A 144179-nucleotide genomic window follows, 5' to 3' on the forward strand; every position below is an offset into this window, starting at 1 on the left:
ACACATTGTCATTTCCACATTATCCTAAATGTGCACATGGGTCAACCATGATTCAGTGTGGGAGGGAACTATACAAGGATCTGAATATCAGGAAGTAAAGATCATTGAAGGCCATCTTGGAAACTAGATACAATACCACTGCATGTACACAAGTGTACACTCAAGAAATAAGGAAAAGCAGGTAGAAGCTAAAAACCTTTGTGCTAAGCAGCACTGAATCAATAGTTATCCTCAAGGGATTTGCCAGTCTCCATCTTCTTGTATCTGAGGCAAAATCTTCTAAGCACAGCAGTTTTTAATAACTAAGGCTTAGACCCCGGGAGAAGAATTTGGAATGAAAACCTAACAGTATAACTGGATCCCTGTAAGAGTTACACCCTTAGCAAAAGGGGGACTGGAAAAATCTACCCACCAAGAAAGGAAAATGACAAGAGCCATCTGAATTGGTCTGAGTTCTGGTGGAAAAAAAACTGTTTACTAAGAATTTGTAACCACCATTTGACCCTCACATGGCTTCAGGTTTGGATCTATACTTCTTGGAACCAAGGATCCCAAACTAAGAAAATTCACAGAAAGTGGTCCTGAGTTGGTAGCCTTGAGGTGTCTGGCGGAATTATAAACCCTCTCTGGAGAAAGACGTCTTCAAACCATGATTCCCATGTAATATATGCTTAATGAATATGAGCATACATTACAAAATTTTAAAGCACACAAGGGAAAAAAGCATTACAAGTGAGATTCAAAAGAAACAATAAGCTACAGAATTGAACACACAGAAGTTTGGATTAAAGGATTATGAAAATAAAAGTCTAATATATTAAAAATATATTTTAAATACATTGAAATACATTAAAAACATATTTTAAAAATAGTAAAATAAATAAAACAAACTAAACACATAAAAACAATCAGATTTGAAAATAAATAAGAACAATAGCAACCATAAACTACAAATAAATAATATAATAATCAAAATTAGAATCTCATTGGGATCTCCTACTTGTAGCATGTCAGAATGAGTAGATAAATAAATCCTCTCCCTAGGGACTTCCCTGGTGGTCCAGTGGTAAAGAATCTGCCTTTCAATGCAGAGGATGCGGGTTCGATCCCTGGTCAGGGAACTAAGATCCCACATGCCCTGGGACAACTAAGCCTGTGCGCCACAACTACTGATCTTGCGTGCCTCGACTAGAGCCCAAGTGCTGCAAACTACAGAGCCCACGTGCCGTGGAGCCTGCACGCCACAACTAGAGAGAAACCCTCACGCCACAACGAAAGATCCTGCATGCCTCAGCAAAGATCCCATGTGCCACAACTAAGACCCGACACAGCCAAAACATAAATAAATAAATCAATCTTAAAAAAAAAAAATCCTCTCCCTAAAAGCAACCATAAAGCTGGACAAAATACCATATGTTCATTTCAATAGTTACAGAAAAAATATTTGGCAAAATCAATACCATTTATGATAAAAATATCTCAACAAATTAGAAATAGAAGGAAACTTCCTCAACTTGATAAAGGGCATCTATGAAAAACCTATAGCTAACATTGTACTTAATGATGAAAGACTGAATGTTCCTTCCCTGTGATCAGGAACAAGGCAAGGATATCCACTCTTATTACTTCTATTCAACATTGCATTGGAGGTTCTAGCAAGAAAATGAAAGGCATCCAGTTTGAAAAGAAAGAAGTAAAATTTTATTTATTCAGGTGACATGGCTCTGTTTTCAGAAAACCCAAGGATTCCATTAGAACTAATAAGCATGTTCAGCAATGTTGGATACAACATCAATACATAAAAATTGATTTTATTTTTATATACTACCAACAATTTGCAAATAAAATTAAGAACACAATTTCATTCATAATTTCATTAAAAAAGAATTAAATACTTAGGAATAAACTTAATGAAAGAAGAGCAAGATAGGTAGAAGAAAATATATAAAACTTGGCTGAGAAAATTTACAAAAGATCTAAATAAATGGAAAGACATTTCATGTTTATGGATTGAAAGACTTAATATTAAGATGGCAATTGTCTCCCAATTCTCCCTAGCAGAAGATTTGCAAAAATTGATGAACCAATCCTAAAATATATATGGAAATGCAAAAGACCAGAATAGCTAGAACAATTTTGAAAAAGAAAAGAAAGTTGGAGAATTTAGAATTCTTGTTTTCAAAAGATAGTATCAGCCTGCAGTAATCAAGATAATATAGTATCCTTTACACTTATGGTGAATTGATTTTCAACAAAGGTGCCAAGGCAATTCCTTGGGGAGAAAGGCTAGGCCTTTCAATAAACAATACTGGGACAATTGAATATCTGCATGCAAGAAGAGGAATTTTAGGACTTCCCTGGTGATCCAGTGGTAAAGAATCTGCCTTCCAGTGCAGGGGACACAGTTTCCATCCCTGGTTGGGGAAATAAGATCCCACATGCCTCAGGGCAACTAAGCCCACGCACCACAACTACTAAGCCTGAGCGCCTCAACTAGAGAGCCTGTGTGCCACAAACTACAGAGCCCACTCTCTCTGGAGCCCGTGCGCCGCAACAATATAAAAAAAAAGATCCCACATGCCTCACAGATGATCCTGCGTGCTGCAACTAAGACCCAACATAGCCAAAAAACTAAAAATAAATAATTTTAAAAAAGAATTTAGATCCTAACTGTAAAAGCTAAAATGCTTAACTTTTGTTTTATGTGTGTTATTCGTTTAGTTTTCTATGTATGTGGCACATATCTATCTTTAAACTCTCAGAAGTCTAAATTTTCTCTCAAAACCTCCAACACAACAGGTACCCCATCAGTTTCAGAGTTTTGGAAGTTCTCCTGGAGTCTTCTGTTCCACACCCATGTGGACTGATTCCTTTCTATGACAGAGTCATCATCTCTGGATCTCTCCCCATCCAACTCTTAGAGGGCTCTCCCTTTGTCTCTCCCATATCTGAGACCCTGATTCATGGCTCTTGCTTTATTTCCTCCAGAATATTTCTGAGAAAAGATGCATAGGAGATAAGTTTTCGAGATTTTGCAAATCTGAAAATTCTTTATTGGTCACCTTATCCTTAATTGGTCATTTGGCTGGGTGTAAATTTTTTGGTTGGAAATAATTTTCCTTAAGAAATTTGATGGCTTTGCTCTAATGACTTCATGCCAGTGAGCTACTGGGAAATTTGACTCAATCCAATTCTCACTTTTTTTACACAGTTTTTTTCCCTTCTCAGGCAATTTTCAGATTGTTTTCATCCCATGTTTTAGTGATTTCATGATGATGTTCTTTGGTATAATTTTATTTTCATCCTGGACCCAGTGGACCCATTTCTACAGTTCTGGGAGATTTTATTGGATTATGTGATAACTCTCCCCTCCTCTACAGTCAAGTTACTCTGCTTTCTTTTTCTGAAACTTCTGTTATTTGGATAGAAGCTTCTTTGCTAATTTGGTTTATTAAAAATAGCTATTTTGCATCTTATTTTCATCTCTCTTTTTTTTTTTTGCTTTGCTTTATTGTGTGTGTGTGGGGTTTTTTTTTGTTTGTTTGTTTGTTTGTTTTTTCGATACGCAGGCCTCTCACTGTTGTGGCCTCTCCCGTTGCGGATCACAGGCTCCGGACGCGCAGGCTCAGTGGCCATGGCTCACGGGCCCAGACGCTCCACGGCATGTGGGATCTTCCCCGACAGGGGCACGAACCCATGTCCCCTATATCGGCAGGTGGACTCTCAACCACTGCTCCACCAGGGAACCCCTGGGGTTTTTTTTTTTTTTGACATTATTCTCTATGCCTTCTTTTGAGCTTTTCATTTTCATGTATTTTATTCTTAATCTCTCAGATTCCTTTTATTATCTGATTGTTTCTTTCTTATGGCATCTTGCCAGTTTTCACAGATGCTATATTATTTCTTAGCTCTCTGAGGATATTAAAGACAAATTTTTATTTTATTTTGTTTTCTGAGGATAGTTTCCATTTCCTCAAGTTGCATTCTTTTTTGATGATTTGTTTTCTTTTTTTTTTCCTCCCTCTCTTTCATTTTAGAACAGTAGAGAATTTCCTCAAATACCTTGTGATCTTTTGCAGTTCATTCATACTGAAAGTTGAGGAGTGAATGGGAAGTTCTAGGGTCTAGTGGGACATGTATACTGTGGGGTGACCTGACTCGGCAGTTTTATTGGGAAGCGCCCAACATCAACATCCACATCCTTAGGCTGAGTAGATTCTCCAGTAAATGATCTTCCATCTGGTGAGTTTAAGTCAGCTCTCAGGGCTCTAAAAGCTAGTGGAGACAAAACTGTAATCTGACAGCCTGTACTTTATGTATTCTCCCTCTTCCCTTCCAGGGCTGTTGCCCTCAGTGCTGCCTGGTCCCCTCACCTCCTTCCCCAATTCGAGTTGCTCTGTTACCCTTTCTGGAGAATAAACCTTCAGTTTCGGGCTGGAACAGATGAGGGTCATTGACGCAGGTGAGTAGAAGAGAGGGGATTATTTTATCCAACTACTTCCTAAATTTTCAGAATCTTGCTATTTTCACTGTACTCCCCAGCCCATCACCTTCACTTGCAGAGGTATGTGGAATTCACTGTTCTTGGTCATTTGGAGATGCTGGGATTTAAGTCACTTTTCTCCTTTCAATAGAGAAATAGACCTTCTCTATTGCCAGGTTAGGATTTAGTTTTCTCAGATTTGCTAAGTTGGATACCACCGATCCATATGCTTTACGGTTTCCAAAAGTATGCTGTTCTTTTCTCCCCTAACATTCTCTTTTTCTATGTGCGTTTAAGGCTTTGAAAAACCATGTTAGTGCATTTCAGGAAAGAGAAGCCAGGCAAATCAAGTGTTCAGTTAACCATCTTTACTTAAATGTGTGTTATATTATTCTTTATGTCTTTTTGTGCCAGAAAGTTTTCATAATTTAAATTAGTTAGAAGGATTTTGTGCTCTGAAATAGGTACATTCAGAACAAAGCTGGTGGTTGATTATAGCTAAGGGGATTGATCCCAAGAATGACAGGCACTATATTGTCAGCATAACCCTATGGAACCAGCTTTCTCTACTCCACAGAGAAATTACATTTCTCCTGACCTCAAAGGAAATTGCTGTCCCTTTCTTGGTAAATGTAAATTAAAAAATACTTCTGGCTTGTTTCTTGCTACATATTGTACTTTTTTTTAGCATAGATTTGAATAGTGATTTAGTAAATTGGGAATTAAGGAACAATTATAAAAACCCCAAAACTCACATTTTAAATTTCCAGAATTAATGACTGGTTCAAAACGATTTCCTAGGCCCACAGATTTGTATTTTAACTTTCCTACAAATGAATAGCTATCTCAGAACACTTTCAGGCACTAGATCTTTCCATCAGGTCAGAGGGCAACATGATGCAGCTCATAGAAAGCGAGTGCTTGTGGGGTGATGTCAAAAGCCTCAGGGGGAGTCTGTAAGTCTGAGAGGGGCTTTATTCATTCCAGTCAAACTCAAGGGTCCCAAGCAGTCACCACTCAAGAGACAAGGGAATGAAAGGTCTAATTTCAGTGTGCTCCTTGATCTTCAAGAGTAACTGTTGGTAACTCCACTTACAGGCTCATCTGCCAGAGGTGGTGAAAATTTGCACTTACGGTCAAAGCTGCTGGTTTGGTTAGTCTGCTGGCCCGACGTTAAACCCAGCCCGTCCTGGGAGGTTGGGTGGAGCCCCTTCGCACCAACTCATTCCCTTTGCCTTTGATGTGATTTGCCCTGGAGCTCTTCACCTCTGTATTTATGGTTAAGAGCAGACCACTTCTCTTGGAACCGTGTTTTTGGAGTCAGCCAAGGGCAACAGGACTCTTTGCATGCTTTTAATTATAGGCTGTTTTTAATGTTTTCTTCTGCACTCCTATATTTCACTTTTAGTCACTTCTGCTATACTTTTCTCTCTTTCCCCTCTGCTGCTCTAACGTCATTTAATTTCAGAAGGAATCCTGCCTTATATTAATGACCAATGGAGTGAAAACAATAACTTCTGGAATTTTTATTTACAAATGTGAATTAAGTGGACAAGAAGGAATCAATTTCAGTTTCTTGAAATAGAATATATTTGTTGGGCAAGGTTGGTGCGATGGAGGAGGTAAACAAAAACTGGGTGGCTTGACTAACTTTCCATAATTTTCTTCTAGAGAAATTATTTCTAAGTGAAGAGCAGTTTTTTCTTTAGGCTTATTTATTTATTTAATTTAACATGTCCTTAAATAAGACCCCCTAGTGCCAGGCTTTAAGGAATTTATAAGTATGAGCTCATTTAATCCTAATAATCTTATGAGATAACTTTAATTTTATCCACATTTTATAAGGGATAAAAAATGAGGCACAGAGAAGTTAACTAACTTCCTTAAGGTTGCACAGCTGGCAAGTGGCAGGGCTGAGATTCAGCTCCAGGTGGTCCTCTGTTCCAAAGTCCATGCTCTTCTTTTTCTAAAATACTGAAACCATACCTTGTTACCTACAGGTGTGTTCTGCTTGCAGAAATTAAACAAGGAAGGAAGAAAGGAAGGGAGAGAGAGGGGGGAGACAAAAGGTGTGGAGAAGGAGGAAGCCCAGAGTGAGAAAGAATCATCAATGACAATGATTAGTCACTTTCATCACTACATCACAAGCTGGGCTTATTTAATTCAGTACCATACATTTAAAGTACATGCCATTTGAAAATGCTTCCAAGGTAATCTTCTATATGCTGCGAAGTCAAGTGTACCTGTACTTGAAAACACTGAAATAGTGCATTCAAATCTGAATCTGCTTTAAATCAAATGTTTCAATTTTCTAAGTAGACACGGATTGTAGGGGAGTAAAGAGATTATTTCATCATACTTTTCAGAGTATTCAGAAGATTCACAATAACTGGCTAGGGAGAATATGGGTATCAAAAGAAAGATTTCAATTTCTACTGTGTTCCTAAAAATTGTATTCTGTTTTCTAATGTAGACTCAATAACTGAGTTTTAACTTTTGCATAAATTGATTAGATAGATAGAAAGATGTATGTTTTCTGGGCAAATACAGCTCTCCCACAACATACAGATATTCTTAAACATGTGGTTATGAACTATATGATGAAATTGGAGATTTTTTTTTTTTTTTTTTTTGCGGTATGCAGGCCTCTCACTGTTGTGGCCTCTTCCGTTGCAGAGCACAGGCTCCGGACGCGCAGGCTCAGCGGCCATGGCTCACGGGCCCGGCCACTCCGCGGCATGTGGGATCTTCCCAGACCGGGGCACGAACCGGCGTCCCCTGCATTGGCAGGCGGACTCTCAACCACTGCGCCACTAGGGAAGCCCCTGGAGATGTATTTTAATCGCGCGTGTGTGTGTGCGTGTGCGTATGCGTGTGTGTGTGCGTGTGTGTTGCAGGGGCAGAAGTCTAGAGGGTGATGTCAGGACACAGAGGAAATAAGACTTCAGAAGTGAGGTGGAAGAGTGGGATCCAAAGAGTAATTGTGTGTCAAGCAATTTGAGGAAATATAAGAGAGGAGGAGATAAAAATATTTACATTACACAGTTAATGATTCAAAATGTCATACCTAAACATTCATTTGGTTGACTGAATTTGCTTCCTAATAAATTAATTTGATAAGTTGGAACAGCTCTGCTTCGGAGCATCACATAATGAAATGCATTGGCATTTCATCCTCTCTCTGCTCTAGTCCTGCTCAGAATGGCACATCTCCATTTGTTTCTTTAGAGCCTGGATGCATTATCTCTTTATGGTGGTTTAAACTTTGTGTCTTGGCTCCACTAAGAGTATCTTGATGCAGTTCTCTCTTATATAAATACTCTTCCCCCCAATTTTTGCTTTGTTTTAGTTACTCTCCATGTTCCGACAATTCTTACCACATGGAGCAAAACATTTCAACACTATTTATTCAGAATGGAGGCCCTCATTTTGTTCTTTCTTTTGATGGAGCTCAAAATAAGAAAGTAACAATATTTCAAAAATGGTTTTATATTAAAGAAAAATGTGTGCTGTATCCACCTCAAAAGAGGAAATCTTGTCAGGTTTTTGGCTAACTTTAATTTGATTCTTCTTCTAATGCTCCCTGAGTTACTTAAATCACTAAAATGCAAGCTCCATGAGGGAATGGATTTTTTTTTTTAAATGGGGCTTTTCCAGCAATATCTCCAGAATCTAGAAGTATAGGCACACAATAGGTTCTCAAAAGTATAATGAATAAATGAATAAAATAACATCCTGGAATGCAATCTAAATAAAAAATTCACAAATTTCAAATAAAAAATATTTAAAGGGATTAATCCCAACAAACTAAGGACATATTCTTTCATAGGGTTGTGTAACCATGATGATTTCTTAGAAAGGTTTTGTTTCACAATACATGTGAAAACTTTATGTGTGCTTGTTTAGAAGTTCTCATGAACACCAGCTGCTCTGATAATTTTTAATCATTGGTAAAAATCCAGAAACTTGTAAATTCTAGTGGCTATTGACAAAAGACAGTAAAAAAACCCAAACTTCTCCATTAGAGAATGCATGCTGTGAACATTTCTTTCTATTAAATATTTGAGTAACATTTCTTAATTTTAAAATGTTCCTTCCGTAAAAATCACAATATTCCTAAACTTTCTGATTTTTCTGGTGTTCCCCAACCTAAAATTTCTCCTATAGATGGAAATCTTTCTTCTAACCAAAACTTCATAGAAGACTCCTCACAAGTCTGATGTCATATATCATATATACCTTAAATTTTGTGTTAATCTTTAACTTTCCTTTTCAGGCTGGGTCTTTAAATAAACTCAACTCCTACAATCATCTCTTTGCACCAGCTCATGTTAGCTGGGCAGAGCTGTCTTGGATCATCTAGTTAAGTTTCTGTTTTCTGTTGGAACACTCCAAGCTTCGGCTCTCCTGCTTTAGAAGCTCTGTTGTGAAATACTGCCAACTAGCCAAGTCGGGGAAATGGCTCTAACTGATGGAGAGTCACCTTAAAATGGGTGATCCAACAGAGGTGGTGATAATGTGGGCTGAAGCCATGAGACTGATATTGGCAGGACTCTGGTATGCCCCTTGTCACCCTTGTCCTTTTTATTTTTACACATTTCTCACTCTTCTGACTCAGTGGGACCCGGTCTGTTGCTTTTTCTAATCTCTCTTTTTGCATTCTTGGCCACCAAAGAAACATACAGCATTCACACCACCTTAGACAAACACTTTTCAGGTAATTCCTTCATATAAAAGGTAATTGAGAATTGACAATAAATATGCTTTAAGAAGTGGCTACTGTATAGTTTAACAGTTTGCCTAACTTTGCCCCCCTCAGATAACATGCATTTTATCACATGGTGTTTGCTGTTGTTCACAGTGAATCAAAGAATTAAAATTAGGGCTTCCCTGGTGGCACAGTGGTTGAGAATCCGCCTGCCGATGCAGGGGACACGGGTTCGTGCCCTGGTCTGGGAAAATCCCACATGCCGCGGAGCAGCTGGGCCCGTGAACCATGGCCACTGAACCTGCGCGTCCGGAGCCTGTGCTCCGCAACAGGAGAGGCCACAGCGGTGAGAGGCCCGCGTACCGCAAAAAAAAAAAAAAGGATTAAAATTAATGTTCTTTACTTGGGAGTACTTATTATTTCCTTGGGGGAATATATTGTTACAGGAATATCTGCAAGACTGAATTAAAACATCATTTTTAAAGAGGAATGGGGACTTCCCTGGTGGTCCAGTGGTTAAGACTTTGCCTTCCAGTGCAGGGGGTGTGGGTTCGATCCCTGGTCGGGGAGTTAAGATCCCACATGCCTCACGGCCAAAAAACCAAAACATAAAACAGAAGCAGTATTGTGACAAATTCAATAAAAACTTTAAAAATGGTCCACATCAAAAAAAAATCTTAGAAAAAAAGAGGAAGGAAGAATGGAGCAGGAGATGGTCTGTTCTGGCTGATATTTGGCCTCTTCTCTGTAGGAGGCGGATCAAATTGATCCCACAGGTCAGGTCAAACCCCTTTCCGGGAATATTTAGGCCTCGTAAATATTCTTCACACAAATAAACCTACCTTAAAAAGGTATATTTTAAAAAATATTTTCAAATCAAAACATTGGTTATGCTAGTCAAAAAAGATTTTTAACAATATTGGAGATATAGGAATGACACCTTGATTTCTCTGGTTTATATCCCAAATCATGATTTTTTAAAAACTCCCTTAGGTTTTTTTTTTCCCTGACTTAACAGTCCTGCAGTATAATTAGCAATAATAAAACATTATTTGTCAGTTCTTCCTTAAAAAGAAAATAAATTTTCTTTTTAAAATTAGGTTTTCAAACTATTTTACACCCACTAACTGGTTAATGTTTGTATCATGGTCTAAATTACCTAAAAGCCTTCACTCCCTAATGTCACTAGGAGTCATAGAATTAACCTACAATTTGAAAAACAAAATGTGATCATGGCAATTTTCTCTATAACTTTTTGCTGCTGTGAATTCTAAACACTGATTATATACTTGAGGAAGAGAGCAGATTACTCATTTTTTTTCTAAGTTATTCCTTACAAGACACCAACTCTCATTTTATATCACATGAAGTTTAAATTTTCAACATGTTTAGTTTTCCTCTCCTAACATCTGAAAAGTGGAGCAAAAAATGGATTGACAATTACCATTCTGCCTAACATGATTAACTGAGTGACTTTAAGTTGTGTCTGAGTGTATGTGTGGAGGGAGAGAGAGGAGAGAGTATAAAAGAGAAATACTATTTTAAAAAGATGACTTACTTTCTTCAATTTCATTCAAAAGTTCACTTCCCCTCTTCACCCTCACCATGACTTTTTAACATTAAATTTTTATATGTTCCATTGCCATTGAACCAATTTTAGTATATAGACACTCCTCAAGGAACTCAGTAACCACATACAGTTTTAGAAACTTGTGTCAAGAAAAGCTCCAAATATTTGTAGCAAATCGATTTCCTGTGGGTTTTTGTTTATTTTATTTATAGTCAATAAAAATACTACCAATAGAGTTGTTTGATAAGAGATGTCAAAAAAATACATACCTGGCAGGGGAGGTACCATGATCTCGAAGATAGTTTTCCCAGGGGGAGGTTTATCCATTGCCCTTTGTATGTGCTGACCCATGTGATTTCCCAAAGTGTGGGAAACTTGACTGCATAATTTGTAGCAGTTGGGGGACTGTGTTTATGGCTTCCCAAGAAAAACAAAGGGTGTAAAGAAGTTTCTAACACGTGTAACAGTTTATGGTTATTAACAAATATTTAATATTATAAGAAATTCCTTCCTTTACAGTTGAGAGAAGATCCTGTTGTCTTTGCTTTTATGGAAGTTGAAAAACGTTTTCTCCCCCAGTTTCCTTCAAATAGGGAGAAAAAAAACACTGACTTCATAAAGTTACACTAAAGATTAAATGTGACAATTCATATAACATGCCTGCATCACTTTAATAAATGTATTGGTATTATTGTGATGATCATTATCATTATTATGATTTTACTTCTAAGGCTATCAATACTTGGCTCTCCCCATATCCTCATTTTAACAGTTATTCTTTATTCTTTTGGTGTCTCAAGCTCACTGTTGGAATTAGTTTTACCAAATATTAACTTCCATAAACACATTGGAAGGTGAAGAGTAGAGATGAAGAGGGCGTGAATACAGGGAAATTCTCCTCAAGTGTAGGGCTCCCTAGAAATTACCCTCTGGTCATGCTCCTGTGTTCTCATTATTATTAATCGTTTTACTCCTAAGGCTAATTTTGTAATGGCCTGGGGTTTTGATAGGCTCTTTTTGGGCAAACTCTGCTGTAAGTGAGGTGATTGACCAGCAATTATCTGGTCAATTAACAGTGACAGTCAACCTAATTATTTGTTTTATTTGTTTAATTACCTAAAGAAAAAAAAGATGCCTTTTGAAGACCAAATTGTGTTTATGTAAGGCTAAGTCGATTAATCTTTAATTTCTAAGTTAATTAATCTTTAATTTCTTTAACTTCTAATTTGGATATTTAAATGTGGAAATTTCCAAAGAACTGAGACTAGAGCTTAGATTTAAAAATGAAAAGAAATAAAATCTTGCAGCATAGGAAATAAACACACACATTTTTCCCTTTTTTCCTTTTTTTTTTTGGTATGCCGGTCTCTCACTGTTGTGGCCTCTCCCGTTGCGGAGCACAGACTCCGGACGCGCAGACTCAGAGGCCGTGGCTCATGGGCCCAGCTGCTCCACGGCATGTGGGATCTTCCCGGACTGGGGCACGAACCCGTGTCCCCTGCATCGGCAGGCGGACTCTCAACCACTGCACCACCAGGGAAGCTCCATTTTTCCTTTTTTATTCAAGAATTGATTAGAGAGCTTCAAAACCTAGTTTAACACTCATTCCCAGACTATGTCTTATATTTGCCAGTTTCCACATGGAAAAATAATTGCTAATTATTCCAGTTTTGCATTTAAGGGAAACTCTTTTCATTATTTATTATGCTTAGTAATGATTGTAATGACTTTCATTATTTTTTATGTTTTAGGCTGCTTTGGGTCTTATTTGCAGCACGCGGGTCTTCGTTGAGGCATGCAGGATCTTTCGTTGCGGTGGCACCCAGGCTTCTCTTTAGCTGTGGCTCGCGGGCTACAGGGCGCGTGAGCTCAGTAGTTGTGGTGTGCGGGCTTGGGATCTTAGTTCCCCTACCAGGGATGGAACCCGAGTCCCCTGCATTGGAAGGTGGATTCTTTACCACTGGACTACCAGGGAAGTCCCCCATTATGTTTTTTAATAATTACATTTTTATATTTCTAGTCTTTAATTATAGTATAGATTTCTTTAAATTTTTCCAAAACCTCATATGGAATTTTGGAATCAAGTAGTACTGAATCATCTCATTCATATTCAGTTTTTGAACTTGATGCTGGTTGCTTATTTTGACTAAGTACATAGACTTTTCTTGAAGTTGATGGTTATAGAAGCATAAGCCCATAGAAGCACAAGCATTTAAAATACCAAATCTACTGTATAACCAGAAGGGTAATATCTAGGGAGAATATTACTGTACTCACAATGACTTCTTTCTCCCAACATGTTTACAGGAGTTAAAATTTGGTAAACCAATACCAGTGGTGAACATGAGACATCCAAAAGAATAACTGTTAAGAGAAGGATGTGGGAAGAGGCAAACATTGTTAATTTTGTCAGGCAACCACCCTTCCTGCTTGTTTCTATTAAAAAATTGTAACTGAATAACAAGTCACTTCTCTCTAGGACTTGCTAGCTTCAGCTGCAAGATGAGAGTATGGACTGCAGGGTCCTTGAGGTTCCTTTTAAGGCAAGTCCTAGGATATTCCTAGGACTAACTCAGCACACTTTATCACCCCTCATTTCTCCTCCCATAATCACTGACAGCTTCAGTTGCTTCATTGCCATAGAAACTAAATTTAGAGGACATGGTTATTTTTCTTCATCTAAAGATCACTCTGATAAAGAGCACAATTCCGGGGTCTATTGCTCTCATCAACGCCCAAACAACTTTTAAAAAAGGCTTTACAATACTATAGGCTGAGTGCTGGTATAAATCAATTTCTTCCCTACCACAGTATTGATACACATTGTAGTTAATTGTAAACGGAAATTCTAACAGATGGTCAGTAGTGATAAAAAAACCCCACAGTATTATTACTTTTTTCCTCTAAGAAAATTTTATTACTTTTTCTAATTGAAACAGTTTGATTTCAGAGCACGGTTTATAGATAATACCAAAGTGCCGGGTTTGCACAGAGAAAGTGGTTTGTTTGTTGTTATCTTCATACGGAGGGATTTTCAATGCCAACTGGCACTTATTTTCAAAGTAGCCTCAAGAACTCAGTTAAGCCCATTTCAGTTTTTTAGTAATAAAAATAAATGCACTTCTTCATCCGTGCCACCATCATCATTGGTATCATCCATTATTAAAATAAGGAGTATAATAGTGGGCTAATAGCGGATCACGGCATCTTGCTCATGTGAAAAATATCAGCCCAGCTGAAAGTTTCATGATGATGACCTGGTAGCTTTAAAAATTACTTTTTTTTAGTGGATATGAGGTGAGAGCTAAGGAAAGTATGTAGTCAAAAAAAAAAAAAAAAAAGAAAGAAAGAAAGAAACCAAAGTTCTATTTTTGGCTTTTCTGCCACTGACTCACAGTATTAACTTGAACCAGTGGCCAACTTTCGTCTACTAACTAAGCCTATCCACACAAGAGGCTTAGTTAACAGATGAAATGAGAAATGCTTCAGCTTCCCTATTTGAATGCTGGAGAACTGCTGAGATCACTTATATAAATATTTTTCTTTGAGCTCCCTAGAAGACAGGAACTTTATAAATATTTAGTTTTATTGTTGCACCTTAGGTACAAGTAGATGGGAAATTATTATACTCCCATATTTAAGTAAGAAATAACCTATTTCAGATAATCCTGGTTCATACCAAGGACTTGGCATTGGCTTGCTAGGGTCTCTTGAGCTTTCTTTTTTCCATCCTCCTCCGCCCTTGCAGTTGACAAACGTGGAAATATAAATAAACCTTCCATAGCAGCGAGGGTTCCAAGGTAAGGAAGCCCAGCATGGATGCAGACACGCTGGCTGATGGCAAGCTGTGTATCAGAATGGGTGAGGATTCAAAATACACATCACATTTAGAATTCCTGACTGAAAAGTGTGAAAAAAATGATTGATTTTTTAAGAATGAGTAATTTGGTTGAATGCTCTGAACTCAAGAAGGACCTCACTGGATCTCTAGTTTTGTCTTTTCTTTCTTTTTTAGATACATGTGTAGAGAAGAAACCTAAAAAAATGTGATTGTAACCAGCAGGTTTAGAGTCACTCTGTTTATTTCAAGAGGAGTTTTACAAAAGTAATTCACCTGTTTCTTTGCAAATTCTTATTCAACAGGCTCTTCCTTCAAGGTTTTAATGGCACTAGGTTCTGGAATGATGTTCTTGGAATTCATACAAGTGTTAGTTTTGGATGGTGGAATTTCAGGTGATTTTTTAGTTTCCTTTCTTATTCTTTTTTTTTTTTTTTTTTTTTGCGGTACGCAGGCCTCTCACTGTTGTGGCCTCTCCCGTTGTGGAGCACAGGCTCTGGACGCGCAGGCTCAGCGTCCATGGCTCACGGGACCAGCCGCTCCGCGGCATGTGGGATCTTCCCAGACCGGGGCATGAACCCACGTCCCCTGCATCGGCAGGCGGACTCTCAACCACTGCGCCACCAGGGAAGCCCCTCTTATTCATACTTTTTGCATTTCCTGATCTTTTGCTTTAAATAAGGAGCAAGTATCATTTTTACAAAAACAATAGTTCAAAAAGTAAATTTGAAACCTCTTGCCACTCGGCTCTATACCCTGAGTTTTTAATGGACCTGTGCTTTCTTCCTGCTTTCCTTACAGATTTAAGACAAGCAGTTGTACAGTAATTAATTTCCCAGTTGGGAAACTGCGACTTTATGCAACTGAGCGGGGAGATGCTATTGATCTAGGAAACTCAGGCAGCTTATAAAGCACACTTAGATAAAATTGTCTCTTTTATTTTCATTTACTGGGGTAATTCAAGCCAAGGCAGAATGGGTCTCTTGAGGATGAATTATGCTAATGATGTTCTGTTTGTTGACCTAATCTCAACATGATTATATTAGTTTTAGTAGTTCTTAAGCACTCAGGGTGTTTTGGATGCAATGCCAGTTACAGACAAGCAAAGGGCAATAACTTCACTTTCAACATTCTGACTTTATGAAAGAATAAAGACCATTTAAGACTTTCTCTTTTGTGTATTTATGTATGGTCTCCTTTTATATTTTTGCCTCAATACCAGGGCAGAGCAGAACATTCAATCATATCTGGGGGCCAAGCTTTCCCTCCAGAGCCCATCTTTGTTAAGAGGATGCTTCCGGGAGGATCTGAAAATGCATCTATTTATTCTTCCTACAAGTATTTATTAAGCACTATTGCATGTTCATACATATTCTAGGCAATGTGCTAGAACAAGGAACCAGAATCTGTTCCTGACTTAAAAGGCTCCTGGAGGAAAACAAGCATATGGACAGACACTGAAATGTTAGGGGTGCCATCGTGAGGTCTGCACAGAACATTCCATGGCATGGGTACCACTGTGGAGGGGTCAATGCAATCTGACGGACATGTGGGAAGAAGGATCAGAAAATACTTCGAAGAATGGAGGGAAGAAAAGGCAAGTGTGGCAGAGTGTGAGCAATCTGAAAAGGCACAGTGATGGGAAACAGCAGGGCTCTCTTTTGAGGATTCTAGAGGCAGCTTTTATGTGTCCGGTTGGAAGTGGGTGAGTGACATGGCAGTGATGGAGGGTAAAGCTAGAACAGTAAACAGGGGTCAGATTCCAGATGTGAATTTGGGATTTATATAACAAACCCCAGGAAGCAGATGTAACCATGTAGTCCAGGCTCCTCTATGCTAGGGATAAAAGTGGGGTCACAAAACAGGAAGTTTGCCTTTGATCACTCTGGAGTAATATAACTCCCCTGAAATGCCTGTGCCTCACATGGTACCAAGACCCACTCTTCTTGGCCTCCATGTCCACCATTTTGGTCCTCTCTCTCCACATTCCCTTTCTCTTCCTGGCCAGAGCAACAGTAGTAGCCATGCCCCTGTGCTTGTAAAAATGCAGTTCTAAGGATGCGATTCTTAGTTTGCCGAAGTTGATGCTGCTGCTCTTGATGTCTGCCCAGGGAGTCCTGTAGCGGCTGGTAGTTCATACTCTCAATGCCTCAGTTCTTTAAAGGCTTCACAGGCTCTTTTATTTCTTGCCTTATCCCAAGGTTTCAACATTGCCCTACTCTGATGGTGGTCTGTTGTCATTGACTAAACCTGTAGACTTCAGTCCACTCTCTCCTTGGGATGAGTCTCTTCTCAAGCAACTCCCTGAACTCCCTAGTAAACAGATCCGCTGGAAGGTTGCTTTCCAGAATTAGTCAAATATGCCCGAATCTTTGGGAGAGCACAGTTTTGATGCATGGTGGCAACTCTGGAAAAGTTATGGGAAAAGCAATGGCAAGAGAAAGTAGGAGCAGGAAAAAACAGGCTGAAACATGACTCGCAGAGAGAATTAATATAAGCAGCTTGTGTGGAGCCTCCAAATCCAAAGTAAATAGTACATATTTGTAGTATTCGCCTTACCCATATTTTTTAAATCTGATATCCTCTCTTATTTTTATATTTTGTATTACTTGTATTTTATAAGCCACCTTAGAACTTTTATGAAACATGGCAGAATATAAATAAATGAATAAATAAAGACGGTAATTTGCAGTTGCCACACGGAGTAATTAGCATTCTGAAGACAGGAGTGATGTGGTCAAAGGTAGAGACAAAAACACTTTTTGATAAACATGACTACGGCCAGAACTTGAAATAGCAGGAAACGAGGATATCAACTTAAAATCTAACTCCTAAATGATGTTTCAACCCTGACCTATTTGCTGATGGCAGAGTGGTTTGGCAGAATTTGTCCCCTCAAGACCAAACCAAATCAAACAAAAACCAGTTAGAAGGAGGCAAGCCTTAAGGTGCTGACTCCTGCCGTCAGGAACCAGGTCTCCCAAGACTCGATGAAAGGGTGAGAGAGATGCGCTGGACGAGGTGAACCGTGTTCCCGGTGGGGTAGAGGCATCGCTGTGTACAGTGGTTTCGGAAAATCGACGGCAGCGAACACGGAAATATTAAGCGGTTAACCCTGGACGGGACTTTCTCTTACTTGCCCTCCAGCAAACCCAGGATAGTCCCTTTGATTACTCAGGTCCTCCCCTCCTCGGCTAAGCTAGACTTACCCTCTCTCGGCAATTCCTTATTCTCTCCCCTGGGATCCCCACCCCCTGGTCCCCAAGACGTGCTCACTCTCCCGCTCCTTTTCCCTCTGCCCCCGACCCCCTTGCCTAAGCTTCCACCTCCTCCTCTCTCCTTCCAGGACGTCCGTCGCTCCGCTCCTCACTGAATCCCACCTCGGGGACCAAAGCAGGGGCGCGGGGTGGCAGATGGATGGGCGGCAAGGGCGGGACGCAGCTGGAATCCGCGGGACCCGGGCCGACGGGCTGGCGGGCCGCCCGGGCCTGGGAGGGAGAGCGGGACGGTCCGGCCCCTCCCGGCGGGCGGGACGGGGGGCGGTGCCCAGCCGCCGGCTCTCGACCGCCGCTCGGCGTGCGCCCACCGCGTTCCAGGCGGCGGGAGCCCAGGTGCCGCCAGGAGGGACGCGCCCGAGGATGTGCCGCTGGCCGCTGCTCCTGCTGTGCGGCCTGCTCCCCGGCGCGGCGGCGGGGGGCTCGGGCCGGCCCTTCCCGCACCGCACCCTCCTCGACTCGGAGGGCAAGTACTGGCTGAGCTGGGGCCCGTGGGGCGGCCGGCTAGCCTTCCGCCTCGAGGTGCGCACCGCCGGCTACGTGGGCTTCGGCTTCTCGCCCACCGGGACCATGGCCGCGGCCGACATCGTCGTGGGCGGGGTGCTCCGCGGGCGGCCCTACCTCCAGGTAAGCGCGTCCCCTCCCGGAGCCGCCCCGCCGGGCCCCGGCCGCTCCGACCCCGGGCCACCCGGCTTTCCCTCCGGCCGAGACTGGACGCCGTCGCGCCCCGCCGCCCCGCCGCCCCGCCGCCCCTGCCCGGCACCCGTTTGCCTTCGCCGTGCGCTCCTGTAGCCTCTGGCGCCCAGGTTTCGCCGCTGAGCACGGTGACCCCAGGCAGCTTGCCGTCTCTGAGCACTTAACTGTCCCCAGCGCCCCACTTAATACATCCCCCAGGTACACACCTGCCACGCACCCCGCTTCATCCCTCACAGGAAAGGAGAGGGACCCCAGCTTTGGGGGCCTAACGGGACAGCTCTCAGGGTTGAAGAGACCAGAGAGCTGTATCATTTGCTGTCTTGCTATCGAGGGTCGGGGATCTCAGAACTTCCCACATCTCGGCTATTCTGAAGCCTCCTGGCTCGCGGGCCGGGTCAGCTACCTTACCCGAGAGATGAATGAAAGGTCCCCAAGAATCGCTAGGAGCTTGCTATTCTGAGAGCCGTTTAGGAAGCCGCGAAACCTACAAAGCCTGGAGTCCCCAGGCAAAACCCCCTATTAAGTGGCAAAACTTTTCACTTACTTTAATAGCTAACAGAATCAATTTGACAGCTACTGTTTTGCTTTGAAAGAGCCCGAGTAGAGTCGTTGCCTGTTCACAGATGTTTTTATGAATAGGAATTTTTTTTAAATTATGAGATGACCAGAAAGATGAGGTAGGTAGGTTTTTCTGGACATCTTTGTCTGTTCGATCTTGACCGACATTTGGACACTTCTCCACGACGACATGACGTCGTGGTAAACATAGGGTTGCTTATCAAAGTTCATCCAAAAATGCTGACCATTGCCAAAAGTCTCTTGATCCGGATGAAAACTAGTTGTTCTGGCATTGTGTTAAGGCTTTGATGATGTTAAAATCGATGTGCACGATGGATTTCAAAGAGCATTTCTCAGTAATTTTATTTCTGACTTCTAAGTTTGATTTCCACAACGTTCTGCAATTGATTTTTAACGCTAATTTTGGCATTGGACTTTTAACTCCGGCTAGAAATTTTTAAAAATGACAGCAATAAAAACTTTAAAACCATTCTGTTGTCTATATTTTCATAAATTAGTCCTTTCCTCCCCAAAATAAGGACAACTCCAAGAAAGTAAAGTTATACGGGGATTACACTCTGCTGAAGTCATTGATGTATAAATTTTCTCCTTCTGGAGCATCTCAGACATTAAATTTGTAAACCAAGAATTTGACCCCAAACACAGGCCTCACTAGCTGAATAACTTAGCTCTCTTCCGATATGAAGTAGACAATACCTTATTTAAACACCTGTTGAGCCACATCTTTTTGTTTGTTTGTCTGTTTGGTTTTTTAGGGTGGGGAGAGTCAAATGCCCCTTAACTATCCTTGCATGTTTTCTTGAAGGGGACAAGTCTTACTATAGTGATATCATAAAACAGAGCATGTGTACTTTAAAAGATAACTTGATATTGTTTTCCCCAGAAGAGTGGCAGTTCTAGAAAGCCCATCCAATCTGATATCAAATGAAAGACTAAGAGTAGAATTCTGTTGCAACATGCCATAATGGGCACACCACAAACATAGGGTTTGTTAAACTACAGTATTTTCACACTGCTGGTGGTTCTTCATAAAGATCACATAAGAATTAATTAAGTGCTCTTTAGATGGGTTTTGAAACAGAGAACTTTTCTTAAAGTGATTACTGAACACATATCACTATGAAATAAGCCTTGGAAATGGATCCTTTCCCAATATATTTAATGAGCACGAAGTAGGACTTTCCCCTCTGTTTTTATTCCTAAGGAGATGAAATCTTTATTTTCATGTATAAAGGATCACCATTTTCTTGCTGACTGACATCCTTTACTATTCCATGTTTTTAAGCATCCCATTCATTTTAGGACATATAATATATAATAAAAATTATGCTTATCAGTTAAGGAGAAAGAAAATTTATTAAAAACCTCTTTAATAAAATGAAAGACCCCAGCCACTAAAAATAAAAAGAAATGTATCAGTTCCAGCTGGATCATCCAGGCTGGGTGATTCCATTTTCCAACTCTTGAAATTGTATCTTCCCCCTAGAAACTATTGATTTGAGATTCTTCATGCAGTGGTGTGATAAGGGTATCCTCAGCAACTATACCAAAAGGTAAATAGGGTTGTTAAACATTGTGTATGTGATTCCACTAGTAGACTGAATTTTGTGTAATTTTACTCCCCAAAAGAACAAATTTTGCATGAAACAATACAGCAAAAAGCATTGGCTTCTGGGGCATGATGTAGGATGGCATCAGAGTGTATGATAACAACCTAAGTTGACATCCTAGTCACCTCCCCTTGTGGCTATTTTCCATATATTTTATTTCATCCTTTCTTATTTAATTTAAAAAAACTTGACCTTTACATATTTTTATTCTTTTATTATTATGACTTTTAATAATGATGATTATTAAATTCAGTTTATTATTAAACTGATGATCTTAAACTCTTCTTTTCAATAGAATGTTAACTCCTGGATAACTATATAAGAATAAATCCTAACCAACCAGGCAGAGAACTGTCGTTGAAACAGATGTCATAAACCCAAATTCATGTAGAGGTCAAGCAGCAAGTGTAAAAGAGTGACAAGTCTTCAGTGGAACAGGCAGGATTGTAATGCAGCAGAGTAGAGGGGAGAGAAGAAACCCGAGATTTTGCATGTGAATTACTGTTATGTAGAAATGCAAATCGAGTATTGCCAGATCTTCCATTTGTTTTTGTTTTTTTGAGAGAAGAAAGTTTTTTTTTAATTTATTTATTTAACTTATTTATTCTTGGCTGTGTTGGGTCTTCACTGCTGCGTGTGGACTTTCTCTAGTTGCGGTGAGCGGGGGCTGCTCTTCCTTGAGGTGCGCAGGCTTCTTATTGCGGTGGCTTCTCTTGTTGCGGAACACGGGCTCTAGGCGCGCGGGCTTCAGTAGTTGTAGCATGCAGCCTCAGTAGTTGTGGCGCACGGGCTTAGCTACTCCGTGGCATGTGGGATCTTCCCGGACCACAGCTCGAACCTGTGTCCCCTGCATTGGCAGGCAGATTCTTAACCCCTGCACCACCAGGGAAGTTCCAAGAGAAGAAAGATTTTTAGTTTGTGTGTGTGTGTAAGTAAAACCTTCTGATTAGTAAATAGCAGCCACAATTCAAAGTTGTACAAAGCACCCTGTAGTGCACATATACATACACAATTTCAGTTGAGGTATATCCCATGGACATCTTCATCTGGGACCAAGAGGAAAAAAAGCTAAAGTTAATAAAGAATCAACCCAAATTATGAAAATCCAGAAAAGACAGAGAGGCAGGTCCCATTTCTCTTCAGGCCAGATTTATTCTGTGTCAAGAAACATCCAGTGTCAGAGGAGACCTTGCCCCTTCTTTTGGTTGTCTGTCATTGTGTAACAAAGCACCCCATAACACAGTGGCTTATTTTGCTCACAAAGCTGCAATTTGAGCAGGACTTAGTGGTGACAGGTCTTCTTTGCTCCACGTGGTGTCAGCTCCAAGGTGAGTGCTTGAGTCATCTGGAGGCTCTCTCACTGGTTTGTCTGACTGGCAATTGATGCAGGCTATTGGCTGGACCTCCGCTGGTACTGTGGCGGGAACGTGGCCTCTCCGTGTAGCTGCCTGGCTTCCTCCCAGCAGAGTGGCTGGGTCCCAAGAGTGGACATCTTGAGAAGCCCAGGTGGAAAGTGGATGGCCCTTTATAATTTAGCCATGGAATCATGGACTGTGTCTTCTGCTGTAGTCAGAGTCCCACTGGATTGAAGAGAGAATGTAGACGCCACCTCAACATCATGCTGTGAGGAGGTCACGTGGGAGGGGAAGATATTAGTGTGGCCATCTTCGGAAAATCCATGCAACCGCACCTATCATCACCAACGTGCCCGTTCCCTTCCACCACCCCTTCTGAGTACCTGTCACCATGTAGTCACTCTCTCAAGACACTGCTCGGTTTGGGAGGCAAGTGCTTACTTTTTCACCTCTTTCCTTCCCCCCCCCTTCTCACACACACACACACACACACGTGCGCGCGTGTGCGTTGCTCACAAGAAGTTAGTGAATGGTTAGTCCTCCTAGTCCCCATTCCTTCCACCCCTCCCCCCAGTAAAAGATTTCTAAACCTCCACAAACCCACATTTTTCAGTGGTTGCCGATCACTAATTGAGGGCTGGACCCAATGAGACTGTCTCCGGAGGGCAGCGCGACATTTGCTTGTAGAGTTGTGGAGTGAAAAATCAGATTTTGATTTCCTTGCCTCAAGGCAGTATACTGGCTTGGACATCCTTAAAACCACACCCAGAGATGAGGTATTGTGGAAATTTGCCCTGCCCGTTTTGTAACCCTCTGACCCTGTCTGGAGATATTTCTTCAGATGGTGTATAACCAGGTACCATCAAAATGGGAAAGAAAAGAGAGAAACGCGATTGTGAAGTAAAGCCTGTCCCAGTGTACCCTGTCGGGTAAGTTGTTCTGGATCGGGTTACACTTGGGGACACGTTACCCCTGGGATGCTGCTGAGGTTAGTTTCGAGACAGTGTTTCACAGAACGGCCAGGGGTGGGGGTGGGAAGCGGTCTTTCCTCTTGCTTCGGCTTTGGAAAGCCTCACTATTTTGTCTCAATGAATTAACTCAGTTCTCACTTCCCTGATGCACTCAGATTCGTGTCCTTTCCTTGTACTTTGCCCCTTTTTGACACAGAGCGATCCCACCCCGACCCAAGCCACTTAGCAACTGTGAGTCCCCATTTGGGGGAAGTAATCCGGGTTGATGAATGCCTAGTTTGTGTGAGTTGGAGAAGAGGGCAGCATTGTCAGATGTGCCTGTTGAATTTGCACAAAAATGGATTCACTCTTCCTTTGGGGGTATAAATCGCTGGGGAATGGAGGCTGAAACCTAAGTCATCATTTGTTACAGCCTTGCTGGTTGGCCATCGCTAGGACTGAAACTTTTCTGTGATGAGAAGGAAGTCTTCAGCAGCGGGGTAATTGCTGCAGGGCTGCTCCCTGAGGAAATGCTTGGAAATTATGCTGTGATTTGAAATCACAGAAAACAGTGAGCATTCTTTGTGGTTAATGATGTGCTTCTTTTAAGTGCACCGGGGCCAAGGGCAACAAAGAAATGTTTGGAAAGCAAATTGAAAAGCTGTAAGGGAAAGGCGAAGAGAGTGTGCAACCCTGACACAGCTCAGCCGGGGCTTTGTTAAGAGATATTTATAAATCTTCAGATTATGTCCTCCCCCCCCCATCAATTTCCAGATGACGAAATTTCCAAAGCTTCATGCTTTGTGCATTAGTAATAAGTCCACATGCACCAATGTAAGCTGGAACAGAAAGACACCAGGATAGTCTTCAGCTGTGTGGTTCTCCTTGGAAGAGCAGATGATTTCATAGTGCCAGCCTGAGGAAAGGGCAGAGTAAGGGCCAAGAGAAGAGTGCACCTGAATTGACCATCAAGGTTTAAGACTTCAGGCAACCAACAGCCTATTTCTGGATTCTTGGAAGGAGAGGCAAGAGTCCACGTCAAAGAAAGTGAACGGTGGTTTATCGATTCATCATTTGTAATAGAGCCCTATTAAAATAAAGGTGCTGGCAAAAGGAATGAATTCATTATATATCATGTTTCTGGCAATGTTTGATCCATACGTAAAAACAAAAACAAACAAAAAAACACCTCTGCCTATGGATGCCTCACAATGATGTTTATTGTAACTTTTAAAAAATAATTAGTACAGAACTTTTAAAGAGAGAATATTTCTCCAGGAAACCTCTTCCCAATCTATGTCTTTTTAACCTGTTAAATTTTAAAATAGACTGGGGAAAAAGCTTCACATTAGGACAACATACAGCACACACATAAGCAGAGAATTCTACAAAAATAAAAATAACTTCAAATATATCACTTTTTGTTAACTGTAAAAATGGGATTATATATGAGTGCTGTGCACATAATGTATAGACCAAATTTAATTTACTACTGAGGTCTTTTGTAGTCATCTAATGTAGCCAAAAATTATGAGAAAATCTTTAAACAATGTTTGCTTTTACAAGTTAAATGTTGATGTTTTGGACATTTACTTGCTGCTGGTAAGAGCTCAGAGTTCAGTTGATTCCCCTTAAATTTCCTAAACCACCCCCGCCCCAATTTTACGGTTAAGAAACTAGGCCTTAGGTACCTATTAAACGACTTGTTGGAGGCCATACAGATCAGTAGCCTGGATTCATTTCCTCTCAGTCCTGGTTTGGTGGTCTTTCTTCTCCTACAAGCAACTGGTAGCTTACATAAAAACATGTTAACAGTTTTCTTCCTCAACAGTGAAAAACATGTTAATAAAATGCATTTTTTAAAAGTGATAAAATCATAGTATCTCTCTTACTACTTTTGTTGTACTATGAATGTCATAGATATACATATCTATGATGTGATTTTTCATTCATGGAGTTCTTGGGGTTTTTTTTTTGGCTGTGTAGGGTCTTAGTTGCGGCATGCGGGGTCCTCGTTGAGGTGTGTGGGATCTTTCATTGTGGTAGCGGGCTTCTCTCTAGTTGTGACATGCGGGTTTTCTCTTCTCTAGTTGTGGCGCACAGGCTCCAGGCGCGTGGGCTCTGTAGTTGGTGGCACGTGGGCTCTAGTTGAGGCGCGTAAGCTAAGTAGTTGTGGTGCACGGGCTTAGTTGGCCCGCAGCGTGTGGGATATTAGTTCCCTGACCAGGGATCGAACCCTCGTCCCCTGCACTGGAAGGCGGATTCTCTACCACTGGACTACCAGGGAAGTCCCTCATGGAGTTCTTAATATATGCCATACACTATGATAAGTCCTTAAAGTGTGTTATCTCATGTAATTCTCACAATAGCCCTATAAGGTCAATATCTTATTTCTCCCATTTTGTAGATGTATAAACCTGAGGCTCCAGACCACACAGCATGAGAATCATTTGGGACTCGCATATGACTGTTTTAGTAAAGTACTCACCGATAGGCAGAGAATGTTAGAATGTTCATTCATTCACTTGACCAATATTTATTGAAGGTTTATTGAACAGTTTTAGATGCTGGGGATACAGCATTTAGTGAGAGGAAATCAGTGGTATCGGGGGGCTCACATTTTGATGGGGGATAAACAAACAAGCAACAAAAATATCAGAAAGTGGTAACTGCTGTGCAGAGAATTAAAATAGGGTGATGTGATAAGGAGCACCAGTGTGGCTGTTTTAGATTGGAATGCTTATAATCAAAACACGAAGGAAAACAAATATCCCAAGTTTTAAAAATTGTCTTTCAAGATTAACCATAGTGTTTACAATTCAAAATATCATATACTATGAAGAAGATTATCTGGCATGGGCATCAAAGGACTCAGTAGACCTTGAATATAGGAGACTGCCTACCTGGAGGAAATATAATTAATGTGTCTGAACCACATGAGCTCTCTTTTCTATTTCTGTGGCATTGTTACACAGATGTTTAGCAAGCTCAACTAGAGTCTTTCAGGCTTTGATCTAGAGACTCGGTGATTTTATTTTATTTTATTTTTTTTGCGGTACGCGGGCCTCTCACTGTTGTGGCCTCTCCCGTTGTGGAGCACAGGCTCCGGACGCGCAGGCTCAGCGGCCACGGCTCACAGGCCCAGCCGCTCCGCGGCATGTGGGATGTTCCCGGACTGGGGCACGAACCCGCGTCCCCTGCATCGGCAGGCGGACTCTCAACCACTGCTCCACCAGAGAAGCCCAGACTTGGTGATTTTATAGGAGTTTCTCTCTTAATACTAGGTATGAATATTCTTCTCTTGTACTCTGTGTTCTTTCTCATCTTCAATAATATGAGAGAGCTAAAGGACTTTGAGAACTAGAGCAACAAAACCACGTGCATCTGGGGAAGATTTCCATCTTTCAGGCAATTTTTAGACTAAAACTTGGAAGTCTCAGTTTCTTAGATGCAACTAAATTGCTACCATTTTTCCCCCTGCAAACTTCATGCACGGAAACCCACTCATACAAGGAAGCTCTTGGTAGATGAAACCATGTAGAAGCAAGGCCTCTGGTACTTTGGTCATCCAGATCCCTTTGGGCAGGGCCAAGATGGATCTGTGCTACGGTGGATTGGAATCCAGTGGTGAGCAGGCAGAGCTAATGGAAGACTGAGAACTGGGAAAGATACTTCCTACGTCAGAAATTCCCAAATTTGTACATTAGAATCACTTGGGCATCTTTTAAAACTTTCACTGTCCAGGCAACCCCCATCCCTCCTTAATACCCATTAAATCACAATCTCTGGGGGGGGGGGTGGACACAGGCATTAATATATTTTAAAGTTTCTTAATTGACTCTGTGAAGACAATTCTGAAATGTGCAGACAAGTTCGGAAACTACGGACCTTATGTGGCTAGGCTCTTTGATCAGAATCAGGTGACTCCTGTGTGGTCCACCTATAGATGCTTGGAAGATTCCAGGCGCTGGGCATGGGGACGCATAGCAGGATTCTGGACAAAGCAATTAAGACTGACCACTTGATGTTTGAAGCCAAGGGCAAACATATGCTTAGATAGTTAAGATTATTTTGTAAAGTAGAAAAATAAAGTGGGTTTTTCTAGAATTGAAACACTTCTGAAATGTTCAACAAATTTGGTGATACTTCTAAGTATTTTCTCAAAAGTACACGTTGAAATGAGAGCAGCAATGGAAGAACTGTGGGTAGTGGTGTATTTTAAAACATGCTGAGCCAGAAATCTCCCTCCTCCTCATAGCCCTCTACCATTCCTACACACCTTTTGTCAGTCGGTACTAGCTGCTGTATTTCCAAGCAACAGGAATATCTGCCCACACAGAGTCTAAAATTCATAAGTTATATATGGCCACAGGGCATTAAAGGAATATTAATAAATGAAAGTCTTAGATAATGTCTCAGCCTGTTCAAGAGGTGTGTTCTGCTCTAAAATCTTTTTTTAGAATTACCAGTGACAAAATGGACTCCCTTTGTATTTGGAAAAATTCGGAAGTGTCTTTCTAGTTACGTAAATAGATGTTCCTTTCCCTCCCTCCTTCATTTTCCAAAGTTACTAATAAGACGTGAAATGCCCTAAAGCTATAGTTGCAGTAGGGAGAAGGAGGAAAAGAAGCAGGAGTCGTGGGTGATTAGTGTTTCATTGGGGTGTGGATGCGACATGCACAGGTCGATGCGTATGTCAGTGCTGCCACAGTCTTCCTGAGGGACCAGGAAAGAGTCCATGTGCCTGGCGGGTCCTCAAGAAATACCTGCTGAGCAGCTAAAAGCAGGAAGCTCTGCTCTGAATCCCAGCACTGCTTGCTACTTACTCCTTGTGTGGCCCTTGGCAAACTCCTTAACGTCTCTAAAGTGACAGTTCCCTTTATGAAGAAGGGAATTATATCTAATGCATGGGGTTTTTGTGAGGATTAAATGAAATAGGCATGTAAAGCTCTTAGCAGAGTATGTGGCACATTAAAAGTACTCAATAAAGACAAGGTATTCTTATAATGAGTCGTTTAGTGAAATATCAGAAATGTCAGATGATTACATGGAGAGAAATGTCCCAGATTTTCAACTTGGGGAAAAATATCTACTGAAGGAATAGATGGGGGAGATTCATAGTAATTTTTGAGGAAATTCAAAGACAAACTTTAAGCAACTGATTTGTGAATGCTTGGCCCTAAGCAATTGGTTTGTGACTAGAGGTCAGCATGGTTTCAGTAAACACAGGTTATACTCACAAGACTGCATTTGCTTTTGCATTTGATTTGCTGAACCAACCTGTAGTTGTGGTAATAAATCAATGGTGTGTCTGAATGATTCTAAAGTAATTGGCAGGTCTCTTAGGATGTCACAACATGTTTATAACAGACTGTCTACATTAGTCCACAGAATAAGGACTCAAAAGATAGTGATATATTAAAATAACAGAAGGAAACTAAAAGTTAAAAATTCACTGAGAATACAAATAAGGTTAAACACTTGGTTTAAAGATTAGTTGTGTATGTACAAAATGTGTAAAATTGGACTTAAATGGAATTCATATGAAAAAGGTCTAAATATTTGTTCTTCTTAAGCTCAAAAGATGTGCTTGTTGAACACAAATATGCAATATTAGCCTATAAATTCTATGTTTACATCAAGTGAAGTAATACTGACATTGTAATCTGTACTAGGCTAACCATAACAGAAGATACCTTCTTGAATAACTTCTTTAAAGGATGTGTGGGTGAACTGGATCATTCTAAAGGAGAATTACAAGGATGATTGAAATCTCTGGAAATTGGGGTACTTGAGTAATGGGAGACCACTGGCAATGTTTGCTTAGAAAAAGAACAATTAGAAAAGACATGATCATTGCCTTTGAAATAGTGGACAGTCTTCCTCAAGAAATATGGATTAGATGCTACCTATTAGGTTTCAGAAGGAAGAAGAAAGACCCAATTAGTATACTCTATTTTAGGTTAGTATAAGAAATACATTTCTGACCATCAGAGGTATTAAAATTGAATGAGTTGCCTTGTAAGATTGTAAACTCATGAGCTTTGTCACTTGGAGGTATTGAATACTGTGTGATCCTCTCTTAAAAACATTTTTGAGAGAAATCCTCTTGATGGGAGCTAGGATTAGGTATCCTTCAGGCTGTCTTCCAACTTGAGTGTGATGCTGAAAGGAAATTTACTCCACAATCTTGCTTTTAGGTTATTCTAGAAATTAACAGAAGGGAAGACATTAGCAACTATGAAACTGTCTTTTTTTTTTTTTTTTTTTTTTTTCGGTACGCGAGCCTCTCACTGTTGTGGCCTCTCCTGTTGTGGAGCACAGGCTCTGGATGCACAGGCTCAGCGGCCATGGCTCATGGGCCCATCCACTCCGCGGCATGTGGGATCTTCCCGGACCGGGGCATGAACCCGTGTCCCTTGCATTAGCAGGCGGACTCTCAACCACTGCGCCAACAGGGAAGCCCGATGTTGTTTTTTAACCTGCCTCAAGAAGTCCTGCTGTCTCTGTGGATAGGTGTTCATTGAATCTTTACATTAGTTGTGAGAGTATTTCATTTCTTTACCTACTATATATTTCAGTATATTTGAATTATATTAGTGAATATATGTTAATCCTATATAGTGAATATGTATTAGTTTTGAAACCAAAAAAATGAAAAAAAAGAATGTCTTATGACTTGTATATACTCAAAAGAATTTGGAGGGCTTCAGGAGCCTTTATATTCAAGGCTGAATATAAAGTCGGTAAGTTTCGGAAGCTTGGTTGATGCATTTTTTTGATCTAAGAACAGTCTACATATTCTCTGCCTCCTGACCTTCTCACCTGGATGTCTAGGTAGCATCTTAAATCTGCTTCTTCCCTAGCCTTCCCCATCTCAGTAAACGGCACCTCTGGGTACCTCCAGTCAAAAATCAGGGGTCATCCTTGTTTCTTCTCCTTCCTTCTTCCCACATATAAAACCCACCTCTTCAGATTCTATTGACTCTTCCTCCAAACCAAATCTAAAACCTGCGCACGTCCCTTCAGTTTTACTACTACCACTCAAGCTTGAACCCCTGGGACCACTGTGTGACTCCTGTCTTCTGACCATGGCTCTTCTTTTTTCTTCTCTTCATTCTCCACACGGTAGCCACAGTAATACACACACACACACACAGACACACACACACACACACACACACACGTATATATATTTTTCATGTCAATCAGAATATGTCACTTTCTGCTTCAAGCTCAAATAACTTCTATATAAGTTTAGTATTAAATCTGAACTTCCTATACTGACCCATAAGGCGTTCACAGCATCTGGAGCCTCATGTGATCCCTGTTGACCTCATTTTTCTGTTCCGGGCACTACATTTCAGTCACCCTGGTGTTTTTTTGTTTTTTTTTTTTTTTTTGCGGTACTCGGGCCTCTCACTGTTGTGGCCTCTCCCGTTGCAGAGCACAGTCTCCGGACGCGCAGGCTCAGCGGCCATGGCTCACGGGCCCAGCCGCTGCGCGGCATGTGGGATCTTCCCGGACCGGGGCACAAACCCGCGTCCCCTGTATCTGCAGGCGGACTCTCAACCACTGCGCCACCAGGGAAGCCCAGTCACCCTGGCTTTTATTTGCTTCACTAAACTGGATAAACCTCGCCTCGCCCCCTTCTAGGTCCTTTCCAATAGCTGCTCTCTCTTCCTGGACCTACTTCCTCCTCACTTTCCATGGCTGGCTCCTAACTGTAGTTTATTTCTCAAAGTAAGTCTCAGTGTCTCAGTGGTGACTTTTCTGATCTCTCAACTCAAAGGCTTTCCAATCTGTGTCTAGAATCTCTGTCTTATTTTCCTATAAGCACTTATCAAAATATTTTTGGTTATATTGTTATTTAAATTTAAAAAAATTGTCTGCTTATCCTGCAACTCCACTCTCAGTTTGATTATAATAAGGACTTGGTCTTATACTGTCTATACTGTGCAATCGTATGCTCTCAGCCCTACAACAGGGATAAAGAATAGTAGCCATGCAATAAAATATGTGTTGGAAAAAAGGAGAAGAAGAAGGAAGGGAGGAAGGGATGGAGGAGGGAAGCCAGGAAGGCAGGGGCCTTCTCTTCAAAATTGGTTCCTTTCATAAACTGGTCATGGAAAATTAAGAGAAGTCATCTAAATTTTTTTAAAAATTAGAATGTTGGAATACGGTGAAAGTAAAGGAACGTCTTATGTCAATGGTAAGATTTGGAATTGTTTTTTCCATTGAAGCCTATTGTTAGAGATGGAGTCAAAGTTTTCATTTTACACTTTATCTGATAATTCTATAATTATAGCAAAGTCTTAAATGACCTATATGAAAACTAAAATGAGATGATTGGCTGTGGGAGAAAATTCAGGATGTGTATTTCCAGAAGGTGGCACTTAAAGGACAAACAGATTGCTCAGGTGGGCCCCTCATGGAACGCAAGCCAATAAGGCTCACATTTAGGCGTTCCGGCAGCCATTTAACAGATCCCTTCTTAGAGCTAGAGAGTTTCAGTTTTATCTGAAGTGGTTTCTGGAAGGCATACCCCTTCTGTTTTGACATTCCTCTCAAATTTCCAAGATTAGCGAAGAAATAACTTATTAAAATCAGCTATATTATACTGAAGTCTGAAGATTATGTTTATATAGTTTGTTTATACGGGTTTTTTTTTGTTTAGTTTGTTTTTATGGTTTTTATAGGATCAAAGATTCTCTTGAACACAAAAATATCTATTATTATACTATCAATATTATTAAACTACCATAACACTTATTATAGAAATGGATATTACAAACAGGAATGTTTGAAGTAACAAGGCTTCTGTGATTTAGAAAAAGAAGAAAAACTACAAGCACCTGTTGAAGAAAATGATGACAGATGGTAACATTTTTCTCAAGGTTCCCTCTGCAGCTGTGCTTACATTCACTTCCCCAGGCTGAACTGGGGTTTATTCATATCTTTTATTACACCCATAAGAGTTTTCACTTCATCCTGTTTAACACAACACCGGTCAAAGCTCTTTTCTCTTAACAGAGATTTTATTCAAGAGAGAAAAAAAAGACTGACAATGAGTGAGAACCAATTTCACATCTGTGTAATCATGTTTTTTAACGAGAGGTCGTAGCAATCTTGTGGATTATCAAAGCTAGTGTTTTTGGTTTGTTATCTTAGTTTGAAGGTGGCAGTCAGTACTCTGGCTACCATGCGAAATGCTAAAGCCAACTTCTGCTGATGCTGTCTTTACTATCGCCACAGCATTTTGAAACCTCAGTAATACACTTTATCATTTATTTCAAAGCATAACATGTTCAAAAGGAAAAATATCCTGTGAGAATATGCTTCAGAAGTAATATTTTATTTATTTTGAATTTTATTTACTTATTTATTTATTTATACCGCAGGTTCTTATCCATTTTATACACATCAGTGTATACATGTCAATCCCAATCTCCCAGTTCATCCCACCACCACCACCACCCCAACTTTCCCCCGTGGTGTCCATACGTTTGTTCTCTACATCTGTGTCTCTATTTCTGCTTTGCAAACCGGTTCATCTAGAAGTAATATTTTTATGACACAACTGCAGGTTAATTTTATTACCAGAGTCTAATTATCAACTCAATTTTCAAAGGTAACAGCTAATATTTTATATTTAAAAAGTATAAACAAGGTTAATACATGATTTTATCCTTAAAAAGTATAAACAAGGTTAATCCGCAATAAAAACAAAAAATACCTCAATGACAATTCATATTGAAGCTGATATTTATGCAGATATTTGAGTTAGAATATGATTGAAATCCACATAAAACCATTTATCTAGGGAAATATTACTTCACATTTCACTTTATAGAACATTAAAGAGGAATAAGTACAAAGAAGAATGACTTCTGCATGCCAGCTTTTATATTTACACAATTAAAACATCTACATATTTTTATTCTTAAATGCTTACAAAATCTCTATAGGATCATGATTCTCTGAATCCTCCTCAGCCCTCTTGCCCTCATAAAGTCAACTTTTAATGATACTTAATCGAAACCTACTTTTATTTATCAGCATTTTATGTTACATTTATAATTTATAAATATATTTAATACATATACAATGAGATTTTTATAATGGCTGTTATTTTTATAATCAGACCATGACAGTGAGAGTACACTGTGATCAATATTTCTATTTTTATTTTATAAGTCCTGGAATATCAAACACTACAGCAACGTGGCTGAGGAATGGCCTTCACCATGGATGTACAGCGAAGCTGCATCTGGCCCCATTTGCTAAATGGGATGGGGAGTGGGAGAGAGGGGCACCATTTTGTTCGAATTCTAAAGGTGAAAATCTGATAGTAAAACTGATCTGGAAAATTTCCTTAAATAGCCCATAAGTACCATACTGTATGGTTTTGTGAATATAAATTTCTAGGTGATGTTATCAGTATTCAAATTATTAATTGGTCAATGTTTTGCTGTTAATTTCATTCTCCATTTTTTTCCCCTAGAAGGTGATAGTACAAAATAAGTATTCCATTTAATTATCCCCTTGTATAACATTTATCTCTTTGTCAGACTGTCAGGAAACCCTTAAACTCACTAAATATACTTTTTTTTTGGTTTGGCCAATCTTCAGAATAAATTCTTAAGATTGTTCTCTGAGTGACTCGCTTTCTTTTCCTCCTTCCTTCTTCCTTTTTTTGTCCCTCCCGTCTCCCCTTCCTCCCAGGGAGAATAATTGAATGATAAGAAATTTGAGACCCAGATTTTTTTTTGCCTTTTTCTCTCCTCTTGCCTCATTTAATTTTGCTTTTAAGGTTTGCCAATATGCCATTTCTTACGGTATAATATTGACACCATCAATCCTGTGTTTGATTGTAGTTCATGTATCTTCTTAATACAGGCTGAAGGAAGAAAGTAGGTGCTACTGCGGGATATTTTGCTCCCACCAAGTTAAACTGTTCCTTTACCACAAAGATGTGAATATCGGAGGATAGGTTATGGGTCCTTATCTTTTAGTTTCAAGATTATCCCCTCATTTAGATTTAGCAAAAGGAAAGGCAGGATTCTTCTTTCAAAATTGCACATACTTAATGAGGCTCTGCAATATGCAAGTCTCTCCATTAGGCACTGAGGATAAAATTAACATCAGAAAACGTTCTAAAATAGGGTTTCTCTTTCTCAGATATGTTTTTTAAAAATTTTTCTTTAAAATAGGTAGGGAATACCATCCTAGTGTAAAAGGATTTCAAAGAGCTGTTGCATGTATAAACTCTTTTTCTAAATGTTGATGTCAGTTTCATAAGATTCATGTCCATTTAGGGGCTAAAAGGTCATAACAGCATTCCCAAATTTCAGTGCCAGATGTGTCTGCATCACACGTCATGCAGACCCAAACTCATTCTAGCATCTGGTTAAACACCTTCCACACCAGGTCTTAACCATATGTAAATATAATTGAGAGCAAATGGGAAAATAATCTACTGTTCCCTTTTTTTGTTCCATTTACAATGTAAACAACTTTTCTAAAGGTATACATTTATAACTGGATTAACAGGACTAGCTGTCTATTTCTAGGCAACTACCACTGGTTGAGAAGATAATGCTTTGTCTAGAATATATTATATGCAACACGGGAATGGAAATAGAGGAATAAAAATTCAGAGAGGGAATGATCACTTCCAGTTGGAATGCTCAAAGAAAACTTCGTAGAGGAGATAGAATCATGAGTCTTGGAGAGAAGGAAGCATTTCAGTGGAGTTGTTTCAGTGGGTGGAGGTAGTGGAGTGGTTATCTCAGTGGGGTGAAGAGAGTGGGGAGATAAAGAGGAAGAATGAACAAAAGCAAAGGGCTTGAAAAAGGTAGATTATTTGACGGGAATAATAAATAGATAATAGAGATCATGTGGTGAGATATTTTTTAAAGTCTTTATTGAATTTGTTACAATATATCTTCTGTTTTATGTTTTTGGTTTTTTGGCCATGAGGCATATGAAATCTTAGCTCCCCAACCAGGGATCGAACCTGCATCCCCTGTATTGGAAGGTGAGGTCTTAACCACTGGACTGCCAGGGAAGTCCCATGTGGTGAGATTAATGGTAGACACTCTGGAAAACCAGGTTAGGCTAAATTCTAGAGAAACTTGAATCTAAATTATAGAACTTTGCAGTCTATACTGTTGAATAAAATGTAGACGCATTGAGAGTGATTTTCAAGGAAGACCTTGACAAAAGTATGAGGTGATAGAATCTGAACTGAGATAGAAGAAGCTGAATGGAGCAGAAGTAAAAGCTGGGTTATTTTTTTAAAGGAGGAACTGATAGGAGGAGAGATTATCTGTGGAGGTGTGAGTAGTAAAGGAAGAAGTTAATAAAACTGTGGTTTTGAATTTGGATGGTTGGGAGAATGGCAGTACCAGGAAATAAAAATCCTTATAGATAAAGGGTGAATACAATTTTGGATACATTGCACGTAAGACTTCTAAGTGAAGGTATCCAGTGGACTTTTGGGTATGTAATCCTGAATAAAGGTGATGATTGGAAACTCCTGGAGCAGATGAGATTCCCAAAGGATGAAAGATGAAGACAGTGTAGTATAATGTCAAGGACAGAAGTTCCATGGCCGTAGTTTGGGAATGAGAATAACAGAGACAAACTGTCAGAGGCGGACAACCAACAGTGGCACCTTCTGGAAGTGGGGAGTATGGACATCCTTGCCTTATTCCCAGGACTTACTTGTTCCCAAACTTAGTGGGGAAGAATTCAGCGTTTCATCGTTAAGTGTGATATGAGCTATAGGTTTTTATAGATTCCTTTTATAAGGTTAAGGAAGTACCTTCTGTTGCTAGTTTACTGACAGATTTTGCCATGAATAAAAGTTTTAAATGGATTTTCTACATTATTGAGATGATTGTATGATATTTTTCCTTTTTAGACTTTGGTATAATGAATTGCATTGATTGATTTTCTAACGTTAAATCAACTCTGCATGGTCATAACATCTTTTTTTCTTTTTTTTTTAAACATCATTGGGTTCTATTTGGTACTACGTTTTTTTGTTTGTTTGTTTGTTTTTTCTCTACGCAGGCTGCTCAGTGTTGCGGCCTCTCCCGTTGCGGAGCACAGGCTCCGGACGCGCAGGCTCAGTGGCCATGGCTTACGGGCCCAGCCGCTCTGCGGCATGTGGGATCTTCCCGGACTGGGGCACGAACCTGTGTCCCCTGCATCGGTAGGCAGACTCGCAACCACTGCGCCACCAGGGAAGCCCGCTACTATGTATTTTAAAGAAAATTTGCAGCTAGGCCCATGAGAGATATTGATCTTTTTTGTAGTGTCTTTGATTTTGGTATCAGATTAATGCTGGCATCAAAAAATGAGTTAGGAAGTATTCCCTCCTCTTTTATCTTCTGGAAGAGTTTGTGAAGAATTGATATTACCTCTTCCTTAAATATTTGGTGAAATTCCAAGTGAAAACACTTTGGCTGAAAATTTTCTTTGTAGGAAGATTTTTACCCATAGGTAGACTATAGGGCTATTCAAAGTATCTGTTTCACAAAGTTTTGCTGGTTTGTGTCCTTCAAGTATTTTACCTGCTTCTCATCTAATTTATTCAAGCTTTTTACATCAAGGTGTGCATAAAAGTATTAACCTCTTAATGTTTGTAGGATCTATTGTAATATTTCTTGTTCATTTCAATTACATCTATTTGTTTTCTGCTGGTCCCATTTACTCTTTGTTTTATATTTCTATTTTCTTGCCTTATTTTAGGTTGATTTTTTAATGATTCCATTAAGTAATATTATTTAGACTAGAAAGAAGGCAAGATGTGAGCTCTCATGTATCATAACTGAAATTCTCTCAATGAAGGGAGAAGTATGATCAGAAGCTGAGGGTGGGGAAATGTTGGCATCTTATATAGAGAAGGTTTAGAATATTTGTCTTGGGACGTCTCCCAGGAAAAGCAAGAGATTAACATGTGGATTTCCAAGCATTAGTAAGGGCACAGCTAATTAAACAGGTAACTGATAAGGCTATTTGGATAGCTAAGGTGTACAATGGTCAAATCTGAAGATGTCTCCAAATAGACCCTAAAAATTGGAGAATGCAAAGAAACACTTATGGAATTACAGTGGTGATTAGGCTATTTCACATTTCAATTTTAGTTTTATTCAAACCCATTCATATTTTCCCTCAATGAAGTTGAAGATATCAGCTTGTTCTAAGACAACCACATTTTTCCAGGAGTTCAGAACTTTGACATAATTGGCATCTGTCTTTTCTGAATATTGAACACACAGTGGTTTACATGAGGCAGATGAGCTCAAGGGATTTTCAGTAAGTCCTGAATGAAGTTTCTCCTGCTTTCTTATAGCTAAGTTATCTGAAAAGGTGGAATAGCTGAAAGGAATTGGTTTTGGTGAGTGGAAATAAAACAAATGGAAAATTGGCAAGCCAGCTGGATATTTTGTGGGACTAAGGTTTTGGAAGCATATTTGCAAGACTAGGATAATTATTCTACTCTTTGAACTGATTACATTTTGTACTGTATTCCTTTTGTTTGCAAAAACTGTGACTACTTGAATCACATAATGAAATGTGAGCTTGGTGTAAAGGCACAGTTAGTTTATCTAAATCCCTTGTTGTCCACAGGCATTGTTATCTCATTTACATACTGAAATCTATGTGATCAAAAGTGGGAAAACCATAGTATCATAGGAATATTTCATTTGAATTGCTTTCACAATTACAGCTGGTTCTCAGAAAAAAATTTTGGACAAACCCTGACTTCAGCAGTAGAAAAAGTAACATTTTATGTGAAAAATATTTGATAAGATGATTTTGTAGCCACAAAGATGTAAACTAACCCGTCCTTTTCCAGTGGTGGCCACTATGATGTAGAACAGTAAAGAAGGATACAGGCTTGGATCTGACTGCCTAGGTTTCAGTACTGGCTTTACCACTTACCAGCTATGTGACCCTGGGCAAGATGCTAACTTCTTTGGGCTTCATTTTATCTCATACACTTGATCTGAAGATTAAATGAGTTAATACGTGTAACATGGTTAAACTATAGAATGTACACAGTAAGTTGTAGTTGTTACCATAGTGAAAGAGGTTAGTTAGGCTCTGTGCATTACCGATAATGTGGGGTCTGAACAGTATCTAGATCTGGTACCCTGGATATCAAATTTACACACACTTGATAACTAATTTAAAAAGGTGCTAGGAGGGAATTCTCTGGTGGTCCAGCGGTTAGGACTCTGCGCTTCCACTGCAGGGGGCACGGGTATGATCCCTGGTTGGGGAACTAAGATCCCACATGCCGCACGGCCAAAAAAAAGAAAATAGATGCTAGGAATAGAAATGCCAAATACCATCCATTTGAGTATGACAGTTATAGACAATTTAAAGTTCTTCTCTTGTACACTGTATTTTCTCTGTCAAGCATGCAATCATTTCTTCAAATGTAATTTTAGTGTTAGAAAAACTAATTATAATTATGTTTCAACATGTATATTCTAAATCAAGTCTTTGTGATTATCAAAAATAAAATATCCTATGTACTGAAAAAACAGTATAATTACGGCAAATTTTGTGTCTTCTGTTAGTGATAAAAATTAACAGTGTGATTTTTATAACTCTCAATATAGAAAGCTAATGGTAAAAAGCATGAAGAATATTTTCGGGAAAAACCAAACTCAAACTGCAGAAGGGGGAAAGAGACTGGCATTGAATGAGCTCTAACCATGGTTGGCAGTTTTTCCCTCATATACTATTTCACTTATTTATCTTTCAAAATCCACAAAATAAGTATGTATCATCTCAATTTTATTAATGTTAGAACAGAAGTTCAGAGTTTGACTTCAAAAATTCGTCAAGACATTTCAGAGTAGAGCTGTGGGTCAGATCCTAGTCGTTTGATCTCAAAGCCCATGCCCTCTCCATTGCATCTGTCTGCCTCCCAGAAGTGATCTTACACCATTGAACAAGCTTAGTATGAAAATTATAGCTGAACCACCAAAGCAAAATGTCCCTAGCATTTCAATATCTTATAATTCAACTAGTGTCATTTCTTTCCATATTTTCCCATTGCATTTTATTTTTAAAAACATATGCCATTAAAGGTCTTACTAAAACAACCTATAATCTCAGGATGAGTCTCCTTGCTTTAGAAGTGCAGAAGGGAAGCACCACAAGGTATAATAGTGGAAAAGTGCTGACCCTGGCCCTGGTTCTAGTGTTGCCATGAACTGGTTATTTCATTTGGAGCAAGACATTTCACAGTGTTGAAGTTCTTTTCATTTGCAGAATGAGGAAAAAGTACTCAGTGATTGTGAACATTCATTCCATCTCTTTCAATGCTCTGGGATACTATAAATCCATTACTACCTTTTCCTGAAGGGCCAGATGTTCAAAATATGGACCAGTTTCCTAGGGAACTGTCCCTAGTCCCAACTATGGAGTATCCCATACTCCAGCCCCTTGGAAATTCCCAGGACTTAAAAAATGACTATAAATACAGGGTTTTGTAATAAGCAAACTGAGAATTAAATTTTTAAGGTGATATATGTATACTCTTAATCTAATTTATTTTCACCCTGAATTTAGGACATCCTAATTTTTCTTTTTCATATTTTCCACAGGATTATTTTACAAATGCAAATAGAGAATTGAAGAAAGATGTTCAGCAAGATTACCACCTAGAATATGCCATGGAAAATAGTACACACACAATAATTGAATTTACCAGAGAACTGCATACATGTGACATAAATGACAAGAGTATAACGGTAAGGAGTCTATCAGTGAATTCAGGCATGAATAGAGTGTACATTTACAACTGGGAAACACTTTACAGAATAAAAAGAAACAAATATTTTAAAATAACCATTAACAACAAAGTCACATAGTCTTCTTTGGAATATTTTTGAATTCTCTTTAGAAGCCACAAAAAACTCTAAGACTATAAATTTCAATGAAGGCAATTTTTGTGTGAATCTGAAATTTTGAAGGGCTGTTTAAAGTGTGTGAGATTTTACCTATAAAAGGTTTTAGCTTCTTTATAAAGTTTTAAAATAGGTAATAGATAAAGGTTGGAAAAATTGTATTACACAAGAGAGAATTATGATACTGAGTATTAGGTTGTAATTCATCTGAATTGTAACTGATTCATTTTTGTAAATTTCTAAAGTCAAGATGAATATAGACTGTTGAAAATTGCCTGTTAACATATTATACAAGATTTCTTATTGTCAGACATCATGCAAAAATTAACATCTTTGTTCATATGCAAATTAGGTATTTAGAGGATCTAAAATTGATGTGGTACTTTGAAGGTTTCCATGGATTTCTTGAATCAATTTCATTTTGTATAGACCAACAAAATTATTGTTTTTATTTGGTAAGTCAAAGCTTTAAAAATGGGAATGTAAAAATCTGAAGCAAATTTGATTAACATTCAGCATAAAAGGTAAAATAGGAAAAAAAAACACATGCAAAGATATGGACCATTTTTTATGTAATATACAGTGCAATTATATTTTAATTGGAGTAATAATTATAGTTGTTTGACTTAAGAAAGAATATAGCTTTTAAAATAAATAGCTTTTGTCTTATTATTTATTTTCAAAGTTCTTATTACAAAGATCTGGTAGAGTCATCTTTATCTGTGGGGGGACTGAACTGTTTATACCCCAGCAAACCCTCCCCACTGCCCCACTGCCCTTTGGGCAATCTCTCATTTACTTAATGGAAACCGATTTCACTTGACAGTGCTTTCCCTAGTTGGGATACCCCAGTCCCTAGGAAATTCCCAGGATTCATAAAATGACCATAGATAGATTCTAGGATAATAAACAAACCTAGAATCAGAAGTTCCTGCTGTATTTCCACTTTCTGTAAATTCATACATGTGAGTGGGCTAGTGTCTGGGAAAAATCTATTGTGAAAATAAAAATCCTGACCTGGGAAGTCATTTTAATTTTCATTGTATTTATTTGTTTTCCGTAAAATGTTCCATGGCATAAAAATAGGTTTTAATTTTCCCAAACCCCTGCTGCTTAACAAGAGTATTTGCTTGGTAACTACTAGTATGCTAGTTTGGAGGTTTAGCATGACAATGATTTACCGTTGCTGTAAGCATGAAAGCATAACTACTAAATCAGTTGTCCTTCATTCTATTTTGGAACACATAATCTTGCACGGGGGAGATGATTTCTTCCAAAAAGGAACTCATCTATTTGGATTTTTAATGACTTAATCAGATTTACACAGTTCATGTGAGAGACCATATTGATAACTCGAAATGTCATTATTCTCTGTTTTGAGCTTCTATACCCTGCTTTGAATAGAGTTCTTTAAACTCAATTCAATGGTAAGGAAAGTGCTCTCACGAGACATAATCATGCCCCTGTCTGATCACCAGGAGAGCACGGTGAGGGTGATCTGGGCCTACCACCACGAAGATGTGGGAGAAGCGGGTCCCAAGTACCACGAATCCAGTCGTGGTACCAAGAGTCTGCGGTTATTGAATCCTGAGAAAACCAATGTGTTGTCTACAGCCGTACCATACTTTGACCTGGTAAATCAGGACGTAAGTTTTTTTTCAGGTTTTTATGGTTCTAGGGGTGGGTTTATTGAAAGTGCATAATGGTTTTTAAATTATTGTTTTTAACAGAATGTCAAAAGAATGTGACTTTTGTTCCCCTCTCCTTTTTTTTTAAGACAGGTCCCCATCCCAAACAAAGGTACAACATATTGGTGCCAAATGTTTAAGATTCCTATGCTCCAGGAAAAGCATCATGTAGTAAAGGTATGTGACCCACTCACAGGCTAAACTTAGTTTGTATGAACAGAAGAGAAATTGTTGTTCTTAAAATGAAAATAATATAAAATGTATAGAAATGATTTTCAGTTATTTAAAAGTTACCTAGAGAACAAGGAACTGGCTTATCTGACCCACACACTGTCCTAAAAGTCACTGAATTTAGTGAGAAACTCGGATTGTAGCTAATATTTTGTGTTTTGTCTCCTAATTTTATATGTTTAAAGGTTAAAGTTTTGGGATGCATTTGTACACCTCTGGTTATTTCGTAGGCAACAATTCAACATTTGGAATGGTTGGAATTGCAATTTAAAATAATATATTTATGTATCAATAAATTCTATCCAGGAAGTTCACATTCCCCAATATTGTTTGAGAATATCTGCCTCATTGAAAATACTGAATATAGTCATAAAAATAACTGTTACAGTATATTTTTGAAAACAGGAAAACAAGAAAGTTGTAGTGAATTTCTACAGAGTTGAAAAACACAGAATGGGGTAATAAATAAAGCCTAATTTGCCTGTGGCATCTAATTCTCTCCCACCTCCTCTAGGGATAGGTCTCCCAAAACTTTTGCATCTAGTTAGTGACTGAACAAGTATTTTAAAAAATTTACAGGTCCTTGGCTCTGTGCTAGGAATTGTTTGGTCAGTTCCACGGAGGCTGAATATATGTTTCATGCTCTCAAAGAAACTACAGTGAGATTGTAGGAGACGTGACCAAGACACAAGAAAGAATAAGATAGAATTAAATAGTGCACACAAAATACTGCAGACATTCAGAAGGCCAGACATTGCCGACTTTTTGTCCTCCCCCAGACTACGTAATGAAGTAGTGTGGATGTGAGAAAGGGAGAAACTTCTAGATTCTGAAATCTAGAGGGAAATATGAGGGTTCATATAGCAAGTTGGCTCTTTAACTATGTGGTCTCAGATAAGTCACTCTGGGGTAGCGCTGCAGGCCCCGTTTCCTCATCTGTAAAAGAGGGCTATTCGTCCCACTTTTCCTACCAACCTCAAAGCATTCTGGCAAAGATGGAAATACTGAGCACATTCTATAAAGTGATTTAAATTTGTTAATTTCTAATGTATTTCTCCAGTGGCACAGATCTGCCTTTTGTTTACAGAATGATTCATAACTACTTAGAGAAGCAAGAGGGGTAGGTTGAGGGAATGTTCATTGAATTAATAAGTAGTCCTAAATATTTGTAGGATATTTTTACAATCAGAAGACTTACCAACAGTGTGACTGTGGATGAGTCAATTCACCTCCATGCAATGTTAGTTTCTATTTCTTGCATGTGAAAGGGGAATGCAAATTCTATTCTTACATACTTAATACAGTGCCTGAGTCCTTCCCTTAAACCAATGAAAAGTCTTTCTCAGAAAAGAGAATGGTATATTTATACATACTGTGTGTCATACATTACTATGCATCATTTGCAGTAAATTTAACTGGAACCTGGCTTAAGGGTCAAATGTAAAACTATAGGTTAAGCAAATGTTTCACAAACCAGGTCTTTGATTCATTTTTCAGCAAATGTTAATTGATAGGATGTAAAGTCCTTAACCACTTACATGAATGCATTTTTATTCTTGTTTTTATTAATGCTAATAATTAAGTTGAATGAAATAAAAACAGTTGCCTACACTTAAGGGATGGCAGTATATGTTCTGACTCTCTATGTAGGGTATTTGCTTAGTACCTCATCCAAGAAGTCTTAGCTAGCTTTCCCGTCACAGGCATGTCATAGTAAGACTCAGATATGTGTGCATCTATTATCTAAGGGTGTGCTTGGAATTAAGTACTTTCGGGTTCACATTGCTGTCTTCATAGGTATCAAGAGGGATCTCAGTGACTGGAAAGGCTTTGGAGCAGTTTTTTTGTTTGTTTGTTTGGTGTTGCTTTGGTTTTTTTTTCAGTGGTTGGAGATCTGTAAGATGACAAAAATTCTTTACCCTGAACAAGAGGGGATTTGAGGGAAGGGTGGCAGGTTGGAGAGCAAGGCTTATACAGACTTTCGTTGCTGCAGGGCAGAGGGTTGGTGGCTAAAATTTTAAACTCTGTTATTACTCATGAATACCACTTATAGACTAGATTCCTGAGCTTGTTGGTAATCCCTAAAATATTTTAAGTCATTAAGTATTATGAAACATTTAACTCTCAAATGAACTCAAATAGGATAATATACAAAAAACAACAAACACAAAAACAAGGGAAAGCTCTATGAGGAAAATAAATTGAAAATATTTAGATTGAATAATTTTTTTTTTTTTTTTTTTTTTGCGGTATACGGGCCTCCTACTGTCGTGGCCTCTCCCGCTGCGGAGCACAGGCTCCGGACGTGCAGGCCCAGCGGCCATGGCTCACGGGTCTAGCCGCTGAGTGGCATGTGGGATCCTCCCAGACCGGGGCACGAACCCACGTCTCCTGCATCGGCAGGCAGACTCTCAACCACTGCGCCACCAGGGAAGCCCCTAGGTTGTATAAATTTTGAGATAGTCTTTCAAAAACGGTTTTAATTTGCAGCCTCTGCCAGTTTACAATAAAATTTTAATAAATGTTTGAAGTAGAATTCATAGATTTCTAATTTACCTTAAGAAATTATCTAATTTCCATTCTCTTTGCCTTAGCAGAGATGATTTCTAATAATTTAAGAAAAGTGTATCTTCTTTTCATAGAACCAAAGACTCCTATATTTCAAAAATCCATTGGCTAAGTGTTTCTCCTTATTCCTTATTTTATATCCCACACATTGGCTGCATGAAAAAGCCTCAGTCCTTCTCTGAAACAAACAAAAAGTGCTTTCTCAGAAAAAAGAACATTGCTTTTATATTGTATTATGTTGTGTGTCATTTGCAATGAGTTTTAAGAACATATTGATTACACTAGTACTATGAGAAATCAGTTGTATTCTCTGGACTCTATTTCAAAGCAAATGTTTATAATTGAAGTTTAAACTTTGATAGTGTTGCCTAGTATACATTTAGTAGTTGTAATAACTATAAAACTAAGCAAGTAAATAAAATCTATCGGTGGTTTGATCAATGAATACATTTAATAGAAATGACTAAAATTCAAAATACTAATTACAGGTTACATTTTAATCATATAATGATAAAAATGATTTACTACTAAAGTACAAAATAATAAGGTAAATAATTTCTAAAATTATAACAAAGATAAATAATTTTATCTGTAGGAAAGATGGGATTATGATATAAATTATTGGCCATTCCAATTTACTTGACTCCAGTTTATTGATTTGTATTTTGATGCTTGCAAAAAATGTCTAAAATTATGACTTGAAAATGTTGATGTTGTCACATGACAGATATGGAGATTGTGAAAAAGAAAATTCTTGGTAAATTATATTAAAACCACACTTCTCATATGAGATCATCTCTGTGAGTCCCTCTTGAGACCCACCCTCCAGCCCATCTCCTCATATTTAAGCATGACCCTATTTGAGCTTTGCCAAATATGTGATATTACCCCAAATTTAAAATTTTTAGAGAAAGTGATTCTTTCCACTCTCTGTAGTCAATATAATATCATTATCCCAACTTAGAGTAACGCTTGGATATACTCTGCTAGAAGCTGCGGCTGTCAGTTGTTTTAACACACTTTTTATTTTTCTTGAGGAGCTTTTAGTGTCAAGGGATTTTCCCCATAGATGAACTAAACTTCTAATTCATCTGTTTAAATCTGATGTGTCTTAATCAATTTAATAAATAGTTGTTGATGGCTTATTTTGTTAAAGAGGAGGAAAAAGAAAAACAGCCAGGTTGAATCACCATCCTTAGTCATCTCCCCTTAAAAGAGATGACTCCCTAATAGGGAGGCAGTAGGTGCATTCTAGGCTTTGATGGGCCAGGGTTGAATCCCTTATTTCTATTAGTCACAGAACGGCGGGAAAGTTATTAATCATGTACAACTCAGTTTTACATGGGAATGATACTTTCCTGATGGGATTGTTTAGACTAAAGATTAAATAGCAGATTTAAAAAAAAATTTATTAGCACTTAGTACAGTATCTAACACAGAAGAGTCTTAATAAATTCAACTACTGTTATCAGTCCATTTATTTTCAGTTTTGCTCTCTGAATGACTTTTCATTGAAAATGACTATTTTGTGTGAAGGCCCAGAAAAGGACAAACATCATGCTAGAAGGTTGACTATTGCTGAGTTTTAAGAGAGGATTACTTTTACTAGTTGTGTGATCATGGGCAAAGTATTTACTGTCCTGTACTTCAGTTTCCTCATCTGGAAAAATGGGTATAATAGTTCTCACCTAATAGGGTTGTTATGACCATTAAATGAATAAAAGGCATTTAATATTTGTAATTTAGAACAGGGCCTGGCACATAGTGCTTGTTAAATAAAGTAACTAAATAAAATTATGTTGATCACTAGTGATACACAGTTGCTAATCTGTTAAACATCTTGTTAGGTTTCTGGGTTTCTGAAGGATTCCAAAGCAGCCAACCCTTTCTAGACCATCAGAGTTCCAAATAAAACAGAGATTGCTGCTCATTTCATTTAGGGAGGCGATCTTGAGAACTCTCTGCTCAGGAGAAACGTGAAGTTGAGTGAAAAAAACACTCATCATTCTCCTCTTCAGCAATCTACACAAGAAGTAAAATGCTGTGCTTTATACTTGTTACTGGACAGAACATCTTTCTTGCCATGAAATTAGATGCCGCTGTTCTTTTCCATTGCTGGCATTCATAAATCTGAGTGATTTAATTTGGGGAATGTTTCCTAGGATAAGAAAATCTAAGCACAATTGACACTGAATAACCATGAAATGTCCTTGAAGCCAGAGTACTGTATAGCCATGAAATAGTCACTCAAAAATTGATTTTCCTATGCTAGACACACGGCATGAACCTTTGACTTTATATACTAAATTAAATGAACACTGCTGTCTAGTTTCCCTATTATGTTCATTCCTTCTTCTTTTTGAAATAGAAGGACGCCATCAAATGGAGAAATTTAGCATTAACACATTCTGAAACGTCAAGTGTGATAGTGGGTTTCTATTTCTGAAAATGTGCAAGACTTCAGGATTAAATTTAGTAAAACTTGGAAATTCTCAGCGTCAAATTACATGATTTGACAACTATTAGAATGATCTCTTCTCAGTCAGTGTATCTTCTTCCTTTTTTCCCTGAAATGATATTTCAAACTATATTTTAGTTGATGTGATCTTTTCCCCCTGATGGAAATAGCATTTTGGTTTGTCATCAGGATGCATTTTCACAGACTCCATGCTTTAGTTCTCATTCTTTCATTGTGTGTTTCACTTTACTCTGTGGCAGACTAGTAGGAGTTTGTTATTGACTGTTGACTGAACAGTTGTTTGTATTTTCACCCATTTTCATTCCAACTCTATAGTACTTTTTTGGGTTTCCTGATGTTTCCCTTTTATCTTTTACTAATTCAACCATATTTCCTAAAGGCAAACTTTAGCTCTTCAGATAGATCTATTTAGTACGTTGAAAGAAATTAGCTTTCAAAGTATGCTTCATGTAAAAATACTTTCCATTCCTTTTAAATACTTTGCAACACTATATGTGGTTATTAAATTCTTAATACCAATGCATGACCACTGGCACCTGTGGATTTTATCACTGATTGGCAAAACAGATGATTTTTGACCTTCTAGAAAAAAATCGTGCTGTAAAAATATAAGAATCTTCTTCTTTGGGAATTTTTCATCCAATATTTATAAATACCAAAATACCAAAATAATTTTACCCTTATGTACAAGTATATCTAAGAATATCTGAAATGTTGTACAGCTTTTATCTACCAGAGAAGAGACGAAATTATTTGGGCATTTACTGTGGCTAAAACTATAACTTTGAACAGAAGAGAAGTTGGTAAGAGCACCGCCCCTAACAATAATGAGTTGACTCAAATTAGCGCATTTAAAAAATTGCTGACTTAGATTGTTCAGTGCTGCCAAGTTCTTTCTAGACCCTCTTGGGTTATACTGACTTCACGGAAACATTGGAGATTGTCTAGCAACATGGGTGTTCTTAATAGCCACTTGAGAGTGGAGGTAATTGAATTCACTTTGAAAGCATGTCTTTTCATGGAAGTGATTTATTGCTAACTCTGTCACTAATTAGCTTTCTGACCCCAGAGAAAGTACTTAACCTCACCCTGATCCTCAAATTCCTTGTCTGTAAGATAAAGGGATTGGACCAGATGATTTCAATTGGCTCTTTTTTATTTCTAAATATCTATGACTTACTGAAAACCAAAAGTGAAATCTGTGCTGGGGTTTGGATGCCCTGTGGTGTGACTTCCTGATAACGCTTCATTCTCACTGTCCCTGGGCATGCCAGGGTGACAATGCTTAGGACCCCATTGCCTCCCTTAAAGTTAAAAGTCCTCCTTCTTGAAGTTAAAAGTCTCCTTCTTTAGTCCCTTGGTCATAGGCTCTCTTAGCATACATTCTGAGGCTTCGGTTTCCATCTGTAAATGGGGATAATAATAGTACTCATCTCAAATGGTAACTGTCATTATCAAATGAGATAATATCTGTAGAGTTCTTATATGTTTGGCATATATTAGATAGCTCAATAAGTACTAGCTATATTCCCAATTTACACTGGTTTTCAGGTACCTCTAAATCTTGGACATAATCCAAATAAAATAACTCTAAATAAACAGACAACAACTAAATAACTCTAAATCTTGGGAATAATGTCCTTTTAAAATAAGGATAGAATGAAGAGTGCCAGGGTGAGAAGGCTTATAGGTTGGCACAGCGCACAGGATGGACTCTAGAGACAGGTAGGGGTTGTGTTCTAACTCTGCTTTTCATTAGCTCAATGACCCTGGGCAAACTGAACTCTCAGTGTGCATCTTCCCCTGTGAGTTAGGAAAAACAATTTCCAGTGAAGATGAAATGGTTACAAGTGAAGACACCTGTTGCATAATTGGCTCATAAATGCTTGTTTTCTTCTCTTGATGGGGATTATAGAGATGGATGACTATAAATTCATCTAGTATATTCTCATCCTTAAAGTCAGGACCGCACTGAAACCACGGTAGGCGGTAAGTCTCTATTTTATTTTGACGAAAAGATTCTCTGGGAATTAGATTTCATAGCTTGTTTCCATTATTCTAAGCCAAAGGAAATTTAAGCTAATTTCCTCCTGTTCTGGCTAAGTAAGGATAAAAACCAGCTGGTGACTAACCTCTGGGAAATATTCTTTCACATTCTTAGATCACCCATTAGCCTTCCACTCTATGGCCTTAAATAATTTTCAGCGGACATTAAAAGTTAGTTATTCTTCTTTGTTCTCTTCTCAAAATTGGTAAATAATTAACAGCACTTCTATTGAAAGAGTACTAAGATGTTTAGGTTGGATTCTAAATGTTGGTGGCACTATAGGATTAAGAAGTATGGTAATATTAAGATATGAATGACTTTTACTTACATAAAGGTAAGTATGTAAGCAAAGTACTTACCTATTTTTTTGCTACTTTAAATACATTATCTTGTTGGATTTTTCACAGCCTCCCTTGAGGTAAGTTGAATTACCACCACTTTCCAGATGAACGCAGTGAGGCATGGCAGGCATAAGTAACTTGCTTAACATTGCACAAATTCTGTGAAGCAGAGCCAAGATTGAACACAGATCTTCATAGCAAAACTAGTGGATCTTTCTCTCTACAATACTACTAGCCCAGGACTTATGATTTTTCTAGGTGATATATATCAAGGAAACATAATTTGAATAAGTTCCTCAGTACCCAGGCTACTTTTATGTCCTATAGAATCAGTGCATAGACAGAGGGCTACATGAGCAGGTCCCACTGGAACCTTCCAGAAATATCAGTATAAAGATCCTGGGAACTGACTTAGACCTGGTTGGATGGCATTTGAGTACAAAGAGGCCTACTGTTTTCACTCTTGGGGACTGGAAATGCTCACGAACAAGAGATGACACCTATAAAGTTTCATTTGTGATTTAGGAAGTCATTTAAATACGACTCGATTTAGGCTGATTAGGTGAAAGATTATGCATATGGATACAAAAGGGCACAGAACGTTAGATCTCAGAGATGATGTTAGGGAGACAGGAACTTCAGTGGAAAGAGGTAGCTTGCTAATCTGATTGGTCATGTCTTTTAGCATAAGGATCATTGGAAACAAGCCCATAGCCTTCTCTATAAGCTGAGTTACAGTCCTCTTTGGAGTTAAGTGAAAATAATGGCAATGACCTATTTTATTGCCCTTCACTGGCAATGTGAGAAAAAATACTAACATTTCCATTTGGAAGTTAAATGTATGACAAAGTGCCTAGAGAAAAGTACCCTAAAATCGAGAAGAGCCATGTTGTTGGAGAGAGGTCTTGAAGTGTTGATATCTCCGAGTGGCCTAAGAACCAGACTGAGTGTGGGTTCTAATCCTGCAGTAACATTGGTCAGCTGATCATTCATGTGGCTGAACCTCAGTGCTTCTCAAGAGATTGAATTCATGTTAAAAACACAGTTCAAAGACTGTAAATCTGTATAACCAAGAGGTTGTTCTAAGTGATCTTTAACCCTTAAAATTCTATGACTTTAGTGAAATATTGAAATTGATAAAACTGGAAATGTATAAAATAAATCGACACATTCATACAATTTATAAAATAAACTGTAATAAAAAGTTATACTAAAAATTATAAAAGGAATGAATATAATTTGTGTGTGTGTGTATTCTCATGGATATAACATGCCAATTTTATTTTAATGTCTATTTTCAATGTAAAAAATTCTATACTTTTCAAAACAGGATGACATCCATTATTTCCTTTTTAATGCAACACTGCGTCTTATAGTTTTTATGAATGGAGCTTTTAGTAATTAGTAGAGAAAAGTATATATGTGGTAGAAAGAGTTTAAATAAATCAGTTATTTACTATTCAAGTTTATAAGACTGAACAGTTGTGTTCTTTAAAATATCAAGCCTCTCAGTGCATTTAAAATGAATGTATTTCTACATCAAAAATTCAGATTATACCTAAGAGTTTAATAATATATCTATTTTATGAAGAAGAATATTACACTCACATATCAAAAAAGTTATGGTTGAGTCTTGCTTCATTGAATAGTTATATTTTTCTTGATTCCTAACCTAGGGTACACATTAGAACCATGTGCATGGAATCTTTAGGGATGCAGTCCAGGCCCTTACGTTAGTGGCAGTTGTTGCTGTCATTTGGAAAAATTCCTTAAATGATCTTGATATGAACTCTGTGGTTGAGAATCACTGTTTTATATGTATTAAAATTTCCCAGGAGACCATACTTACATCATATTTTATAGCACCTAGTAAAATGCTCTTCATATTACATTGCATCGGTGCATATTTTCATAGTAATACATTGTTTTATTCAACAAATGTGGTAAAAATTGAACACACATCAAACATCTACTATTGAAATGCACTGTTCGTTGTCTGCACGTGAAGATTTAAACAATTTATGGTTTTGAGATAGTTTATTCCTGAGGCATTGGACATTTTTTGTGGAAGTGGAGAGGCGAAAACACCAGCTGTTTCCTGGAGCCACAGCTGACATTCATTATAAAATTTCAACATGAACTAATTCAGATATATGGGATACTTTCTTCTACGAAGAAAAAAAAACTTATGTTCTAGGGAAATATACACCTCGAAGTTAACTCTATACATTAATGCTTATAATGTAATGGATCCATTTTAGAAACTGTATACGGAAGACCACCTTCCTGACTTTTGAATGCATTCCATTACCAACAAAGAGACATTTTTCATTACTGAAGTCCCACTGAATTGCTCTATGTGGAATCTTAAATATTGACTAATGGCCAGACCATGTAAATAACTGTTACTGAATACATAAATGCTAGAGCCTTTCAGCCTTTTAGCTTGGTGTGAGAAGTCCTGAGAATATAGGAGAGGCACTTTGTTTGTGATATGTTTCAGAAATCAGATGTGTACTTAATACACAATATGCTTAATCAGCTAGAAGTATACCTTCATACTATACTCTAAATCGAAAAGAAGAATCAATGAGTGTCTAGTGAGTGTCCACTTCAGAAAATTCTATGTCTTTTGTCAGATACAAGGCAATATAAGACATAACCTTTCACCCCAATGACTTTCCAATCTAGGTGGGGAGAAGAGATGCACACATGCATAACAGAGAAGCCCCAGAGCCGGCAAGCGAACATGGTGTCAAACTAGAAAGTACAGGCAGCTGAGGCAAAAAGAAGGGAGAGAGCAGTAAAGTTTTGGGCACAGTCCCATGCTGTATGGAAAGAATCATTTGGGGAAAGTACAACCAGATGGATCTTAGGTAAGGATCCAGGTGTGGCCAGGATGACCAGGAGGCAACCTCCCTCTTTATGTGCTTCAGCGCCAACATAAAATGAGATGAAAGACATTTACTGAGAACACTGTACATTCTGTGAGTCATCAATCCTCATAAAAAAAAACCCTGGGAAAGTAGGTAGTAGTATTATCCTCATTTTAGGAAACTGAAGCCCAGAGAAGTTACATAACTTACTCATTGCTGATAATTCTCCTGTTTGTATACTTTTCCCTGAGGAAGAAATGTCTCAAAGAATCCTTGATGCTCCGGCCAACATCTGCCTGTGCTAGAGCTAACCAGCAGCGGCTGGCTGAACTTTAAATTCATAGTCATGTCAGATTAGAATGCAGAATCCCTGCAGTTACTTGTTGTCAGGGTAACTGCATTTTTTGATCAGAGAATGCCTTAGGCATACTACGTCAAAGCCCCTAGTGTCAAATATTGAAAGGGACTGTAGACTGTGGCCTTCACTACCTAAATGGGGTCACTGATTTTATCTTGAATGATACCATTGTGTAGCTTTATCCCCAGTCATGAACTTATAGTTTTACTTAATGTTAGAACTCTGGCAAGTTGCATCATACACTCCAAAGTAGAAACCAATGCTACCTCTTAACTGCACACATATGTATATAACCATTTCGTTCTTTAAAGAAAAGCTGCAGACAGTTCCTCAGAAGAGAGTGATGGCCTTTCAGTTCTTACAGAAGTGAGGTCTTCCCTAGAGCTCCAGTCACTGTAGCGTGACTTCACTATTGAGTTTGTTGGACATCCATTTGCATTGTCAACATCAGTCGAGTTTTCTCAGTAGTTTACAAGTATGTAATGAGTGTGGGCTTCTTTATACAAGAGGTTTGTATCACTTAGCTGCTCATTTTGTTGAATCATGGACCTAGAATACCTCAAGAGATAGTTTATTTAGTTATTGCCTGAGTTTTGAAAAAATATTTCTTTAAAACTACCCTCCAGGGGATATGGAAACATATGTATATGTATAACTGATTAAATTTGTTATAAAGCAAAAAACAAAAAAAAACAAAAAAAAACCCAAAAAACTACCCTCCAAAGATGAATGTTTCTCATAATTATTAAAATATTCAATAGACTTTCCAAATTTATCTTTATTAATGAAATTGGATATTTTCTCCATAATAGCTGATTTTAACTTCATGACTTCAAGGCAAATTAGTCCTTTTGAAAGGAAACTGAACACAGTTTCATCACAGCAGTAAATACCGTGGCCTGTTATTGAATATGCCCCTCTTACCTTTTATGATCTTGGTATCAGTATATACCCATATGCAAAATGGAAGTAATAATTCCTGTCTTCTCAAGATTACTCTGAAAGTGCTTTAAGAATATTGAATTTTTGAAAACAAATATTTGTTGATTGTTCTTTAGGTACCAGGCACTGTGCTTTACTTACTACTTACGTCATTTTGCAGATGAGGAAACTGAGGTTCAGAAAAATTAGATGACTTTCCTAATGTCACAGAGGATTTAATATTATAAAACATATTCCTGGGGCTTCCCTGGTGGTGCAGTGGTTGAGAGTCCACCTGCCGATGCAGGGGACACAGGTTCGTGCCCCGGTCCGGGAAGATCCCACATGCCACGGAGTGGATGGGCCCGTGAGCCATGGCCACTGAGCCTGCGCGTCCGGGGTCTGTGCTCCGCAACGGGAGAAGCCACAACAGTGAGAGGCCCGTGTACCGCAAAAAAAAAAAAATAATAATAATAATAATAATAATAATCTCTAATGAAAGAATTTTTAGAGCTTTTGGAAAAGCTCTAAATTACTTAAATGTAATTATCCAGTAATTTAGAGCAGTTGTGAAACTCACTTTGATCTCATTGACATTTCTGAGACATTAAAAAGAGGGAAACATTGAAATATATTTATATCCAACTGGATTTCATATGGTATATTAGCTCTTTATAATTTGCCGTTCATTCTTTCTACTATGTTTGCTTTTTGTTTCTATATTCACTTTTAAGATAAAGCTTGGTTCCTCTAAGAACTAGCGTGCCAAACGTATCTTATTTGTTATGTAAGGCAAGCTCTCATTGCAAGAAGTTGTAGGATTCACAACTGAATTAGATTTACAAGGTTAGAGAACTAAGTTCTTTTTTAAAATGATAAACAGGAAATGTCAGTACTCTGAGTAATATTTTCCACTCATATAGCAAATAATTCCAACGGATTTTCGGGTTGATCACTTTATTTCAAAGTGTATTTGTTCCAAGTGCTAAAAGATATTTTAAAGTCTACTTTATTTCTTCTTCAGCTTGAATTAATAATCATATGAAATTTGTATATGATATGATGTCCTCCTGGACTGACCTTTAACAATCTTGAAAAGAGATCACAACTGTTAAAATTTTATCCCTCATTAGTTGAAAGATTAAGGAGTTTGTTCTGTGCACTGTTTCTCAAGAGAATGCTTTAGTTTTTTCTTCTTTTTTGGGGTCTATTTTGTATAATGTTTGTGTCTACCTGTGCTGATTGGATATAAAATTTGAAAACTGCATTTAATGAAGTGACTAGATGTTCTTATTTTTAATTTAAATGCTGGGAATTTTTGAAAAATATTTTCTAACGTGTGTACATATTTCATTTTCAATGTAATGAAAACTTGTTACAACAAGAAAAAAGTGAACTGTATAAAAGAAACAATAGCAGTGTCCCCCCTCTTCCAAATTCCACTTCTCTGGGGTAACCAATGTTAACAGACTTATTTGTTAATTTCTATAACTTTATACTCAAGGAAAAAATTACAGAATTATATAGGATTTTATTGAGTTAATATCCCTTCTTTTTTGAAACAAAAGGATCACTATATATATATATATATATAACTTTGAAATTTGCTTTTTCAAATTACCACCCTTATCACTGCAGGTCAAACTATAATAATACATACACTTTAATATTTATATAATTAAGTTCCCTATTACATATAAACAACAATTCTTGCAGCGATCCACAATTGATGTGCATTCAAGGTGATTTAAATTTTTTTTGCTGCTATGAACAGTGCTTCAATAAATATTCTTGTAAGTATATGCTTATGTATTAGTGATTTCATTTCTGTAGGATAGATTCATAAATGAACGAGTTTGTATATTAACTAGTTTATAGATAGATTAAATAGTTATAGATTTTAACTACTTTATAGATTAGTTTATAGATTAATTAAATGAGTTTATAGATTCATAAACTTTAACCTTGAGTAAAGGTTATCTGCATTACAAATTTTAATTTATTAATTAGATTACTTTCTAAAGTTTACACACTAGCAATGTGCCAATATTTCCTCATTCCCTCTCAAGTACTGAATATTTCAGTCTTTTAAGTTCATTGCCTACTAATGGATGAAAACTAGTATTTATGAGTGCTTTAACTTGCTTTTTTCAGTGAGAGACTGATGCTCTTTTTATTTATTTTACCTCTTTGGTGAATTTGCTGTTCAATTCCTTACCGATTCCTTTTAAAAAAATCCTTTTACTGAATTACATATATAAAAGCGTACAAACACTAGTATATGACTCACTGGATTTTCAGAAGGTGAACTGACTCATGGAATCAGAGTCAAGATCAAGAAATTAGAACATGACCACTCCCCTGGAAGTGGCCCTTGAGATCCCTTCCAGGTACTGTTTCTCTCCAGACATAACCACTATTCCGACTTCAGTCATTGTTTATTAACTTTGCCTGTTTTGAACTTCATGCAGAGAGAATCAGATATTCAGACTCTTTTGTGTCTGCCTTCTTTTCCTCAACATGCTGTGTGAGTAGCCATGCTTTTGTGTGTAGAAAATCATGTGTTCATTTTCATCTTTGTGTGATATAGTGTTTGTCTGTATATTCCAGATTTTTTATTTGTTTGTCTCAGTTAGCTATTGCTGTGTCCCAAACCACCCCGAAATTCAAAGGCTTTAAATAAATACACATTTATTATAGTTTACAGATCAGCTGGCAGGTGTTCTTCTGTTTATTGCTTTGCTTACTCATAGGTCTGTAACCAGCTTGGGTTGTGTAGGCGGTTCTTTAATGGTGGCTGGCTGTTGAATGTGGTTGGGAGTCAGCTCTTTGTAGGCTGGTCTAGGAGTCCTCAGCTGGGAAGTGGGCTCTCCATTATAATCGCATGTTCTCCAGAAGTCTAGATTGAGCTTGTTCAAAGATGGTGGCAATGTTCCAAACAAGAAGGTAGAAACTATAAGGCCATTTGATGTCTGCCCTTGGGATTGGCATACCATTACTCTTGCCCCAAGAATACAGTTTCAACCTAGATACAGAACAGTTTTTCAAAGTGTGTAATGGTTCTAGTTGCTCTGTATCCTTGTAAATACCTGATATTACCAGTGCTTTCCATCTTTAGCCATTCTAGAGGGAGTATAGTGGTGTTGCATGGTGCGATTTTTAACAGGTTTGCTGAGATATAATTGATGTCCAATGTCTTGAGACACTGCTCAACATCGTTACTCATTAAGGAAATGCAAATTAAAACCACACTGGGATTAGCTATCACATATAAAGCTACTATGAACACTCTTTTACAAGTCTTCGTATGGACATTTTTTTTTTTTTTTGCGGTATGCGGACCTCTCACTGTTGTGGTCTCTCCCGTTGCGGAGCACAGGCTCCAGACGCGCAGGCTCAGCAGCCATGGCTCACAGGCCTCGCCGCTCCGGGGCATGTGGGATCTTCCAGGACCAGGGCACGAACCCGTGTCCTCTGCATCGGCAGGCAGACTCTCAACCACTGCGCCACCAGGGAAGTCCTGGACATATGTTTTTATTACTCTTGGATACATATCTAGTAGTGGAATAGCTGGACTACATGGTGTGTATGTTTAATTATTTAGGAAGTTGCCAAATAGTTTTTCAAGGTAGTGGTACCATTTTATATTCCCATCAGCAGTGTATTAGAATTCCAGTTACTTCACATCTTGCCAACCCTTTAATTTTAAGCTATTCATATAGATGTGTGATAGAAAACTGATAAACAACAGAAATTTATTTCACACAGTTCTGGAGGCTAGGAAATCCAAGATCAAGGTGCCAGTAATGTGGGTTTCATTCCCAGACCTCTTCTTTTCGCTTGTAGGGAGCTGCCATCTCACTGTGTGCCCATATGGCCTCTTCTTTGTGCAAGCACAGGAAGAAAGAAAGAGAGAAAGCAAACCCTCTGGTGTTTCTTCTTATAAGCCTTTAATTCCAACATGAGGGTCCTACCCCTGTGACTTTATTTAACCCTAATTACCTCCCCAAAGCCCCATCTTCAAATACCATCACATTGGAGGTTAGGACTTCAACATATGAATTTGGGGAGTACATATTAACCCAGATTTGTGGCAGAAGCAGGTTTTTTCATTGGCTGCCTTTGGTAGCATTTAGATTTTTCTAGCCTGCATTTCACTAGAGTTGTATCAAATTGAGGGGTCCAGGTTCTATGTCTAAATGGGGGAGGGGGAAGAGATATGTGTCAAGTTCAGGCTCCCCTCTCCTATCATTCAATTAGCCTATCCTGTCACCGTTATTCCCTGAGACTCTAGGATCATAGTATAGACATACATTCTCATAGGAGCCTCAGTTTCTGTTTTTGTTTATCACTTTGATTTCAAACATATATACATATAAATTTACCTTTAGGAAATTTCCCTTAATTTCTTACCGAGCTGATCAGTACATTTGAAGGTATGTTTAAGTTTTGAGAATCCAGATGGTTTCCAACTGAGGGGTGTTTAAAACAGCTAGCTATCCTACTGAAAGCTCAAGCTGTGATGGATACATTTCAGTTTTGCCAGATTCAGGATTGAGGAGGCTGGAATGCCATGACCACAGGCGCAGAGAACAGATCTTCCTAGTAATGTTTGAGGGTCTTGTGACACGATCCTATGGAGCATGGGTAGGAGGTTGAAAAGTGAGTTTCTCTTGAGGCAAAGCGAACTATTGCATTCTGACTAGAGGAATGGCATGATTTGTTGTTGAAATTTTAGAATGCAGAAGATTAGAGATAGAAGTTTAGCCTCTAATCTAGGACAAGTATACGTGAGAGGAAAAGACAGCCTCCACTGGTAGAGTGGCTTGGGAAATAAGGAGAGAATACACACAAGTGTTGTTGTAGAGGTGGAAGTTGAAACACTTGGCAGCTCACTTGATGTTAGGGGTTAAGACTTTAATAAAACTCCAAAGGAAGAGATGGTTCATGGGGGAGAGAAGATGACGAGTTCTTTCTTGGAACCATTATCATAACTTGATTTATCAGATCATTTTTAGGTTTCTTCTTTCAACTGCCAAGAAAGGAGATTGGCCACATTTCTGAAACTGCACATTTCTCTCGTAATATGAATACCTATGAAGGTTGTGAATAATGAAGTTTAGACTGAGTGTGGCTTTTATCTGATTGAGAAGAATATGGAATAAATCACCCATGCTTTTTATGTTTCTCTCATAAATAGATCCATTTTTTGTGTAATTACTATAACAGCAGACCTAAGAATATTTAAGCTCTGATAAAAAGTATTGATTGCAAAAGTTATTTGAAGTTTTATTTAAAGAAGATGGAGACCATGTTTAGGAAAAAGAAGATCAGACCTGTTAAGACTAATGACCCGTGAGTTATTCCTTGAGACTCTGAATGCCTGAGTTTGTCATTCAGGTCACCATTGAGTGCCTAGTGAGAAGAGAGAAATGTGCTGGATTTAGTGGGGGCAAAGAGGAACAACAAAGTAAAAATGACAATATGCTAATTAATTCTGGGTGGTTGTTATTGTAAATGATGTTATTTTCTATAGGTATAAACTTTTTAAAATCAGAAGCAAGCAAATAACTTAAAAGATTAATGAGATACTTGCTTTGCTTTCCAGAAACCTACATCTAGAGGAGAAGACTTATTTATTCAAATAGCTAGAAGGCAGCAGGAGACTGAAGGGCTTTGAAAAGGTGAATTCAGTGTGATCCTGTTTACTAAGCTAAGCAAAGGCTTCGTGGAGGAGGGGTTATCTATCTAGAGTGGAGGTTCACCCACAGAAGAGCAGTGTTAACTCAGCCATAGCCTGAGTGAGACACTCTTCGTTTTGTTGTTTTCCCCTTTTCATGGAATTGCCCTATAAATGAGGACTTCTTTTTATGGATGCCTCATGTTTAAACATATAGAGAATAAGAAAGAAAGAGAGGAGCCAGAATTATAAAAGCCATTCACTGGTATTTGTTTAATTTTCCTGAAATGTAAAGACCATACATACGTATTTCTTTTACTCTTTAAAATTTTTTTTTATTTAAAAATTAAAAAAAAAATTTTTGACCGCATGGCATGCGGGATCTTAGTTCCCTGACCAGGGATGGAACCCGTGCCCCCTGCAATAGAAGCACGGAGTCTCAACCACTGGACCGCCAGGGAAGTCCCCATATGTATTTCTTTTCTTTTTTTTTTTTTTTTTTGCGGTACGCGGGCCTCTCACTGTTGTGGCCTCTCCCATTGCGGAGCACAGGCTCCGGACGCGCAGGCTCAGCAGCCATGGCTCACGGGCCCAGCCGCTCCGCGGCATGTGGGATCTTCCCGGACCAGGGCACTAACCCACGTCCCCTGCACTGGCAGGCGGACTCTCAACCACTGCGCCACCAGGGAAGCCCCCCATATGTATTTCTTAATTGTAGTAATGGCTAATCACAAATTCTGTGAGATCACCTTTTTTTAAATTATTTTTATCATCCCTTTTCCAACCAGAGGGCCAAGTTCCATAAATAAAATCAAATGACTCTTTGAACCAGTACTGTAGTGTTAAAGTACAAAATTATTTTTGAGCCTTATTCCAATTCTTTTTCTAACCATAGCTCCACTTCAGATCCCCACTGCAGTCTGTGTGGATAAGAAAGGGAGATAAGAACTGTCCCCCAGAGAATGGGACTTAAGCTAGTCAGCCCTGGGTGCAAATTCAAGCCTACTACTCAGCAGCTGTATGAGTTTGTTCCATTGACTTAACTGTGCCTCAATTTCCTTGTCTATAAAATGAGACAATAATACCTGTCTCTGGATGGTGTGAAGATAAAATGAAATTAAATGTGATAGTATGTGTAATGTGCTTGGTACACATAAATACAATTGATAGCTATTACTGATGCTATAGCACCTATATTTTTCCTATGGGATGCATCTTTTTACCTGACCTTAGAAGTTAAGTCCCAGGACAGTTGTTCCATGCTCATCCTTAGACCTTCAGTTCTGGGTACAGTTCCTGACAGTGGTGCTTAATGAATGCTTGTTGGATGAATGACTCAAATCTAAATTCAAGTCAGTGATGGTGAAATATAAACAATGTTCAGTAAAGTATCTCTTATCCCTGAAACAAATGAACTTTGAATGTGTGGCACTGTGGCTTATGTATCTAATTTCTGGGCTGAACTGAACAGATACATAAGCCACAGTTCTGCTGTGCTACTTGTAGACACTTCATAGAAAGGGCCAAAATTCAATGAAGTGAATTATGATTTGGAAACCTGCATTTACTACCAGCTCTAAAGCGACATTATTTTGTATCTTAGAGAAAAATACTTAACATCAGTTTCTCCTACTTTCATTACAAGATAAAAAAATAGACTATGCCTTAAACTTAAATTTAATTTAAATTTAAAGAGCAGTGAATTCTACACCTCTGGATAAAAGCCAACATAGAATTCTGCATGAGGCAGTGTTATTCATTTGTATTGCTTACAATTACATCTAATCTTTAAACTATGCGTGAAGGAATAAAAAATACCATGTAATGATTATTTCCGTACTCCTAGAGGAAACAAAAAAGTTGGCCCATCTATTAAATTTCTCTAGAAAAAACAATCCTTAAATTATGATGAATCAATGCTAAAATAATACACTTTACTTAAATCTGCCAAAATTATTATGATAAATTATATATAAACACAGGTACTAGAAGTTTCAGGATGTGGAAACAAGTCTTGGAGAGTTAGTTTTAAAATATGCAGAATTAAATCAGTTATTTTTACATGTAAGTTGTATTGGGCTGAATGAAAAACTAAATTTTTTCTTCCCCCTAATTTGGGGCTATGGCATTTTATCATGTGGATCATCTGGTAGTAATTGAGTTCCATCCTTTCATGGATGGAATTATTAGGCCTTTAAACCATTAAAAAAAAAAACGCACACACAACAACAACAAAACCAAAAAGCAGACCAGCAACTGTAGCTTCAAAGGAGACCAAGAAGCAAAAACAATCCAGGGAGACAGAAATTGTTTGATGCAGAACCAAGGAAAGGTCTCGGTGTCTTTGCCGGGACCCTCCCAGCAGGAGCTGTGTCTGTTCAGAGGTGAAGCCAACTCAGTGACATCTGCCAGTGGGCTGGAAAGTCTTGACAGCAGGTTTGGGGAAGAAAACTCTTTTATTCTAAGGGCTTAAAAATTTGGACGCTATAATTGGGTTTTCAGAGGAACAGAATGTTGCTCCATCCTGGTCAATTATTACTGTAAATAACTAATTTTAAATTAAAAAATCATGAGAGGAAACAGACTATTGTTGCACTGACTCAAGATTAGGGAAATAAACATTTTTTACATTTTGGGGGACTCTGTATTATATATTCAAGTGTAATAGCATAACACAAATGCGATATATATGTAACATTCAAGGAAGTATCCTAGATAGATTATGGATAGGAAATATGAGAACTAATATTTGATGATGTTTGTATATACCATGCACTGTTGTAGGAGTTTCTAATATTTCATGTGATTCTCACAATCACCTTATCATGTAGGAAAAAAAGACTCAATTAATTACCTTGTCAGGGGCAATTCAGCTAATAAGTGATGAACCCAGAATTCTAAAAATATATTATAAAATTAATATTTCTTCAGTGTAAACAACTCAAACACAGAAGGCCATAAAGTGAAAAGCAAAAAGTTCTAATTTCTACCATTCAAGTTCTGCTTCTCATAAGCCATCATTAATGTTTTCTTGTATTTTTCTGAAATTTCCTATACATATGCAATCATACACCTTTATGTCTTTTCTGTTTACATTTTAAGACCTCTCTCTTTACATATATATTTTTTCTTGTTTTTATTTTTAGACTTCAAAGGAATTAAACTATATATTTTGACACTTGCTTTTTACATTTAACTATCTCTTGGAAAATATTTCACTTCAGTATGTACAGATCTATTTAATTCTTTTATGACTGTGTAGTAGTCCATTGTCTGAATTTAATATAATTTAGTTAATAACATTAAATATTTTCAGTTTTCTGCTATTACATACTTCCTGTCTGTATTAGTTTTCTCAGGCTGCCATAACAGAATATCATAGACTAGGGTGGCTTAAACAGCAGATATTTATTTCCCACAGTTCTAGAGGCTACAAGGTCCAAGATCAAGATGTTAACAAGGTAAGTTACACTCTGAGGCCTCTTCTTTTGGGTTGTAGATGGATCTTTTCTCATTGTGTCCTCCCATGGCAGAGAGAGAAAGAGAGAGAAAGAGGAAGAGAGCACTCTCCTGTCTCTTCTTATAAAGACACTAATCCTATTGGATTAGGGCCCTACACTTATGACCTCATTTAACCTTAATTACCTCCATAAAGGCTCTCTCTCCAAATATAGTCATTTTGGGGATGGGGACTTCAATGGATGAAGTTTTGGGGGATACAGCATTCAGTCCACTCTCCGACATTGCCTTTTAACAAACTTCTAACATGTTGCCAATCTGATAGGTGAAAGAGTACATTGTTTTCATTTCCATTTATTTAGTTATGAATGACTTTTGACATCTTTTTCTCTATTTGTAATGACTATATCTCTTTGCTATATACTCTTCACTCGTGCAACTCTGCCTGTTTCTACTATTGTCTTTTTGTTTGTTTATCAGAGCTTTTTTTTCTTTTTTTCTGCTTTATAACAAATTTAATCAGTTATACATATACATATGTTCCCATATCCCCTCTCTTTTGCGTCTCCCTCCCACCCTCCCTATCCCACCCCTCCAGGCGGTCACAAAGCACCGAGCTGATCTCCCTGTGCTATGCGGCTGCTTCCCACTAGCTATCTACCTTACGTTTGGTGGTGTATATATGTCCATGCCGCTCTTTCGCTTTGTCACAGCTTACCCTTCCCCCTCCCCATATCCTCAAGTCCATTCTCTAGTAGGTCTGTGTCTTTATTCCTGTCTTACCCCTATGTTCTTCATGACACTTTTTTTCTTAAATTCCATATATATGTGTCAGCATACAGTATTTGTCTTTCTCTTTCTGACTTACTTCACTCTGTATGACAGACTCTAGGTCCATCCACCTCATTACAAATAGCTCAATTTCGTTCCTGAGAGCTTTTATTATATCAAGGGAATTGGCCCTTTGCTTGACATAAGTGTTGTGAATATTTTCCTCATTATTTTGGTAATTTAATGTTTACTTATCTTTGCTCAGCTGAGTGTTGCTTCCAGTTCTTTCCTCTATTAACCTATAGTCCACTTCTCCACAGTAGGAGGATGGGTCACTTTAGATAAAGTTGGAGTGTCCATGCATTTTTATTGCACTGTTTTGTCTCCCCTGTCATTCTGTGATGCTGAGCTATGTTCCTATTAGATATCCCCCATTTCTGCAGTTTTTATCCTTCATAAAACATGTTGGTCCACGTGTGTCTCTCTACCCTGCATAGGATTGGCAGAAATCCAGTTATACTCATACCTTTGATATATGTATTGCTGCACTGAATAGCATGCACTGACTAATAGCACTGTTGGATAAGATTTACAATGTGAAAAGTGGTAATCTGTGAAGATGGTTTGGCTGGGATATGGAGTGTGGTCCAGAAAGCAAGCTCCTAAACATTTAAGAAGATAAGTATGTGGCTATTGGTATAATTCAGGTAGGATGTGTAGGAGGTGTAGACTAGATGATTGCTGTGACTGGAAAGTAGCTTGAAGGATATTTTGAAGATGAGAAATATGAAATAGGATGAGCCATATTGCTTTGGCATATTCTAAATATTCAGTGTTCTCATGAAAAAAATTCGACTTTCAAATATGTTATAGAACCAGAGACTCAGCCATTAGCTAATATTTGGGGAACTCTTTTTTTTTTTTTCAGAAGTCTTAATTAACAAAGCTTCTAACTTTATCCAGATTTGGGTGCTCATCTCAGTTTGCATTGTTTGTCTAAAGAGAGGGAAGAAACAAATGAAGGGTGACAGAAGAAAATAATTGTCATTGATAATTACTGTCAGCATCAAACCCATTTTTATTTCAACTGAGCATTGCTTGTGTTTATTTCAAGCAAATCTGTTAGTCCAGAGGTTTGTGATGTTTCAAGAGCTGAAGCTTCATTTTGAGTTTGGCCCTTACCATTGTGTTGTCTTCGTGCTTAGGCTGTTTTCCCTCATGGAAGGGAAATGGCAGCCTCAATTTCTGATGTAACACTTTCTCTTTCATGTCTTGGGGAAGGGAGAGGACAGCTCTTCTGTCAGCCACTGTGGAAAAGTCCCTGTGGTTTGACCAATTTATGTTCATGTCAAGGATGGGATTACATAAATGGGTTTAGGTCACTCAGGGGAAGTACGAATCATTCTTAGCCCAATGGTGTAGTTAAGCAGTTCAGGATTCTGGTAGGAAAATCAGTGCTGGAGGGCAATCAAAAATGATCATTCTCTGGCCTTTGCTTCTCTACCGTTCTAGAATATGAACCATATGACTGTCAGATTCACGTATGATGCATCTTTGTTTCCCCCCTTGGCACCTAACAAAGAGCAAACAGTAGAGTAGATATAAGTGTGTGTGGGGGGGGTTGTTGTTTTTTAGTTGATTAGTTGAGTGCATGAATGAATGGATGGAGGGCATCTCTTTGAGAGAAAAGATTTTCAGAGCAAAATGATAAGGAACGTTTATATTCAAAATTATACATCAACACACATAAGTGTCAATGTAGCTAAGTTTCTTTTGGAGAAAGGAAGGTGGTCGTAATTCAGAAAAAGATCTCTGTCGAGAAAATACAGCTCAGTCTTATACCTACAAATTTGAAACTCAAATCCTAAATAAATTGACAAGGTACACGTAAATTTGTATTTCATATGATGACATATTTTGCAATAAAACATTTGACCATGGTGATATTTTTTTGCTTGAATATTTATAACATAAAGCCTTAAAATTTGATTTTGAAATACTGGCATTTGTGAATAAATTATTTGCATAGTTTTGCTTGTTATCTATGTGGGCACAATGTTAAAAATGTATTTAAAAACCCAGAGCCCAATTTATAATAATACATCACTTTTTGAGCACCTACAAGGTGTCTGTTGCTTTATATGTACCAGCCATTTGATTCTCAAGTAATCTTAAGAGTAACTCTCATTATTACTGATTTTCTGATAAAGAAACTGAGATAGAGACGTTAAGCAACTAGGAAACAGAGATAGAAAGTCACGTAATTATTAATTCCATTTTTTGTGGTGGGAATAATTAAAATCTAGTCTTTAACAAGTTTGATGCAATTATATTTCAGTGTATAAATGTATCAAGTCAGCATGCTGTACACCTTAAATTTACACAATGTTATATGTCAAATATATTTCAAGGAAAATAAATAAATATGAAAATAAGGGAGCAAGATTCAAACCCAAGAAAATGTGGTCCAACAATGCTCTTCCATTATGCTACTTGCTTTAGGTTGGGTTCCCAGATTCAGTCCTTTAAGACAAGGTTTTATGTTCAAGGATTGATTAAGGAAGTTCCAGGAGAAAACAGTAGGGGGCAGAGTAAGGCTAGGGAAGGGGAAGCAGCCAAGCAAGGGTGTGACTGCCTTGTAGTTCCAGGTTTAACTTAATCCCACTGTCTTAGCCCCTTTGGTCTCCTCTAACAGAATACCATAGACTAGGTGGCTTCTAAACAACAGAAATTTATTTCTCACAGTTCTGGAGGCTGGGAAGGCCAAGACCAAGGTCCTGGCAGCTTAGCTATCTGGTGAGAACCTTTTACTCAGAGATAGCTGTTTTTTCACTGTGACCTCACATGGAAGAAGGGGCAAGGGAGCTCTCTGGGGTCTCTTATAAGGTCACTAATCCCATTCATGAGGATCTGTTCTCATGACCTGATCACCTCCCAAAGGTCTCACATGTAATACCATCAGCTTGGGGGTTAGGATTTTAATATATCAATTTGGGGGGCAGGGACACCAATATTCAGTCCATAGCACCCATGAAGAATATAAAGTATGTTTAGAGTTGTCCTATTTAACACAAGATTACCAGACATTCATATTCTCTTACCTTTTACCTTCCCTAGAGGAATGTACATTTTCTGGTATTTCTTGCTGTTTGCAAAGTGAATCCAAAATCACGCCTCTGGTGCCTAGAAATTAGGCACCAGAACCTGGGTGATGGGTACACAGTAAAGGCTACAGGGATCTGAAGTGATCTTGGTGGAGTAGACACTGCCCCATCTACTACCCTGCCAATAAAGAGGCCAGTACATCAGTGTGGTGGTTAGGAACACCGACTCCCAGTCCAGGCCACCAGAGGTCAAACCAGGGCTCTGACACTTGGGCAAGTTTCTTAACTTATATGTGTTTTACTTTCCATTTCTATAAAATGTGTGAAAATTCTATTACCTAAGCTCATTAGGTTGTTTTGAGGATTAATGAATGTAATATTTATGTTTATATGTCTAGTCTGTATATAAACTAGAGCCTGAGAGCCTGATGGAAAGTAAGAACTAGCGTGATGTGACTTGCACAAGGTCATGTCGCACAGGTGGTTAGTAGCACAGCAGGAAGTCAACTTGGTCTCCAAACATCCAGGTCATTCCACTACTCCTTGCTGGCCATATAGGTGTTAATTTAAATTTTCTTAGAGTAGGTAGGTGATCTCTAGCTTATTAAATATCTCAGTTAACCAAAAATTAATATATAAATATAGGGCCAGAAGCTATCTTAGAGTTCATGAATAGTCTATTAAAAATTCAAAAAACAATACATACACTGAGCATGCTGTGTTATGAACTTTCTTAAAGGTAATTTTCTGTTTTTTTTTTTTTTTTAATATGCTTGAAGTGTTTGGCAAAAGTACCTCATTAATTCACATGCAGAAATTAATGACTGTAAATCATAATGTTTTACCTTTCTCAAGGGTATTGGCATGTTCACCAAGTAAAACAGCCTTAGTACTAAGTGCCTATGTGCAATTTCAGAAATCAATAAGCAAGGGAGAGAGACATTTATGTGTGTTAGAGGGGGTGATTTTTTTCCCCATATTGCCTATTAAGGGCATTTTATTGAAGTAACTTTGTTATTAACTTACCCAGATCCAATTAAGAATAATAATTAAAATAAAATAGTAAAACAAAAGCAAAGCAGTTTTATATGGCAAGTTTCCTAAGAGAAAAAAAGCTATTTTCAGATAGCACATACATAAATGCACACACATATTGATAAGTTGATGGTATATAGTTGTGTGATTATTAATCAGGCTCTTGGTTGCAAGTAACAGAAACCCAACTTGAACTAGCTTAGGAAATAGAAAGGAATGTACTGATCCATGAAATAAGAGGAAAGGTTGAATAAATAAGCCACAGAATGGCAGAGATGCAGCTGGTTTCAGGAACAGCTTAAGTTAGGTATTCAAAGACTGTCTTGTCTTTGGCACTTTTCTGTGTGCTGACTTTATTGTATCTCACTACATGCTGGCTTCTTCCACAATCTCCACCTTCTAGAAGGCAGTGGGTTCTTTTTCATAGTTTGAAAATCCCCAAAAAGGACTGATGCATTGAGCACCCATCCCTGAACTGGTCAATTGTGGTTGCACGGGCATGGTCATGCATGAAGATGGTAGTTCCTAGGAGAATTCCAGATTGCAGTACGGAGTGAATTATTTCCCAGAGATCTCCTTTCCCTCAGTTTTTCCCTTTTCTTCATTTCTTTTAGTCATCTCCATCTGGTTTGAACATGATTTCCTGGGCTTTAGCTGCCAAGTCCATTCAAGCTGTGACCTCTTGATGCCATATCAATAAGTCGGGTTTTACTTTGAACCCTGAACTTTTTCAGAGTGGATTACCTGTGGGACAGTGATATCATTCTCTTGCTCAATTTGGTTGCCTCTTAAAAGTCAGATATATTGTCATTCTCAAAGAGTTCTCCCCATCAGGGATGAAGATAAAGAGGGAGAAAGGGAGAGAGGGAAGCAAATAGTCACATGACCTTATAATCATCTATCTATACAACTAGTTCTGGCTAAAATGTTCTCATAGGCTGCCTCACTTTACGAGCCAGGTGCCCTTTGGATAACCTTTGTCAGAGCTGGTTTACCTGCTATTATATGGACAGCAATCTGTGCTTCAGGTGCGTATGTAAAGAGGGATGCCAGGAACAAGAATGGGCAGGAAGAAAAGTGGTGATGGGGATTTACAAAATTGCCAGCTCATTACAGATTCCACCCATCACCTCTTTCCTTTTGTTTTAATTTTTAATTTATTAGACTGCAAGTTGGTTTTGGAGAGCTATGTTCCACTCATGTTCCAACAAGTCACATCTTAAATGGGTAGACTTGGAAGAATAAGTATAGGAAAATTGCTCATAAGAGCTCTAATCACCTCCTGTTTTTCTCACTGAGCTCAGTATACTTAGACCAGTCAAGAAGGGCATTTTATCCCCCTCTTTTTTACCCGCCAAAAATGAAAACAAAAGCAAGATAACACATATATTTAGCTATAGATAATGAATCTTATTTTTTTTTACTTTTTACACTTTTTATTTTGAAATAATATCAGACTTACAAAAAGAGTTGTAAAAATAGTAGAGTTCCCTAAATGCTAGCATCTTACATTTATTTAGTTTGATTATCAAAACCAGGAGATTACCCTTGATACAATATTATTAACTAATCTACAGATCTATTCAAATAAGAGGAAACAATGTATATTTGTGATAATTTCACATCACAAACAAATGCAGAGACAACCATGGTCTAGGTACAGGTGTAAAAATATGAGAATTGTTAGTTTTTTATCTAAAAATATTGAGGTGGGGTGCTGTATTAGATTCCTAGAGCTTCCATAATAAATGACCACAAGCTGGGTAATGTGAAACAGCAGAACTTTATTCTCTCAGAGCTCTGGCAGCCAGAAGTCCAAAATCAAGGTGTTGACCGGGCCATGCTTTCTCAGAAGGCTCTAAGGGAGAAACCTTCCTTTGCCCTTCCAGCTTCTGCTGCTTTCTGGGGTTACTTGGCTTGTGGCAACTTAACTTCAGTCTCTGCCTCTGTCTTCACATGGCCATCTCCGTGTGTGTGTGTGTGTGTGTGTGTCTGAGTCTGAATCTCCTTCTCCTCTCTCTTCTATTAAGACACTAGTCATTGGATTTAGGACCCATCCTAAGCCAGTGGAAACTCATCTTAACTAATTACATCGGCAAAGACCCTATTTCCAAATAAGGTTACATTCTGAGGTTCCAGGTGGACATGAATTTTGGAGGAACATTGCTCAACACAATGTAGGGGAATTAAGCAAAAAATAAGTTTCTTTCTGCAAGTGTTAGTCCTAAGGTAATTGATATTTGAAAGTTGAGAAAACATGGTTACATTCAGGCTACCTTTTTTTTTTAATAAATATATTTATTTTATTTATTTATTTTGGCTGTGTTGGGTCTTCATTGCTGTGTGCGGGCTTTCTCTAGTTGTGGCGAGCAGGGGCTACTCTTTGTTGTGGTGTGAGGGCTTCTCACTGCAGTGGTTTCTCTGGTTGCGGAGCATGGGCCCTAGGCATGTGGGCTTCAGAAGTTGTGGCACGTGGGCTCCAGTAGTTGTGGCACATGGGCTCAGTAGTTGTGGCTCGCGGGCTCTACGGCGCAGGCTCAGTAGTTGTGGCACACAGGCTTTGTTGCTCCTTGGAATCAGGCTACCTTTTAAAGGTAGTGCTCACTGGACTTGTTGATTGACTGCATCTCTGGGAGATGGTGAGGGAAGCGGGATGCAGCATAAGTCACTGGAGTTGAGATGATCAGGAAGTTAGGAGGCATTGCATTTGATGACTCAGCTTCCTTAATGTTGGCTGCATGAAAAAGGTAGTAGTCACTTCATTTCCATTCAATAAGTAGTTATTAAGTAGTCTGGGTGTTGCAGGGACTTTGCTTTGACCTGACTAAAGAGGTCAAGAAAAGATGGGGTCATGAGAAACAGTATAAATATCTGGGGGTTTTCAATGTCTAGGTTATTTTATCGTCAATGTTAATTTTCATCTTTGTCTTGGCTATGCTTAGTAGCTCTTGTTTTTTCTTCTTCTTCTTTTTTACTGCTAAGTCCTCTCAATAGTATCCCAAAGTTCCAGTTTCTTGAACTAACTGAAGGGATTATTTTACCTGCTAAAATCCTTCAGGTTGAAGACTTCCCTCTCTTTTTCATCTGCGTTTTTGTTCTCCGGCTGTTTTTTAGTATGCACCCACGCTAACAGATAACCCGCAGCTGCCAGGCCATCCTTTCCTGGCTTCTGTTGCATATGAAGGTGGGCGTACAGGCCTACCATCTGTTCTAGGTCTGTAAATTCCATCTATGTGCAAGAACACAGTGATCAATCACACAGTTTGATATGTCATGAGGTGGGTGTCATTGCCTGCCACCCACTTCCATAGGCACTTTAAAAAAATATTTCTCTTTATTTATTTCTTCTGCTGGCATATAGCCAACTAAAAGCAAAATTCAATTAAATGTTCATTACAGTCTCAGGAATACCAATTTATTTATATTTGTGTACTTTATCTTGCCATGACCTTCTTTGACAATTTCTATCATTGTAATATTTTTTTGAATAGAGGCAAATTTTTGGCATTACCATTTTGACTGTGATAATAATGTGACACCTATGAAGTAGTAATCAAAATAGGAAATCCTTTGTAAGTGCTGCCCCTTATAGACAAGCACTGATAGACAAGCCTTACAGCCTTATTTGTCTCTGAAATATTTAAATACAAAAGTATAGCACTCCACCATTGTTTCAAACAAGGCAGTGATGCAAAAGGAAAATTCTTTCCTGTGGACTGTTACCAAGAGCACAAAAGAGAGTAGTGTTGAGTGTTTGCATTCAGCCAACAAGCAGTGTGAGTCATGGACCCCTTGTGCGCCTCACTCTCCTTCCTCAGATGTACTCACTGGTCTCTGCCTCAGCCTTACTTGGGAGAAAAGAAGGATATCACAGCAGGGGATAAAACTCAAGTGCTATGACTGCTTCAGATGTTTGTGGAACTGGTTGTGGCAGCAGAAGATAATGTGCAGCCATCATTTGGTGATCGGTAGCCATGCACTGGTGTCACTAGGCTCTTAAGCATGACAGGAAGCTTTGTGGGAAATTCTCTCCTGTGCTGGGCGCCATAAGCCAATGGCCCTGTCCCGCTCTCATCAAGGAGCTCTCATTCCCTGGAACTTGGACCCTGCACTGTTGGGTTATTCCCATCCATGGGGTCTCACTTAATTATCCCCCATGGTCAACTTAAAATTCTCTATCAAGAAATTCTCCTCTTTTCAGGAGTTTGATAACTCGTATTTTTCCTCCCACGTCTGTGGCCTCTTCACTCAGTAGTTAGCCTTACGTATCATTCTCAGGCACTTCTCTTTCTTTGTCTCTTTCATCTCACAGTAGAAAAAAAAATTATTTTTTTCCAAGGGCTTCACTTCTTCCAAGGCTTCCTATATTTTCTTATGATCAGTACCTAGGTTTGCCTGCAGTAAGTTTCCTTCTTGTTTTATGAGTGTATTTTTCTTAGGAAATCCTCCTTTTCTAGGCTGTACTATCCATTTGTAACCTGGGGCTTGGGTTGCAATTTAATTCTCCTTAAAGCCTTCACTGAGTTTCGAGGAGAGACCTTGTTATTTGCTCTCCTTAGGAGAGAGCACAGTTAAAGGTCACAGTCTGTCTCCTCTCCCTAGAGGCTAAGGGTACTTGGACTGGGTCTCAAGGAGGGCAGGAGACTCCCCAGGCATGGTGCTCCTTCCCAGTCTGGCACTGCTCCCCTGAGGGCAGTATTGCATGGGGATTTTCACAGTGGCTCTGAAAGCACCTCCTGGCATTGACATCTGCCTGACAGTTGTCGGCAAGTTGCCTTATGTGAAACCCTTCATCTGCCCGCTCACTGGGAGCAACCTCCAAGGTCATTGGTGCGTCTCCAACATATCTTCCTTCAACAACGAGTTGCAGCAGAAGAATACTGACCTTGGGGTCAGACCAGCCTAGTTTCAAATCCCCATCCACCACTTCCTAGCCATGGTACTTTGAACTTGCTGCCTAAACCTCTGAGTCTTAGTTTTCTCATCTGTACAATGGAGACAATAACATTTACCTTATAGATTTGTTATAAATAGCAAATGAAATATGTGAAATGACTCAATAGTGGCTGGTAGTTAGTAGGTGCTAAATAAAAGACAGATGTTACTATTATTGTTCCTAGAATGCATTGTTAGCTTGACAACTTGGTGTTGGCTTCAGCACTTCCTTTATACATACAAAAGGCACTTGTTCTTAAAGAGATTTTTTAAAGAAGTTTATTGGAAGCTCCTCTAAGACAGGCACCACCCAGCCTCACATACTCTGCCCCCACCCTCTCTTAGCGCTCTCTTGCTGTACCATTATGAAGGCCTCTAGTTTATGTAGCTGCCTTGGCAACAGCCAACCCTCATTTGCCCTAAGGGCTCCTATCCAGGACCTACCTTGTAGAGCTCGGTACAACCTACAGGTTCTGCCTGAACTTAGAAGGCACATAGCAAAAATCTCACATGTGCCTGAATATTTTACTATGGACATATTAGCAGTTTCCTGTCCCCCTTGGAGTACTGAGGTGCCCAAATAAGTACTTGCAAAAAAGCTCAAACTAAATGTGGAAACTACAATCTCGTAGAAATCCTGGGCTGTCCTGTGTACTTGTTATATATTATGGAATCATGCTTGAACAATAACTGTCATTTTCAAGCAAAATAGAAAATAATTTCTGTCTTCAGGGCACACGATCTTCTAGAGATGAGGCAAGTGCAAACACAACCATGTGCAACCATGTCATTTTCTGTGAATGTGATGTTAAAAATGTACGTGTGGGTTAGGTGTGGCAGGACTCTATGCAACACAAAAGAAAAGCTGGATTTAAAAACTTGAAACTCTGGCTGCCCACTCAGAGCTCTACTCACTGCCTACTGCTTCTCTCTTTGGCTGCTTAGATTTTCATATATATATATATATATATATATATATAAACATATATATATATAAACATATATATATAAAGAAAACTAGAAAATCAAAATGGAGAGACTTAGGAGAAAATAGCTGAAAACACTTCATCCTTATGACTGTCTAAAGCAAGGATTTTAAAATGAATTGTTTGCATTTGAGTAGTTAGGGCTAAAAGCACAAATGTGGATGAGCTCTAAGACAGCTAAACTCTTGGAAATTTAGGAACACACCAGGCCTTCTTTGGCAGTGGAGCAGAAGGTTCAAAGAACCCTGTAACTAATGGCAACACCTGTAGCCCAGCTAAGCTAAGTACAGGGCTCATCCACTTCCTCTGGATATAAGGCTCCTTGGGTTGTTAGGATGTGCTTAGCTCATTCTGGGTTCCTGGACAATGTTCTGAAGGGAACTTACAGAAGGGACAATGGAAGGAGCATAGTCACCTAAATCACGCTTTCAGGACCAACTTTACCACTCATTCTATTTTCACCAGTTTCCTTCTTCTAATTTGAGCAGTGTCACGGGAGTGCATTGCTACAATGACTTTTTCTCTCCTAAGTTCTAATGGTAAGATTCTTGTTAGAGTTTGATTTTAATCACTAAAATAAAAATATCCTTTATTGAGCCCTCCTTTGTGCCTAGCACTATGCTCTGTACCATATAGATAGATGATAGATGATAGAAAGATAGATAGATAGGTGATACATGATCTATTACTGCCAGTAGGGATGGGTAAAGATAACATTTTGAGGTGGTAGAGAGGGAGACTGTAGGCGTTTATGCCTATGTGATTTTTTTTTCTATGTGAAAAAGAGAGAGACAGAGAGATGGAGAGAGAGACAGAGAGAGACAGAGAGTGCCAGGGCAAAGTAAAACCTGGAAGAGAGCAAGCAAGTTTTGAAACAGCTGCTATGCAGAATGTTAAGGGAAACAACAGTGAGTTAAAAAAGCAAACAACAGATTAGTAAAGTCCTAGGATTCTTGGAGGAGTAAACGGTTATCGCATCTTTGCTGTTGCCATTGTCTTTGCCACTGTCATCGCTATCAGCACCATCATCATCATCACTGTCATCATCTCCAGAACAAATTGTGCTTCAGCCACATAGCTGTTACCATAGTTGAGAAAACTATTCCTTTGAAAAACTAATAATCATTTATGCTAGTTTCACGCTTATCGTAGGGTGTTGTAGGGTGTTTTTATTCATTGCATCCTCCCTCTCACCTGTGCTTCCTTAGGTTAAGCCCGTGATACAGAGAGGCCACGAGAGTCTGGTCCATCATATCCTGCTCTATCAGTGCAGCAGCAACTTCAGCGACAGCGTCCTGGACCACGGCCACGAGTGCTACCACCCTAACATGCCCGATGCCTTCCTCACGTGCGAGACTGTCATTTTTGCGTGGGCCATTGGTGGAGAGGTGGGCCAATGATTACTGAGATGTAACGAAGTTAATTGATCATTTTTCCCCCTACAAGTCTAACACTTACTTGTAAAACTCTATATACTATTTTTTAAATGTATTTATTTATTTTTGGCTGCGTTGGGTCTTCATTGCTGTGCGTGGGCTTTCTCTGGTTGCTGCGAGCAGGGGGCTACTCTTCATTGTGGTGCACGGGCTTTCTCACTGTGGTAGCTTCTCTTGTCGTGGAGCATGGGCTCTAGGTGCACAGGCTTCATTAGTTGTGGCATATGGGCTCAGTAGTTGTGGCTCACAGGCTCTAGAGCGCAGGCTCAGTAGTTGTGGTGCACGGGCTTAGTTGCTCTGTGGCATGTGGGATCTTCCCGGACCAGGGCTCGAACCCATGTACACTGCATCAGCAGGCAGATTCCTAACCACTGTGCCACCAGGGAGGCCCTATATAGTATTTTTGATATGAGGGTGGTTTATTTTTCTTTCCATAGAAAGTAATTCTTTCCTTAAGCCATTTTATTTGATCAACTATAGATTAATGGAGTTGAAAAACGTTGAAATATCGTTGAGAATGGCTGGCTTTTGGGTGGAACAGAGCTCTGAGGGACTTTCACAGGACAGTATGTTATGGAATTTTGCTTGTTTAGGGTTTTTCCTATCCACCTCATGTTGGATTATCCCTCGGCACTCCGTTAGACCCTCATTATGTGCTCCTGGAAGTCCATTACGACAATCCAACATATAAGGAAGGTGAGTGTATTCTTTATACATTCTACCTATGATTTTAAAAGTTTTGTAACTTTTTATTTTAACAGAGTTAAACAGACTTAAAATAAAATAGCATCCAGTGGTAGAAAGAATTAACCTATACATTTGTCATCCAATTAGGATACTTTTATTAGAATGAAAAAGGGCACTATTAATAGTTACACTGGGACAACAGTCATTAACCAGCGATAAACCAGGCAAATGGGCGCATGTGATCACTAATTTTAAAAAGCAATTTGCATATTACTTACCAGGAAGTAGAATAATAGCCTTTTTCCTTTATGATGTATATTAGTCCCAAATACATGATGCTTACAAAATATTTTCTTTCTAAAAGCATATATAAAAAACTATCATTCATCACACTAGAAAATATTAAGCATTTTGCTGTGTGATAGGCAAACCATAAATATACTCAAAAATATTTATGCAGTGACACTGTGTAATATGATGTTGAAATGAAGAGAGGTAAGTATTTACACCTGAATTTACTATGTAATATTCCAAAGCCAACAAATGGAAGGATTTAATATGAAATTATCAACAGAAGAAACTTAAAGTTATTATTTTACACTGATTCGTGCAATTTTTCAGCAAATAATGATCACCAATGATGTGCTGGATCTGTGTTTAACAACATAATGTCCCCACCCTCATGGACATTATAGTATAGGGGAAAAGAGAAACAATAAAATAATCACAACAATTAATACAAAATTATATATATATTACTTGATCCAAAGGTCAGTTCAGTAGTCACAGGTAGGTAAGTCACCACTGCAGAGAAGAAGCAATTAATTTTATAGTGGAACAGATTTATGAAGTGTTGGGGCTCATACTGTCCATCCTTATGATAACTTATGTCACAGCAAGAGATGTGTCTTATTCATCTTTCCTCCCCACTGTTCCTGTTGTGCTGTTCACATGATAGATTCTTAATAACTGTTTGTTGATCAAACGACTGATGAATTATTAAAAGACTGGTAATAAACTATAAAGAAAGTTGACCATTAATACTTTTCTCCATCACCAGGTGGTTTCTAGACCAAGGGGTTTTCACCTCTATGTAAATGTTACTGAACTTCACCTCAAAACAATATAAAATGAAACTCCTGTTGAGTTATTCTATATTCTAATGAATGACTTTAGAATTTTCGTTCTTCATGTCTTCATGTTAGGTAATTGTGGAATATATCAGCTAGTCAACACAAACGTGTCTCCTATGGTATGCTGTGTAAGTCAAGAATGGTTGCAGACCATATGGCGACTCATCTTATAATTCCTCTTTGTGAAGCTGAATGATGCCGTCCGTTAATCTTTGCTTGTACTCCTTTCCCTTGTGAGATTTTTTTTTTTTTTTTCGGTACGCGGGCCTCTCACTGCTGTGGCCTCTCCCGTTGCGGAGCACAGGCTCCGGACGTGCAGGCCCAGCGGCCATGGCTCACGGGCCCAGCCGCTCCGCGGCATGTGGAATCCTCCCAGACCGGGACACGAACCCGTGTCCCCTGCATTGGCAGGCAGACTCCCAACCACTGCGCCTCCAGGGAAGCCCCACCTTGTGAGATTTTTAAGAAAAGCCGATGAACCCATTTCAACTGAATCTGGAAAACTTTTTCTTTTTTAAGAACTTAAACTCACTTTTAATTATTCTTGTTTAAATGCTCGTTCCAGGCTTGATAGATAATTCTGGATTGAGGTTATTTCACACGACAGATATAAGGAAATACGATGCTGGGGTGATTGAGGCTGGCCTCTGGGTAAGCCTCTTCCACACAATCCCTCCAGGCCTGCCTGATTTCCGGTCTGAGGGTCACTGCACCCTGGAATGCCTGGAAGAGGTATGCTATGTCTGAGTCTATGAGCTGCTGTTTCCAGATTAATTTATGCTCTTAGAAACTATGTTTGGAAAATTCCAAGTTAGTTTATTATTAATCTTTTTCTTGTTGTCATGCTGTAAAACAATTATTTACAATTTTAGCAAGACCTTTATTGCTTTTTTAAATCTTGAAGACTACAGGTGTAGAATTCTAAAGACAGGAATAATTTTCAGGGTGTTTTCCTTCCTTTCCCCTCCTTTGATTGCTTCATAGTGGATACTTCACTTTCTCTTTTACAGTTTCGACCTTTGTTTGTATAGTCCCCTTTTCCTTTCTCAACTTTATCTTTTATCCATATTTGTTTTCCATGATTCATTTTCATTTTTTTCTCATTTTCTCTGATTTATAGTTGCCTTCCCTTCTTTAACCAAAGAGCAAGAATAACTAATATAAAAATACATATTGGATAAGAGAAAACCATATATAAGTATTTCATAATGGCTGCTTCCACTTATAGTTCTTTTTTCTTGAATTAAAGTATTTCAACATGGATAGTATTCTTTATGAATTATAGGATATTGTGGTTGTGGACAGTATGGCAGACTGGTGGAGTGGAAAGATTGTGCTCTTCTGAGTTATTTAAGCCATTTACACCATGAATTAAATTACCATGACATCAACCACTAGCTGTAGGACCATGAGCATTTCATTTAATTTCACTCTCCCAGTTCAGTTTTCTTATCTGGAAAAGTGGGAATAGATTCTCCTTTTAAGAGTTTCAATGTGCAAGCTACCAACATACTGGAATCTTTTTGCCAGGAGCTCTGACTGCTTTCTTACCTACTAAAAGAAGAAAAAAGAAAGATAATATTTAGAAGTGGTCCAGTTGGTCCTCAGCAAGCATTAGTTCCTTTTCTTTTCTCCCAGCCAGTATTGCTTTACAAAGATAACACTGCTAGGTATAAGTCAGGAAAAATCCAAATTCAAAATGTCTGGCAGCTCATGCATTCACTTAAATTGTGTAAGCTTTTGTTGTCTCTACAAGTCTGTTTTAAGGTAAACTGTCTGAGCTTATTTGGGCTAATCAGGCCTCCCCTGTGTCCCCTGTAGGCTTTGGAAGTTGAAAAGCCAAGTGGCATTCACGTGTTTGCTGTTCTGCTCCACGCTCACCTGGCAGGCAGAGGCATCAGGCTGCGTCATTTTCGCAAAGGGGAGGAAATGGGATTACTCGCTTATGATGATGATTTTGACTTCAATTTCCAGGAGTTTCAGTACCTAAAGGAAGAACGAACAATTTTACCAGTATGATTGTTTTGTTCTTTTTCACTGAATGTCATCAAAGTCCTGAGACATAGGTCTGCTGAGAATTAGCCAGGTTTCTATTGGTGAAATAAATCGCTCATCCATATCCTCAAAGCCACCCACCATGGCTGTTGCACAAGCCACATGGAATGTGTTTGATCTGTTTTCCCAAACTGAGACTCATTTTTCTTACTATTCCCAGGGGCAACTCAAGTTGTTGATTTAAAAAGAAAATAAAAACTTGGGTTTTGTGCTGTAAGCATCTTTATTTTTTTAAATTTTTATTTATTTATTTATTTATTTTTAACTTGACTCCCCAGTTAACAATCCTTTGGCTTGCAGTTCAGGTAGTGGTAAGATCAGAAGTTTGCTTTCACCATAAGATAATTTTTGGAAGTTTTATTTCAGTAAACATGAATATAAGGTAATTCTTTCATTTGACAAAGATATTTGGACATAGCTAATTATTCTATTGTGTGTAATCCAGCTTGCAACAGTACTTGGGGTTCTAGTGGAAGGACACAGAAGAGAATTTTATGTTTTATAATAATGAAGAATTTAAAAAATTTTTATGATGCTTCATTTTGTCAAAATTTTTATTTAATGGCCATCAAGCTCAATAGTTATATAAATTCCTACCCTTATTCTCTTCTTAAAAGTCAGATACTTATACTAGTTATGAAGTGAGAGTAATAGCAGTATCTATTCTACATGCAGAAATTCCCTGGTACACCCTGAGAGTTGGAAGATTAAATTTGAGAAACAGTGATCTCAAGATCCTTAAGGACTACCCTCCATTGTATGGTGTTGTCTTGTCTTGGGACTCTCCAACCAGTTTCACTGGGTTATCTCAGAACTCCCTGTGACACAAAACTGGTGTGCCATAAGTAGGGTATAAATATGTTGAGATACTGATCTCTGGGCTCTCTGAATATCTAGGCAGGGAGGACAAATCTGGGGGCCATTACCCAGAGCTCATTCCCTCTGATGAATAGCCTGTCCACTTACTTGACTGGGGAGCCATAAAAAATTATTTTCATTATGTGCAGAACTGTTCAAAAGGTTGGAAAGTATGGGAAAAATAAATTACTAGTAATTTGCCTCATAAACCTGTTTTAAGAAAGTGAATACCTAAAGACCTTTAAAGAAAATAATGTAAATGAGGAGATAATCACAATAACTAGTATCTGTGGCTAACATTTATGAAGTGTTTAATCTGTACTGAGAGCTAAGTGGGTGCTCTGTCATGTAATCTCCTCCCAACAGCTGTGCAAGATAAGTGCCATTTTTATCATTATTTTTTAGGTGAACAAATTGTGCCCAGTTGAGTCATTTCCTTACCTAAGGTCATGCAGCTAGAACATGGTGGAGTCTGGCCTGAACAAAGAGAGCCTTATTTGTTTGTTTGCTTGCTTATGATACTAGCAAACCTAGAATTTAATAGATCAAAGGTCTTCCTATGAATCAAATTACTTAATGCATGCATTCATATAGCAAATTAAACTGTTGGTCTACAAATGTATTAGATAAATAGAACAACATGAAACTCCAATCTGAAAGCTTCTACTTTTATGTTTTAGGGAGATAATCTAATTACTGAGTGTCGCTACAACACAAAAGATAGAGCCCGGATGACTTGGGTAAGAAGAATTTTATTATTATTAAAATTTATTTGTGGAGGAGGAGGAATAAACTTTGATTTTAGAAGAGAAAAAAGTGAAAAGCATTCACATTTGGAAGCAAAATTCCTGAATTTCTTGAACGTGAATCATCATAAAAGTAAAATCAGAGCTGTTTTAGCATTTTATAAGATTAACTAATGATACTTTGGTAATATTTGCAGTATAATTTAGTGACCCTTTCATGAAAAGCTATCCTTAGTCTGTCTTTCAGTTTTTCCTCACCAAATATTATTAATAAAGACCTGTGGTCTCTAATGACCACGCACGTGAATCTGTACTTAGATGAATCAAGACTTCAAAAGGAAGAATAAATTCCATGACCTTAGTGCTTCTGACCCAAAGAGAAATCTGGTCCCAACAGATTTACTGGGGAGTTCTGCCAAACATTCAAGAAATAAATCACTCATGCCTTCCTCGGTCTCTTCCAGGGAGCACAAAAAAAGGGGGAACACCTTCTACCAACTCATTTTATGAAGTTAGCATAAGCTTAATACTGAAACTTGATATGGGCAATATGAGAAAGGTCCACAACATGCATCAGAGGGAAGTAACTTTGACAAAGTATTGACAAACCAAATCCAGCGTTATATAAAAATGTAACATTAGGACTGATTTGGGCTTAACTAAGGAATGTAAAATTGGTTCAAATTAGAAAATACACTAATGCCATTATACATTAAGAGATCGAAGGAAAAAGACTTATGATCACTTCAATAGGGGCAGAAAAAGCATTCATAAAATTTGTCAGTCATGGGGGGAATAAAGGACATTTAGCAAACTAGGAATAGGAGAGAATTGCCTTAACCAGGTAAAGATTAGCTGTGAAAAATCTATAGCAAATATCAAACTAAGTGAAATACTAGAAGTAATTCTTTAAAGTCAGGAAGAAGGCAAGGATGTTTATTATCACTGGTTTTATTCAATATCGTAGTAGAAAAGAAAAAAATGAGATATAAAGATCAGAAAGGAAGAAGCGAAGAAGTAAAACACATTATTTACAGATATTGTAATTTTCCACATCAGAACCTCCCCCAAACTGATAAATCTAAAGTTAATTGTATTTTAGTGTACAATAAATTATCTCAAGAAAATTCAATTTAAGGCTATAAATCCTATAGAAATAAAATAACATTAGATGTGTTTGAGCTCTATGGAGAAAATTATTAGTCATTATGCAAGACATTAAAGATCACCTAAAGAAATTAAGAGATACTGTGTTCATGGATAGAAAAGCTCAGTGAAACAAAGATAGTCTTTCTTTTTAAATTGATTTATAAATTTGATATGATTCCAGTAAAGAAAGATCAGAGAGATTTTATGATTTGGGGTTTTGGTGTCTAACGAAGAAATCTTCACCTAGCCAAAGGTTTTCTCCTATTTTTTAAAAAAAAATTTTCTAAAAATGTTACAGTTTTAGCTTTTACACGAGCAAGTTGATTGTAAAATCTACATAAAAGAGCAAAGGGTTAAGAATTGGCAAGACACTACTAAAAAGAACAAGATGGGAAACAAGCTACTAGATTTGATGACTTATTTTAAAGCTATGGTGATTAATAGTGTGGTTTGGGTCCAGAGTTGGAAGAGTGGAGCAGAATAGGGATCCTGGAAACAGACCTACAAACCCCCTATATGGAAACTTGGTTTAAGATAGAAATGGCATTCAGATAAATGGCAAAGGATGGACTTTTCCATTAAAGAATTACTGACACAGTTGGGTATCCAGATGACAAAAATAAAATTACATCTTTATCTCCCGCAATACACAAAAAATCATTTCCAGGTAGATTAAACATTAAAATGTGAAAAACAAAATATTAAAACCATTTGGAAAAATATATATAAATATAACTTTAGTACTTTGGGGTAAGAACTTATTAAACAGAACATAAAAAGTGCAAACTATAAATTAGAATATTGATGAATTTGATTACCTTAACACTTTTGGTTACCCAAAAAACACTATTAAGTGAAAAGATAAGTTCTAAACTGAAAAAAATTGCAATACATAAAGCATTAGTATCCAGCATATAAAATAAATTCTATAAATCCATAACATAGACAAACATACAATAGAAAAATAGCAGAAGTCTGTCCCTCACTGGACATTGCCATTGGTGTCAAGGAATGACCCACTTAAAGTTATACTCTCTTCAGTGGGGCAGCCAGCAGCCAATGACTGGTTGATGTGAGAATACAAAAGCCCAATTCCCTTCCTACAATTTGGTATAACTCTGAATAGCCATCCCAGCTCAAGGACAGATTAAATATATTTACTGAGGTGTCAGCTGCACCTCATTTGCAGATCAGCTTCTCCTTTTGCCCAATCCTGCATCAAGTGCAAAGCATTCTGTTTTGCAATTTGTAAAATCATTGCATATAAACCACTATGTTAATGTATAACTATGAACAACACTACTATGTTTTTCACCTTCACTTTTGAAAGATAGATGATTTATTTGCTGGATACAGAATTCTTGGTTAATTTCTTTTTCCCTGGAGCACTTGAAAATGTGATTCCAATATCGTTTTGTTACTTCCATCATTTATGATGAAATGTTGGTTGTTCACTGTATTACTGTTCCCCTGTATGCAATGTATTGTTTTTCTTTGCCGCTTTCAAGATTTTCTCTTTGTCTTTGGCTTTTAGCAATATGCCTATGATGTGTCTAGGTATGGTTGTCTTCATAATTATCTTTGGCATTTATTGAGCTTCTTGGGTCTGTAAGTTAATGTTTTTCACTAAATTTGGGAGGATTTCCACCATTTTTTTCAAATATGTTTTTCTATTCTTTTTTTCTCTTCCCTCTCATTCTGGAATTCAAATTACATACATGGAACATTTAACATTATCCTACAGATCTCTGAGGTGTTTTCACTTTCTTTAGTCTTTTTTTCTCTGTTCTTTGGGTTGGGAAATTGCTATGGATTGATCTTCAAGTTCATGGCTTCCTTCCTCTGCCATGTCAAGTTGCTCTTGAGCTCATCCTGTGAATTTTTAATTTAGTTATAGTACCTTTCAACTCTAGAATTTCTATTCAGTTCTTTTTTCTAATGTTTTCCTTTGTCTGATGTTATTCCTTATTTGTTCACTCTTTTTTTTTTTTTTTTTTTTTTTTTGCGGTACGCGGGCCTCTCACTGTTATGGCCTCTCCCGTTGCGGAGCACAGGCTCCGGACGTGCAGGCTCAGCGGCCATGGCTCATGGGCCTAGCTGCTCCGCGGCATGTGGGATCTTCCCGGACCGGGGCACGAACCCATGTCCCCTGCATCGGCAGGCGGACTCTCAACCACTGCGCCACCAGGGAAGCCCTGTTCACTCATTTTTAACATATTTACCATTAATTATTTGAACATCTTTCTTTAGCTCTTTAAATATATTTATGTCTGTTTTTAAGTCTTTGCTAAATCCAACATCCATGTCCTCTCACAATTTATTTCTACTAACTTTTTGTCCTGAATACAGATCATAGTTTCCTGTTTCTTTTCATGTTTAATAACTTTTGGTTGAAAATTGGACATTGTTGTAGCAACTCCAGATGCTGTTCTTCTTTTTTAATTATTACATAATTTACTACTTAGATTCAAACTGTGAACTGTGCCTCCCCTGTGGTATGCAGCGGCTGATGTTTATATACATGACAGCAAGATTATGGAAAACTCAGTGCAATCAGGCAAAGATTCCATCAAACTGACCGATTGGTATCTTGTTACTGAACATCCTCTGAAATGTTCACTGTGGTGAGAAGTTTACATCACATACACTGAACTTTGAGGAGATTATTAAATTATTTAAGAAAGGCAGCTTTTAAAGAGATGGAAATAACTTTATTAATTTTTAAATGTGCCACTATCTTTTGAAAAACCAAATTGGCCTTTAAGTGATTATTTTTCAGCTTTAAGGTCACTTCAATATGGAAAGAAACTGCATAACATTTGCAGCTTGTGTGCTATAAGTATCAGAGTTGGTGGAACATATACTTTTCTAAATAAAGTATCTCCATTTTCAGGGAGGGTTAAGCACCAGGAATGAAATGTGTCTCTCATACCTTCTTTATTACCCACGAATTAATCTTACTCGATGTGCAAGTATCCCAGACATTATGGAACAACTTCAGTTCATTGGTGTTAAGGAGATCTACAGGCCAGTCACGTAAGTAGTAAAAGGATTTCATGGTAGGGGTAAGGATGGGCTTTATTTTCATACTAGATTCATCACCATGTTATGGGATTCCTTAATGTGCTGTTCTATTTGATTATTTTCAATTGGGGAGTCCAAGGGACCTTCTTGCTTGTTATGTCCAGGTTCCTTGAGACTACTCTTAGGTTCAGTAGTTTTCTAGGAAGACCTAAAAGATTCAGCTTATAGTTGTACTCATGACTAATATTTATTACAGTGAAAGAATATAAAGAAAAATGAACAAAAGAAAAAGGCACATGAGGTAAAGTCCACACAGTAAACCAAGTGCAAGCTTCCAAGAGACCTCTCCTGGTGGAGTCAACAGAGTGTGCTTAATTCCACTCACGTCAAATTATGACAACATATATGAAGTGTTGTCAACTGGAGAAGCTCATTAGAGACTCAGTGCTGAGAGTTTCTACTTGGGGCTGGTCACATAGGTGCCCTCTGCTTAGCAAATACCAAAATTCCAGATTCTCAGAAGGAAAGCAAGTGTTCAACATAAACAGCATCATTTGTACAGACAGTCTAGGTACAGTAAATTACTCTTATCATTTGGAGAAAGTTTTATGTCCTATAGGAAATTGTTTGCTATTTAAGTTCCCTGATGCCAGCCAAAGGTCAGCCTTCCAAGCAGGTGTTCCTAAGGATGGCCGTCTCAGACCTTCTGTGTTAACTCTTTCTGCACAATTGCATATAATAGAAATGACTTAGGATAAAATTATAAACAAGAGAAATATTATTCCTGCTCCCTTGAGATTGTGTGCTAGAGTGGGGAGGAGGTAATAAGCAAATAAACAACATAATATAAAATTTCAGATATTAAAAGATGTTATGAAAATAATGAAGACAGTGAAGGAAGTGTATAGTTGTTCTCAGTAGGATGGTGAGAGCTTTTCTCGGGAGGTGTCTTAGTCCATTTGGACTCTTATTACTGCCATAGATAGGGTAGCTTATAAACAACAGAAAATTTACCTGTCACTGTTCTGGAGCCTGAGAAGTCCAAGATCAAGATTCTGGCAGATTCAGCATCTGGTGAGGACCCACTTCCTCACAGACAGCCATCTTCTCACAGTGACCTCATGTGGCAGAGGGTCAAGGGAGCTTTCTCTAGCTGCTTCTATAAGGGCACTAATCCCATTTATGAGGACAGAACCTCCCAAAGGCCCCAACTCCTAATAATGTCACCCTGGACATTAAGATTTCAACATGCGAATTTCAGGGGGTGGCGGAACACAAATATTCAGATCATAGCAGGAGGTGATGTTTGAGCAGAGACCTCAGTGATCAGGAGCCAGCCAAGGAAAGATATGGAAGTATACTCTTTAGGGAGAAAAGCCAGTATAATGGATGGTGGGTATGAGACTAGCATGTTCAAAGAACAGCAAGAAGGTGAGTATGGCTGAAGCAGAGTGAAATTTGGCAGAGTAGGTGAGGAGGTCTAAGAGCAAGTGGGACCATATAGTGTAGAACTTTTTAGGCAACATAAGGACTTTGGGTTTTAAGTGCGAAGAGAAGCTATTATAAGGTATAGGGTATTAAGAATGTTAATTTAGCTACTGTGTTGAGAAAGGACTCTAGGAGGGCAAGATTGGAAAGAATAATATCTACCTGGAGACTTGTGATTCTCCAGTTGAGAGCTGAGGGTGCCTTGGACCAGGATGGTGCCAATAGTGTTTATGAGAAATGGTTCCAATCAGGTTAGCTTTTGAAGGTAGCACTCTCTGGACTTGTTGATTGACTGCATCTCTGGGAGATGGTGAGGGAAAGAGAAGAGTAAAGGGAAAGTAATGATATGTGAATGGTGCAGGGAAACATGTTTGAAGAAGAAATTGAGAATTATTGTTAATTAATTATTATTATTATCAAAATTAAGGTTGATGTAAAATAAAAGGATTTTATCCATTCTTAGTGCCACAAAGAAGAATTAGAGTGGCTGGTAGAAATTTTGAAGTGTAGATTTTATCTTAATGTAAGGACGAATTTTCTAATGATTAGAATTTTTCAAAATGAAAAGGACTTGTGTAATTAGGCAAAAGATACACATAGATTTTTGAGGGGGTGTATTTAAGCAGAGGTTATATAAACTCTTAATGAGGATGTGGTAAAATGCAGATCTGAAGGAGGATATACTTATGGTCTCCTTTTTGTTCCAAAATTTTATGGGGATTATAAATTAGGAACTAAAAACACTCTTCTTTTTAAATTAAACCTGCTATTCATAGATATGTTCTACTGAGTTCTTATCCAGACAACCCAATGACCACTAGACAATAAGTCTGTATCTACTAAAATACAAATAACAAAATGCTGGTGTAAATTAGGTTGTAGGTTATAAAGTATTTTCACATACATGATTTCATTTAATTTATTTTCACACAATTCCAACAGGTAGAGCAGTATTTGCAATCCCAGTTTAGAGAAGGAAATGGAAGCTAAGAGATTAAAAATCTGTTCAACCTCATAGAGTACATACTAAATGGGGGAGCTAGGGTTTGTATTGTGGTTGATGATATATGTGCCTTTCTGTTCACAATCAATAACTACATTGCAAATAAGTAAATAAAAATATCAATAAAAATCAAAACAACACATAAAAATCATTCTAAAAACAATAAGGTGTAGTCTTATCTTTAAAATATTGAGATTATATTGTTTCTTACTAAGACTTAATAGTTTTTTTTCCCTTTAGAATATTTTTAACATATTGACTAGAAACTTTTCCTAATCAAGAGAATGTTGGAGTGAATGTTGGATGAACATTCAAAACTGTGTATTTACAAGATGAATGAAATGTGTTCTGTGGTCCAGTTATTTTCTTTTGTGTTCAACTTGCGTGAAGCCTCTGAAACGCTCAGCTCATGTGTCCCAACGAGCTCTGTCAGTGTCCGCACGTTTGGTCTCCTTCAGGAAATATTGAAGTTGGGGTTTTCATCACTTCGAGAGAAAGGGAGGGTTGCTTCAAAGAACAAGACCAGTTTTGAGATGTCATTGCCCACATAAAACCATTTAACTACATGGTTAAATATAGTTATTCTTCAAAAATATGAGTGAAAAAGAGCCTCTGTTATAAAATACATGTTTGGACTTTAAATCAGACTTTCAAGTCTAGTTCATCATCACAATGACATAATAATCATTAAAGGCCAAACCAACAAGGTTCTGGTGAAAAGATCAGAAAGAGAGAAATGGTTTGAGTGCTTTTTTTCTGTTTTGCTTATAAGAATACCGCCAATTCCTAAACAGGAATATATATAACATATAACCTAGAATCTCTTATTTTTGCTTTTAATGTAAGGACTATTTAGGTGTCCAGTTTTTTTTTTTAAACATTCTGTAGCAATTCTAGGATTAAAGGATGCATTGGTGGAAAGATAGAGACAAGTACATCCTGTCTCAGGATTTGTCTGTTTTGGGGGATGCAGTTTTTCTCTGCCTCCTACAGATCTGGCAAGGCTTAAGGAAAAACAAAAAACTCCCAAAGATCAGATAACAAAGTAGACAATGAGGTCAGATAAATTTGTATTCTCTGCTGCACCATATATCACCACTGTCTGTGTGGTTTCAGTGAGGTTTATGTGATGGAAAGTTCCTGCCTTATTTGTTCTATTTCTTAAAAACAAAATCAAGAGAGGTGTTTGTATTTTTCTTTGCAGGAAAAAAATTACTTTATGTTGATAAGGTGTAAAAGTCACACAGGCTTTATTATAAAGAGCTTAGGTAATGCAGAAAAAGGTTTTAAAAAAGAGGACAGGGCTTCCCTGGTGGCGCAGTGGTTGAGGATCCCCCTGCCAGGGCAGGGGACATGGGTTCGAGCCCTGGTCCAGGAAGATCCCACATGCCGCGGAGCAACTAAGCCCGTGCACCACAACTACTGAGCCAGTGCTCTAGAGCCCGCGAGCCACAACTAGTGAGCCTGCATGCCACAACTACTGAAGCCCGTGCTCCTAGAGCCCGTGCTCCACAACAACAGGAGCCACCGCAGTGAGAAGCCCGCGCACCTCAATGAAGAGTAGCCCTCACTCGCTGCAACTAGAGAAAGCCCACGCACAGCAAAGACCCAACACAGCCAAAAATAAATAAATTAAAAAAAAAAGAGGACGAAAGCAATCACCCCAAATTCTGCTAGAAATAAGCAACACTAACATTAATGGAATGTCATTACAGACATTTTTTCTATGTAGGTATTGATATGAAGATGAATAGAGTAGTGTTAGAAAGATTATAATTTGTGCACTGCTTTAAACAAAAATATTAAAATTTAATTTTGTTTTAATTTATCAGAAGAAAAAGAAACTAAATCAAAATTGAATAATTGTTGAACAAATAAGCATTGCTTTTTTTTTTTTTTTTTTTGCGGTACACAGGCCTCTCACTGTTGTGGCCTCTCCCGTTGCGGAGCACAGGCTCCGGACGTGCAGGCTCAGCGGCCATGGCCCCCGGCCCAGCCGCTCCACGGCACGTGGGATCTTCCCGCACCGGGACACGAACCTGTGTCCTCTGCATCGGCAGGCAGACTCTTAACCCCTGCGCCACCAGTGAAGCCCAGCACTGCTATTGTTTTTAACTACAAGAGATAATATTGTATAAAGGAGCTCTCAAATGTTGAGAAAATAGATCATAAAAGATATTAACACATTTTTTTGAAAACATGTTTCAGTTTTAGATCATAAAGATGAAGACATTCACACTTTCACATTTTCTCCCAAACTCCCTTTTGTACCTCCAAATATTTATTATTTATATTAGAATTTTTGTATTCTCAAGATTTTTAATTTTCACATTTAATTCTAAAGCATAATTTCCACAATATTTAATGCAACTTTTATAGATTCAGTGATAATCCCTAATCTTTATATGATTTCTGCATTTCTGAGTTCTTTAATTTGATTCCTCAGGGTTTTGTCCTCAAGTTGCTTCATCAAGAAGGGCTTCCATGTGCTTTATGCCCTGAGTTCTTTTATGTTTGAAAATTTCTGCATTTATATTTGGGCAGCATTTGGCTGGATATAATATTTTGGGATCATAGGGTTTTTTTCCCCCTTTGGAGATGTCTTTGGATGAATGGGCTCATTCTTCCTCTACCTGGAGAATTCATAAGTTAAATTGAACATATTTCAGTGTTGAGCATATGAATCAAATTCTCCCGAAACACAAAGTGTTCTTTCAGTACATATATTCACTTCTTTTTTCATTTCAAGGACATTTTATCTTATGTCTACAAACTTTTTTCTAATCTATTTGGGATTTTTCTCAAGCATTTTCCCATAATTTTTCAGAAATGCTCTTCTGCTTCCTGTTTTTTCTAACTTATTTAGTACTAATTTTTTTGTCTTAAATATATTACCTTTAGTCTGCTATCCCTCTTTTCATCTCATTGTGTTGTTTTATCATCTTGTATTTGAGCTCTTGTTTAATTGAATTCATGTTCTTATTAAATAAACTTACAGCGTGAAACACTTGTGGGAATTCTCTCCAGTATAATTGATTTATATCTTCTTCTAGAGTTGATTTTTTTCTGTCTCCTTATATGAAATGTGATATAATTTCCTTTCACCCTAAGTTTGCATGGTTGTTTGTCATTTCTTGCTTACGCTGAGCCAACTCTGTTTAGAACTTCTCTTTGCTCTAGTAAAATATAGGTGAATTTTTACTACCTTCTAAGCAAACCTGAGAGTAGCTTTCTTTCTCTCCACACCACAGTTTGAAGTTTGGGTGATGTATTTTTATGTACTTCCTTTTCTATATTTTGAGGGTAAAGGGCTGTATGTGTAGAGTTGGGACTCTATATCACAATGCATGGGTTATTCCTTCCTCAGATTTTATTAAAAATCTATTAGAGGATGTTTACTAAGTGGTTAGGCTGAATGCCTTTCCATAAGGGAATGTCCCAGGCCTTATATCATGCTGTCAAATCTGTTGCAGCTCTCAAGCTTTTGCTTCTATCAGGGAGATTCAGCTTTACTGGGTGCTTCGCAACATTCACTGGCTCAGGGAGTGTCGAGAGGATTAGGAGTTGTGCCTCGTTAAGTCAGATTTCCTGGTTTCCTTCTTTAACAATTTAATTGGTAAAGTATACACTGTGTCTTTTTTGTTGGTTTATTATGTTTTTTTTTTTTCAGTCAAATTGCTTGAGGTAGAACATACCTACAATAAAATGCCCCTATGGTTAAGTATACTGTTCTAAAGTTTTCTCAGATGTGTACCCCTGTTTAACCAGATCACAAATGAGATATAGAGCATTTTCATCACCGCCAAAACTTCTCTCACACCTCTGGAGACAATCGCCCCTCCACACAAAACTCCAGGAAACCATGGCTTTGATCTTTTCTAGATTTTATGAAAATAGGATAAGATGGTATATACTATTTTGTGCCTGACTTCTTTAACTTACAATGTTTCTGAGATTCATCTAAACTGATGAATATATACTGAGATTCATATATATACATAAATATATATGTATGTATGTATCAGCAGTCCTTTCCATTTTATTGCTGAGTAGTATTCCCCAGTGTGTATATACCCAGATTCATTTATCGATTCACCAGTTGAAAGACATTTGGATTCTTTCCAGTTTGTGACTATTATGAAGAAAGTTGCTGTGAACGTGATTGTGTTCATCCTTGTATGGACATATGTTTTCAATTTCTGGGTTAACACCTAGTGGTGGAATCCCTGGATTGTACACTAAGTTTATGTTTACTGCATAAGACTGTCAAAATGTTCTCCAGAATAGCGTACCTTTTTACATTCTCACCAGATTAATAAGATCTCCTACTGCTTAACAATCTTCCCAATGTATTTTGTGTTTTCCATATTTTATTTATTTTTTTTTTTTATTTTTTTTTTTTTTGCTGTACGCGGGCCTCTCACTGCTGTGGCCTCTCCCGTTGCGGAGCACAGGCTCCGGACACACAGGCCCCGCGGCCATGGCTCGCGGGCCCAGCCGCTCCGCGGCACGTGGGATCCTCCGGGATCGGGGCACGAACCCGCGTCCCCTGCATCGGCAGGCGGACTCCCAACCACTGCGCCACCAGGGAGGCCCCCATATTTTAAATTTTATCTATTTTAATGTGTATGCAGTGGTATCTTATTGTAGTTTTATTTTCCATTTCCCCATGACGCATGATATAGAGTGTCTTTTCACATGGTTATTAGTCATTTATATATGTTCCTTCATAATGGTTCAAATTCTTGTCCATTTAATTGGGTTACTTTTTTAAAATTTATTGAGTTGTAAGAGTCCTTCATAATTTTAAAAAGTTCTTTATACTTTGGATATAAATCTTTGTCAGGTATATGTTTGCAAATATTTTTTCCCAGTCTGGCTTGATTTTACTTTTTCAACTGTATTTTTTGAAGTCTGTTTTATCATTTTTGGTTTGTTTTGTGCTTTTGATATCCCACGTAAGAAACTGCTGCCTGCCCAAGGTTGTGAAGATTTTCTCCTGTTTTTTTTCCTAAAAACTTTACAGTTTTAGCTTTAGGTTGATGATCCATTTTGAATAATTTTTTGTGTGTTGTATATGCGGAGGTTCATTGTATTTCATACAGATATCAAGTTGTACAAGAACCATTTGATGAAAAAAACTACCCCTTTCCTATATAATTACTCTGGAAGGCTTGCTGAAAATCATTTCACCATATACTGACAATTTCTGGACTCTGAGTTCTGTTTCATTGTGGTACATGTTTAGCTGTACTATAATACCACACTCGATTATTATTATAGTTTTATAGTAAATCTTGAAATAAGAGTGTGTAATGTGTAAGTCTCCAAACTTGTCATTTTTTTTCTTTTTCCAAAATTATTTTGGATAGTCTAAGTTTATTCCATATTCGTGTATTTTTAAATCAACTAGTCAATTAAATTAAGCTTACAAAGGAAAGTTACTCATCAATATTAAACCCTTCCTTTTTATCAACTATAGTGATATATAAATAATACCCTTCTATTTATATGTATATCTGGGTAGTCATTTGGACACTGCCCAGATGTGCAGAAATGTAACTTTTAATTTCTAGAACATTCCTAGTGTTTCTAATAACTAAGTCCCAGTCCCAGTGAGAGCAGAAGAACTTGCTACTTCAACATTACCTGTTTCTGCTTTACAGCTTAGTCTTTTAAGGAAAAATACTCAGGATAAATATTTACTTTTTCAGGATTTCTACTCATTCTGGCTTTTCCTTCTCTTTTCTCCAATGGTAATCTGGAAGTGTGGTGTAGGACAGGCTGGAAAGGTTAGGAAATTAGTTGGTGTGATGTTACAGAGTAGGAGCCTGAACAAATTTAGTAGGAAGGGAAAGGAGACAATAACAATGAGACAAGATGCCAGGTCAGGGAGGTTGTGACGTGCTTCTCCTCACCCAGCCTGTCATGCTGGCTCCAACATAGGATTCATTGGGTTTGCCCTTTCCTACATCCTTTTCCATATATTTATAGTAAGTAAATAAATGTGTTTATACCTCTTCTGTCATTTTATACTGTGAAATCTCAAACAGGTACTAGTTTACTAATTTGTTTTAGCAGTAAAACTTTTTAAGATTTCATCTACGTATGTAATACACTATTCACTCTTACCAGCAAGGCTGCAGAAAATTTAGGGCACTTAGTCCTCCTTAGTACTTTAGTAGAGATTCCATTGCCACCTTGTGGTGTTTTATGTGATTACAGGCTGATGATCTCCACACACACCCCCACTCCCACCCCCCTAACCCCCAGCATTTCCCTGGTGATTAAGTTGATTTTCCTTTTTTCAAGACAAATACCTTATCTCTTTGAAAAGTAAATTTGATTTTTAATATTTGATTTAAAGTTATTTTATAGTTAATGAAATATAAAGCTTTTAGTGTATTTAAAAGGACATTGTATGTAAATATAATGGGCCCCTTTCAAGTCAAATTTTTACTTTATGCAAGTTTTTACATGTACAAGTTTTATTTTATACTAATTCTGGATTGTATCTCTGCAAGTCTCCACAGTGTATTTAATTTACAATGTTATAGATCTAAGGTCATTGCTAGATATGTTTAATGTAGTGTGATGGTGATTGCTCTCTATGGTACTTTAAGGTCTTTGCGCAAAATAGTACATTTAAAACTCAACAAAGATATATGGACTTTAATTAAAGGAAAAAGCAGGTTAGGAATAAAGTATATAAAGATTCTCATATATGACCTATTGTATTATTCATTGTCTTACTTGTTAGAGTACAGAGGAAATGACTTTGTTTTAAACATTAAAAATTTATCTTCCTAACTGTAAAAGATTAATAGAGGATGTTTAATTTAATTAAAAAGATAATATTCAATGTGCCTGAGTAGGTTATGTGTGTAAGAGAGAGAGGCAGTAGTGACATAATTAAATGAAGAAATTGTGAAAATCAAATATTAAAAATGTAGATTCCTCAGCTGGAGGTTAATTCATTGTTAGTTACTGAAAATCACTGGAACTTCCTCTTGGGGTGTCAAGGGAGCCAAATACCTACTGGTTACCCATGATAATCTCCTGGAAGGTCCGTGGAGTAGTTTATGTAAATTTCTGAGCTATGCCAACACACTTTTCCTTTTTTTTTTTTTCACTTTTCCTTTTTTCAAGAATCAATAATATCAAACTTATATTTAATGAAAGACATCACCTGAAGAGTACCTCTTGAAGCTGGTCATGTCATTCTTCTGTGATTTCGTTCTTCTTTCTTGGACACTTAACATATATTTTTTTAGAGCAGCAAGTAGAAGCAGAGTGTATCCTCTGTAGAGTATTTTTTTTCTCAGTGGAGTATTAAAAACACTGGTTCAATTTCAAATTTTTCAAAACTTTTTGTCACTTAGGCAAGCTAAAACAGGGCAGCCAGCAGGGGTCAGGCTTTTCAACAGCATGGAATTGAAATTTCCAACGTTGTTCAGTACCTTTTGAGATTCTATACGTTTCTTCATTACACCATTAGCGTTATACTCGTCAGAACTGAATGCTTACCAGTTATATTGTTAACTAGAACCAAAACAAGTACGTGAGGAATTATGAGGCTCTGGGGAAGCTTTCTAAGCCAAAACGATTTGTTTAAAAGTAATACCTAGGGCTTCCCTGGTGGTGCAGTGGTTGAGAGTCCACCTGCCAATGCAGGGGACACGGGTTTGTGCCCCGGTCCGGGGAGATCCCACATGCCGTGGAGTGGCTGGGCCCGTGAGCCATGGCCGCTGAGCCTGCATGTCCGGAGCCTGTGCTCCGCAACGGGAGAGGACACAACAGTGAGAGGCCCGCGTAATGAAAAAAAAAAAAAAAAAAGTAATACCCATCTGTTACTAAACCGAGGATTTTAAAAAAAGACTCCTTATTTTACATGTATTTCTTCTAGCAACTGCTTAAGAGTTCATCAGTGCTTTGCATTAGGTTATCTGTGTGTGTAAAAATGAACAAGTATGAAGTCTATTTTAGAATGTTGAAAAGTGATGGAAACATGTAATGCTTTTGTTATGAATATGACTAATTATGGTTATTTATTTTAAATTCAGGACTTGGCCTTTCATTATTAAAAGCCCCAAGCAGTATAAAAACCTTTCTTTCATGGATGCAATGAATAAGTTTAAATGGACTAAAAAGGAAGGTCTTGCCTTCAATAAGATTGTCCTTAGCCTGCCGGTGAACGTGAGGTGTTCCAAGACAGACAACGCAGAGTGGTCGGTAAGCCCCACTTTGTTTCAGTCTTCGGGGAAACCAGATGTTACATCTTACCTGACTCCACAACAGATACCATCAAAGGAACAGACAGATATCCGTAAACCCAGTGGTCCAGCTGTCTTTTGATATGTCTGCGTATTTATTCAGTGATTACTTAGATTGGCCCCAAACTCCTGATTCCACTTCCTTTGAAGAAGGCAGTCTATTCTAAAACTAAAATTGGGGTGAAGAAGGAATAAAATGGGATGAGAGCTTCAAAAAAAAGACAGAGCGTGTTTTCTATCTCTTCTTTCCCAAAGGCGTGTCCGGCCCTCTTTGCCCCCTCGCTGGGAATCCTTAAGGTTCTGACACCCGGACGGTGCACAACTTCCGCATCCACACCAACACCCCTTTAAGCCCTGCAGAGGCGCAAGGGCTGAGCACGCAGTCCTGCTCTTAAATCACGCACTCAGTGGCAATGTCTGCTTTTTCCTTTTCAGATTCAAGGGATGACAGCATTACCTCCAGATATAGAAAGACCCTATAAAGCAGAGCCTTTGGTGTGTGGAGCTTCTTCCACTTCCCTGCGTGGAAATGTGTCTCTCGAGCTGCTCCTGTGCTTCATGGTTCTGGGCGGCGCACTAAGCTCCACAGGCTTGTGCCCGTAACCCTGTTGTGCTCCGTAACCATGGTTTTCCGAGATCCGAACCTGACATTTAACGTGCAGGTTAAAGACACTTTGGGCATGAAGGGTGAGGGTGAAGCTCTTGGAGACTTGCCTTTCACATGTTCCCTTCCTCCCCTCCCCCTCTTCCCAGGCTGCCTGAGAGATGTCAGTCGGGTTCTCGTCTTTTCCTCAGAAACATCTGATAAAATGTATCGACCCCCAAATAGAGCAAAGCGGGCCTGACTTCATATAACCTCTTAAAAACTATGGATAAAGTCAAGTGGAAGTAAAAGAGTTCTTTATCTCCTTCTGTATTTCATTTTATTGAAATACTCCTTGTTATTTTACTTTTTAACATTGTTGATTTGGTTTCTATATTCCTTTTTTTTTTTAATGTTTTCATCTTAAAGGTGTAAAAGGAAGTACTCCCCATTGCAGTTGTCTTCCTCTTTATTGCCCTTTGGTGTGGCTTCCCAGATGTAACAGCAGTCCTTCCTACCTTTCCACGTTATCTGGTTCTGTTCTTTTTTGTGAATTACCCACGGACCTCAGTGCTTTCTGATGGTGCCCATTCTAGTCTCCTCATTTATCTGAGTCTGAGTCCCAAACTACCCTGAATCCATCTCAAAGTACTTTTCCCCACCCCCCCTTCCTTGCTCAGCACTGGCCAGGTGAGTTTTTTCCTTGAGCTCTGTCACTATGTAAAAAGAAAGAGGCTATGGGAAACAGAAATGGTACATAACTGATTGTAGGCTGAGGAGAAAATGTAATTGGCTGCAAACTCTGTGCTGTGAGGGGTGTTTTGTGGGGCTCCAGGGCAAAGGCCAGATAGTGTGAACCAGCTGAGGAGGGTGTGAGGTCCCTGTAGTACCTCCCTGACCATGGTGGGTGTCACACGTGTTGCATACTGGCTCAATCTGAGTCACAGTTGCTATTGTAGATGTATTTTTATATTAGTTAATAAACTAACTTTCCATCGTAAAATTGTCACCAACTGAAAATCTTGTCACCTTTTTTGGTTCTCTTGGTATAGTATAGATTAGCCAAATCTTGTTTTGTGTCTTTTGCTCATTTCTTAAACTAAGTCTGTTTGGATCATATTAATAAACTAAATAAAATAAATTTTTGTGTGGTATCTTGCATACTCCTTGAGAGAAGAAAGTGGTTCAATACCGCTTGATTTGCCAGTCCAATCAATTACGAATGTTGCATTTTTCCATTCCATTTTTAAGCCATTTGTCCCTAGCAAACAATGTCTTCAACACAAACTGTATTGTCTTTTAACTAAATATTATGTTTCAGAGTTTTTCCTTCTTGATTCTCAGAATTTGTCCATCTAATGAAATACTTGTAATGTTTATGAGGAATATTTTATTGTTAACTTTAATTCTTTTTATTTCATAAGTGTTATATCAGATTCTATGATTTTCCTTCTAAATATTTATGTAAGAAATATGATCATCTCAAACACTCCCTATTTGAAATTTCATGTTTATTTTTACTTCAGGATTTCTGAATCTGAGATATCAAAGTAAAACGATTTCCTTTGGAAATTGTGTAATATTATATTTGTTTTCACTGTTCTTAGTAAGGAAGGTGCGCATGCTGGCTAGAAAAGGATACACAGCTTTTGGAAACTCAAATTTTTGGAGCCAGGGGAATCTATTTTTCTACTTGATGTTGCTAAGAATAAAGCTGACATTCTACTCGTAGGAATTCTCATGAATATATATAATTTTGAGGCATTGACTCTTTCTTTGAAATTGGGATAGGTTATCTGTTGAATATTTGGTAGGGTTCTGATTATATTCTAAGTTTGCTCTTTAGTTGCGCAGACCTTCCTGAACAGCCCAGGCTTTTTACTGCTGCCCTGGATCAAGTCACAGTACCTGTTTCCTAGGCTATCAGGGAGGAGTGCCTGAGACTCAAGGGAGGACAGAGTCTCCATGTACAATGGTCCCTGGTTTGAGCCTCCGTGTGGGGAGGGTCAGAGAAGCATCCATGATAAAACCAAAATTCATCAAGGCCATGTGAGGTTGAAAGTATCTTGGGTGATCATTTTCTCTGGAGTAGTCTCAGGCAGGGTCAAGGGTGATAAGAGTGATTAGAGTGATGCAGTCAACAGAGGCAGATGAATTAAGAGCTCTGGACTTTATCTTAATGGCTACGGAGGCCAATGATGAATAGCAAATAGGACATTTGGAAGCAGGATATAACTGCACTGTACAATTTGCTCAACTAAACTCTTATTGTTGGACGTACAGGCCATTTCCAGTTTTTCAGTATGATAAACACTGCTGTGATTAACGTTCTTATCATTAAAACTCTCATTTCTATAAGTATTGCCTTATAAGTTACTATAAGTGGAATTACATATTAATAATTGCATATGTTTGAGAATTTTGATGAATACTGCCAGATGCCTTCAACTTATTGTTCAAATTATCCTCAAATGGTTCAAAAAAGAATCCTATCTATCTATCTATCTATCATCTATCTATCTATCATCTGTCCACAGAGAGAGAATAATAATTCAATATGGTAAAATGATACCAATTGAGGACTGTGGGTGAAAGATATAGGAGTTTTTTAATACTATTCTTGCAACTTTTTAAAATTTGAAATTATTTCAGAATAAAAAGCTACAAATGCTATAATGAAAGATCCACCTATAGTAAAGTGATCCAGGCAGGTGATCTTCCCTAGACAGTGGCAAAGAGAGAAGTTGGAATGTGATTATGCCTCAGATATCCATGGGTAAGGGCAGGGATGACTGGCAATTTGTCAGTTCTGACTAAGGATGGAATATATTCCCAGCTTAGAGGTCCAGAACAAAGGGCTTGAAAAATATAGGGATTTGGAAAGGATCCCAAAACAAAAAAGGAAGAGGTTTTGGAGCTAGAAATCATTAAAAATATGTATCATTTATTTCATGTTTTTCCCCTGATTATAAATCTAATGTGTAGTAATGCCTATTCACTGAAGAAAATTTAGAAAATATGGTAACTTAAAAAATAGACAAAACCCAAATCTGTTAATCCTATTACCTAGAGACTACCAACTCTAACTTTTTGGTTCATATGCTTCTAGTATATGTCTGTGAAAGTATATATTTATGTGAATCCATATTTGATATTAGATAACACTACCTTCCGAAACAAATTCCAAAATATCAATGGCTTAACATAATAAAGTTTATTTCATATTCATTTACTAGTTTGATGTGTGTGGTTCATTTGCTAATTGGCTTAACTTTTTTTTTAAAAAAACATCTTTATTGGAGTATAATTGCTTTACAATGGCTTGTTAGTTTCTGCTTTATAACAAAGTGAATCAGCTATACATATACATATATCCCCATATCTCCTCCCTCTTGCATCTCCCTCCCACCCTCCCTATCCCACTCCTCTAGGTGGTCACAAAGCACTGAGCAAATCTCCCTGGGCCTTCCTTTTTGTGGTGATTCAGGGACCCAAGATCCTACGGTTCCATCATTCCTAGAGCCTGGGGGTCCTATGCGTTCAGCCGGCTAACAGAGAAAGACCTGAACTAGAGTGACATAAATGACCACTTTCACTCTGCTGATTAATATTAGTCACGTGGCTTCACTGGAATGTGAAAGGGGCTGGGAACGTAATGTCTGGATAGCTGCCTCCTAAAGATAGCACTACAGAAGAGAAGCTCTGATGCAATAGATATTTTTAGCAAAATTGACTTCCATCTAATCCAGTAAATTCCAAGAGTTTTGAGTTTTAGAGACAATTACCAGACCAGTATAGTGTTGTCAATTATATATATTTGTCAAGTAGGTCACTAAACAGGATAATTAGTATTTATTTAACAATTTTTTTGAAAGCCTACTTGGAGCCAGGCTCTTACTAGAATGTTGAGCTTATAATTGTGAGTAAAAACAGATATTGTCTCTGCCATGATGGAGATTATAGCCTCATGGTAAAGCTCATAGCTGAGCCAAATAAAATCTCCTTATCTTTATTTACTTATTTTTTTAAATGGAAGGATTCAGAATAAATGTCAGTCCTTCAAATTGAATAAATTTAGCTTTATGAAATGCTTATTCACCATCCTGAACCATCCCTTTTCCATAGATTATTTGGACCACAAACATAGTTTATATAGTTTTATCTATTTTTGGTCATCTTAGCCTTACAAGATCTTGATTGACAGTTGTATCCAAATCCAGCATAGTCAAACTGGTAGTTTATGAGAAGAAAATGGTCAATTGAATAGACTTACGGCAGCATCCCCTACCCCCCTGGCGAGAGGTGTGTTCCATGGAAAATATGAATAGTGGTGGAAAATTGATACAAAGTTAAAGAGAGTTACTGTTGCACTTTTCAGAGTTTCGAATATATGAATGTGCCTTTGAAAGTCCAAGCTATATAGTATGAAACATTTCCCGAACTCATTGACCACTCTACCACGTTGTAGTGGAGCAATGTTCCCTAAGGAACAAACTTTGGGGCACACACTTTTCCCCGCAGAGCATGTCCAGGTTTATGTAACAATTTTTCTGAAGATTGCAACGTGTCCATGGCTAGCTGCAAAGCATAGCCCAACAGACACGGGCCTTCCACATGTGTTCATTGGTCTATTCCTTATTTGCTGTTCTTTTTGCTAACAAACACTATTTTTTATTAATCTAGAGTTAGTACAACTTACGGAGAACAAAGAAAAGGGAATTTACTTTTTTTAAATTAAAACAATACACTAAAATGAATTACATGGCATGGATAAGGTATCTGAGAAGTGTTGACAAATAAGACTGTATTTTTGGAAAGTTTCAGACCTATAGACACAGACTAATGGTGTGGAATTGATGTAATGAAAAAAAATGAAAATTGGGAATAACCATCTACAAATGTAGAATGCAATCCTGAATTGAACCAATTTCTCCCTTAATAGTTTTAAATAAGGCCATTAAATCTTGATAACCAAAATAATTCCATATATTTCTACAATGCTTTGGAATTTGCAAAGTGCTTTCACATTTCTCAGTGTTTAAAACTGCTTTTACAAGTGAGTATTTGTATTCAGAAAAGCTAAGCAGACAGTGTGTTGTACTGCAGTAATCATAGCAGACCTAAGTTTCAATCACTTTACAAACTACACGTGTATAAATTAGATCCAAATTACTTGGATTTACTAAGCTTCTGTTTCCCATTGGTAAAGTAGGGATAATAATTTTTAACCTAATAAAATTGCTTGTGAATTAAATGTGATAATGAAGGTATAGCACCTGGCACAATGAGTTGTCTATTAGTTTTTTTTCCTCCCTTTGCAAGATCTCACATTTCAGGTGCACAGTATCTGATAACAAATGCAGATTTTCCCTCCTACCTTACAGACATAATCAACTGAAATTTGACTTTAACCAAACCACTTTTGCTGAGTGAATGATACGTAATCAAATGAACATTAGGTCTGAGTGAATTTGGCAATCACTCCCTCAAAAAAAAAAATCTTTAATGACTGGCTACTTGTTATATTTTATGTTTCCAAAGAGGTAAAATACTGTTTTGCTCTTTTATTTCTTCTTGAAAATAATCTGTTCTCATTGAAACTAATGATATTTCAGAGTTCAAGTGAACTATGTTTCTTGTCTTTTATATGATTAATTTTTGTGTGAATAACTTTAAAGCTCTCTATTTTTTATTGCTTCATGTGACTTTTTCTTCCACATTTGATTACAGTACCTTCACCTCACCTTGAGAAATTATTTTATAAGTTGTCTTCTCTTATTAAGATATTTCTGGAAAAATGGACTTTTCTAAATAATCCTACTAAATATAATGATACTCTGTTAACCAAAAATAAGGAAAGATTGGGGAAATAAAAGAGTGGGGTGAGAGATCCGTATTAAACAAGGAACGTGTTTCTATTCGCCACTAGAGGGCGCTTTGTGTATCTCTCGTCAATCCTGTCAGCTCTGGAGCAGGATTTAAACACGCTGGATTCCTCCAGCTGCTCTGAGGCTTCACATGTTGGACTCTTCCTACTTCCTTCCATATTACCTTTATTCTCGCTAATTCTAAATTCAGTTACCTAAAGTTTAAGCTTTCTTTTTGAGGGTTTAGCTCGAAGGTCAATCTTAAGTTTCTTAACCTTTTACTGTGATGATTCTAAGCCTCTTTCTAAAATTTCCAAATTGTCATTTTACTGTAGCTTGCATTTTATACTTTCACCTTCGATTTTGGGATTATTTAGATCTTTAACTTTCTGTTCTCTTATCTCTCACTGTTTTCTTTTCATTTTTTAAATTTAATTCCCAGTTTCAATTCTGATCTAACCATCTTAATCATTTCTTCCCAATCTCTTTATTATTAAGTCCATTAGTTCTCCATCAAAATATATATATATATACACTTCTTTAATAATAGCTTGACACCCTTAAGTGGGATTGTGAGCAGTAGCGAGAACGCACTCTGTAAACAAGGAAAAGTGGAGGAAATTTTGCCCCGGAACTCTCTGCATCTACATCACTGGCTCCCTGTACAGGGTTTCCCAGGGCAGATGAGGCTAAGTCTTCAGTGCTTGAAGTCATTGGTTAATCTTTCTAGAGTCATAAACCCTATCACTCAGATGGCACACTGGATTTGCAAGGATAGTGTTACTTTTCACAGACCATTTAGTGCTCGTATGAAGTACTCTGTTCTTTACAACTCCATAGTCTCCAAATTATAAAAGCACAGGATTTGGAGTAAACTATGACACTTTCATTCCCCTAGCCAGGAGCCGTATATGGGCAGTGCACTTGGAGAAATGAGCAAATCTGGTACCTAGGCCTACTCCTGGGGTTGCCTGTTTTTTTTCTGTCACTTTTTGTGATTGCTAATGAGCTGGAGAAATTTTCTTTTTTTCTTTATTAAAATCGTCCATTTTTACAATTAACAAAACTTTCCTGCAGTCTGTCCTTTGCATAATTGAGATGTGGTTCTACATATGGGCTCTGCAGGAAGTCCGTGTGCAGCCTTTAAACAATTTTAACTTTTCATCCATCATTTGCCCTTCAGCCAGACATGCTGCTACAGATTTGAAATACACTGGTGCACAAGAAAGCTCAAGTTCAAATCTCAGGAGAAAACCAGATTGTAGGTACGGCTTTAAACAAATCTTTTATTTTAAATTTTTCTTTGCATAACTAATACAGCATCAATTCTGATAGCCATGGGACATAGTTTTTTTTTTTTTTTACATATAGTTTACAGCTTTACTTATCATAATATTTGACCTATATATTGCTTACAATTAAGTGTTGTATTTACCCTCAATGTTAGTGATATTTTTAGGACTGTTAACTTATTTTCTGTATTATTTACAGATGAGTTTATTTAACAGTTAAAAGGGCTTCCTTTAAGTAAGATATGCCTGCATCTCTAATAAGAATATTATTTTTCATGTGATTTGGATCCATTCAGCTTTAATTTATAAATTATACTTGTGAGCACTCTGCTTACAAGAGTAAGAAGGGTAGGATGAGCGAGCAGAGAGCTCTCAGAGGAGGAGAGCTTGGGTTGTGTCCTGTGGCTCATATTCCATATCTACAGAAAAACACTTTTGCTTGGAACTGTTACACAATGCTTAGTCTCCGGGTCATAGCAGCTTTTAGTACTTATTCTGATGTGATGACTTGACATTAAATCTCTGCCTTACTTCATTACAATGAACATAAGATTGATTTAAAGTTGACCCAAGTACAATGAAGAAGCTAGAATAAGATATTAAATTTTCTAAAATCCTGTTTAAATCGTCATTTTAAAATTCATGTCCATTAGACTGTCTAATGTGATTTAAGTGAAAAATTTTCATCATTTTCCTTTGTAATCCCTATACAGTTTAGCACAGTGAACTGCCTATAGTAATTTCATTCTAAGTATTAGTTAAAGAATTCTGAAATATGTAGTTTTAGAGTATCTCCAATTATGCTTTTAAAGTTTTTTTAAAAGTAGGTTGGGCTTCCCTGGTGGCACAGTGGTTGAGAATCTGCCTGCCAATGCAGGGGACACGGGTTCGTGCCCTGGTCTGGGAGGATCCCACATGCCGCGGAGCAACGAGACCCGTGAGCCACAACTACTGAGCCTGCGCATCTGGAGCCTGTGCTCCGCAACAAGAGAGGCCGCGACAGTGAGAGGCCCGCGCACCGCGATGAAGAGTGGCCCCCACTCGCAGCAACTAGAGAAAGCCCTCGCACAGAAACGAAGACCCAACACAGCCATAAATAAATAAATAAATAAATAAAAGTAGGTTGCTAATTTCCAGTAGACTAAATATGTTTAGTATTTAAAACTTAAAAAAATTTTAATTTGTTTTGTACCAAAAGTGACGTAAAGCACGTAATGTCAGACTAAGTAAATCAAACTTTTTCATATAAAGTTCTTTTATGGGATATCATACTGTTGGTAGAAAAACACAGTAACCAGAACTATGAGACTAGTTTAAGGCCATGTCTGGTATGCAGGGCTTGCTTTGTAAATAGGCAAAAGGATAACCATCATGTGATCTAGCTTTATGAATTCAGATACTTAGAGGATGAATAGAAAACCTCTGCCTAGCTGGCTGCTGCCTAAAATTTCAAAAACAGAACATTATTATTTGGTCATTGGAAAGCTAATACATTAAATATTATTCCTTCCTAAGAAAGAAGGAATTTAATGGAATGTGGTGGAGGTAAGAAGGTTGGAGGAGATGAAGTGGGTCAAGTATTCAGATGAAAGAATGAACAAGACTACCTGCAAAAAAAGTAATGGACACTAAACAGAGTCTAAGACAACCTTCTCTCCAATTTCTGTAGTTAGCACTATATGTGTGCCTAAGGCACACAACCAGGATTTGTCAAGGTAATTTGCATTTAATGCATTCTCTCCTGTCATCCATAAAAGCAGCAAGATATTTACTTCAGTGTAAAATAGGAGCCTGTGGTTTAACATGAGGAGAGGTCTAATGCAAAGTTTAAAATGGGTCCCCATATACAACAGCTACATTTTCTTTCAGTCTTCTATGAGTAGAAATGGCCTTAATTAATCAAGAAGAAGGTTATGGGGTGAAATGTCAAAGGATAACAGTGTTCCTTCTCCCCTTTTTGTGGTAGGTGTGACCTTCCCAAAGAATAGAAGGAATAACACATCGTTGAAGTCTCCATTTGGTTTTAAAGGACATGGGTGCCACTGTGGGGACAGATGCCCAGGCAGCTACAGAAATATTCTCAATCCTGGAGGGTCCAGCAGTCCGCTCTTGCAGACAGAACAATAGTCTGGGGTTTGAGCAGACACTGCGGTCCCACAGATTTCTCATCTTTCTTCTTCCTTTCTTCCATGTTCTCTCCCCACCCTCCCTTCCACCTTCCACTTCTCCCCTCCTGTCTTCATTCTCTCTTGCAAACTCTCAGCTAGACAGCACACATTTACTGAGCACCAAACTTGGCCGGGTCATCAACAAGACAAATTTCCTGATTTTGTAGAATTGACAGCCTCAAGGGAAAGCAGTACTGTAAACAACAATCACGCAAATACCACTGTTCATATATTAGAATGGCTAAAATAAAAAACACAGAAAAAAATGGTGATGAGGATCTGAAACAAAAATATATAAACTTACACATTGCTGGTGGGAATGTAAAGTGGTACAGCCACTTTGATCAAAGGTTGCAGTTTCTTATAAAGAAAAGCATTCATTTAGCCTACAACTCATTCATTTAGCCATCACATTCCTGGGTGTTTACACTAGAGAAAGGAAACCTCATGCTCACATAAAGCCCTACATGAATGTTTGTAGCAGCTTTATTTATAATAACTAAAAACTGGAAACAAACCAAATGTTCTTAAATGGGCGAATGGAAAAATAAACTGGGTACAGGCAACTTATGAATTACCACTCAGCAGTAAAAAGGAATGAACTATTGATACAAGGACTTGGATACTTCTCAATGTCATATGCCAAGTGAAAAAGAAAATCTCAAAAGATTACATAATGTATGATTCCATTTATATAATATTATCAAAATGACACAATTATAGTGATAGAGGACAGACCAGTGGTTGCTGGAAATTAGGGCTGGGTGTAGGATTTGACTGTAAAGGGGTAAAATGAGGAAGTTTCTTTGTGGTGATGGAATAGTTCTGTCCCTTGATTGTGATAGTTACACAAATACGTACCGGTAATAAGATTTCATAGAACTATGCACCCCTCTCCTTAAAAAAAAAAAAAAGTACATGCAAATACTGGTGAAATATAAACATTGTCTATAGTTGAGTTAATTGTATTGTAATAATATTGATTTACCACTTTTGACAATATACTATGATTATATAAGATGTCATCATTGGGGGATTTATTGTTCTTTATATATTTTTCTATGTCCTCTGGCCTATGAATTCCATGAAGACAAGAATTATAACTTTGTCATCTCACTTGTTCCTAACATATTACCAGGTACAGAGAAAATGCTCAATAAACATTTGTTGAATAAATGCATTCTATCATAAATTATCAGATGAAAAGTCAGGTTGCTTCTGAGATCAATCTCATCTAATGTCTCTGCTGCATTTAACACAGTGATCTCCTTCTGTCTTCTTCATATTCCCCCCCCTTGGCTGTGCATTACAATTCTCTCTTTGTTCTTTCCTGGACTTTTATCTTTTCTTAAACCCTACACAGTCCTTGAATTGAGGAGGGAAATGCCATAACTATGGTGACAAAGTGGGTAATTTAAATAAGCATTTTACTTGATGATCATAAGAAAATGTGGAATGAAGAGGTCTGTGTCCAAATCGGAGAACACAAAACTCAACTAAAGGTTTTGATTTTTTTTTTAATTAAAAAAGTGTTGAGCTGACCTTACAAAATGTATTTATGTGATTTAGCACCTTCCTGCTCTTTAGGGTTTTGTCTTCCCTGGTGTTCACGAGTGTTTGTATTATGATAATTCCTGGCCTAAAACGTATTGGACTAGACATAGCAACAGAAATATATATACACAATTATATTATACAATTATAATTATATATAATATCTACATATTATCTATGTGATAATTATATATAATATATATTATGGTATATGTAATTATATATTTTTAATTTCAAATCTCAAATTTCTTATACCCCAAATAGAACTCCTCTTGCCCCAAAACGTCTATGTTCTTATCTATTTCCTTTTTTGTGAATTGGCCACACAGTCCTCTCATTCATCTGAACTGGAATTTGAACTCATCATCAGTTTCACCCATTTCTTCAGTCCTCATGGTCTGTCTGTCCCTATGTCTTGTAGACCCTTGAATGCTTTCTGCCATTCTCACTGTTATGAGTTTAACTCAAGTCCTTATTATTTCTCATTTGATCTTTTTGCCATAGTTTCCTTGTCAGTGATTCCAAAACCTGGATGTGAGCCGGAATCACCTGTGGAATTTTGTAAAAATAAAGACCCCTAGTCTCAGTTGCCACGTCATACCTACTGAAGCATAATCTCAGGGATGGGCCTAGAACATTCACAGTTGGTTCATTAAAGCAATGCAGTGACTTAAAAATGCTCATCAATATTCTTACTGTTATATCATATCAGTCTATACTTCTTACTTAAACCATTGGAACCCATGCTGCTCTCTTTATTCCTCTTCCTAAAGAGCAGACAGCACCCTAATGCGACAAAGAGAAACCATAGTCCCAGGTGCTGCTGTAGAGCCCAGAAGTGCCTCAGGCTTGAGGACTTTAATAATGGACACTGCAAGTCAAAAGGCACAACGAGGGCTTCCCTGGTGGCGCAGTGGTTGAGAGTCCGCCTGCCGATGCAGGCGACGCGGGTTCGTGCCCCGGTCTGGGAGGATCCCACATGCCGTGGAGCGGCTGGGCCCGTGAGCCATGGCCACTGAGCCTGCGCGTCCGGAGCCTGTGCTCCACAACGGGAGAGGCCACAACAGTGAGAGGCCCGCGTACCGCAAAAAAAAAAAAAAAAAAAAAAAAAAAAAGGCACAATGAAGGCAGACATTCCAGCTAGAAAATTATCCAGCTAAACTCAGAAGAATTGAAAACCTAATTGTAACACTAGATAATGAAATCATTTTCCTCAAAAAATAATTTATCTTTTTCATGGATGAATTGCTATTGTTTAAACAAAGTATTTCTGTTGGTTTTGGTGAGAGAGTTTTAACCTTGTACTGGAAGCTAAGGACCATGTGAAACCCAGCATTACCTGTATTAAATGAGCCTGTGCTCAGGGGCTGGAGAAAATCCCTCAAGTAGAGTGAAAATATCTCTTCATTTCATTGTTCTAACATTTAATCATCTTTGACAGAAACCCATCCTTGAAAAATAGCAAAATTTCATAAGTAGATGAAAAAAAATTCTAAAGTTTCTTAATTAAGCTTCTACTTACAAGAAATATTCTTTCTTCAAAATGACAGTGCTGATTGCCAACCCAAAGTTTTGAAAAAGAAACTGACTGGCTCAGGACTGGCAGCACAGCGGTGATGGGGGAAGAGGTGCCCTCTTGTAGCATGAATAAAAATGACCAGAAGTGCTGACAAACCAACAGTTCTCATTCCACTTGTTTTCTTGCCTTTGGAACTATTGAGCTAATAATGACGTCTCTCTTTTATCTCCATTCAAATACAATAGACACATGCAAGTGTTTCTTTTGCAACAGCTGAAACCTTCGGTAAGCTAGGACAGAGTGCTGTTTCGAATTTTAGCTTCTTTTAGATTGAATTAGAAGGACACTGCCCTCTTGTGGTAGATATGTCGCTTTGCAAAGAGAGATAAATTTCTCTGGCCGGACTCCCAACGTAAGAATTTAAATATTGCCAAAAGGGCGGGTGGGCATTTGAGGAAATGCATAGATACCTTGAATGCAATCCTAATAGAATTTCACATTTCCTATTAGCTTACGTAAGAAGAACAAGAAAGTTCATCTTAATACAGCCTGTTAAAAAACATTTGTTATAAAGTATTGGTTTTGAACTCAACGTTTCCTTTCCTTGTCTTCTCTCATCTGGTGTTCATCAAAAATAGTGACATGGCTAAGTGTTTCTAGCTACTTCAAATAGAAACAAACAATAAAACTTCCCCAAATTTATTGTCAATGTTTATTTGTGAGAAATGCTACTAAATTAAAATTTTCTATCTCAAGAACCTGAATGTTTAGCAGGGGTCTGGCATAATAAAAACATACTGGTTTCATTGAATTTTGTTTAATGAATAAATAGAAAGCTTCACATTATATTACCTGTCTGCTAGAATTCAGATATCATCTTTCTCATGAAATAGATGGGTTAGGCAATGAAAGCTGTGTAAATTAACTTTTATATTTTAAATGCATTTGAAAGGAGTTTATTGTGCTAAAAATGTATTTAGTGCCTGCTACGTGTCAGTATTGTACTGCAAACAAGTTGTATATAGAGAAAAGATAAAGTCCTTACTTTTTAAGGAGTGCACTGACCGATGAAGCAAATAACTACCCACTATGTTTTACTTTTTAAAAAATGAATGTTTAGGTCATAGATTTATTTAAAAATAAGCTATATATTCATTTAGTTTCTCCCCCCCAAAAGTATACTTTTATGGCTGATTTTTCTATTTTTTAAACTTCCAAAATAGAGTGTAAATAAAATTTTAATATGAAACTGTTTGCACAATATGGCCATCCTGTGAGGCCTGTATAAGTCAAGGTTCTCCAGAGTAACAGAATGAATAGGATATATATAGATATTTATAAGAGGAAATTTATTATAGGAATTGGCTCACAGGGTTATGGGAGTGGAGAGGAGAGGACTGTCTGCAGGCTAGAGAAGCTGGAAAGCTGCTGGTGTAATTCAGTCTGAGTCTGAAGGCCTGAGAATTGAAGGTTGATGTTGTAAGTCCCTATCTGAATCCAAGACCCAAGAACCAGGAACATCGATGGCCCAAGGGCAGAAGAAGATAGAGATCTTAGCTGAGAGAGAGGTAGAGAGAGAGAGAGAGAGAGAGAGAGAGGAACAGAGACAGACATAAAGAGAGACAGAGACATAGAGAGAGGTCAAGTTCACCCCTCCTTTGCCTTTTTGTTCTATTCAGGCCCTCAGGGGATTGGATGACCTGCAGCATTGGTGAAGAAAGCTTGCTTTACTCAGTTCACCGATTCAAATGCTAATCTCCTCCTACACACCCTCACAGACACGCCCAGAAATATAAAATGTTTTACCAGCTGTCTGGATATCCCTTAGCCCAGTCACGTTGACACGGAAAATGAACAAGGCCCATTCTTGCCTTTTGAATAGTTATAGAACACAGAAACTTGAGATCACAAGACATTCAGATAGAAGAGTTTCCTTTTTCCATACAATTACCTTAGCACAAACCCCTCAGAACAAAGTAGGGGCCACTGACTCTGCCCTAGGGGTAACCATTCTGCAGCTTTCTGGAGGCTGCAGAGGGCCTGGAAATTAGCAGACTAATTCTGGGAAGATCGGATTCTGCAGAATGAAATGTTTATCAGATTCTTTTCTCTCAACCTGGGGATTCTGCGATTGAACTTAAGGCATATCCAACATAATAATACTTTAATTCAGGAAGAATAAAGTACACCAAGAGTTATGTTTGCTCTTTTCCACAGGAGAGGTGATGCCTGTTCACATTGGAACACAAAACTAGAAAAGGTATTTTCTCCTTGGTTTTGATTTGCAGTGTTCTAAAAAGATGCTACTTTGAAAAATTCTTCCACACTGGTCTGGTTTAATGCCTGACATTCCATTATTTCTTTCACACAGAGAATCACAGACACTTTCCTATATGCTTAGCACATTCTAAGCACTTAGAAAAGAGTAGAGTGAGGGGAGAGAATTTACAATTTGCTTTTCAGGATCTATAGTCCGGACCAAAAAAAAAAAAAAAGTCTCAATCTAAGAAACAATGGAGACCAGCAGAAAATGAAAATCAGGGTCATAGGAAGGTACAGGCAGGGGGAAGGATCAGAGTTATAGTAAGTACTTTCTCAGTGCCACCCTCTTCATGCACATTTTCTCACTTAACCCTCAAAAGTCAACACATAAAAGTGTTATAGAAAGGGGGACCAAGAGAGTGGGCTCTTGTCTCATACTTGGAGACGAAATGTCTGAGGAGACACACACACTGACAAAGCAGAAGACTTTATTGGGAGGGGGTGCCCATGGCAGAGAGCAGCAAAGTAAGGGAATCCAGGAGAACTGCTCTGCCATGTGGCTTGCAGTCTCAGGTTTTATGGTGATGAGGTTAGTTTCTGGGTTGTCTCTGGCCAGTCATCCTGCTTGGCCCATATTTGGTCTGACTTAAGGTCCTTCCCAGTGGCACATGCATCTCTCAGTCAAGATGGATTCCAGTGCGAATGGTTCTGGGAGGTTGGTAGGACATATTATGGGCTGGCGTCTCCTCTCTCCTTTTGGCCCCTCCTGAAATCTCCTGATTAGTTTTCGGCAGCACGATGTTCTTTCTCAGGACCTCCTGCTGTGAGACAACTAAGGCAAGTAGTTATCATCATGCCTGGCCAAGGCAGGCAGTTTCGGTCAATGGTTCCCTAACAAAAATATATCATGCCAAAGGTCATACACTAGCTCTGTAGAGAACCTGGGATACAAATAACAAAGATAAAAATAATACAATTTTTATAACAAGAAGACATAGTTGTTTTTGTGTGTGTGTGTGTGTGTTTTATAAACTTATTTATTTTATTTTATTTATTTTTGGCTGCGTTGGGTCTTTGTTGCTGCACCCAGGCTTTCTCTAGTTGTGGCGAGCGGGGCTACTCTTCATTGTGGTGTGCAGGCTTCTCATTGTGGTGGCTTCTCTTGTTGCAGAGCATGGGCTCTAGGCACACAAGCTTCAGTAGTTGGGGCACATGGGCTCAGTAGTTGTGGCTCATGGGCTTAGTTGCTCCGCAGCATGTGGGATCTTCCCGGACCAGGACTCGAACCCGTGTCCCCTGCATTGGCAGGCGGATTCTTAACCACTGCGCCACAAGGGAAGCTGAAGATATAGTTTTTTTGAGTTTCAGTTATATATCATTTATTATACTAGATAACAGGTCTGTGAAGTAGGCACAATCATTCTTATTTTGCAGATGAGAAAACTGAAGTTTAGGGAGATTAAGTAATTTCCCTTTATTACCCTCAAAAGAATAAAAAATGGCTCACTGAGGATTTAGAGTCAGTTCCAGCTGAGTTGTAAGCTCATGCTCCTGGCACTCTGCTGGGATGCTCTCACATCTGGGCTCTGAAGCTCATAATTTTGCCACTACTGTGCCTTCTTCAACATTTCTCCTGCTGCAGCATGAACCATCCATGCCAAGAAGAGTTCAGTGAATATTACTGTAGCCTGAAAGGTTCTTTGGGTCCAGAGGTTCTTGTTGAAAACCACGCATCTCTAAAGGGTTCAATTCTTTAGCCTGTGTTTTCTACTTGTCACCAGAAAAAAGATCCATGTGGTCAAGTAAGTTTGGGAAACACTTGGTTCAACAACATATACGAGTTTTGTTTTGTTTTTTTAACTTGAGGAATTCTCAGTATCATTAAATAGTTGTAATAGTAATAACTTAAATATTCCCTGTTAACATATATTGAGCACATATGATTTGTCAAGTATTTTGCTAAATGTTTAATACATGGCCCCTAATTTCATGCTAACAAAATAATAGGAGGAAGAGACTATTACTGGCCCCATTTTATGGAAGCAGAGCAGTTAAGAAACTTATCCCAGGTTCCTCTGTGGAAGAACTGACTCTGAACTTTACAAATCTCCCTTGACCTTGGGTACATTTCAGTTCATACCATTTCCAAGGCATATTTGAACTCGGAACATGTTTTGGTGCGGCCAATCACAAGACTCCTTTCTTCAGGAGATGCATTGGTAATTACCCCTGTAATAATAAAAACTAATATGGAGAGGCACCATGTACCAAGCCAGGACTCAAGGCTTTGAAGAGATTGTTTAATTCATCCTTGCCTGTTAGTAGGGTCACGTTTTTAGGATGTAAAACCAAGCTGCAGAGCAGGTAAGAGACCTGTATACGGTTGGGAGCCAAGGAGTTCATGCTCTCCAGGCCATGCTCATCACCCAGCACCATACTCCTCTCTGGCCCCTCACCCCACCAGCAGTCATTCTTCTGGGCTCTGTCCCAACTTCCTGCTTTCTGGGAAGCAGAATCTTGATTTGAAGGTTCCAGAGAGACACTAGAGACCTGGAGAGAAAGGGCCCTGGAACACAGATCTATCTTGTTAGCAGGAAGGCAAGATTGTAGGTTTGTGAGGGACACAGAAGAGAAGCTAGTCATGGCGAGGTGAGGGCACCAAGCAGGCTGGAGCAGAGGGTGGGAAGTCACGTCAGGCCGAAGTGAGAGTTAGAGGGGGTGGGGTGAGCAATCCAACAAGTGTTTGTATTGGGGTGTGGAGTCAGCCTGGGATAGGTAGGGGAAGCCCTCAGCTGTCTCCCTTGGCCTGGACCACATCCGTGAGGCTATAATAGGAAACAGCAAATCTGACTCCATATTGGATCTGTTGCTTTGACTTCAGCCTTTGTTTTCTATTGCCTTTGTTGCAAGTGAATCCCTGAAGAAAGGTTACCTATAGCTTAAAACATCCATAATGATTCATCTCTGGGAACCCTGCCCACCATGCCTGAATGTTAAGCTAAAATGCCTTTGTTTAGCTCACAGAAAACATCCTGACCAGGTCCACCTGTGAAGAGCTGCAGGAAAGAAGAATTTTAACACATTCCCTCTGGAGTTTGGCCAGAACCAGGAAATAGCTGCAGCAACTTATGGCCTTTTTTACTTTACCTCCTTACTTCCGTCTTTCTGTATCATAAAAGAAAGTAGTATCCAAACCCGGGCAAGATGGTTCTTTAGGACATTAGTCTGCCATCTTCTAGGTTTGCTGGCTTTCTGAATAAAGTTGCCATTCCTTGCCTCCACACCTTGTCTCTCCATTGATTGGCCTGTTGTGGGGTAAGGGCTTAGACTCAGTAACAAGGAGACGAGGTGACATTCACTTGGAGGGCTTGGGGGCTGGCACAAGCATGGCTGCTCTCACAGGAAGCAGGCTCCCTGCCTCAGCTGCATGAAGCCATGTTGTGTGTGGTGCCTCTGACTTGGTCTCAGAGGAGTAGGCCCCCTCACCCCTCACCCCCAGATGGTTTATTGGAAAGAATGGCACCTTTGTCCCAAAGAGACAATACTAAAGGTGTTGCCCAATAGATAACACACGTGACCATCAGGAGCTTTTATTTCATGAGGTTTCCTTGGACTCAGGCTGCAAATGCCAGGTAGGGCCTGTGGAGGAAAAATCCACAAATAGAATCTTGCAGCTCATGCCTGGAATTCATATAGTCAAAAATTGTGTTCACTGAAATTTCCACTATTTGGTCATTACTGGAGAGTTCCAAGTTTAAGACCAACAATGATAAATCCTCCAAAATGCCAAAGGTAACTTGCTCCAGAAATAGCAAGGAAAACAGTGCTGAAGAGGAGAAGGGAGTGATGCTGATTGTGTGGCATCCTCTGAGCCAGGACTTGAGGAACTTCTGGGTAATTTTAGCACATTTCTTATTAGGAAACACCGTGTGTCAGGGGCACCTCTCCAGTCCATGCTGGAACGCAGTTGCAGAGATGAGGGGAGCCCTGCTCTAGTTTAATCTGGCTGATCAAGGAAAGGAACGGAATGTGCTCCTTCCACACCTGCAAGACCCTCCTGTCGTGGCACTGGCTGCTCCAGAAGAATGTCTTGTCTAGCATTATTAATATTCTGGAAAGTTCTCTGACTCATAACACTGGAGAGGTCAGAAACCCTTTTCTATCCATTACAGTACTGTAGAAAAGCTGTAGGTAATCATAATATGACCATATTTCTCAAATTGGCCATGAGGAATACCCAGAGTGATCGTGATAGATAAGAAACCACAATGACAGGCAGACCTTGGAGATATCATGTGTTTGGTTCCAGATCACCGCAATAAAGCAGATATCACAGTAAAGTGAGTCACATCAATTTTTTGTGGTTTATTTATATTTTTTGCTTTTTATTTTATTTAAAAATTTTAATTTTGTTAGAGTATAGCTGATTAGCAATATTGGGTTAGTTTCAGGTGTACAGCAAAGTGATTCAGTTATACATATACAAGTAGTTATTCTTTTTAAAATTCTTTACCCATTTAGGTTATTACAGAATATTAAGCAGAGTTCCCTAAGTTATAGAGTAGGTCCTTGTTGGTTATATATTTTAAATACAGTAGGAGTCACACCAAGTTCTTGGCTTCCCAATGTATATAAAAGCTCTGTTGACACTATACTGTAGTCTATTAAGTGTGTGATAGTATTATGTCTAACAAAATGATGCATATACTTTAATTAAAAAATAATGCTGTTGGGAAATCTCTTGCATTCCTATACACTATTGATGAAAAATCTGAAAGACAAATTAAAGAAACACTCTCATTTACCACTGCAACAAAAAGAATATAACACCTAGGAATAAACCTACCTAAGGAGACAAAAGACCTGTATGCAGAAAACTATAAGACACTGATGAAAGAAATTAAAGATGATACAAACAGATGGAGAGATATACCATATTCTTGGATTGGAAGAATCAATATTGTGAAAATGACTCTACTACCCAAAGTGATCTACAGATTCAATGCAATCCCTATCAAACTACCAATGGCATTTTTCACAGAACTAGAACAAAAAATTGCACAATTTATATGGAAACATAAAAGACCCGGAACAGCCAAAGCAATCTTGAGAAAGAAAAATGGAGCTGGAGGGATCTGGCTCCCGGAATTCAGGCTATACTACAAAGCTACAGTAATCAAGACAGTATGGTACCGGCACAAAAACAGAAATATAGATCAATGGAACAGGATAGAAAGCCCAGAGATAAACCCACGCACACATGGTCACCTTATTTTGGATAAAGGAGGTAAGAATATACAGTGGAGAAAAGACAGCCTCTTCAATAAGTGGTGCTGGGTAAACTGGACAGATACATGTAAGAGAATGAAATTAGAACACTCTCTAACACTATACACAAAACTAAACTCAAAATGGATTAAAGACCTAAATGTAAGGCCAGACACTATAAAACTCTTAGAGGAAAACATAGGCAGAACACTCTATGACATAAATCACAGCAAGATCCTTTTTGACCCACCTCCTAGAGAAATAGAAATAAAAACAAAAATAAACAAATAGGACCTAATGAAACTTAAATCTTTTGCACAGCAAAGGAAACCATAAACATGACAAAAACACAACCCTAAGGATGGGAGAAAATATTTGCAAATGAAGCAACTGGCAAAGAATTAATCTCCAAAATTTACAAGCAGCTCATGCAGGTCAATATAAATAAAACAAACAACCCAATCCAAAAATGGGCAGAAGACCTAAATAGACATTTCTCCAAAGAAGATATACAGATTGCCAACAAACACCTGAAAGGATGCTCAACATCACTAATCATTAGAGAAATGCAAATCAAAACTACAATGAGGTATCACCTCACACTGGTCAGAATGGCCATCATCAAAAAATCTACAAACAATAAATGCTGGAGAGGGTGTGGAGAACAGGGAAGCCTCTTAAACTGTTGGTGGGAATGTAAATTGATACAGTCACTATGGAGAACAGTATGGAGGTTCCTTAAAAAACTAAAAATAGAATTATCATATGACCCAGCAATCCCACTACTGGGCATATACCCTGAGAAAACCATAATTCAAAAAGAGTCATGTACCACAATGTTCATTGCAGCTCTATTTACAATAGCCAGGACATGGAAGCAACCTAAGTGTCCATTGACAGATGAATGGATAAAGAAGATGTGGCACATATATACAATGGTATATTACTCAGCCATAAAAAGAAATGAAATTTAGTTATTTGTAGTGAGGTGGATGGACCTAGAGTCTGTCCTACAGAATGAAGTAAGTCAGAAAGAGAAAAACAGGGCCTCCCTGGTGGCGCAAGTGGTTGAGAGTCCGCCTGCCGATGCAGGGGATACGGGTTCGTGCCCCGGTCTGGGAGGATCCCATATGCCGCGGAGCGGCTGGGCCCGTGAGCCATGGCCGCTGAGCCTGCGCGTCCGGAGCCTGTGCTCCGCAACGGGAGAGGCCACAACAGTGAGAGGCCCGCATACCGCAAAAAAAAAAAAAAAAAAAGAAAGAGAAAAACAAATACCGTGTGCTAACACATATATATGGACTCTAGAAAAAAAATGGTTCTGAAGAACCTAGGCACAGGACAGGAATAAAGACGCAGACCTACTAGAGAATGGACTTAGGACACGGGGAGGGGGATGGGTTAGCTGGGACGAAGTGAGAGAGTGGCATGGACATATATACACTACCAAATGTAAAATAGATAGCTAGTGGGAAGCAGCTGCATCGCACAGGGAGATCAACTCAGTGCTTTGTGTCCACCTAGAGGGGTAGGATAAGGAGGATGGGAGGGAGATGCAAGAGGGAGGAGATATGGGGATATATGTATATGTATAGCTGATACACTTTGTTATAAAGCAGAAACTAACACACCATTATAAAGCAATTATACTCCAATAAAGGTGTTAAAAATAAATAAATAAATTTAAAAAAAAGAAAAGAAATGAGACTATAGACATATGCCATTTGCCATCTAGCAACATCATAATGGGGTCATAAAGATCACAAGCATATATTGCCATGTGATTCTCAATCTCTTTTATGTGGGATATATGATATTGTATTTCAGTAATACAGCACCACTGAATTCAACATCATCATTCAAAAATATAAATTGATATGGAAACCCATCCTGCTTAGCTTAATGTACTTAGACTTTAAGTATTCAAAATCTTCTGTGTGTGTACAAACTGTGAAAAGATTAATTTTATTAGATTTCAATACTTTAATCTTGGGTTTATTATTCCCTCTTTGATTTTCTGAAGTATTCAGATCTGCTCACAGTGTGGAAATATAAATATATGATCTTGTACATACACATGAGTCATAATAAAGAGGTTGTCTTCTCTCAATGGAAATAAATAAATAAATAAATAACGCTGTTGGGAAAATGGTGCTGAATAGCTTTGCAGTGTTGCCACAAACCTTCAATTTGTAAGAAATGCAGTATCTGTGAAGTGGAATAAAACAAAATATGCTTGTATAAGGCATTAAGAAGGAATTTAGAGAATCGAACTGACCTCCTCCAGCTGTATAACCAGTCCCAGAGCTAGGTTTCCTTAGCTGTCTGAGCTCTGTCTTTGGCAGGGTTGAGTGTCATCTGTACTCTGCAGGAGGAAGTAGCTTCCTTAATTAATGATGTCTCCTACCAGTGGAGTGATGTCAACTGTATTGTATGACAAACCTAGTTTTATACTTGTTGAAAAGAAGCCTCTCCCTCTGCTTGGGTAGGCTTTAAGCTCATAGGAATGCATTCTTAAAGCTCAAAATACGCATTCACAGAAAATTTCTAAGAAGAAATTAGAACGGCGGAGGACAAAGATGAAGAGATTTTGAAATGTATTCCCATATGATATCTGAAAAAGAAAAGACAAAGCTAATAAAGTTTTTAGCAGGGGATATAATATGAATTCTTTTCACAAGCATTTACATCTTCACATTTTATTCACAGCCAGATATACAGTGACTATTACAGGTACTATAGTTTACAGATTTGTTCAAAATGGAAAAATATTTTTAATCAACAGTATTGTGTCTACAATATTAGATTCACTTCTGAACATCAAGTAAACTTCTTCAGCCAGGCAGTTACTTATCATCAGCTGTTGACAAAATCTTATATCCAAAGTCGAATTATTCTAATATAACATTGCTTCTTAAATGTTAGCAGTAGCAGAAGCAGCTTACCTTCATTTCTGATTGACCTCCTTAAACTAGAAATTTATCTTTTAGGAAAAAATGACCTATATCCAAAGTTCTGACTGATACAGTATGATTTTTGAACGCTGATGTACCAGATTTTTTTAAACCTTAAAATAATGTATTCTAAAAAACAAAACTTCCTTTCCTGACCTCCTCCTTCTGCTTCAAAAGCAAACAACAGAGAAACAAAGAAATAAACAAAACACATTTCCTGCACGCACTTGTGTCTTCATTTGAAGAATAACAGGAACTGATGATTCCCATTAACTATTCAATGGCAAACAATGTATAGGCTTGTGAGCCAGAACTTTGACAAATGTCAAAGGAGTAATATTATTCTACAAACAATATTTTCTACCTGTTTTTAGAGGTCTGGAAAGGTATGAGCCTACCATCCCACTCTACAAGGTGTTTTTAAAAAAGGCCCAGGTAAGAGCTTCAGGTAGGCAGCTGGACCCTACACTGGGAAAGAAAGAAGAGGTTTGAGGAAGGAAGGAGGGCTGGTAGCTACTGATGAGCTGTGTTTATCCACACTGAGCTAGCAAATACGAGCTAGGCAATACCTCCTGACTTTGGGGAATTGCCAGGTGCACGTGGATAAAGGGAGAACTCAGGGACACAGGAAGGAGAAAGGCCAATATTTGTTCTCAGTATCTGGCTGCTAAAACAATTGACGCAGATCACACTGGCTGAGTAAGAAGAAGCCAGTAGGCTGAGCTGAGGGGAGGGGAATTGTCTCAGGACGTGGAGGGAGTTTTCACATCCTGTTAGACCTGTGTTATTTTTTGCAGTAAAGCTATGGAAAATACTGGAAGGTTTGGACAGGCAGTTTGAAAACAAAAATTGTGCTCCTTGTAACTGTATGTTTGCCTCTTCGCCAGCCAGTGTGTGCAGAAGAGAAATGGCCCAGCTGAAGATCATTTCCTCTTGCTCCGATGCCCGTTTGCAATGATTGATTCTTAAAGGTCACTGGATGGCTCGCCAGCACATTTTTGTACAAGGAGTCCAGCTTTCTGTTTTGACATTAGTCAGATATACATGTGGCACCTGAGAAACAAAGAGGAGACGGGAAAGCATCAGATTTTCTTTTGGCTCAGGCACTGTCAACTTGGAAACCCTTACATGTCTGAGAGCCTTATTTGGCCTAGACACCCCCAACCTGGCAAAAAATTCTTTTGTAATATTTTTGTACTACAGTTTTAAGGGTTTACCCTTTGTCATTTTTTTCCCACCCTTTAAAATTTTCCCTTTTCTTTCTTCCCTTTCCTTCTTCCTTTCTCAAACTTTTCTAGACCCTTATTATATATGTCAGGTACTGTGCTGCTGAGGATGTATACAGGTATATAAAACAGTCTTGGCATCCACAGGGTTTACAGTCTAGTGAAAGATTTGAAAACAATTAGCAGCAATACAACCTTCTAAATACTACAAGGGACTCATGTACAAAGTGACATATGTCCTAGACAATGACCTGCCAAACATTAGAGGTCCACACTAATTGGTACTTTAATACAATTAAAGTACCAATACAATACAATACAATTTTCGTCTCTCTCTCTCTCTCTCTCTCTCTTTAAGCTAATTTATCTATCTGATCAATAAGTGGTTTTTGAAGATTTTTATTTATTTATTAAAAAACTTTTTATTTTTATTTTTATTTTTTTTGTGGTACATGGGCCTCTCACTGTTGTGGCCTCTCCCATTGCGGAGCACAGGCTCCGGACGCGTAGGCTCAGTGGCCATGGCTCACGGGCCCAGCTGCTCCGCGGCATGTGGGATCTTTCCAGACTGGAGCACGAACCCATGTCCCCTGCACTGGCAGGCGGACTCTCAACCACCAGGGAAGCCCTGAAGATTTTTATTTTTACCTTTTCTTTCTTTTTAAAAAGTTCACTTGTAGAAGATTGCCATGATGTGTTGAATGGTTATTATGTGACAGCCAGGCATATTGCTAGGATTTCAGGGTTACACAGATGACTAGAAAAGGCCCCTGACATAAAATAGTTCATGGTATTATGGATGAGATGGATTTTCAAAACAATACCATATAATTCAGGTAGGTAAGTTCTAGAAGTTATGGATGAGGTACTATGAGAACACAGAGCAAGAAAAGGTTACTTTTCAGAGAAAACTCTAATTCAAAAAGATACATGCAGGGCTTCCCTGGTGGCACAGTGGTTGAGAGTCCGCCTGCCGATTCAGGGGACGCGGGTTCGTGCCTCGGTCCAAGAGGATCCCACATGTCACGGAGCGGCTGTGCTCGTGAGCCATGGCCGCTGAGCCTGTGCCTCTGGAGCCTGTGCTCCGCAACGGGAGAGGCCACAACAGTGAGAGGCCTGTGTACTGCAAAAAAAAAAAAAAAAAAGAGATACATGCACTCCAATGTTCACAGCAGCACTATTTACAGTAGCCAGGACATAGAATCAACCTAAATGTCCAGCAACAGAGGAATGGATAAAGAAGATGTGGCACATATATACAATGGAATATCACTCAGCCATAAAAAGGAAAGAAATAATGCCATTTTCAGCAACATGGATGGACATAGAGATTTATCATACTAAGTGAAGTAAGTCATCCAGAGAAAGACAAATATCATATGATATCTCTTATTTGTGGAATCTAAAAAATGATACCAAAGAACTTATTTACAAAATAGAAATAGACTCACAAATATAGAAACAAACTTGTGGCTACCAAAGGGGAAAGGGGGTGGGGGAGGGATAAATTAGGAATTTGAGACTAAAATATAAACACTGCTATATATAAAACAGATAAGCAACAAGGACCTACTGTATAGCACAGGGAACTATACTCAATATCTTGTAATAACCTATAATGGAAAAGAATCTAAGAATATATATAACTGAATCACTTTGCTGTACACCTGAAACTAAACACAACATTGTAAATGAACTATATTTCAATGAACATTGATAAAAAAAAAAGAGAAACAGTTAATTTTCTCTGATGGACTTCCCAGGAGATGGGTGGGTCAGGTGAAGTCACAAAGAGAGGATGACATTTGAGCTAATGCTTGAAAATGATTGTGTTCACCAGACTGGTGGCACTGTGTTTATTTCAGATTGTACCCAAGTTTATGTATGACACAGTGACTTTTTTACAGCTGTGGAATGCATATAACTCAAAATTAATTACTGCCCATCCCTGTTCTTAAGTCTTCTGGTTGCCTTTACTACTCTAGTCATGGTACTCAGATCCATCCCTTTCTTAAGGCCTCCCCTACCTCACTCTACTCCTTTATTTTTTGGCCCAACACATTATAGTGTCTTTCAAGTTAACCCTCCATGATCCACTCACCTCTGAGCCTCCTCTTATCTCCAAAGGACTCACTGATACACAGCAATCAACAAAGATCCACCTAACCACCTCATCATACAGTGGAGGCTTTAAAACGTCCCCCCCACCCCCATGCCCCTGCAACAGCTTCTGTACATGGAAGGGAACAGAAATTTATTTTTTCACTATTAATTATCCAAACAACTACTCTACCCCCTAGAAAGTAGAAATCACCACAGTCAGTTTTCATTTTTAATCATTTTCATTCCTGTGAATTATACTTGACACCTGACCTCATACTTTTCTAGGTATTTTTATACTAGTATCACCTGTTCTTGTGTATTTGTAACTCATTATATCACATACCACATTATATCACATCTCTATAATATATCATTATATCACATCCCTACAATAGGACTTAAATGCAATTACTGCGTAAACTGCCTGATCATCACATGCTAGTCAGATATGATTATACTGCCAAGCTCCCCATTTTCTTAAACAGAAAACCTAAAAAGGCAGTGGAGTCTTTTGAGCTAATATGTTGTAGACTATCAAGACCAGTCTTGACTGTCAGAATCAGTGACAATAAGGTAAGTCAGCTAACAGTAGGGGACATAAGTGGTTTGAAGGTATTGAAGTCTAAGTTTAATAGTTTATCGTTGGTCAAGTTAGTTACAACAAATTCTGCTGTTGCCTTTGTTCTTTAGAGAGGCTGAACTGAAGAGACCCAATTGTTTTTTCATTTCTAAGAAGAAGCAGGCCAAGTACATTTTTAGGGCGTCTGCATTTTCTGAACTTCTCCTGAATTTTTCTCTTTGAATGGAGAAAATACTGCTTTCTGAGAAAAGGTATGTTCTTGGAACAACTGCCGAAAGCTAAAAATAGTGGGAATTGAACGTAAGAATGCCTGGAGGAAAGAAAGCCAAACTGTAGATTTTGGTTACTATATTTGACTTAAAACACCCACTCCAAAAGGAAGAAAACAAAATTCTCATAAGTTTTATTAAAATTCCAACTGATATTATTTGAAAAACAGCTATCTTATACGATTGAGATTTATTTCCCTTAAAATAACACATTTTGTTTCATTTATTTTTCTGAGAACTCTGTATTAATTCAATTGGCATAGCATACTAGACATTATTGGTTGGATAACTAAATTTAGTTTTGTACAGGTAATCATAAAATAAAAATCAGAATGTTCTACCTCAAAGTATAGATTAACTTTCTCCACAATTTTTAAGAATGACACATTTCCTTTCAGTTTATAGATGTCATTCTTTTCATAAAGCACATAAAACTTTAAATGAAAAATTAAGACTTGCCTACTGAAAATGACTAATGATTTATCTGAATCCAGTGCCTTGCCCCTTTGGAACTTACTATTTGGGTATTAAAGAGAGAATAATAACACTTTTATGTATCTGCTGGGAGACAACATCTGTGAAACCATATATTTATTGATGAACCCAGAGCAAGCTTTTGTTTTTAATCTTTGATCTAAGCCCATATACGTTAATTTTGACAGTAAGTGGCACTGTGACAACATTCTAGCTCCAAATTTATTTTCAGGCTAATCCAGTGGATGCCATTAATCTTTGTACAGTAGCAGTAACATTGGCAGTTCTTCAACCTTTCCTTGTTGATAGCTTCTGAGCTCAATGATGCATTTTCTTTACTATGGAAACAAATAGCATGAGGGTCTGAGGAAGTGAAGCATGATAATTGTCCCAGAAGTTCAAAATGTATTGCATGTTGCTTTGTTGATGGACCTTTTATCTATGTCATTGACTGAGATAATTCAGTAAAGTTCTCATTCATGCCCTTAATCTTTTCTTACCCAGCACCCACTCAATCATTTGGGCCGTTTTATTTTTTGAAAACATAACATTTCAATTTTGGAAGAGATGTCAAAGTTGCTGCTAAATGTAATATTAGGTAAGACTATTACACTGGTAAAGAGCCATGTGAGAAATTCTTGGTGTATCAGGGATTGATAACGTACTCAAAACACTGGGCCTCAGGTAGAGTAAAAAGTCCATTTGTAAAGTATCCAATAAACTAGCTTGGGGGTTGTGGGTATTTAAAGTATGGCTTCAGACACAGAATAAATGCTTTTGGGCAATCTCTAAATAATGTGGATATAAATATTGTCAAAGGCCTAATTAATTTTCTTGAGCAATCTCAATTTCAGTGGTAGAGTACATTGTACGTTGTACGTTGTACATTGAAACACACCATACTCCACATTTATTAAAATAACTCTTGTGATCGTAAATCAGGTGCAGTGTCTATTATCTAAGGAGATTAAAAAAATATCTGATTCTCATTACATTCCTGTGAAAGAGGCAGATGACATACACCTTCACCCTATTTTAACTAAAAGATTAACGTTACCATTAATTCATTGAATACACATTAATTGAGTACGTAACAGGTGTCAGAGAAATTCCAGATGTTGGAGATATGCATTTACAGCCCCTGTTTTGAGAAGAGCTAAAAATCTGTGCAGAGTCTAGTGTGGAAATTATAACATGATAAACCAGGGTTAGACAGAGCCAGCAAAAATGTTTGTTTTGATCTGTATAGATTTAAAAAAATATATTGATATAGCTAAAATAGATACTTTTCTCTCCAAATCTGGATTTTTAGGCTTCTATTTAAAACCTAACATTGGGCTACTGCCTAGGGGAGACATCTGTTCTTTAGTTCCTACCACTTCCTGGCAAATACACGAGCCCACTTCCTTAATTTTTATGTAGTAGTAATGCAAGGGAGTGAATGTGAGAATCTGTAACGCTTGACAATTCAAAGTGAGAAGTTACAGGGAGTAAGCAGAATTTCAGGATGGCCTCCACAACCCTCACCCCCTGATACTGTTCCTGTGATTATGTCTTGTTGTATGACAAAGGGGAGATTGTCCAGATAGGGCTAGTCTAATCACATAAGCCCTTGAAAAACAGTTTTCTCTGCCTGGGAGCAGAGGAGAAAGAAAGATTTAAAGAATGAGAAGCACTCTACTCACCCATGAGAAGGACTGGATGACTGGCCACTGTTGGTTGAAGATGGAATGGCAGAGCTGAGACTGCCTCTAGAAGCTGCAAGTGACCCCCAGCTATCAGCCAGCAAGAGAATGATGACCTCTATCCTGCAACTGTAAGCAACTAAATTCAGCCAACAACTTGAATGAGTTTGGATGGCGATTCTTCACCCAGAACCTCCAAAAAGAGCCAGCCCAGCAAGTACCTTTATTTCAGCCTTGCAAGACCCTGAGCTGAGAATTCAGATGAGCTCACTGGGACTTTTGACCTACAGAACAGTGGGATGATAGATGGGTTTTGTTATAAGACAATAAGTTTGTGGTCAAGTGTTGTAACAGTAATGGAAAAACCAATCCAGGTAAGGAAATAGCTAAAGTCAACTTGGGTGACTAGAAACATATGACTATCTTTGAGATAGTGAACATAAGAGACGGAATCAGATTAAAAAAAAAAAAAAGCATGGTTGATTTTAGTTTTGGAATCAGATCCTTGAATGGGCCATGCAGTTTTATTCACTCATTCTTTTATTCATTCAGACGTATTTATGGTGCATATACTAGGCATTAGGCTTGGTTTTGAAGATATTGCTAAAATTGACCTGCATCCAAGTTCTGGCACATACTAAGCACTCAATATTATATTGAATTGAGTTGAATTGCATTAAATGCCTTTGAGAAGACTAAGTTTGGTGGCTTAAAATTCTTAAGTTATATAGTGAATAAATGTCTGTATCTTCACAGCCCCTACCCCCCACTCCCACCATGCTGCTTTTATCACTTCTTATTATCCTTGTTGTATATATATATATATATATATATATATATATATATATATATATATATATATATATATTTATTTATTTATTTTTATTTATTTATTTTTCGGTACGCGGGCCTCTCACTGTTGTGGCCTCTCCCGTTGCGGAGCACAGGCTCCGGACGCGCAGGCTCAGTGGCCATGGCTCACAGGCCCAGCCGCTCCGCGGCATGCGGGATCTTCCCAGACCGGGGCACGAACCCGCGTCCCCTACATCGGCAGGCAGACTCTCAACCACTGTGCCACCAGGAAAGCCCTGTTGTATATTTTTTACCTAGTTTATTCCTGAACACAGAAACACCATAGTTTAATTTTTTACTCTCAATTTAGGCATTATATTGTATGTATGTTTGAAAATTGCAAACAGAATTCTTGAAATTTGCCATTGAATCAGTGGACTGGACAGACTGGGTTCTCTCGTCTGAAGGTTGTTCCTCTGCCTGAAATACACAGCAGATAGCAGGCCATGGATTCTGTCCCTTAACTTGCCATCATGATGCATCCACCGAGGTGCATCAAACTGGTCAGGAGAGGATCCCATGCATGCTACAATTTGTTTTGTTTTGTGTATTTTCATTGCAAAAATCTTCAACAACTGTAAAGTTACAGGCTCTTTGTAAGACTTTCCTTGGGGTTCTATTTCAGATTTACTATAAATTTAGTCTTGTTATGGTGAAAGGTGCCAGATCTCTTGAGCTTTGCTTGAATCATGAATTTCACTAACCATTATTTACATCAAGACTAATAACGAGTATCCAATCAAAATCTTGGAAAAAAGGCACAGTCATTTGTTCCTACCGTCCTACCTACCTACCTACCTATCTTACTCCAGCTGGTCTTAAATCGTTTGGTATCAATATTTTTATCAGACTGTTTTGATCTGAATATAATTTTTTAAAAAGGATAAAGGGAAATTTTAGTTCCTAAAATTTGACTTAATCCAATTAGAGCAAGAAATAGAAAGAGACAAAAGAGATTTTAAAATATATGCACAAACAATCTCACTGTAAAATATAATTATTAAGTAGCTTTAAAATACTGAGAATTAGCAGTGCTTTAAAAATTAATATAGAATGCTTATAAGTAATAATAAAAAGTTATGAAGATTTTATAAATTAATAGGCTTCTGTAATCATGTTGAATAATATATGAAGAAGTATATAAATATAGATATCTTAAAGCCATTTACAAAACAAAGGTTTATTGAAAGAAAAACTAAGACTCTTTCTCAACATCTTCACAACAGCCTTCTTCCCATTCGCCTCTTCAGAAAAGACATCTCAATTAACTGTGCAAAACATTAACGTTCCCCAACCCTGTGTCCTGTATGCTAGACTCTATCATATTATTCCATTTTATCTTCTCCATAAATTAGCAATAATGGAAAAGGTTACATTTATGCTTCTGTTGTAGTGTTTCCTGTCAGTGCTCTCCAACTCCCAAATAGAATATGAACTCCTTGAAGAAGTTCTTCCTTTCCACATTTATATCACCAATATCTAATACTTAGTAGGTACTGATAATTATTTGTGCACGGATTAACTTGCTTTTCAAATATGGTAAATAATTTTGCCATAAACATATAAAAAGATGTTAAAATTAGAAATAGATACAAGCACTAAGATATAGTTCTTTAATCTCTTTGTTTTGATGTAGTAGAAAAAGCAGTAGGTTTACAATATGTATAACTGGTTTTGTTATGGTGAAAGATGTATTCCATCCATCCAAGAAACATGTACTGAGAACTAGTCATGTGCGGATACTCTTCCCTTTCTTTCATTTAATTATTTAATTTACAATCTGGTTGAACATTTTTTTATTTTCTGTAAAATAATGACAATGATCCCCATCTACTTCTCCCATGAAGTCTATGTGAAAGTGCTTTGAAAACTGTTGAGTTACCCTAAAATAGTAAGATATTATTATTATGACTAACATATTATCACTAGAATGAACATATTCACATAAATGAGGGCCAGAAATTCATGGACTTGTATTCAAATCTTTCTACAGCTCTCATATATGCTCAGACAAATGGAGGGTAAAGATAAATTTCTACACAATTTTTTCATGAAAGAACAAATCATATACTATGTGATGGATAACAGTACATTTGTTCATTCATTTTAAAATTCATTTATTTGACAAACAATTATTGTACCAATACTACACGCAAAACACTATGCTAGGCACCTGATGTGAAATGAACTCTTTAAGGAAGGCAATTTAAGGATAAGCCAGTGTTATTCCAAATCTTTAAAAGATCAGCTGATCAAATGATTTCAAATACTTTCATATTCCTAATCATTTAAATAAAGTCTGTATTATTGTCTTGTTCCCACTTTCAACCCAGGATTCTAGCATCATGTAATGTTGATGGTAGGTAACAGTTTTAGAATACCACACCCTGTACTGCTGTACTTGTATTATACCATTTAATACTTGCAACAAATCCAAAGGATAAATGTTCTCATTTCATATGTTGGCAAAAATGTGTCTGAGGCCACATACTTAGCCACTATTTTGTATTACTTATGCTTTGTTCTCTGAATGCCTAGATACCTCATTTCATTTACCAATTAGTGGCTCAGTAATGTGATGTGTCAGTGGTAATTGCTCTCCTGATTGAGCCCAGGTCCTAACTTGTGTGTGTAGATCACAAAAACATACAGTAACTAGAATTCTGTAAACATAGGCAACTTTCCACCTTGTCTTTCCCATATACCACATTTTGGCAGCATAAAAATGTGGATCCATTATGTGTGGAAAATATAATAATACCTCGGAAAAGCTGGGGAATGTTTCAAAGCTTGTCAAGCCAAAGCCTGCAGCAAACGCTTCTTTGACTTCACACAACTGAGGATGTCCCAGCATGTCTGCCTCTAATGTGTTCAACAAGAGTGACATTGAGTACAGTACCTTCTATGTTGGGGAAGCATGCTGGATTCCAGACAGCCATGGGTCTTCCTCCTCACTTACTCCTCAAGTGCAGTTGTAAAAGTCATTTGAAAAATAGTAAGAGTGTCCTAGTTTTAATGAAAGAACCATTACAAGAAGGAAATTCTCCTTAGCTCAATATGATAAAAATCAGATGTGATGTTTTTCTATTTACAGAAGTAGAACTTTCATTGAAATCCTTGCCTGAGAGAGATTAGAACAGACAACGGTTACACAGGAGTTTGGCTTTGCTGGAACTGAGATATGCAAGAGGGATGTTACCCTCTTGTTATCAGCTGCCTCATTTGAAGCCTGCACCAGAGGTTCCTTGTGCAAACTGGAGGACCATGTCTGAAGCTGCTACACGTCCAAGAGTAAAACAGCTTCAGAATTCACCTAATTAACGTTTAGTGTAACAATCTGCTGAAATCTGTTTCTGTGATTGGCAAGAAATCCAAAAGTAGCCCTTGTTTCTTTTTTTTTTAGTTGAAGTACAGTTGATTTACAGTATTGTGTTAGTTTCAGCTGTACAGCAAAGTGATTCGGTTGTATATATATATATATTATTTTCAGATTATTTTCTATTATAGGCTATTATACAATATTGAATATTATTCCCTGTATTATACAGTAAATCCTTGTTGCTTGTCTATCTTATATACAGTAGTGTGTATCCATTAATCCTATACTCCTAATTTATCCTCCCCCTTTCCCTTTTGGTCACCATAAGTTTGTTTTCTATGTTGTGAGTCTGTTTCTGTTTTGTAAATAGATTCATCTGTATTATTTTTTAGATTCCACATATAAGTAATATCATACGATATTTGTCTTCATCTGACTTACTTCACTTAGTAGGATAATCTCTAGGTCCATCCTGTTGCTGCAAATGGCAATGTTTCATTCTTTTTTGTGGCTGAGTAATATTCCATTGCATATATATATCAAACTTTAAGGAGAAGATATAAAAGGCCTTGTCTCTTTATTCATGGAGCTTATCTAACACTGTGGGCAAGGAGGTTTGATGTACATCCAATTATGATTAGATCTTCCCCTTCTTCTACATAGAATTCTATATATTGCCGCAGCCTAGAACAAAGCATCCAGATAAGTCTAGATTTAGAGGGGGACCACTACTGTCACTGTCCTGTTTAGCTTCACTGGCATTATTTCAACATGGCCCGAATCTCCTTCTCTGTTGTAGGAAGGTCCAATGAGCTGGAGATCAGAGATTCTTGGCTCTTGTCCCACACGTCTACCAATAAGCCATGTATGACCTTGGTTATGTCTCTTCATTTCTCCAGCCAATGAATGAGAGTTTGGAAATTTCTTTCTAAATCTAAAACCCTTTCTTTGTTATTTTCTTTTAAGTCGACACTTCTTTTCATCCATGGACACCTCCATGACTTTAGCTATTTGTTCACATCCCTTCTATCTTGAACAATCCAAACACTCTAATGAGGCTTCTTCAAATTCAACCATTCTCTTGTATGGAAGCTTTAGTCTTTAAGTAGGACACACCATATATTTTCCAAGTTACTGAACTTTGGGAACAAAGGAGGGTCTGAGAGATATCAATAATTTGTAGAGATTTTATTGGAAGGGAGGGGAATAATTGCAGTCTATGATTGTTGTAGACTATTTGAGGAGGGCTTTTCTTAGGAAAGCAGAAGTGCAGCCAATTAACTTGTGCTTCTCAGTGACATCTGAGAATGAAGTTCTGAAACCCTAAACAGAGCTCACCAAGACCAGAATATGATTCTGTCTCTACATCCTTCCTGACATTAAAATTTTATTTATTATTTTTATTTCATATATTTCATATTACTATTGCTTCATTGTTTTAGTGGTAGTTCTGCTTTTTTTCAACTGAAAAAAGAAGCTTACATCATAGAAGCTCATTGCTAATCAGTAGCACAAAACTAAGAATACACAGATAAGAATGGTGATAAAGGATCCTTAACAACAACTTATGTTACTAGAGTACAAAATAGTATATGTTACACTATTTAACAATATGAAACCAATTTCTAGTTATCTTAAATGTTTTTTTTTTTCTTTTTTAAGGCTTATTTAATTAGAAAAGGAAGAGCTAAGTGAAACCTTTGGGAATACTTCTGAGTAAAAGAAATAAAAACACACCCTTTTAAAACGTTTTTAGGTGTTGCCAGAAGGTGGTGTAAAGAGTCCAGTGTAGCCTGGTTATCTTGCAGCAAGGAGAGGCTAAGGGAGGTTAGAGGGGTAAAGAGTCCCCCTCAGAGGAGGTAAAGCAGGGCAGTGGAGCAGCTGGAACTGGGGGTGCTGGTGTTGGAGTGGGTGGGGGGAAGTGGTGGTAAGTTTATTTGCAAATCAGGAAACTTGGGTCCTGCCTGTAGTACTTTCGCCCGAGGCCAAGTTCCCCCCTCTCCTCAGGACAGTCATGCTTCTCTTCAGGTCACCTCCTAACTAACATGAATCTCTCTTTTTCTTTCTAATCCTCCCTCAAAGACGATTTTTGTCTTTAGAAGTGACCACACAATATATATACCCTATGGAGCGCAACTTTTCTTCTTTAGTCATAGCACATTTTTGAGTGGAGTCCATGAATATTTTCATAGACTATGAACTGCCTGGTACTGTAACCTATAACCAATGATCCAAAGAGACTAATTACCACTGATCAGATGTTATGCCTTTAATCCACATTCCTCCCTCTTCACTTGAGGGAACTGGGAGAGTATGTGAAAGGGTAGTTATACCAGAGAGATGTTCCACAGACTTCAGCTTGATGCTGTTGGAAGAGCATCCAAGTGTTTCAACATGTTCCATCTGGGCTGTCCACTCACATTGGCAGAGCAGGGCAACCCCGGAGGAAGTCAAACTGGAGGATACCCTGTGGGGTATTGGTTTTCCTTTTCCCAGCAAAAGGTCTGGGCATGAGAGGAAAGTCCTGTTGCTATTACTGAGTCACATTCTTTGAGGTGGTTGGTTTTTCTACTGATGTGCATAGCTGAGATTTAGCAGCCCAAAAAAGCACTTGGAAAATTTTATTTTTCTGTTAAATATTACTCACCCTCAAGGCAAGTGTTCCTTTGTGAGAATATTATTAATTGGGGATATTCCTCAAGAAGTAACTGATATATGACTTTTGAGTGAAAGAGCTGCCTGATATATAAATATATGTCTATTCTCAGTTCAAAACTAGTATTTGATCGGTCTTGGGTGCTTTAGGTCCTGGTGATCAATACAGTGGTTCTTGCTCTCTTCTGAGTTTTTTTCCATAACTGCAATGGCAGGTACAGAAAGATAAACACCAAAAGAAAAGCAGATCAAAGTTCCTCTGGTATTTTAAAGACAGGGTCTGTTACATTTGGAAAATGTCTTTGCAGGAAGTGGAATTAAAGATGGATCATGAATATGGAGCACCTGTAGTGACTCAATTAAACATCAAATATCTACAGTTCTGGTTTGCCATAACAATATTAATAAAAGCCAACATTCACTGAATGCTTAGTATGTGCTAAGCATGGCGCTATGGATGCCACATATTTACTCTTCACAATAGCCCCTTAGTTAGGTACTTTCATTACCTTTATTTTATAAGAAGACAATCGTGGCACAGAAAAGTTAAACAACCTGCCTAAAGTCACACAGCTGATAAGTGGTTGAGAAAGGATATGCAAACTGCCAGGGCAGGTTACAGAGCCCAGTCTCTTACCCACCACACGGTACAAGCTCTGTTTTGAACTCTACAGATGAACATAATAGTACAGGAATGAGATAAATGAGCTCACTGCTTTAGTACCTGGTCTGTTAAGGAACCCATCTACTTGGCAACCTTATATATTTGGAGTATAATTGCAAACCAGGAATAAAAAAAATACAGCAGCTGCGAGCTGCTAAAAACACACTCAATCAAGGCACTAAGGCACAGTTACAGTATACTTGGGTGGGCATAGCTGGCCCTCACTTCAACTGTATTTACTGTTATCACACATACATCACAATTATTACCATATCACACAACTTATTTATGGTTACTATAGATGTAAATTGTTTCCAAATCCAAGGCAATTCAGATCTGTAGTCGTTGACTTCTATATTCACAGAAGAGAGTGAGCCCACAGGAAATGATAAGAAAAGAGATACATGGAAAAAAAAACATGTTTATAAGTTTAGTGCAAGGGTCCAAATTCTTATCAATTTTAATAAAGCCCAGAACCATTATATCCTTGCAACAGAGCTCATTAAGAAATGTCCGTGTGGGTGATACTAAGTGATGAAGAAAATCTCAAGTGACATTTGATTACCGGTTCAAGAAGAAGAAAACATAAAAAGCTGTTGAGAAAGACTTCTATTCAAATTAGTTACTTTTGAAACTGACATATAATACTTGAGGGAGTAAATACCCTACTAGAACCAAAGCACATCTATCCACAGCAACGTTCCCTGTAGGGTCCATGTGGTTAAGGTTGATTGCATTTTTCACTTCTGTAAGATAGCAAACCTCCTGAAACGAAGGTCCTGAGCATCATGACCTTGCACTGGTAGAGTTGGTGCCTGCTGGGCACAGAGGGCCATCTCGCAGCGTGGGGCTGCCAGCAGGAAGAGACCTTTTAGGGAAAGACCAGCTTTGAAGATCCGGTCAGGAGGCGGGTCTGATGGGAGGTGGCATTTCTGTCTTCAGGACTTCAAAGTAGTTTATTTACCATGATAGATGTAAAAAAAAAAAAAAAAGAACATGATTCACATATTAGCAAACAAATGTGCATAACTTATTCTTTGGTTTAGGGCTCAGAGTTCAGACCTGTCTTGATAACACCTGATAAAGTTTTCATTAAAATGCTGACTGTCTTAATAATGGACTAGAGGTCTCAGCCTGAGAAGAAAAATATACAAGCACCTTTCTCTTCGTTACTTTAAAAACTGCTATCCTAGTATAGAACTGATGATTTTAATAGTGTATCTACTGTTACATAGGAAGCAAACATGTGAAAAACATTCCCTTAATATTCAGCTTTATTTCACATACTCTGAACACTCAGGTTTTGGAAAATGAGCACTTCTTTACAAACAGCATCAATTGCATCAAAATACCCATCAAAAATGTTTTCTTCTGCTTTTTTCTATCATAACTCTCCAGTTAAAAAAAGAAACACAACAGTTAAATGATGTCACCCTGGGGAGCTTATGTGGTAAAATTAGAATTAGGAAGAAACTTCTTTTTTTGTGGTACGCGGTCCTCTCACTGATGTGGCCGCTCCCGTTGCGGAGCACAGGCTCCGGACGCGCAGGCTCAGCGGCCATGGCTCATGGGCCCAGCTGCTCCGCGGCATGTGGGATCCCCCCAGACCAGGGCACGAACCCATGTCCCCTGCATCAGCAGGCGGACTCTCAGCCACTGCGCCACCAGGGAAGCCCTAGGAAGAAACTTCTTATTAATATATTTGTTTTTATGTGACAACCAGAAAACTTTGCTGTTAAGCTGAGTATTAAGTCTAGAATACATAGAAGGTTTTTCTTCTCTGGAGAAGGGAAAGATGTCAACAAGCACTAAGGTCCTACTGTAGATCCTACTATATATACACCCCTACACCATGCACAGAGAATACACTAGTGAGGAAAAGAGAAGAGGTGTAGGTTCAGAGTCCAGTGAGTCAGATATGTGTTCAACTGTCTAACAGCACAGGAAGTATCCTACAGGTACCCTACTGCCAGGAAAGAAGGAGCTCAGGTACATGGAGAGGAAGCAAGTGGCTCTCTGGGCAGGAAATGGAGAGGGAGGGGAACAAGGGGACAATGGGAGGAGAGGGTAATATAGAAGTTAAGATCCCCAGTTCTGAATTCAGCCAACAGACCTGGATTGTAAACCTAGCCCTATGACTTCCTAGTAAGGGAACCTTAGGCAAATTGTTTATCTTCAATGTGCCTTTTCTGTAACATGGGAATAATAACAGGACCTTCCTCCTTGGGTTGTTTTGAGCATTAAATGAGACCATGAATAGAAAATGAGAGCTCAGTACCAGCATAGAGTTGCCTCTAATAAATGTCAGTCAAAAATAAAGAAAGAAGAGGGTTATTCCAGTCGAGGAAGAGACACTTGAGTTTGGTTGAAGAATGGCTAGGTGGACAGGGTGATGACAGAGGAGCACAAAGTAGAAAATTACACGGGAGGGAATTGTTTGGAAAAAAGCAAAGAGTATATAGCGATCGGAGTAGATCCTCCATGAGGTGAGGAGTAATAGGGTGGGAGTGAGTGAATAATACAGGTGGAAGTGAAAGTTTGGTTCCTTGTCACCCCCAGTCACAATTAAGAGGGGGAAAATATCAAATAAAAGTTATGGTCTTCATTAGGTGCCTGAGTGCCTAGCACTCTCTGGGCATAAAATAGATGTTTATATTAATTATGAATTGGCTTTATTTAAATATAGCAGCTATAAATCTCAGGCTACCACTCAGGCTGCATCCTATCAGACCTATCACCAGCATTTGACATGAATGATCATCCCTTTAGACTTTCTTCAGTTGGGTTCCAGGATATTGCACATTCTTGGTTTTCTTATTATTGCACAGTTACCTGTGTCTGATTCTCATTATATTCAACAAGCTAGTGACAAAGAAATACTGGCATCTCTCCCTTTGGGAAGAATCTACCATACAAATCACCATGGAATTTAGACACTTTCTCCTCTTCTCTGCAGAACCTCTCTAATGAACCACCTACACACAGCTCTCTCCTGTCCTGCTGGCTACTCTACTTGCCCTACTCCATCTACTCATTGACTGACTTTCTTGCCTCTTATCCCATGTACTCTGGACCATCGTGTCTCTTCTTTCTTGCAGTCTTCTGTGATACCAAAACAAGCCGTATAAGATGTAATTTAATAAAATCAAAAGGATTACAGGATGAAGATGTCCCATGGAGTGTAGGTGCAGAATGACTTCCCGTGGTGTTGGCTTCTCATGCTCGGTCAATGTACTTGGGAAACTAGTACATGTCCATAGCAGGGACCTAATCTCAGCAATCTGCCACAACTCTGGCTGGTCTTTCTCTCCCCTCATGAAGTCAGTTCCTGGAATATCAGAAGATTTATAAATCTATGTTTTTTAAGTCTGTGGTATTCTGCGATAGCAACCTGGACTTCCACCTTCCAAGGTCACTCCAACCTCTGCATCTGCCTCCCTTCTCTCTCTATAACTTTGACCCTCTTTCTCCCTTTTATGAGTCTCATGATTACATTGGGACCACCAGGATAATCTCCCCATCTCAAGATCTTTAACTTAGTCATACTCACGAAGTCCTTTTTTTTTTGTCATGTAAAGTAACATATCCAAATTCTGGGGATTGGAACATGGACATCCTTTTTAGGGGGAGTTATTCTATCTACCACAGTGTCTTAGTGTGAGACACTAAACTTTAATGTTCAGTAGACCCAGACTATCTGACCCTGAAACCATGAGGAAGCTTCAGCTTTCCATAGTTAATATTTTCCTGAGCAGCAACTATGTTCCAAGCTCTACAGGATCAGTTGGGAATGAAAAACAATAGCAACAGCAAAACAGTAATAATAACAAATATCACAACTACCCATATATGAAGTACTTTTATGTATCAAGAAGTTGAGATAAATTATCTCTAAATTTCACAAGAATTCTGAAAGATTTTATTTCCATTTTACCTACAATTGTGGAAAACAATTTCACCCAAATGGGTGAAACATCAAGAACTGGAATTTGAACATGGATTTTCTCAATACAAAATGTAAGCCTTTGAACTAAAATACACTGCCTTTCCCCCCAGCTTTTTCCCTCAGGATACCTTAGGGCTTTTCCTATGTCCATATCGATAAAGATAGTCTAGCCTGAATGTGAATTTTATTACAGAAACATAATTCTCTTTTCTTTGTCCCTTTTTAAAAATTTGTTAGAAGATTAAAACAATTTTTTTTACTTCCTTGTGAGATTTGAATATTAAAATTTTTTGTCCTGAAGGAAAGAACAGGTTTCTAATTGCTGATGAGTCAGTTTCTGATTATACTGTGGCATAAAATCTATTTTTCAAATAATATTTGAGGTCAGAGGTAGTGATTCGGAAAAGAAGGAGATAAGGAGAAGTTTTCTTTTGAACTGGAAAGAGTTATACCTGGAGAGATGAGATGGGGATAGTTCAGCAAGATGTGTCTGTGAAAAACAATTAGAATCTCATTACGATGGAATTTCCTCCTGACCCAGTGGGTGGGGACTTTGTAAGGGAATTAGTTTGCTTTGTAGACAATAGAGAAATAAATTATTTCTTGAGCCTGGGATTTATAACTGCTATATTTAAAGAAAGTTAACCGATATTTATTAAGGATCTTATATGTGCTCAGAACAGTCCTAGGCATTTTGATATAATTAAGCTCATAATTCAGTTTCTTTTACTTGATGTTTGAAATTCTAGCTAGAAATTGAGAGTGGTAATGCACCCAACTATGATCTCACTTCAGTTGGAATTTTACTTATTGCTTATGTTAAAAAAAATTGTGTCTGAAGGTCTGAAATATACAATTGAGAAAAATTATTTTCCAATGAACCAAGTTCATTGGAGTGTTATTTATTTCTCATTAGCTAATATGTGTCATTGAAAGAGATTGTACGTTCTGGGAAACAGAGCCAAATACGTTAGAAGAGGTTTGTTAAAGTTGGGGTTTGGGTATTAACAGCTGTTATGGGTTGAATTATGTCCCCCTCAAAATGAACTCAACCCCCAGTACCTCAGAATGTGACCCTTATTTGGAAATAGGGTCCTTTACAGAAGTATGCAAGGTCATTAGGGTGAGTCCTAATCCAATATAACAGATTTCCTTATAAGAAGAGGAAGTTTGGAGACAGACAGACAGACAGACACACACACACACACACAGAATTCTACATGAATATCAAGGCAGAGAGATTGAAGTGATGTGTTTACAAGAAAGGAATGCCAAAGATTCCTGACAAACCACCAGAAGAGGAGGGAGACAAGGAACAGATTCTTACAGCCCTCAGAAGGAACCAACCCATCTGTCACCTTGATCTTGGACTTCTAGCTCCAGAACTGTGACACACTAAATTTCTGTTGTTTAGGGCATTCAGTCTGTGGTACTTTGTTAACAGCAACCCTCAGAAACTAATATAATAGCTGAACTTTTTTTGTGTGTGTGGTACGCGGGCCTCTCACTGTTGTGGCCTCTCGCGTTGCGGAGCACAGGCTCCGGACGTGCAGGCTCAGCGGCCATGGCTCACGGGCCCAGCCGCTTCACGGCATGTGGGATCTTCCCAGACCGGGGCACAAACCCGCGTCCCCTGCATCGGCAGGCAGACTCTCAACCACTGCGCCACCAAGGAAGCCCAGTAGCTGAACTTTTAAAGGAAGAAGTATTTGATTTAACAAAATCACAATAAATCTCCACAACCCAGCTCCAAATCATTTTATTCAGATATCTAAAAACTCTCTCCTCCTTTTCTGTCAATTTTATTTTTTATTATTACCATCCCACTCAGTGGCAAAACTCTAGACCTTGGATTTTCTGATGTAAGTCAATGGTGGTATACAAAGCCACTGATTGTTCTCTGTGTAATACCAAAATCACTTTATAATGCTGTAATGGTGTTGGTGATATAATCCTTGGGGCTTAGGCAATCTATAGCAACTGAAAAACATTAACACATGTAAATAGATTGAATCTTTAAAAAGACTACCAGCAAGACAAATGGTAATTGGGCTGTTAAAATTCAGAGCAACTAAAATTTTATACTTAATTCGTAGATTAATATAATGATGCCACTATTTCCTTTACAAAGCAATTTATTGTTCCATTGAAGTAGCCAAAGCCTTATGACCTTAAGAAAGGAAATATGGATTAGAGCAATTCATTTTTTTGGTATGAGAGGATTCTGTTCATCCATGAATAAACTATTAACGGTATATAAATAAGATTTTCTAAATCTTGCTTGTAGAAACTGTTTGTGCCATTCTACTTAATTTCTGAAGATAATTTGACTTTTTGGATGGTATCCAAGATATATGGTATGGAGGACAAAGGAGCTTCTAAAATGCAAAGGTTAAACTTAAAATAGATTTTTCATTTCTGATTTATGTAACATAATCAGACTGAAGGTAGGTGCAAGAAAAATATAAAGATGAATAAGACACTCCCTAGTTTTAGAAACTTGTGGTTTATTGGAAGAGATGAACAATTGTGACCAGAATTACAACTCAGAAATCAGTGCTACAGTGGGGCTGCAAATAGATGTGTGAGGGTCTCCGAAATCATTGTTCAGTTCATGACAAACTCAGTAGTCTTTCTTTTAGCTTGGAGGATGCCCTGTGAATGATAACAGCCTGTAGAAAACTGTCCGTGTCCCTAGTCTGAGGAAATTTTAGTAGGATCTACAGTTCTCATACAGTGTGTCAAAGACTGAATAATGTGTTTCCTTCTAATTCTGCTCTTGCAATGGTTTCTCTTAGTCTCACTGATTCTTCTTAGAAGGCCAGAAGGACAGGTAGGTCAAGATATTCAAGCTGGTGATTGGTTCAAACTTGGCAAAAGTTCTGAATTTCTTCCAGAAAGGACTATACTGGTTAAGGAGATTCTTTACTACAGTATGGAGAAGAGAAATCTAAACTCTGTATGAACTTAGAGGTTAACTGTTGTCACATATGATTGTGATATTGAAGACTCTTTTGTGTCATGCTCTTTACCATTTCAGCTTTGATACATACATGAAACCAAACTTCTCTTCCTGTTCCTACAATTTCTTCACCTGTTGTTCCTGCCACAGAACTGGAAGTCATTCTAATTTCTTCTTTTCCTTGGGTGTTTCTGTTGCAAAACAGTTCTCCATGGGTGTCTTGCATTTCTGCAAATCTTGCAAGCCAGGCATTGAGTCCCCACTCTTCAAGATTGTCTTTACAAGAACGTTTGTAGAAGGAAGTGTCTTGAAAGACAGAAGTAGTGTTTCTCTCTGGCACAACATGCAGATTTGCTCATAGTCTTAGAAGATATAGATAGTATCTTTCTCTAGAGAAAAAGACACGCATGCTTAATGCTCATGATAAAAGTTTTAGGCTCTCTAAATGCAGGGTTCTTTTCCAGTAATGTAACCTGTTGTGTGTGCAAGTGACATCTGGTCCTTCTTTATGTCACCCTATGGACATGGAGGCTCAGGGTACTGGCACAAAAATGCAGATACTCTGACTACTGCTATTGCTATGAGGATTAAGCTCTCCTTTGTCTCTGACACAGGAGACTGTGTCTGCTCTCAGCATCCATGAAACTATGGCAGGTTAAATTGTTAGCTTGGAAGTAGTGTAAAATTTTTGACCTTTTACAATTCTTGACATTTCCCTCACTCAGGTACCTATCCTTTCCCCAAATTGGGCACTGAACTTTATAGCATATTCCCCTTCAAGGCTGTAGAGTTCTTCCTTTTATTTGAAACCCAATTTTGTAGCTACTTAATATCCTCCCTGAGTCTTCTCTTGCCCCTCTCTTCTTAATCAGTCCTCAATATTACAGCCAGAATGATCTTTCTAAAATGATAACTGTAGATCATTTTTCTGATAAAATCTTGCATCGGCTTCCCAAGGAAGGTGATGATGTCAGGATATTTGCATATCCCATAGAATGGCATCAAAGAGTTTTCATGAATCATGAAAAATGAATACACTTTTCCACCTTAACTCTGGGTGTCCCCAAAGTAATACTATACTCCAATCTTAGCACACTATGGGTTCTGCAAATTCCTAATACTCTTTTATATGTATGCATGCCTTGGCACATGCTAGAACAACCCACCACACTCCTTACCCCATGCTGGCCTGGGAAATCTTATCCATCAGTTGGGAGTAAACCAAAGTTTTCTTCTACAGAGAAACTTTTTCGCAGACCCTACTTCCCAATACAACATAGATATATACCTCTTATTTCTATAGCACCTTAAGCACATCTCCAAATTTATATTTATAGCATTGTATTGTAATTGTTCATTTGCTCACCTGTATTATCTACTAAGGAAGAAAGCCATATCTTGTATCCCTTGAGTGGCACACAGTTCTCAGAAAATATAGGTGCTCGTTAATCCTTTTTAGATTCACAACTGAGTATACAATTGATGAGTGAAGCAGAATATAGATTTGTTCTGGAAAGAGGCACATACCCAAGTTACTAATATGAAGGTGATTGATGAAGTTATCTTTTGTATATGTAGATCAACCTTCCACTACTTGTTGTTTCTGATAATACTGCACATTATCCATGGACAAGAGTTATAAATATCATCAATGAATTGGCCATTCAATAATTTCTTGGCCTCTGTTGACACAGCTGCCCTTGGTCTGTGTTATTAACTTTATGCCAGTCAGTTTGAAAACACTCAGAACAGCGATTGAAACAACTCTACATGAATGAACCCAAGTTTAATAGTAAAAACAGGATTTTCCTGAGTTGCGTTGAGGGAAACCTGAGAACTGCATCTGGGAAATGTATGATAAAAACACCCTGATTCTGCTCCTGTTTACCCTCGGAAAGAAGGAACATTCTGTGGCTTCTTCCTAGTGGATTTAAATACATCTGTTTTCTTCCTTCCCAAAGTTGACCTTTCATTCCCAGTTAAGGCAAATCAAAGGAAGCAGGAGGATATCTTATTTGGGGTAGGACGGCCATGTAAGGAAAGGCGAGAACAAGAAACCAGCGGAACATCCTGTGCCCTTCCTTTACCTCTCTGTCCTGTGTATGTTTTCATAGCCTCTCAGTTTCAGTTCACTGGCAGCCCCAGGAAGGAAAGCCAAGTGGGAAGATGAGACTGGGTGAAGAACTCTGAAAAGCAAAACACCCTGGGCTCACTGTTTAACCTAGGAGGCAACTCCACTCCCAAAGGCCAGCTCATCTCAGGTGTCAGCCCACAGGCCCGGATTTGATGGTAACTTCCAAGCTTGGGCACCAGGATGAACCTGTGATGGGTCAGTGTCACCTCATCAAAGTGAGAGGAAAGGGGCTGTTAGGAGTCACTCCAAGGAGAGAGAACCAACCAAGATTCCTACCTGAAAGTAAAACCCTATTCTCTGGAGCAGGGGTGGACATGGGGACAGATACTTCCTCTGTAAGACAGTTTTGAAGTCATCCCTTAGTAAACATTCCTCCTCTCCAAGCTTTGCACACACACTGGGTTACCACCCACAATTCTACCTCTACCACCCAGAAGAAACCCCAAGGGGGAATGGCTTTCCCTCACACTGGGGATGAAGAGGAGGACAGTGGGGATGCCCATGACCTTCTGGTGTTGGTTTCCCACTGCCACAGAGCACTGGTGTTGGAAGGGTCTGCACTGAGTTTGAACTGGCATATTTCTAAAGCCTTTTTTTTAAATGAAATAGTTATAACAGGAAATCAGGTTAGACATTCCTGAAGCTAGCAAGAGCTTATGAACATACTGTCCTATCCTACCTGAGACAAGTAAATGCAGTTAATTTTTTGAAGGAAGACCCAAATACCGCAATCCTTTACATTTAACCTGAGCCATTGGAGGAATGCAAACACTGATTTGGAGCCAGGCCTCCGGTAAAGGATTACCAGATGTGGGCTACACGAGGAAATTCCTCCCGGCCGCCAGAATTTATACTGCAGAGTGAGCTATGAAAAGAAAGTTTGTGCCTGGTTATGAATATGGATAAAATACATCACTCATGGTCATGGAATGGCAGGCAAAATTGAAAACACATATTTTGGATCACAGAATATTTTCAAAAATATATTTAAAAGAAAATAAACACAGATTGTGTGTGTTCATTTATGGCTTGAAGTACCTTTGGGGAGAAGAGACATCAACAACTTTTCTTTCCAAACCATTTGCTTTTCCTTGTGCTTTTTAGCACAGAGCTGGACCCTCTGGAAAGGAATAGGGGTCTTGCAGAGTGCATGGTAAGTAGTTTTACTGGCAGGCATTATATGCCTTTCCTGTAGAAGACAAGGAGCTGAGTCTTTGAGTGTGTCCAGAAAGGACTATGTGGCTTGGGGAGATGTGTTCGGCTCATTCCTATTAGTATTAGTTTACTCCCCCTTCAGTCTCAGAAGGATTTTGCTGGCTTCTGCATTTTATGCTTTCATCTTTGTCTTTGTTAGATTATTCATGACCATCAACAGTGTATGTATGTTGTTAAGAATCCAGATGAAAACTGAAAATTTGCCTCTCATGTCACACAGAGAAATCTGGCCTCTAGCAAAATGAAGAAAGAGGAAGAGTGGCTTTTCTACCCATCCCACATTGACAGCTACTTTCCCTCTCTTCCTGTGGGAGACCCAGTCTGCTAATGGTATCTGTATGTGCCCAGAGAATCACTCATTTACATACCACCCAAAGAGGACCTCTCTGGATTGGATAGCTTACATAATTTTCCCCTTCTCTCTTTTATTCTCCTTCCCTCTAGCTAAATTTACCTGCTATCTTTCCCATCACCTTGAGACCCTGAGATGCACTGTGGGATAGCTAATTTACCTGCTAATACAATGAGTTATTCTGTGGTTGATTCCAGGTAACATAGTTCCATTTAATATGAACACTAACATTTTCATTTCCTCTCCTGCTCACTACTTCACCCCGAGAAACTCCGACTCAGAGCATTTAGCTGCAACCCTATGAACTACAGGACACACCACTGTCCTTGATTGTATCATGCACTGACCTGGTACCTAAGAAATGGTAATCCATTATTTGACCAGCACCGCCCTATGACATCACCTGATACAAGACTCTGCCCAATTAGAGATGTATTGTGCCAATTTTATTATTGCTCAGCAATTTAAAATAAGAAGTCCACCAGTTGTTATCACCTGAATTTGCAAAGTCATAATGTGGAACATGGTTAATGGCTCAGGTAGGAAGATCCAGGATGCAAGTTCAGTTTGAACGAGATAAGCTACACTTTGTTTTCTGGTTTTCATTTTCCTGATACCCTGTCCCCATACTGGAGCTTTCTTTGTAAGCAAGACAGAATTGATGAGAACAATGAACATCTCCTGTGCTGAGCCTTCATCCCAGGAAGGAGTCTTCCTTGTTCATGCCAACCTTTGGCTCTGCTGCCACAGAAAGTGTCAAAAGATTATGTAAGAGTTCTTCGAATAATTGAGTCAGGGGAAAATATTGTGGCAACTCACTGAGTTAAATGAAAGTCTGTTCCTTTGTTGGTGAAAATTTTGAAGAGGTCAGTTTCTGACCCATGGAACAAGATAGGCAATCTCCATATCACTTCTGTGTTTGTACATTCTATAATACCTCACAT

General features: G+C 38.2%; 1 protein-coding gene and 1 non-coding gene across 4 annotated transcripts; both read left to right on the forward strand.

The window, feature by feature from the left end:
• Positions 1 to 11022: 11022 nt before the first annotated feature.
• On the forward strand, positions 11023 to 11186 carry LOC132500434 (U1 spliceosomal RNA). The gene has a single exon (XR_009534031.1). It is a non-coding gene; the product is annotated as a U1 spliceosomal RNA (small nuclear RNA).
• Positions 11187 to 18134: 6948 nt separating this feature from the next.
• MOXD1 (monooxygenase DBH like 1) lies at positions 18135 to 99146 on the forward strand. Of its 3 annotated transcripts, none has more exons than XM_060115063.1 (12): positions 18135 to 18501; positions 39702 to 39848; positions 41483 to 41650; positions 41786 to 41869; positions 74692 to 74871; positions 75513 to 75615; positions 77305 to 77471; positions 78561 to 78752; positions 80333 to 80392; positions 84441 to 84583; positions 95126 to 95294; positions 95771 to 99146. In XM_060115063.1, exons 1-12 carry the CDS (start codon positions 18238 to 18240, stop codon positions 95936 to 95938), a joined length of 1845 nt encoding a protein of 614 aa, XP_059971046.1. In that variant the 5' UTR covers positions 18135 to 18237; the 3' UTR covers positions 95939 to 99146. The 3 variants fall into 3 exon arrangements, with proteins under 3 accessions (XP_059971046.1, XP_059971047.1, XP_059971048.1); XM_060115065.1 differs by lacking the exon at positions 18135 to 18501 and adding an exon at positions 22935 to 23043; XM_060115064.1 differs by lacking the exon at positions 78561 to 78752 and having other exon boundaries at positions 18150 to 18501.
• Positions 99147 to 144179: the final 45033 nt, after the last annotated feature.

This window comes from Mesoplodon densirostris, chromosome 12 (assembly GCF_025265405.1).
Source record: "Mesoplodon densirostris isolate mMesDen1 chromosome 12, mMesDen1 primary haplotype, whole genome shotgun sequence".
NCBI classification, from domain to species: Eukaryota; Metazoa; Chordata; class Mammalia; order Artiodactyla; family Ziphiidae; genus Mesoplodon; species Mesoplodon densirostris.

Bases quoted from the DNA above. Each gene is read 5' to 3' on its own strand.
- MOXD1 (XM_060115063.1), top strand. From the start codon at position 18,238: ATGTGCCGCTGGCCGCTGCTCCTGCTGTGCGGCCTGCTCCCCGGCGCG. The intron at 18,502-39,701 runs GTAAGCGCGTCC...TATTTTCCACAG, and splicing joins GCGGGCGGCCCTACCTCCAG to GATTATTTTACAAATGCAAA. The intron at 78,753-80,332 runs GTATGATTGTTT...TTTATGTTTTAG, and splicing joins AAGAACGAACAATTTTACCA to GGAGATAATCTAATTACTGA.